The 112,610-nt window shown below is 46.6% G+C and overlaps 3 protein-coding genes across 3 annotated transcripts; all 3 read left to right on the forward strand.

The window, feature by feature from the left end:
- The first annotated feature begins 14,778 nt into the window (after window positions 1-14,778).
- Window positions 14,779-38,362, forward strand: LOC143820046 (methanethiol oxidase-like). The gene is made up of 12 exons (XM_077302810.1): window positions 14,779-14,797; window positions 17,108-17,164; window positions 19,485-19,609; window positions 20,539-20,724; window positions 23,674-23,794; window positions 26,786-26,968; window positions 30,185-30,363; window positions 31,972-32,050; window positions 33,403-33,524; window positions 35,207-35,299; window positions 37,989-38,107; window positions 38,200-38,362. Exons 1-12 carry the CDS (start codon window positions 14,779-14,781, stop codon window positions 38,360-38,362), a joined length of 1,446 nt encoding a protein of 481 aa, XP_077158925.1.
- A 10,328-nt stretch (window positions 38,363-48,690) lies between these two features.
- LOC143829414 (methanethiol oxidase-like) lies at window positions 48,691-74,047 on the forward strand. Its single transcript, XM_077320260.1, has 11 exons — window positions 48,691-48,724; window positions 54,555-54,667; window positions 58,186-58,371; window positions 60,165-60,285; window positions 62,257-62,439; window positions 63,689-63,867; window positions 64,042-64,120; window positions 67,226-67,347; window positions 70,802-70,894; window positions 73,311-73,429; window positions 73,885-74,047. Exons 1-11 carry the CDS (start codon window positions 48,718-48,720, stop codon window positions 74,045-74,047), a joined length of 1,365 nt encoding a protein of 454 aa, XP_077176375.1. The 5' UTR covers window positions 48,691-48,717.
- Window positions 74,048-94,690: 20,643 nt separating this feature from the next.
- LOC143829475 (methanethiol oxidase-like) lies at window positions 94,691-112,295 on the forward strand. The gene is made up of 12 exons (XM_077320480.1): window positions 94,691-94,835; window positions 96,048-96,104; window positions 97,181-97,293; window positions 98,407-98,589; window positions 99,321-99,441; window positions 102,747-102,929; window positions 104,281-104,459; window positions 106,289-106,367; window positions 107,675-107,796; window positions 110,189-110,281; window positions 111,771-111,889; window positions 111,982-112,295. The coding sequence occupies exons 1-12, from the start codon at window positions 94,763-94,765 to the stop codon at window positions 112,142-112,144; spliced, it is 1,485 nt and encodes a 494-aa protein (XP_077176595.1). The 5' UTR covers window positions 94,691-94,762; the 3' UTR covers window positions 112,145-112,295.
- The last annotated feature ends 315 nt before the right edge of the window (window positions 112,296-112,610 follow it).

The following is a 112,610-nucleotide window of genomic DNA, read 5'->3' on the forward strand; positions in this document are numbered from 1 at the left end:
TCTTGGAAAGATTGCAGCAAGTCCAGGATGATATCCATAGGGAAAGGGAAAGTCTAAATCTTCCCAGCCCCATCCACAGCAGTATTATTTCCCCTGCTGCAATTGCCTGTGAAGGTTACTCTCAAAGCATTCTTCACTTCTCAGATCGAAAATTGCAACCTTTACATGACTTACTCATGAGTAAACATTCCAGGGCAGATTTTTTTCTTGGCTGCTGTGGGTCCCAGAGTATCAGGAGGTGGCCATTTTTCGGCCTCCTGCAGCCTCCCACTTCCAAAAGGTGTGCAGAGGCTGTCCCGGCTCTTCAACCCCCCCCCCCCAAATGTCCTCCAAGTTGAAAGAGGCCAGGAGGCCAGGGCAAATTACTGGCAGCTGTACATGCTCTGGGGCCAGCTCATCTTCCACCTAGAAAACTTCTGAAACCAACAGGAAGTTGGAGAGCTGATCCTTATTAAGCCCTTCTTGGCCAAGGGCTGCTTCCTGATTGGGGTAAACTACCAAGGCAGGCCATTCCTGGTCGAGGGCCAATCGGGTAATGTGTGACTAGTCAGTTTGGACATTATTAAGGTTTACTGACGGATGATTACTGATGTGCTATATTTCTGCACACTGGTCTGTCCTGGTTCAAGACTTTGATTCTTACCAGGTACAGAAAGCGACTTGTTGACCTGTTCCTCCCTGGAATGTAATTTTTGATACGTTTATTCCCAGAAGCAATGTTTATGTTATAACTGGAGTTGAACTGACCTTATCTCAAAGCTGAAGGAGGAACGGGGTATTTTTGCTAACGTAAACAACTGAAGGCTGGAGGGAGGAAATCCCAGGTTATTGGCCCACCCTTGGAGAGGATCATCTCTCCCAGACTCCAAGGAGAGGGCATTTAATGCTATGTAATTGTATTATTTTCTGTCCAGGTTTGTTTGTGGATTCATCCCCCTGTGTCTATGGTTTTCTACTTATTGAAGTAAATACAAAACACATTATATGATTAATTGGGCAACAATTTCATGCGAGACAAAGCAACCCTAAAAAGGTCCAGTTAGGTCCAGCTATCAAGATTGTATCAGGAAGCCCTTTGGCAAACAGGCTCCTCTGTCCACTTGATCAGCAATACAACAAAGTGGTGGTGTGGGAAATGAAGAGCACATCGAAGTCTATCATCTCCTCATGAATGGCCATCTGGACTTCCTCCCAAATATATTTGCCAAATGTTTTGAAGCCATTGCTGGATGATTAGAGCAGAGCTGTCTGAAACTCAACCCCTCCAAGATGGAGGTCCTGTAGCTGAACAAGACAGGAAGCACATTTCCCTAACTTTGCAGGGGTGCAACTTACATTTTTGCCCACTGCAAAGGACTTGAGAGTTACCCTGGATGCCTCCCTTATGATGGAGGGGCAGGTCACGGGGCTGGCACACATAATGTTTTACCACCTTTGCCAAGCAGGACCACCAGCACCCTACTCTCCCCAGACTTCCTGGCCACAGTCATCCATGCGATGGCCACCCCTAGACTGGACTTCTTTAACTCATCCTACATTGGCCTGTCTGTGTCTTTGACCCGGAAACTCCAGCTGGTGCAAAATGCTAGGGACCACATTGTTTTATCTTGGAGGACCCATATCCAGCCACTGCTGAGACAGGCGCGTTGGTTACCAGGTCTGGCCTGGATCAACTTCAAGGTTCTATCTGATGTTAAGTACATGGCAGGCACCTCTGCTTAAAGATTTCCCAGAGTTTCATTGCATTGTTCACCTTTCCCAGATGGCTGCTCACCTCTTCTCCCAAGAGCAGGCTCCCTTGATGTTCAGCTGGTAAAAGACCAAAAGACCCCCTTTCCTCTGATTGGGATCAGACATATTCTGTCCCTTCCCACAGGAAGTCCCTCACCTGGGAATTCTTGGAAGAAGAAGCTCTTCCCACCCCACTCCAGGTACCTGCTTCCTGGCCAGATCAATTAACATGTCAAAGAGAAGGTGAACAGGGGATTGATAACCCTCCACTCTCCCCAGCCCAGAGAAAAAACTGTCCTTTGGGAGCAATGGAGGCATTTCATCACACCTCCACCATCTCAAAATTCAATGCGCAAAGAACATCCTCTTCCCTGAGGTTGACCTGTAGCGTACCTCTCCAACCTACTCTAAGAAATCCCAGATGTAATATTTTCAACATATAGATCATACATGTAAACATTCACTTCAGCACCACACATAGGAAGACTCCATTCCAAGTGGAACTGCAACCACCTTGTAACTTCAAGCAGTGTGTCCAGCCTCTGGTCCTTTTCCTCAGTCTTCCTGGACCACCATTGTAGTTTTGAATCTGGGGTCTCCTGAGTCTTCATTCAGTATAAAGGTACATGGTTGAAGTCCTGAACTGCCCTAAGCTGTCCCATCAAGAAGACCACCCCTGGCTTCCCAAACTGCTAGTTTCCTTCACCAGGGCTCCTCAAATAAATATAATGACAAAAGATTTGTTCGCTCTAGGATGGTGAAGATCAAAGTGAACATAGAGGGATATTTGGGACAGAATGGGAACCTTTGGGATGGTTGAAGACCTTGGTTGGAATTCTAATATCTAGTTGATAAGAGTCATAAAACACTTGGCAGGCTGGCATGATGGTGGGGATAGGAAAGGAGTTCCAGTGGTGAAGAAAGCAGTTCTGAGGCTTGCTGGTTACCGCTTTAGCAACACAATAGCTGTCATGGGAAGGATTTGTCAGGAAGGAGGGTATTCTTTGTGCCGGGATACAGAATTCATGAGCAAGGTGTTAGACTCAGAAAACACAACCAAGGAAACAAAGTGGGTTAGACAAGACTACATTCCTGCACTAGCAAACATCAGTTATTTATTTGGAGCATACTTCTGAGGGCATCGGCTATCTGTCACGAACTGTAGGCCGGTCCGGCTAACCAGAAGAGACCCCCTCGTGGAAAACTGCTCCATATACATGTGCTGCAAAGAAGTCAGTATTTATTGAAGGGTTTCATAAGGTGAAGCAGGACAAAGCATGGCAAGAACAGGAACATTGACAGAGACAAGCACAGATGGCCCCCTCAGATCTATATTTAGGGGCGATAGTTTAAGCAAGAGAAATAGTTCCCATAGAGGAGGCTTTTTATCTAAAAGGTGCAAATCTAGGAGACATCCAGTCTGCTTTCTTTGCCATTACTGGCAGTAAATTTCCACCAACCTTGTATGAACCAAGGACACAGATATATAAGGGAGAGCTCTTTGCAGCGGGGGAGAAAGTCTCTACAAGTCATAAACAATGGGATGGAGGAGGGGAGGGAAGGTATAGAAAAATGGCGGTTGAAGGGCTCTCAGGCCCATTGAACCTCTAAGTCAACACTCCTGAGGAGATCAGGAGGGAGGCCATGACACTACCCTGGCAAGTTGAATGGGATCCTTTTCTGAGAGCATTAATTTGATGATGAGGGATTTGGAATAGACTTTAAATCCATCCAATATGACTGGATTGAAGCTCGTTGGGGAAAAAAGACTGGATGCTTCAAAACCATAAATGGTTGTGTGTCTGGGACTTTACAGCCATGTAGACAAGAGACTTTTGCAGGCAGGAATCTGATGGAAGGGATGCAGAGTATAAGAGCAAGGTCAGTTGGTCATAACGTGGCCAACCATTGCTCTCTTTCTGTTTTATTTGCCTTTGCCTAGTTCAGTGGTTCCCAACCTGTGGATCGGGTCCCCTTTGGGGGTCGAACGACCCTTTCACAGGGGTCACATAAGACCATTGGAAAACATATATTTCCAATGGTCTTAGGAACCGAGACACTGCTCCTCTATCCATCTCCACGCGGGTCCGTCCACATGCATACTCTCGCGTACTATCTCAGTAGTTTACTGCTGTTTTATTAAAACTGTTACCCAGGCTACACCGTGCTTCAAGACAACATTTCATTTATTGTAATTAGAAATACATTTTCACAATATCTAATTACATATTGTTTTTGTGATCAATCACAGAGCAAGTTTGGTGTAGAGGTTAGGAGTGCGGACTTCTAATCTGGCATGCCAGGTTTGATTCTGCGCTCCCCCACATGCAGCCAGCTGGGTGACCTTGGGCTCGCCACGGCACTGATAAACCTGTTCAGACCGAGCAGTGATATCAGGGCTCTCTCAGCCTCACCCACCCCACAGGGTGTCTGTTGTGGGGAGAGGAAAGGGAAGGCGACTGTAAGCCACTTTGAGCCTCCTTTGGGTAGGGAAAAGCGGCATAGAAGAACCAACTCTTCTTCTTCTTCTTTATGTTCAATTTTGCCAGGTTCCAGGTGAGTAACCACAAAGAAAAGTGGGACAGTTTGTAATTATACACTGAGCAGCAAAGGAAACTTGAAGAAGAAGAAGAAGAAGAAGAAGAAGAAGAAGAAGAAGAAGAAGAAGAAGAAGAAGAAGAAGAAGAAGGCTTCCATTCGCCTTCCCTTTCTCTCCCCACAAGAGACACCCTGTGAGAGAAGTGGGGCTGAGAGAGCCCTGATATTACTGAAGAATCAAACCCAGCTCGCCAGATTAGAAGTCCGCACTCCTAACCACTACACCAAACTGGCTTGTCCCTTAGGCTGTCTAAAGACAAGCATCTCCATATGATACAGAGTCATTGGCCAGATTATCTATTAAGAAAATACATCCTGCATATCAGATATTTACATTACAGTTCATAACAGTTATGCAGTAGCAATGAAAATAATTTTATGGTTGGGGGCCATCACAACATGAAGAACTATATTAAAGGCTCACGGCATTAGGAAGGTTGAGAACCACTGGCCTAGGTCAAAGCATGACTTGATCGTAGATTCATGAGGGTGCCATGACAATCGAGCAGTGATATCTGTAGCCCTTTATAACCATGCAACCTGTCAGTTTTGTGGAAAGCAGAAAGCCAAGGAAACCCCACCCTTCTGATATGCCTCCCCAGTGAATGTTTTAGTCAGTTCAGACCTCCACCTCCCCAAATTTTTTTATTCAGGGATTAGTGCTGTGTAAGCTAAGTTACGAATAACCACCAATTATTAGGTGCTTCCATTTCCAGCCTAAGGAAGTCAGAAGTGGCTTTTCAACTGTGCCTTCTTGCTCTCTTTCCCACAGCCTGCTTGTTTTTAATGACTCATCCAATGTGTGGGCACGCACAGAGTCATCTAGATCCATTAAGGAGGAGAAATTTAATTTAATATTTTTCCCCCTGGTTTTGCTTCCACAATTAGAAGATCCACCTGACACGGTCAGGAATCTCGGCTACCGCATGACGACCAGGACGCGGGCATAATGAAAACAACACACAGACGAAAATGCCAGCACCAGCCCATGATCTTTCCCTTGGGAAACAAGCCAAGTGCCTGGGAAAACGGAACCGTCTCCAGGAAATCCATGCTCATCTTCTTTGTGTAAAATCTATTGCTCAAGAAGGAGAAACTGTAGCATTTTTATTGACCTCTGGCTTTAATTGCCCCAAAAGGTTGTGGTGATGGCCTCAGTTTCCAGCTACAATCCATTGGATGGACAGCTGGCCCAGATACTTCGGGTCAGATTCCTAGCTAGAATTAGAGATTTCCACCAATCTGCCAGCTCTAGGAACACATTGAATCTGTTATTTCTTTTTTACTCTGTCATAGTTTTTTCTCATTGTCACCGATGATATGTACTGTGGTCTTAAAATATCCTTTATAATAGCAGCCCTCAACCTTTTTCGGGCCAGGGACCGGACCGTGAAGGGGGGGGGAGAGGGAGGCCTGGGGACAGGCGCACTGGCGGGTGCAAACGTGCATGCGCGGAGCTGCCATGCCTGTGCATTTGCGCTCGCTTCCTCAGCCAATCGCTCCTGATGCAGCAAGCACCGTGCTGTGGAGGGGAGAGGGAGGTGATGGTGCTGGCATGCTGGCTGGCGCAAAGGTGCAGGTGCGGAGCTGCCGCACCTGAGAGTTTGCAGCCGCCAGCACCCTGGCGCCCGCGTCTACCCCCCTGCAGCATGGCACTCTCGGGCCTGTGCATTTGCACCTGCTGGACCTAGGCTTGAGGAAATCGGCTGCTTCGTTGGCCGATCGATTCTGGTGTAGCAAACGCCGTGCTACAGGGAGGGGAGAGGGTGGCACCTCCCTGCCCCCTGCTGCGGCCCAGTACCAAGGGTTTCACGGCCCAGTACTGGTCCATGGCCCGGGGGTTGGGGATCTCTGCTTTATAACCCCCCCCTTTTTTTTAAGTCTTCAATTTGTGTGCAATCCCATCATCCTGTGCTGGGATACCAGAGAGGGGCTTTGGGCAATCTTTCCCTCCCCTGGTTGGGAGCATCCATCTTATGCAACCATCTAATCCAACCTCCTGCTCAATGCAGGATCAGCCTAAAGCATCCCTGAGAAATATCTGTGCAGCTGTTAATTGGAGACCACCAGTGAGGGCGAGCTCTCCGCCTCATATGGAAGCTGATTTGACTGCTGAACTACTCTGTGAATCACCTCTCCCCCCGGTAAAGAGCTGATGCCTGTTGCAAACCGTGGCTGAACCGTTCGACCAGAAGAGACCCTCTTGGATAGAACTGCTTCAGATACAGGTGGGGCTAAGAAGCTAGTCTTTATTGAAATGATCCATAAGGTGATGTAACATAAAACAATGCTGGGTGCAGGGGATGCATTGAGTTGGACAGGGATGGGTTGTTCCCCCCTCCCGGTAGGGGTTTTTATAAGGAGTTAGTTCAGGCGGGAAGAAGGGTTCACATAGGAAGAGGCTATTCATTCATTCATTCATTCATTCATTCATTCATTCATTCATTCATTCATTATTTCAATTTATATACCGCCTCATTTCCTAGGAAACCGCAGGAGTTCACAGAATAAAACATTAAAATTCAATAAAACCCCATAAAAACTCCATTTTCCAATAAAACAAGCAAGTAGTCAAAACACAAATAATCTATCCCATCCCACCTTGTTCAGACAGTTCAGATGGAGGCCGTGTCTTCTTCCACAGGAGTGAGTGGGTGCTGTTCTAATAGACTCCAGTAGACTTTGATAGACTTTGGGAAGGGGTCCTTGATGAAAACATCATCTATCCTGGCCTCAACCAAATGCTTGGTGGAAAAGCTGACTTACAGGCCCTGTGGTAAGCTGACAATTCCGACAGGGCCCTCAGCTCTTCTGAGAGCTCATTCCACCAGGTTGGGGCCAGGACCGAAAAGGCCCAGGCCTGGGTCGAGGCCAGGCGAACATCCCGAGGGCCTGGGATGACCAGTAAATTCATACCTGCAGAGCGGAGGGCCCTGTGGAGGGCATAAGCCACCAAGTGGTCCTGCAGATAAGTAGGATCTAAAGTAAGTATTGATCAAAAAGGCACAAATAGCTGGAGACATCTGGTCTGCCCTTACGGTTGTTCTTGGCAGTAAATTTCCAGCATCTCCCAAACAAACCAAGGACAAGTGGAGTGATAAGGGAGAGTTCTCAGAGTTCTCACAGCAGCGGTGGGAGAGCCGCCCTGAATCGTAAAGCTTGGCCAAAAGACCAGGGAAAGTTCAAAGAGGGGAAAGGGTGGTGGAGCTCAATAAGCTTCTAACTCAACTCTCCTGGCTCCGGCAGGAAGGCGGATATGACAATATCTTTCTACATGTAGTTTAAAGCCATTCCTGCAGGTCCTCTCCTCTGCTGCCAAAAGGAACTGCTCCCTGCCCTCCTCTAAAACTATTTATACACTGGGAACTTCACTGCCCCACCCCCCATCAGGAGCACAGATCGGGGGCTGATGAGGTGCACCAGGCCAAATGCTCCCCCATGTGGTTGCAGGAAGAGGAGGGGCAACCTGCCATAACTAAAACTGCAGCCTGCAGCCCAGCATGAAACCTCCAGTGCATAAACGGTCCAAGTGACAACCTTTCAAATACTTTAACAGAGTAATCATGTCCCCTTTTGATCTCCTCTTTGCCAGGCTGAACATTCCCAAATCTCCCAGCCTCTTCAGAGGGCTTGGTCTCCAGCCCAGATCATTGCTCCCCTCTGAAACCTGTCTATTTCATTCACATCCTTTTGGTAGTAAGGCCTCCTGACTGCACACAGTACTCCAGCTGTAGTCTGACCAATGTGGTACACAATGGGACTGGGGCATCTTGTGATTTGGATGTGCTGCACTCCAGCCCTCTAGATCTCCAGCGCTCTAAACTATATCAATATTTTACAGAATATGTCTTTGCAATGAATAAACCTATACAAATTGAAAAACTTGTCTCTTTTTATTATTATTTAGATTTATTACTCACCACTCCCAAACGGCTCGTGGCGGGTTACAACTGTCCAATATAAAACTCAGTAAAACCCCCAGACATAAAACATAACACAACCAGTCATAAAATCTATGATTCTATGAAAGGTGAAACCTGCAAATTACCACTCATACTGTCAAGCGCTGACAAAACTCACAACCAAAACTTCTATAAGAAGAAAGCTTTAATTGGCAGTAGATCAGATCACTATAACGTTCGAAGTCAAATCTGTTCACTACAAGAACAGCAGGCCCTTATCAATACTTTTCTCCTGCCCAAAACTTGAGCGTTCCCAAGGGAGGGGGGGAGCCCCTCACCCAGGTGCCATCCCAGGCTTCCTGCCAAGGTGTTGAAGTTAGCGCAGCCTTGGTCAGGCCAGCACCTCAGGCTAGCTGATAAGCTGTTTACAGGAACCGGGCAACATTGTTTCACAGTAGGGAGAATATGCAGTGTGAAAATGCAAGGATCAAAGCAATGGGGAATCAAAGGAAAACTACAAGCAGGGGCTTTGGTTACATGGGAACGTTTTGGTTACATGGGAACATTCCAACAAAGGCACAGCACAGACACAGCATACAAGATGGAGTCAGACAGGTTCACTGAACAGTAATCATGGCAGAGAGCAGGGACTGATCCTGACACATACTGCTCCATCCTGGAAGGGGCCCTATATAGATCTTCCTCACTGCACTGACCCTTGTTTTTCTTTTCATTTAATGTGAAGTTCCCAACTGAAGCTGTCTCTAGATGTGTCCCGTTTTCAAACTTTTCCTCTTTGGTTGTCCTCTCACAACTATTCGACTGGTATAATGTAAAGTTCTGCATTTAGGTAGGAAAAACCAAATACACCAATATAGGATGGGGGAGACGTGTCTTGGCAGTAGGATGTGCGAAAAGGATCTAGGAGTCTTAGTGGACCATACATAGAACATGAGTCAGCAGTGTGACTCGGTGGCTAAGAAGGCAAATGGGATTTTGGGCTGTATCAAACGGAGTATCGTGTCCAGATCACGGGAGGTGATGGTACCGCTTTACTCTGCTCTGGTTCGACCTCACTTGGAGTACTGTGTTCAGTTTTGGGCACCCCAGTTGAAGAGGGATGTTGACAAATTTGAGTGTGTCCAGAGGAGGGCAACAAAGATGGTGAGGGGTTTGGAGACCAAGACGTATGAAGAAAGGTCGAGGGAGCTTGATCTGTTTAGCCTGGAGAGGGGGCGACTGAGAGGGGATCTGATAACCATCTTCAAGTATATAAAAAGGTGCCATATGAAGGATGGAGCAGAGTTGTTCTCTCTTGCCGCAGAGAGACTGACCAGAATGAATGGGATGAAATTAATTCAAAAGAAATTACATCTAGAAGAAGAAGAAGAAGAGAAGAAGAGTTGGTTCTTATATGCCGCTTTTCCCTACCCGAAGGAAGCTCAAAGCGGCTTACAGTCACCTTTCCATTCCTCTCCCCACGACAGACACCCTGTGGGGTGGGTGAGGCTGAGAGAGCCCTGATATCACTGCTCGGTCAGAACAGTTTTATCAGTGCCGTGGCGAGCCCAAGGTCACCCAGCTGGGGGGAGCGCATCTGGGGGAGCGCAGAATCGAACCCGGCATGCCAGATTAGAAGTCCGCACTCCTAACCACTACACCATACTGGCTCTAAACACCTGGAAGACGTTCCTGACAGTTAGAGCGGTTCCTCAGTGGAACAGGCTTCCTCGGGAGGTGGTGGGTTCTCCATCTTTGGAGACTTTCAAACAGAGGCTGGATAGCCATCTGACAGAGAGGCTGATTCTGGGAAGGTTCAAGGGGGTGGCAGGTGACAGTGTGTGAGCGAGAAGGTTGTGAGTGTCCTGCATAGTGCAGGGGGTTGGACTAGATGACCCAGGAGGCAGCCGTGCTATGGCTCCTCTGCCACCGGCCACCACCGCCAACCGCCAACCGCCAGCTGCTACTGCTGCCTAGGTTGTGTATATATGAAGCTGCAAAGCTGCAGACCAGCGGTTCTCAACCATCATCAGTCCGCGAACCCAACTGCGGTGCTGGCGGCATCCACCAATCTGGTGACCCCACAGAAGGGGCCAGGAGACCCCATTTGTCATTGGGACCACAAGATTGTGAACCACTGATTCCAAGTGGGAATGTATAACACTTTAACTACGCAAAAGAATTCTTAATATGTGATCTGGCCAATGGAGATGCTTGTCTATAGACAGCCTAAGGGACAAGTTTCCTTAGCTGCTCAGTGTATAACTACAAACCGTCCCACTTTTCTTTGTGGTTACTCACCTGGAAGCTGGCAACCCTAGCTCTGTGAGGGCTTGCCGTGGAGCTTGGTGTGTGCCAGTTCCTTTCAGATTACAAATTGGTACCGACAATTTCCTCTCTGTGCACCATCTCTACTATGTCTTCTATGTCTTGGGGCATTAAGAAGTGTCAAGCTTGAAGAGAACTCACAACAGGCTTCTTAATTAAAGAAAGCTTTATTGGAAATTACTACAAGGCATAGGACTGAAAAGTCAAATCTGACTAGAGTACAGATTTGCCTCAGCTTATCAATACATTTCTCCCGCCCAAAACTTGACAGTTCCCAAGGGAGGGGAGCAAGAGAATAACCACATGTGTAAAGAAAACAGACATACATTCTCATAGCCTTGAAGAGGTGACAACAAACCCAGGCTCTTCCGAGAGGCCCCAAACATGAGATAAGATTATCCAAACAAATTGTTAACACTAGCAAAGATACAGGACCTGGGGCAGCCAGGCAAGCAATATAAAACCATATAACTGACATGGAGGGACTCAGGCTAATTTATGACAGGAATTCTACAATCCTGACATCCCTCCGCACTTAAAGAGACTCCCCCTCCTTTACCCTGCATCCACCGGGCGGGAGCAATCAGGGAATGCTCGGTGGAAAGCCCGGAGGAGGCGAGGAGCTTTTACATTCTCTGCCTCCACCCACTCTCTGTCCCCTGAAGGAAAATCTTTCCAATCCACCAAGTATTGGAGGCGACCCTTGTGTACACGAGAGTCCAATATTTGATTGACATCGTACTGGGTGTCTTTATCGATGTAGATTGGCACAGGCGTGGACAGGGGGGGGGTGCCACACATCCGGGACCGGAGCTCTTCGCAGCAGGCTGGAATGAAAAACCGGATGCACATTCCTGTAAGTTTTAGGCAGAGACAACTCTACAGTTACAGCGTTGATCAGTTTCACAATTGGAAAGGGCCCCACATATTTAGGACCCAATTTCTTGGACTTCTGTTGACAGCGCAGGTTTTTTGTTGACAAATAGGCAAGGTCTCCCACTTTCCAGGCGGGAGCAGGGGACCGTTTCTTGTCAGCTTGTTGTTTGTAAGCTTGTTTAGCAGCCTTAAGACTGGAAACAATGTCAGGCCAGCCTGCACTGATAGATGCAGCCCACCGGGTGACTTCTGGGGCTTCGGTGGATTTTAATTCCCAAGTGGGGGCTGCCACTAAGTCAGTCCCGTACACTATTTTGAACGGAGACACCCCTGTGGAAGCATGTGCCCCATTGTTATAGGCAAATTCAGCAAGAGAGCAACCCAATCGTCCTGCTGGTGGTTAATAAAACAGCGCAAATACTGTTCCAGAATCTGGTTCACTCTTTCGGTCTGGCCATTAGATTCAGGGTGATAGCCCGATGTCAAGGCTTGCTCCACCCCCAACAACCTCAGGAGCTCCCACCAGAACTTGGCAACGAACTGTGGCCCCCTATCTGTGAGAAGACGCCTCGGGATCCCATGTAGGCGTATTATGTGGTTTACAAACATGGAGGCCAATTTGGCCGCTGAGGGCAAGCCTGCACAGGGGATAAAATGGGCTTGCTTGGAAAACGCATCCACTACCACCCAGATCACTGATTTGCCCTGGCTGGGCGGCAAGTCTGTAATAAAGTCCATGGTGACATCAGACCAAGGGCAAGAGGGGGTGGGTAGGGGCTGCAGCAACCCTTTCTTCTTTCCCCCCGCGGGTTTGGAAACCAGGCAGGTGGGACACCCCTGCACATATTTTTCCACATCGGTCCGCAGTGTAGGCCACCAATAGTGTCTTCTGACCAGGTGCAGAGTTTTCACAAACCCAAAATGTCCGGTGGTTTTGGCATCATGACAAAGTTTCAAAACGTCCCCTCGCGCCTTGGCTGGGACATAAAGCCTTTCCCCTTTAAAAAACAGGCCCCCCTTCTCGATTAAGTCGGGGTGGAGAGAGGTGAACTCGGAGTCTTGAAGCACCTCCTTCTGGACCCACCCACCCGGGATTGAGTTTCCCGTCCTGGTTTGACTGCGCGTCACCGCGGCCATTCCCAGTTGGGCGGGAGTGAACACCGTGTCCACCAATGGGTCGCGTTTGCTGTTGTACTGGGGCAAGCGCGACAGGGCGTCTGCCAAAAAGTTCAGTTTGCCTGGCAGATGCTTGAGAGTAAAGTTGAAGCGAGAGAAAAACTCCGCCCACCGCATTTGCTTGGCAGAAAGCGAGCGGGGCTGTTTGAGCGCCTGAAGATTCTTATGGTCTGTCCAAACTACGAAGGGGATGGCGGACCCCTCTAACCAATGCCTCCAGGTAGCCAGGGCTAGTTTTACTGCGGCTGCCTCTTTTTCCCAAATTGCCCAATTTCGTTCCGCCCCAGAGAATTTCTTTGACAAATAAGCTAACGGGTGCAGCTTTCCATCCTCCCCCTCCTGTAGAATTACGGCCCCCATTGCCACATCCGAGGAATCTACTTGCACGGTGAATTGCTTAGTTGGGTCAGCATGAGCCAGTACGGGCTCAGACGTAAACAGGAGCTTCAGCTTCTCGAAGGCCTCCTGACACTGGGGGGTCCATCGGAGCGGGGCGCTTGGCCGACTTGCCGCTTTTCCCCCCTCCTTAGTTTTTAGCAAGTCAGTGAGAGGCAATGCCACCTTTGCAAAATTAGGGATGAATGTCCTGTAAAAGTTTGCAAATCCTAAGAAGCATTGTAATTGCCGCCGTGTGCGGGGCGGCTCCCAGGACAGCAAGTCACGCACTTTTCCTGGGTCCATCTCAATTCCAGCCTGGGAGACCCGGAAGCCCAAGAATTCCACCAAGTCCCGGTGAAACTCACACTTAGAAAGTTTAGCAAACAACTTGTGCTTCCGCAGACGGCGGAGCACTTCGCGGACCAACTTAGCAAGCTCATCCACATTTTCAGAGTACACCAAAATATCATCAATGTACACCAACACCCCCTGATACAATAAATCATGCATAATCTCATTAATCATGTTCATGAACACGCCCGGAGAGCCGGCTAAGCCAAAAGGCATTACGGTGTACTCAAATTGGCCCAAAGGGGTGTTAAAGGCGGTCAAATATTCATGCCCCTTCTTTATCCGGACCCGGTAGTAGGCTTCCCTCAAATCCAGCTTTGTAAAGATCCGGGCCCTTCCCAAATGTCCCAGCAGGTCCTTAATCAAAGGCAGGGGGTAGGCATTACAGGTGGAGACGGCATTCAGCCCCCTGTAGTCGGTGCAGAGGCGCAGAGAGCCGTCCTTCTTTTTCACAAAGAGGACCGGGGCCGCCAAAGGCGAGGTCGCTGGTCTGATAAATCCCCGGGCTAAGTTTTTGTCCAAGAACTCTCTAAGTTCCTTCATTTCCCTAGGACTCATTGAATATAGTTTGGCTTTAGGGAGAGGTTCCCCCTTCTTTAACTCGATAGCACAGTCCGTTTTTCGGTGGGGTGGGAGTTGATCGCACTCCGCCTCTGCGAAAACATCTGCAAAGTCTCGATAATCCTGGGGAATGGCCTCCCCCCCCACAGTGGAAACCGCGGCCACAACCCGGCTGGGCTGGGGGCGCACATGCTGCTTGCATCGGGGTGAGGAGAATTTTACCGCTCCCTTTTTCCACTTCACCGTGGGATCGTGCTCCCTCAACCAATCCAGCCCCAGGACGCACGGGAATGCGGAGTGGGGTGCTACCAGGGGTTGAATTTGCTCCCAATGTTTTTCTACGTCCAAGTCCATAGGGAGCGTTTTGACCGTGGCCTCCCCCCCCGGGGCGCATTTCCCGTCCAGTTGGGTAATGGGTAGTGGCTCCCCCAAAGGCACCTTTCGCTGCTTCGGCGCCACCCGCTGCTCCAGCCCCGCCGAGGCCGGCTTCGTCTTCCCTTTGCCGTCGCGCTGCCGCCCTTGCCTCCGCCAGGGCGGTGGCTTCGGCCTCCGCTGCCGCCTGCCTTGCCGCCTCCTCGCGTTCTCGCAGGGTAGGGAGCCCTTGCGTCGCCCGTCCGCCGACCTCCCGGGCGTCCCCTTGCAGCTCGCGCAGCAGGCGCCGCGCTTCGCGCTGTTCCTCCGGATCCAAGCGGCCCGAGACGTCCTGCAGCCAAGTGGTCACCTTCTCCAACTTTTGCTGTAGGTCCCGCATCTCGCCGACGGGCTCCGACCCGTAGCTGGGCATCCCCAGTTGATCCGGCCATTGCTCATCCCCCGTCAGGTGGTCGTACTTCGACAGCCTCCTATGTTCGGTGATGTGCTTTTCCAAAAATTCTGCATGCCCCGGAGTCCCCTCCGTAAGGGCTCGGAGCATGGCTGAGCTATAAGGGCCCGCACCAGCCCCATCGCTCTGGGAGAGGTCCCAATCCAGGCCCTCTCCCGGTTCGGTATAAATGTTTCCTTCAGCCTGCATCTTGGCAGGTGAAAGGAGTTGTGAGATTTGACTTAATGTCAAGCTTGAAGAGAACTCACAACAGGCTTCTTAATTAAAGAAAGCTTTATTGGAAATTACTACAAGGCATAGGACTGAAAAGTCAAATCTGACTAGAGTACAGATTTGCCTCAGCTTATCAATACATTTCTCCCGCCCAAAACTTGACAGTTCCCAAGGGAGGGGAGCAAGAGAATAACCACATGTGTAAAGAAAACAGACATACATTCTCATAGCCTTGAAGAGGTGACAACAAACCCAGGCTCTTCCGAGAGGCCCCAAACATGAGATAAGATTATCCAAACAAATTGTTAACACTAGCAAAGATACAGGACCTGGGGCAGCCAGGCAAGCAATATAAAACCATATAACTGACATGGAGGGACTCAGGCTAATTTATGACAGGAATTCTACAATCCTGACAAGAAGGTGAAAACTGGACCTTCCAGAATCCAAGTCTTGTTTTCATCTTCTCCAAAAAAAAAAAAAGAAGATGAGAGAAACAGATAATGAGATTAAAAACTTTTTGTTAAGTCTTGTATCTCAGGAGGGTTTGTCAGCAACGATCTCCGTTCACTGAGGTTGAACAGAAGTTCGGGAAACAGATCATCCCTCTGCAATTTTTGGGTGTTACCACTTTCCATCAGAGCCTGAACATGTCTGTCTGTGTTTAACCACGCCTTCCTGCATAATTATGTATATAAGATCTCTTCATGTAAGCATGGATTGCTAGCAGAATCATTCAGCTACCTATAATAGAAGCCCAGACGACAGAGATGTCTGTAGATCAGCAGGGAGTGGAGGGTTTGTGGACAATGAAGGAATCGCAAACAGGAAAGGGATCTGGTCTACAGATGTCAAGTAAAGGTATGAAAGGGTCCACCTTACAGGGGGGGGGGAGTCACCAAGGCTATTTGGAACCTTTCTACCCTGCTCGAAAAGAAGGTTTTTGTACCCCACTTTGCTCTATCTTAAGGAGATCTAAAGCAGCTTATAATCACTTTCCCTTCCTCTCTCCACAGATGGCACCTTGGGTGGTTGGTGGGGCTGAGAGGGTTCTGGGAGAATTGTGATTTGGGTTAAGGTTATCCAGTAGGCTATAGGTGGAGGAGGGATGGGGAATAAAGTGTGTGCCATTGTTAGGTGCGAAGTCGTGTCCAACCCATCGCGACCCCATGGACAATGATCCTCCAGGCCTTCCTGTCTTCGCCATTCCCAGGAGTCCATTTAAGTTTGCACCGACTGCTTCAGTGACTCCATCCAGCCACCTCATTCTCTGTCGTCACCTTCTTCTTTTGCCCTCGATCGCTCCCAGCATTAGGCTCTTCTCCAGGGAGTCCTTCCTTCTCATGAGGTGGCCAAAGTACTTGAGTTTCATCTTCAGAATCTGGACTTCAAAAGAGCAGGCAGGGCTGATCTCCTCTAGGACTGACCGGTTTGTTCGCCTTGCAGTCCAAGGGACTCACCAGAGTCTTCTCCAGCACCAGAGTTCAAAAGCCTCAATTCTTTGACGCTCGGCCTTCCTTATGGTCCAACTTTCGCAGCCATACATTGCAACTGGGAATACCATAGCCTTGATTAAACGCACTTTTGTTGGCAGGGTGATGTCTCTGCTTTTTAGGATGCTGTCTAGATTTGCCATAGCTTTCCTCCCCAGGAACAAGCGTCTTTTGATTTCTTTGCTGCAGTCCCCATCTGCAGTGATCTTGGAGCCCAGGAAAATAAAATCTGTCACTATCTCCATTTCTTCCCCATCTATTTGCCAGGAATTGAGAGGGCCGGATGCCATGATCTTTGTTTTCTTGATGTTGAGTTTCAAGCCAGCTTTTGCACTCTCCTCCTTCACCCGCATCAACAGGCTCTTTAGTTCCTCTTCGCTTTCTGCCATTGTGTGCCATTAAGTCACAGCTAATTTATGTAGGATTCTCAAGGGAAGGGAATGAATCCCAGTTCTCCAGATTAGAGCCCACCATTCTTAGTCACTTCTGCACCTCAAATGGCAAGCGGGGGGGGGGGCATGATTCTATTGTACCCTGTTTGCCAGCCAAGGGCTCGTTGTCATTTTGGAGATGGAAAGTGGGGGAGGGGGGAAGTGATCTGAGAGTGATTCTTATGCTTGTTTGGAAATAGCCTATGGCACTCTCTTTTTCTCTCCTCCCTTATTTTGATTGTGCAGGGGACTGTGGAGGTGGATCTGGGCCTGGTTATGCAACCCCTCTGGATGCCATGAGAGGTAAGCCCTTTCCCCTCTGCCCTCAAGAGCAAAGACCCCTTTGGGACTGCACGACCTCCAAGTTAGCTTGAGACTCAGCTAAACAGTGCTTCCTTGAGATCTTTCTTTTTGTGTGCCTCTGCAATTGCCCTATTCACCCCTTCGCCACGTCAAGGAATGTGATATCTGTCATTTCTTGTTGGGACCAGTCACAAAATGGCTGCCAGAGGAGGTGGAGCAAGGGACAAAATGGCTGTTGAAACTTACGTCAGTCCCAGAATAAAGATCTTTGTGGCAGCTGCTGACAAATTAAAACTATTACTATTATTATTATTATCATCATCATCATCATCATCATCATCATCATCTTTATTTCTTACCACTCCCAGAACAGGCTCATGGCGGGGTACATTAAGTCCATCATAAAACCCCCATAAAACCCCATTAAAATACACTAGGACATAAAAAATATCATACACAGAACAGACAACCCCTCCAAAACATGACGGTATAACTCAACTCCTGTCCTCTCCCCAAAAATAATAGAGGGAGCGGGGAAAAGGGGGCACAGTTTACATAAGGCCGTCACTCAACACCACTTATCTCTAACATCCCTTAACACCGGGGGGCCCAATCAGATCTTCCTCATCGTTATGCCGGCCTCATCTATAAGCTTGGTAGAAGAGCTCCATTTTGCAGGCCCTGAGGAATACTGAAAGCTTCTGCAGGGTCCACAGCTCTTCTGGGAGCTCATTCCACAAGGTAGGGGTCAGGACCGAAAAGGCCCTTGCCCTGGTAGAGGCCAGCCATACTTCTCTCGGACCAGGAACGACCAGCACGTTGGTACCCACAGAGCGTAAAATTTGCACCGCCAATCAGAAGCCTTGCTGGTCAAAAGTCCCCAGTAGCCCCAACCACTTTCTAAAATCAGTCCCTGTGCACAAGGAAAAGTTTTGGTGGATGCCCAGGTGCACCATATTGGGGACCCCTCTTCTAGAGGGTGCTTTCCTTCCCACAATGCATCTGTTCTGGAAAGTTCTTCTCTGGCATTAGCTCCTCTGGGAACTTTTTGTCTTCTCACCCCAAGGAGAAGGGTGTTATCCAAACAATGATTTAATTTATCACCTGCCTGGGGTTCAAGGGAACATCAAAGCATTCTGGGATCGAGTGCTGAGTGTGCTCTACTGCCTCTGGTGCTGCGTCCTGTGGTCAAAATTCCTGATGTTTGCCTGGAAGACTTCCAAGTCCAAACCCAACCCAATCTTCCCGGCCATTTGAAATGACTTGTTTTACCTATGCACCGGTTTTGATGGGCATAAGAAAGGAGTCCCTCTTTTAGTCCTCTAAAGCAGGGGTAGTCAACCAGTGGTCCCCCAGATGTTCATGGACTACAATTCCCAGGAGCCCCTGCCAGCATTTGCTGGCAGGGGCTCCTGGGAATTGTAGTCCATGAACATCTGGAGGACCACAGGTTGACTACCCCTGCTCTAAAGGCCTGATAAGAACCAGCAAACAGACCTTTGTTCTACTGTGGGAAACTCTCTGAAGGACAGTTAGATTTGAGTCCAGAAGTACCTGAGAGGGGATGGGGAATGGGGTCGAATAGCCCAAATCCATCAGGAGAGTCAGAGAGACCACCCGGAGGAATGGACCATTTTATGTAAACCACCCTGAGCCTCAGGGGAGGGTGATATATAAATACAATGAATGAATGAATGAATGAATGAATGAATGAATGAATGAATGAATGAATGAATGAATGAATACCATTCTGCAAGTCAGCCATGTTTTCCACAAGCAGTAGAACTAAGTTTAAAACCAATGGCACCTTGAAGACTGATCATATCTTCTTCAGGCTATAAGGCTTTTTGGGCATGCAAACGTATCTGAGGAAGTGGGGGTGCACATGAAAGCTTCTATCAGGAATAAAATGTTATTGGTCCTAAAGATGTCGCTAGACTCGGACCGTGTTCAGGTAAGTAGTACCGAATCGCAAAAACTCATCCCCTGCTTTGAGTTTTGTTAATCATTCTAATGCAACCGGACTTGTACTCTTTTTATTGGCAAAACTAATTTGTGAAAGGCAAAACCTGCTCCTAGGTGAGGGAGGGCCTTGCATCACTGGCAGTCTTCAAGCAAAGGTTGGATACACATTTTTCTTGGATGCTTTAGGATGCTTAGGGCTGATCCTGCACTGAGCAGGGGGTTGGACTAGATGGCCTGTATGGCCCCTTCCAACTCTATGATTCTGTGATTCTATGATTCTATGATCAAGAGAGCTAGAGTTGTTTTTCCAACAGTCCCTTCACTTGATCGCTAAATCTTTGCTTTGCTTTCCAAGGTCCCAGAGAGAGACTTATGTACGTTACGTGCGTCTTAACTGGCAACGGAATAGGCACTGGCACCCAAGCACCCGACTACCTGGCGACGGTGGACATAGATCCAGAATCTCCAACTTATTGCAAGGTTCCTTGGGGAATGTTCTGCTTTGCTGTTCTTCCCTTCAGCTTCCAGGGCTGGGTTAAAACAGCAGGAATCTACACTTGTATGGCCTAGCTAGCCTGCCCACCTTCAATCAGGAAAGCTAAGATTAGTCAAGTCCTGGCTAGTATTCAGATGGGAGAGATAGAGCTTCTTCACCTCCATATATACTTTGTGCTGGTGGCCTGCTAGTTGCTCTTTATTAGCAAGCGCTACATATCTGTGTATAGAGCCTCTTGTGGTGCAGGGTGGTAAGGCAGCAGAAATGCTGTTTGAAGCTGTCTGCCCATGAGGCTGGGAGTTCGATCCCAGCAGCCGGCTCAAGGTTGACTCAGCCTTCCCTCCTTCCGAGGTCGGTAAAACGAGTACCCAGCTTGCTGGGGGGGAAACAGTAATGACTGGGGAAGGCACTGGCAAACCACCCCGTATTGAGTCTGCCATGAAAACGCTGGAGGGCGTCACCCCAAGGGTCAGACATGACTCGGTGCTTGCACAGGGGATACCTTTACCTTTACATATATGTGTGTGTGTTACCATGATTGTGTTGCCCGTGACAACAAACCAGGGGGCAGCACAGCATAATGGATGGGTCAGTCCTCCATGTAGAAGACGTCCGTGGGGAGCAGAGCAAAAATATGGCTGCCACATTATACCTTTAGTCACTTAGTGAAGAGCATCGTATTGGGATAGTAGCAGCTGCCAAAGAAATGTTTTCAGAAATTTACACAGAATAGTTCATCTCCAGGGGCCAATCAGAAACCTTGATGGGCTAAATTCTCACTTGACCCCACCTGCTTTCTAAAAAAAACTTGGCTACCAGCAGAAATGGTGTTGTCAGGTGGCAGGGTGCCAACGAACCCCATGTTTGAGACCTCTCTATTGAAGTGCAGCTCACTTCCCACCTTCCTCCACAGGTGCTCCACCGCCTGCCCATGCCGTACATCAACGATGAACTCCACCGCTTTGGGTGGAACGCCTGCAGCAGCTGTTTTGGGGACACCACAAGGAAGCAGAACAAACTGATATTTCCTTGTTTTGGCTCCTCTCGCATTTATGTGGTGGACACCGGGACTGACCCGAGAGCTCCCAGACTCTACAAGGTATCTCTTTATTGAAGAATCACAATCTAGGTCTGGGGATGGGGTGGAGCTGGATGAAGAGGAGATGGGGCTTGGGGAGAGGGTGATGGAGGTATCGCAGAAAGTTGTCTCCACCTATGGAATAGTGGAATAGGCTGCCTAAGGAGGTGGGGAGCTCCCCCTCACTGGAAGTCTTCAAGCAAAGGTTGGATACACACTTTTCTTGGATGCTTTAGGATGCTTAGGGCTGATCCTGCGTTGAGCAGGGGGTTGGACTAGATGGCCTGTATGGCCCCTTCCAACTCTATGATTCTATGATTCTATGATTCTATGATTCTATGATTCTATGATTCTATCCTACCTCGCTGGATTGTTGTCACGAACTGTGAGCTTGTCCGCTTGACCAAAAAAGACCCCCTCGTACAAAGCTGTTCCAAACACAGGTGGTGCTAAGGAGTCAGTCTTTATTGAAGATATCCATGAGGTGAAACAGGGCAAAGCTTGCCAAGTGCAGGAGATATTGACAGAGACAAGCATAAGGAGCCCCCCTGGTGGAAAAAAAGGGGCAGTTTAGGCAGGAAGAGGGGTTCACGTAGGAAAGACTTTTGATCAAAAAAGGTGCAAATAACTGAAGACATCTGGTCGGCCCTGCCTGTTGTTCTGGGCAGTAAATGCCCAGCCTCCACCAGACAGACCAAGGACATGGGTAGATAACAATGCTACATTCCTTCGGGACCACCTGCCTCCTTATGCCCCCTGCAGAGTATTTCGCTCTGAGGATATGAATCTGCTGAAGGTCCCAGGACTTCGGGAAGCGTGCCTGGCCTCGACCAGGGCCAGGGCCTTTTTGGTCCTGGCCCCTACCTGGCGGAATGAGCTCCCAGATGAGCTGTGGGCCCTCCCTGAGTTCTGCAGGGCCTGCAAAACGGAACTCTTCCGCCAGGTGTTTTGTTGAGGCTGGGTGTGAACCTTGGGGTATTAGATTTGGTCCCCCCCCCCCGTTCTTGGCTAGTGGCTCCTACTGTGGTGGTAGGTGGTGTCAGGGGCCTGTTTCCATCTCCCAGCCACTATATGCATATAAAGATTGATGGCTGGAATATGGGGGGCAATTTTTAAAATTGCTGCCATCTTGTACTTGTATTTATATTTTATGTTTTACTTTTGGGGGGGTGAATTTTATTGATACTATCGTGAACCGCCGTGAGACATTTTCTGGGCGTGGCGGTATAGAAATACAAGAATGAATGAATGAATGAATGAATGAATGAATGAATGAATGAATGAATGAATGAATGAATGGATGGATGGATGGATGGATGGAGGGAGGGAGGGAGGGAGGGAGGGAGGGAGGGAGGGAGGGAGGGAAGGGATGGAAGGGATGGACTGATTGATTGATTGATTGACTGATTGACTGATTGACTGATTGATTGATTGACTGATTGACTGATTGACTGATTGACTGATTGATGTGAGTTCTCATAGCATTGGAGAGTGACCCTTTCCAGGCTATAAAACCTGGCCAAAGAGGCGAGGGAAGGTTCAGAGAAATGTCAGGCATTCCGTCAAGGAAGGGGGAGGTGGTGATTCTCAATACACATACAACTCAACTCTCACCGCAGAGCTGAGTAAGTCACTTTGTTTCCCCTCTGGGCCTCCGTGGGTCCTGTGGCTGGACAGACCCATTGGCCCCCCTGGCAAAAAAAATGAACACGGATATATCTGTGTTCCCTTAGTGCAGGGCAATGGAAGGCCTGTTCCACCCAAGGCAGCCCTTTTCACCTGTGCGTAATCAGCCTGGGTATGACATTTCACTTCAACTGCAGCAACCGAATCTCTCATGACAGCCCTGAGGGTCAGCTTATGATTTTGCTCATAAAATCGGAGACCAATAGATTCCAGGGGAGCTTTGAGCTTCAACAGGCCATTCCCTGAAAATCTTATTTAGTTATTTATTTCTTGGATTTATATCCCACCTCTCAAGACTTTTCTCGCCTCGAGGCAGCTAACAATTAAAACCATAACAGTTTCCCCATAAAACCCCCATTAAAACAATGGCAATACAGAAGAAGAAGAAGAAGAAGAAGAGTTGGTTCGTATATGCCGCTTTTCCCTACCCGAAGGAGGCTCAAAGCGGCTTACAGTCGCCTTCCCTTTTCTCTCCCCACAACAGACACCCTGTGGGGTGGGTGAGGCTGAGAGAGTCCTGATATCACTGCCTGGTCAGAACAGCTTTATCAGTGCCGTGTTGAGCCCAAGGTCACCCAGCTGGTTGCATGTGGGGGAGTGCAGAATCGAACCCGGCATGCCAGATTAGAAGTCTGCATTCCCAACCACTACACCAAACTGGCTCCGTTCAACCCCCTCCCAGACTCAACCAAATGCCCAGTGGAAGAGCTTCGTCTTGCAGGCTCAGCAGAACCTAGACAGCTCCATCAGGGCCCTTAACTCTTCTGGTAGCTGGTTCCACCAGGCAGGGGCCAAGGCAGAAAAGGTTGAGGCCAGGTGGATTTCCCTGTTCTTCTTTAATGTGCTATTGGATTTGAATCTCAGGCTTCTATTGCAAACTAAGATGGCTACTCTCCTGAAACTATCTTCATGGTTTTGGGCTCCTAGATTATGGGGCGGGGGGGGGGGGGGGAGAAAACACCATGCATCAGCTCAAGAACATATAAGAACCAACTCTTCTTCTTCTTCTTCTTCTTCTTCTTCTTCTTCTTCTTCTTCTTCTTCTTCTTCTTCTTCTTCTTCTTCTTCTTCCTCTTCTTTGGGCTGATCCTGCATTGAGCAGGGGGTTGGACTAGATGGCCTGTATGGCGCCTTACAACTCTATGATTCTTCTTCTTCTTCTTCTTCTTCTTCTTCTTCTTCTTCTTCTTCTTCTTCTTCTTCTTCTTCTTCTTCTTCTTCTTCTTCTTCTTCTTCTTCTTCTTCGCCTCATTGAAAATATTATTTCTTTCCCCTCCACAACAGGTGATTGAACAGACAGAGGTTTTCCAAAAATGTGACCTGGCTTACCTCAACACCCCTCGCTGCCTGAGCAATGGGGAAATAATGATCAGTGCTCTAGGAGATACACGCAACAACGGAAAAGGTATTTCAGGACAGGGAATCCTGGCCGAGGGTGGTCTGTAACAGGGACCCCCACATTGGTGTAGTGATTAAAGCAGGGGTAGTTAAACTGCGGCCCTCCAGATGTCCATGGACTACAATTCCCAGAAGCCCCTGCCAGCATTTGCCACAGTTTGACTACCCCTGGATTAAAGAGAGGCAGTTTCTAACCTGGCGAGCCAGATTTGATTCCCTGCTCCTACTCCACATGCAGCCAGCTGGGTGACCTTGGGCTACACACAGTCATGTTAGAGCTGTTCTCACAGAGCTGTTCTGTTAGGACTCTCTCAGCCCACCTACCTCAAAAGGCGTCTTTTGTGAGGAGAGGAACCTTTTCTGGAGCCCACCAATTGCCTTTAGGAAGTGTGTGGGGTCAGGTGAGATGTTTGCTGGTCAAGGCTTTTGAATGACTATTGGAAGTTTGATCGCTTGGCCAGATTTCTAAAAATGTTGCTTTGACAGTGGCGGCCACCACACCACAAGGATCTGCACTGTGGGACTGAGGTCAAGCTGTGGCAGCCATTTTGTGGGTAGCTCTGCCTCCTGCGGCTGCCATTTTGTGGCAGACATTTTGTGGCTGTGCCCACCAGGCTGTGTCGGACTCTAACAGGAGGGGGGGACCTCTCGTCTCTCGTCTCATATTATTTGGTCATAATTGGATCCGTCAACCTGTCTCTTAGTTCAGGAAACACTAGTTTATGGATTCTCTTAATTTTATTCCTTTTCTCTTTATCCCAGGGTCACCAGTAGGGTTGAACGCTTCGGCATGGTTCGGCCGCTTTGACGGTCACGGACGTTCGAGGTGGCCAGAGCCATGGCACGGAGAGGAGGGGCAGTGGTGGTATGCTTGCCGGCAGCCGCATGAAGGCACAGGACTCTGTGTGTGCATGCAGCCACTGGCTGGCGCACCACCACCAGTCCTCCGCACCACGGTGCTGGCCTCCTACACATCGCCTCAAGCTTTGTTGATCGCCAAGGCAGCTCGAAGCACTCAACCCTAATCACCAGCATAGTCAGATTAAGCCTTTGTTTTCAAAAGGATGTATGGAAGTGCGTGGGAATCAAAGTTAATCGTTCTTTGAGAAAAGTGCTTTCTGTTTAATTCAAACTTTCTCCTAAATTGGAGATGGTTTCTTGAGATGGATAGACTCCATCGGGGAAGACACAGCCTCAGTTTGCAAGACCTGAGCAAAGCCGTGGATGACAGGACAGCTTTGCAGGGCATCAGTTTGTAGGATCGTCATATGTTGGAAGCAGTTTGATGGCACTGAACTCACACGCTTGAAATTATGGACACTTAATCAGGGCATTGATCTTGGTTGCTTGGGAGCACCTTTTAGGGGGATTCAATCAACAGATTAAGAAGAAGAAGAAGAAGAAGAAGAAGAAGAAGAAGAAGAAGAAGAAGAAGAAGAAGAAGAAGAAGAAGAAGAAGAAGAAGAAGAAGAAGAAGAGTTGGTTCTTATATGCCGCTTTTCCCTACCCGAAGGAGGCTCAAAGCAGAATCGAACCCAGCATGCCAGATTAGAAGTCCGCACTCCTAACCACTACACCAAACTGGCTCTCCTTAAGTGGTTATCTCTTAAGTGGTTATTAATTTTATGTATTTATTTTTTAAATTTGTATACCGCTGCCCTCCAAAGGTCATGCGGAGGTTTACAACAATAATAAAAATACAATAAAACCCCATAAAAACACCCCATATCAACAATTACAAATTAATCACAATTAATCAGATGGTGATTAAACTGGTCAGCCAGTTTGGTGTAGTGGTTAGGAGTGCGGACTTCTAATCTGGCATGCCGGGTTCGATTCTGCGCTCCCCCACATGCAGCCAGCCAGGGTGACCTTGGGCTCGTCACAGCACTGATAAAGCTGTTCTGACCGGGCAGTGATATCAGGGCTCTCTCAGCCTCACCCACCCCACAGGGTGTCTGTTGTGGGGAGAGGAAAGGGAAGGCGACAGTAAGCCGCTTTGAGCCTTCTTCGGATAAGGAAAAGCAGCATATAAGAACCAACTCTTCTTCTTTTTCTTCTGATCTAATTCCTGTAAGAGCCCTAACCTTCACTCCCCTCCATTAAGCTGAAGGTTCAGTTCTCTTACACTAGGAGTGAGGGACCAGATCTAATCAAGGGAGGGAGGAATCCTCTGATGGTAACACCAGTACACCGCCCTGGCCTCAACCATATACCTGGAGGAAGAGCTCCATCTTGCAGGCCCTGCAAAAAGCTGCCAATGCCGGCAGAGCCCTCAGCTTTTCCGGGAGCTCATTCCACCAAGTTGGGGCCAAGACTGAAATGGCCCTGGCTGGGTTGAGGCCAGGTGAGCCTCCTGAGGGCCCGGGACAACCAGTAGATTCATACCTGCACAGCGAAGAGCTCTGCAGGGGGCATAAGCAAGTAAGCGGTCCCGCAGATAAGTAGGACCCAGGCATTGGAAAGCCTTAACTTGAACTTGACCAGGAAGCAGACTGGTAACCAGTGCAGAAGCACTGGCTGAATATGGGCCCATAGGTTGAGACCTGTGCAGCTGCCCATTCACAGAAAAGTATATTTAGAAGTATATTTAGAATCATAGAATCATAGAGTTGGAAGGGGCCATACAGGCTATAGAATCATAGAATCATAGAATCATAGAATCATAGAGTTGGAAGGGGCCATACAGGCTATAGAATCATAGAATCATAGAATCATAGAGTTGGAAGTGGCCATAGAGGCCATCTAGTCCAACCCCTGCTCAACGCAGGATCAGCCCTAAGCATCCTAAAGCATCCAAGAAAAGTGTGTATCCAACCTTTGCTTGAAGACTTCCAGTGAGGGGGAGCTCACCACCTCCTTAGGCAGCCTTTTCCACTGCTGAACTACTCTGACTGTGAAAATATTTTTCCTGAAAAATTTGGATTCCTACAGTTTCCTTTTCACCCCCACAGAATGGGTTGCATATTGTTGAGCATGGATTTTGTTCTTCTGCCAGGTGGTTTTGTCCTTCTGGATGCGGAGACCTTTGAAGTGAAGGGGACCTGGGAGAGACCCACCCAAGCAGCTCCTATGGGGTTTGATTTCTGGTACCAGCCAAGGCACAATGTCATGATAAGCACTGAATTCGGGGTGCCGAAATTCTTCATCAACGGGTTCAACCCAGCTGATCTGGGGAAAGGTAAGGCCTCACTCCATGGGAAGGCAGTTCTTTATTAATTTACTTATTATACTCATAGAAACATGGAGCTGGAAGGGAACTCATGGGTCATCTAGTTAACTTTATCCACAGCACTCCATGCCAGACAGGGATGCTGGCAAAACACCAGAGACTAAACATCAGGGGCTATCAGACTATGGTCACAGAGCCTGAAAAATCCACCTAAACCAGTTGATTTTGGCAATCAATGTCTTTGACAAATCATGGTTAAGTGCATCTGGCTTATGGTGAATGAGCAAAGGAGAGTGTGGTGGATAAGTCAGCATGAGTAGAGTCAAGTGACAAAAAGGGATCCCCAGAGGAACAGGCAACCCATAGATGGGATTCAAACCCACCGCCAGGAACAGAGATACGGCAGGAGGAGGCAGTCTTTGAGGACCCAGACATGTGTCCGCAACCATGTCTATAACTGTCAAATATTTAGAATCAAATGAGTAGCCGTGTTGGTTTGAAGTAGCACAATAAAATCAGAGTCCAGTAGCATCTTTAAGACCAACATAGATTTATTCAAGGCATGAGCTTTCGAGTGCAAGCACTAAGTCAGACAAAAGGTGCTTGCACTCGAAAGCTCACGCCTTGAATAAATATTTAGAACAAATCATCAAACAATCGGTCCTTGAGAAGCTGGAGCAGATGGCTGTGATTACTAAGAGTCAAGAGTCTGTCTCAAGAACAAGTCATGCCGAACTAACCTTGTATCTTTTTTGAGAAAGTTATGAACTTTCTGGATCCAAGGAATGCTGTGGATACAGTTTATATCAATTTCAGGAAAGCTTTTGATAAGGTCGTGTTGACAAGTTGGTAAAATGCAGTGTGGATCTTATTACTGTTAGGTGGATCAATTGATTGATTGACAGATCACACCCAAAAGGTGCTTGTAAATAATTTGACATCTTCTTGGAGAAGAGTGACAGGTGGAGTGGCTGAGGCATCTGTCTTGGGCTCTGTGTTGTTCAACATATTTATAAATGAATTGGATGAAAGAATAGAGGGGTTGCTCACACAATCTGGTGATGATACTAAACTGAGTTTGATTTATAGTTCCTTTAAGTTTAATGTGAAGTGGGAGGGGTAGCAAACCACAGCAGAAGACAGAATCAGGATACAGGTTGATCTTGACTGGCTAGAAAACAGAGCTAAAATGAATTTCAATAGCAAAAATGTAAATTTCTGCATTTAAGTAGGAAAAATCAAGTCCATCATTATAGGATGGGGGAGTCTTGGCAGTAGTATGTGTGAAAAGGATCTTAGAGATCTTAGTAGATCACTGGCAGTCTTCAAGCAAAGGTTGGATACACACTTTTCTTGGATGCTTTAGGATGCTTAGGGCTGATCCTGCGTAGAGCAGGGGGTTGGACTAGATGGCCTGTATGGCCCCTTCCAACTCTAGGATTCTATGATTCTAGGATTCTATGCACTGAACATGACTCAGCAAGGTGACTCATTGGCTTAAAAGGCAAATGGAATTTGGGGCTGTATAAAAAGTATAGGGTCCAGATCACATGAGGTGGTGGCACTGCTTTACTCTGCTCTGTGTTACCAGAAATGCACAAACATTTCCAATCCATCTCATAATAATATGAAAAATGGACTTTGCCTTATTCAACATGGCAAATCAAGTATTCAGGCACAGGGATACCAAGGTGGCAAACAAAATATCCAAAACAGACTTCTGTAGATTCTTCAGTCTTCTATTATTTCTTTCTGTCCTGACTGGGCAGTGATATCAGGGCTCTCTCAGCCTCACCCACCCCACAGGGTGTCTGTTGTGGGGAGAGGAAAGGGAAGGCGACTGTAAGCCACTCTGAGCCTCCTTCGGGTAGGGAAAAGCGGCATATAAGAACCAGCTCTTCTTCTTCTTCTTCTTCTTCTTCTTCTTCTTCTTCTTCTTCTTCTTCTTCTTCTTCTTCTTCTTCTTCTTCTTATTCTTATTCTTATTCTTATTCTTCTTTATTCTTTTATGTTCAAAACAGTCCCAACGCGTTTCGCCCACATTAAATATTGGAAAATACAAAGATGCAATTAGTGGTTATACAATAGTAAGTAGTAAATAAATATAATACATATAAAAGATAAATGTCCCGAATACATTCTTATTGTTTTCAGACCAACTTCAAATGAGCAAATATATGTCTCTTAAACAGAGTATCTAGAACAGAAATAAAACATTCTAATTATTATAACAGGAATCCCATATATTTCCACGGCATTATCAAATTACAACAGCCTACATTGTTATTATCATTTTAACTTTTAGAAAACAAAAACAGAACAGAGACTTACAAGGTCATTATAACGAAAGCTGCTCGTAGCTCATGGCGTTCCAGACGAACTTGAATCAGGGTAAAGGGGATGCTAAATACTATCTATAATTGCCCACAGCTGGGACACAGCAAAATACCAACAAGTCAACAGTTAAGATTGTTATAGAAAGCAGAGAAAATCCAGCAAGTTATTTAACCCCTTTGCTCCCATAGTTCCAATTTTGAAGAAATCTCGAGTTTCTTCCTGTTCTAGTAATTTGTTAGCATCTACTCTCTTAAAGCTTTCTGTTTCAAACTTTAAAACACATAACAACATCGTTGTTCCCTTTTATGATGCTCGACAATGGGGGTAGAAAGGTTACCATTTTTTAATCCAGACTTATGCTTGTTCAGGCGAGTGCTTTTACCAATATAAATCAACGAACAGGGGCATGAAAGGGGCATATAAGACACATGAACTGGCACAATTAGAAAAACTTCAACATGGCAGCACACTGGGTCAAGGTTTCCATTGAAGCTGTCCACTAAAACCCCAAGAACTTTTTTTCTTCTCAATCTTCTCTTTATCTTAGGGCTGATCCTGCGTTGAGCAGAGGGTTGGACTAGATGGCCTGTATGGCCCCTTCCAACTCTATGATTCTATGATTCTATGATTCTATCTCCACTTTTGCAGATTAAGCTTAAATTTCTTCAAGTATGTCTCGTCCTCTATGGCCATTGGTTATAGAGCAAACCATGGCAACGGATTGGCTGTTCAGGGTCGGCTTCTCCCAAGGACCAGGAGGAATTTGGATCATGATGTTCGCACCATGACTTTAATGGTTTCTCAGAGGCCAAAAGCCTGTGACCTCTGGTGGATTCAGAGCCGCTCACCAGCTGTCTGCCTTTGGTTTTGATCTCTGTCCCTCTTCAGGGCGCTACGGCCGTCGCCTGAACGTCTGGGACTGGACCACCCGCTGCCTTCTCCAGTCGATCGATATAGGGGAAGATTCTGCCCCCATGATAATCCGGTTCCTGCACAACCCCAACGCAGCACATGGATTTGTGGTCTGCATACTGGAGTGTTCCGTACACCACTTCTACAAGACAGAGGTGAACATCAGCCATTGTTTTTGCATGGTGGGTGGTGAGCTGTCCCAGTTAATCCAATTCACCAGCAATGAGCATTTCATGGCCTGTAAAACAACGACTGCCTGTTCACATGCTTTCTCCATTGTGGCTTCTGCCTTGTGGAATTGAGAAGCCGCCCACTCCACAGCTTCCCATAAATAATGCAAAGCTGAACTATTCACAGGGGCTTTTCTGCACACTTAATTGGATTGCACTGTACGAAATGGTTTGACCAATTGGCTTGGGTAAATGACTAAGGACTATGGTCTGTATTGCTGTGTTGAGCTTAGAATCACAGAATCATAGAGTTGGAAGGGGCCATACAGGCCATCTAGTCCAACCCCCTGCTCAACGCAGGATCATAGAATCACAGAATCATAGAGTCGGAAGGGGCCATACAGGCCATCTAGTCCAACTCCCTGCTCAACGCAGGATCATAGAATCACAGAATCATAGAGTTGGAAGGGGCCATACAGGCCATCTAGTCCAACCCCCTGCTCAATGCAGGATCATAGAATCACAGAATCATAGAGTTGGAAGGGTCCATATAGGCCATCTAGTCCAACCCCCTGCTCAACGCAGGATCATAGAATCACAGAATCATAGAGTTGGAAGGGGCCATACAGGCCATCTAGTCCAACCCCCTGCTCAGCGCGGGATCATAGAATCACAGAATCATAGAGTTGGAAGGGGCCATGCAGGCCATCTAGTCCAACCCCCTGCTCAGGGCAGGATCAGCTCAATGCAGGATCAGCACATGCATGTGCTGGCAAGGGCTCATGGGAATTGTAGTCCATGGACATCTGGAGAGCCACAATTTGGCCACCTCTTTCTTTGACCTAACCTCCACCTCAGACTCTTTCCAATGGCAAATCTCTCTCTATCTCTGACTTCTTCAGCTATCAGCCACTGACTAAGTCCCACCCTGGCTTCCCTTTGGGAATATCTCCCTCAGAACCTTCCAAGCCCCTTCCTCTCCTTCTTCCTCTCCCTCCCACTCATGATTCCGACATCCAATAGTTTCCTTTTGGGCTTTGAACCCACGTGGATCTAACACCTGACATACATTTATAGAATCACAGAATCACAGAATCATAGAGTTGGAAGGGGCCATACAGGCCATCTAGTCCAACCCCCTGCTCAACGCAGGATCAGCCCTAAGCATCCTAAAGCATCCAAGAAAAGTGTGTATCCAACCTTTGCTTGAAGACTGCCAGTGAGGGGGAGCTCACCACCTCCTTAGGCAGCCTGCTGAACTACTCTGACTGTGAAATTTTTTTTTCCTGATATCTAGCCTATATCGTTGTACTTGTAGTTTAGACCCATTTATGTTAGTCTTTAAGGTGCTACTTGACCCTGCTCTTTCCTTCTGCATGTGCGACCCCATTGATGCCAAGTCCCATGTAACTACTAACACTGTTTCATTTTTGTCTCGTGGTTCCAGACTTCTAAAACCCCAGTGGACCGGTTATTGATTGTCCCAGTTTGTCCTCTGTACTGACTCACCGCTTGTAAGCCGCCTAGATTCCACGTGAGAACGGAAGACTCTAATTAATTAAAATAAATAAGTGGTGGATATTTCTTCCGCAGGATGGAAGCTGGACAGCAGAGAAAGTGATCCAGTTTCCAAACAAGAAAGTGTCCGGGTGGAATTTCCCTGAAATGCCAGGTCAGTGAACAGGGCGGAGCCTGGGACTCTTCCAGGTACTTCCCTCCATCCCTGGTCTTTGCAAACTGCAGTTGGTTTTAGCAAATCCTTTTGTTAGCTTAGGGGAGAAGACAGGCAACGGCGCCCCCTACAGGAACATCAGAGACTCTTTCTTGTGCTGTTCTCTCTGCAGTGGACACAAAGAGGGAGTGTTTGGTTATCACCACAATAACTCCATCTGTTGTTGCTTTAGGATGCTTTGGGCTGATCCTGCGTTGAGCAGAGGGTTGGATTAGATGGCCTGTATGGCCCCTTCCAGAGCCTCTTGTGGCGCAGAGTGGTAAAGCAGCGACATGCTATCTGAAGCTGTCTGACCCATGAGGTTGGGAGTTCGATCCCAGCAGCCGGCTTAAGGTTGACTCAGCCTTGAGATTACCAACTCCAGGTTTGGAAATCTTGAGGATTTTTGAGGGCGGAAATTGATGAGGGTAGTGTTTGGGGAAAGAGCTTCTTGTGGCGCAGAGTGGTAAGGCAACAGACATGCAGTCTGAAGCTGTGCCCATGAGGCTGGGAGTTCAATCCCAGCAGCCGGCTCAAGGTTGACTCAGAGGTTTACCATCCTTCTGAGGTCGGTAAAATGAGTACCCAGCTTGCTGGGGGGTAAACGGTAATGACTGGGGAAGGCACTGGCAAACCACCCCGTATTGAGTCTGCCATGAAAACGCTGGAGGGCATCACCCCAAGGGTCAGACATGATCCGGTGCTTGTACAGGGGATACCTTTACCTTTACCTTTTTGGCCCCTTCCAACTCTATGATTCTATGATTCTATGATTCCATTCTGCTCCCTTTGGTTCTGGCTTTCTCACTCAGGTGGTGGTTTTCAGACTCTCCATGTGCCGTTGGCCTCCACTTGTCTACTTTCCAGGCCATCATCCAATTTGCTCCCGCCCCCTACACAGTTCTTTAAGGCTCACAAGGTGCAGCTCTTCCACCAGGCTTATGGTGGAAGCTACTCTTAATAAACTAACAACAAATCAGTGGGCTTCCCCCTGCTGCAGACTTCCTGCAGCTGCTGCAGCTGTAATAATAGTCGCTCTTGGCCTTCTCTCCTGCCGCCCCCCTAAATGGGAGGAAGAATCAGAGAGCTCCCAGCAAATAGGAACTGGGTCTCAGCTGGAGGTCGTTAACATTGCCTTGTTACCTATTTTTAATTGTTTTATGATGGATGCATACATCTTGTGAACTGCCCCGAGATATCAGGTGCAACTGGAGCAGTCTGGAAATGTAACAATGAATGAATGAATGAATGAATGAATGAATGAATGAATGAATGAATGAATGAATGAATATCCCCTCCTTCTTCTCTTCTAGCCTATAGTCTCTACACTATCATTTCACTGGACGATCGGTTCCTGTACGTGAGCAACTACTTGCATGGCGACGTCCGTCAGTACGACATCACTGACCCTCACTGCCCCAGGCTGGTCGGCCAGGTAAGCATCTTCATTCAAGGGTCCTTCTCTCCCTGGTGGGGAGAGGCAACCGGGCACCTGAGGTTGCGCACCATACTTAAAATCCTCTGGGATAATCCAGCACTGCCAGGGGGTGACCCACGGCTCAGTCCTAGAGCATCCGCTTGGCATGTAGAATGTCAGTCCCTGACATTTTTTGGACGAGGCAACAGATGAGGTGAAAGACCTTCGTCTGGGTCCCTGGAGAGCTTCTGAAAACCTGATAGAGAATACTGAGCTTGATGGACTGATGGTTTGATTCGACATATGGGAGCTTCATGCCTTAGGGGGGGGATAGTCAACTTGTGGTCCTCCAGATGTCCATGGACTACAATTCCCATGAGCCCCTGCCCACTGGCAGGGGCTCCTGGGAATTGTAGTCCATGGACATCTGGAGGACCACAGGTTGACTACCCCTGCCTTAGGGATGGGAGGTGGCTCAGTTGAAGAGCCTCTGCTTACCATGTTGAAGTTTCCAGGTTCAATCTGGGATATCCGCACTTACAAAGACCAGCCAGTATGTGATGGCAAAGATCTCTGCTGGAGACCCCAGAAAGCTTTTTTCCAGTCTTAGTAGACAATACCCAAAAGGCCTGAAACGTTATAAGGCAGCTTCATACATTCATGTGGCCTGTTTACCTTCATAACTTGAAGATGCCTTCCACTGAATCAGATCTTTGATCTATCAATTATTTCTACTGCTTAATGGACAAACATGCCCGGTCCCCCACCTTCCATGGGGGCTCCAGTAGGTGTAGCCCAGCTTGACTATTGTTTAGGCAATCTCCCACCAGAAGATGCAACCGCCAGCCTTCCTTGGCCTCTCAGCCCCCTCCTATCAATTATTTCAGTACTGTCTACTTGGACTCCCAGCAGCTCTGCATGTTCTGAGGTCTTTTACCTCAACAGCTATTTGGTCCTTTGTTACCTGGAGAGGCAAGAGATGAGACCTTCTATGTGACAAGCAGATGCTCTACCCCTAAGGTGATTACCTCCACCTTAACCGTTCTCTGAGCATCCCATCTCTTGCTTGCAAAGGGAGAGGGGAAGATCCCTGGGAAATAATTCTGGGTCACACCAGCGTCACATTGGGAAATGGAGGCTATTAAGCTGAAAACAGAAGATTCACTTTGCTAACAGCCATGCATTTCCCAGGGCATAAAAGATTTTTCTGGCCTTGCGTAGACTCTTTATTTTACCCCACTGTTAGTGGAAAGGATCTGCCGGCTTCAGCATCTTTTCTGCATTCTCATTTATTTTGCTTCTATATCCCTATTGATTCAGGGTGTTTTTTTCTCTTTTCCACATTTGTTTTGCTTCCTCTAGTGCTTGAATCAATACTATATCGCTGTACTTTCTGGCATATTTCCCTGCAGTTTTAACATAACGGCATATGGCGATGCAATGTTGAAGCAACCACTAGAGGGAGCAAAACTATCAATAAAGAGAACCAACTCTGAATATAACACTTTCCCAAGGTCGTGATTTAACACCTTAATAGTCCCTTTGTTCTGCTTGTACTCGGGTGGTGAGATACTATTGACAAGTTATTCCGCATTAGATGATCATGACATTGAACAAGCAGCCCCACTGAGACATGGGCTCTTCCATCTGACCAATCCTCTCTCTTTTGGGCTGGTGGGGGTATCTTTGTGTGCACACAGGTCTTTGTTGGGGGCAACATCCCAAAGGGTGGGGATGTCAAAGTCCTTGAAGATCCAGAGTTGGACTGCCAACCTGATCCTTTTGTCATCCAAGTGAGTCAATCACAAACAGCAGAGGGAGACTGTGGCTGGGTGGTAAGGTGTGGCTTGGGAAGATCCTGGAGATTTCGGGCTGGAGGTTTGGGGAGAGGAGGAACTTCATAAGGCCATAGTCTAGCCTCCCAAGCTGCCATTTTCTCAAAGGAACTGATCTTTGGAGATGCTCTAAGCCCCACCTGGATATTGGTAACCCAAGTAGGTAAGAAATACTCCTCATCCCCCATTCTAAAGGTCCTGAGTCTCAGCTAACTCAAATGAAGAAGATGAGGAGTTATGAGTCCTTGAAGATTCTCTGTGTTTATTTGAATGCAGTTATTAGACGCCTTTCTACTTTTCAGGATCTCAGGGAAGCTGACGCTGCAGAGAAACCCCAACAGAACAATACAATACACAAAACACACCAATTCAAAACAAGTTTAAAACTACTGGTAGGCAGAAGAGCAGAAAGGAATCAAACAGCATCATGAAATGGAAAAAAAAATAAATTATTCACCTGCCCCCTAAAGGAAGATAGTGAGTGGGTCATGTACACTTCCCAAGAAGGACCGCCCCCCAAAAGGCCCTTTCTCGTCTACCCACCAGATAATCTACTTGTGTTGCTGGGACTGTTCTACTGGGCTCCTTTTGGTAGCGGAGGACGGCATGACAACAGAGCAAAAACTCTGTTGGGCGTTGATGCCAGTTACTTTGGATGACCCGCCACAATGCTTTCTTCATAGAGCAGACCATCTGTTTGGCTAGCCCATTGTTGGACTGGTGGAATGATGATGTCGTGTGTCACATTAGTACCTCTGTAGTGAATTTCCTAGTGAAGAGCCTCTTGTGGCGCAGAGTGGTAAGGCAGCTGTCTGACAGCTTTGCCCATGAGGCTGGGAGTTCATTCCCAGCAGCCGGCTCAAGGTTGACTCAGCCTTCCATCCTTCCGAGGTCGGTAAAATGAGGACCCAGCTTGCTGGGGGGTAAATGGTAATGACTGGGGAAGGCACTGGCAAACCACCCCGTATTGAGTCTGCCAAGAAAACGCTAGAGGGCGTCACCCCAAGGGTCAGACATGACTCGGTGCTTGCACAGGGGATTCCTTTACCTTTACCTTAGTGAATTTCCAAAATTCTTTGGGCCTGAATTGTGCTGTGATTGGATACAGGGGGGTCCGGAGGCTCGTGTGCAGCAAAACAACTTTGCAGACCAGCTGCAAGGTCATTGAGGACACTGGGGCCACCTCAAGCCATTTAGAGTAGGAACCAACTCTTAGGAGGAATGTTTTCCCTTGGGATGGGCCAACAAAATCCAGGTGTAGTTGGGACCAGGGTGTGCAGATAGACTTCCATTTCTGAACTAGCACTTGTGGCATGTCTGGCCTTGTTTCCTGGTAGGCAGGAAATACTGGGTCTGTATTCACCGAACCTACACACTTAGCATTGTTGATGAGAATGGAAGCACTGTCCTAGGCAGCCTGCCTTGGGAAGTGACGGTTCAGACAAAGCTCTAGGTGCTCAGCCTGCCAGGAGGGACGGTCTGATCAAGTGCAATTTTTTTGCAATCTTGCAATTATGCACCCTGGACACCAAACATAATTCCTTGCCAGAGTTTTCATAGAAACAATACCAGGGTGTCCTTCATGAAGTGCTGATAGAACCCTGGTCTGCAGTTTGGGTGGAATGACGACATGATTGCCCCAATGGGATGAAAGTTCATGCTGATGGGTCATGAAGGGCTTGAAGACCTCAGCTGGCCACTTTGTTGGTCAGGTCCTCCACACACACATCCAGTTGAGTACTTGCAAGATTGTCTTATCCTTGGTGGATGCAGCAGCGATGTTGTATTTATGGAGGGGCGATTCAGGGAGATCTAGCAGGATGATGTGGTACTCCAGGGAAGGGCTCCTGTCAGTATTTGGAAGAGGCATGAAGTTGAGGGCAGCTGTGGAACTGTGACAGCTTCCTCCTGGCTGCTATCATCAGTGGACAGGAACTTTTCATGCCTTGGTCACTGCAACAGTGTTTTCAGCAGCTACTTCTGTGGCCAGGGCCTTATCAAGGGCCTCTTTGAATGTCAGTTTGCGTCTTGCGAAGAGATGATGCTGTGTTTTCTTATCTCAAAGACTCCAGACCAGGTGTTCTCATAGCATGGTCTCAAGATTTTTGAATTTGCAATGTTCATAGAATCATGGAAGGGACCTCATGGGTCATCTAGTCCAACCTCCTGCACTGTGCAGGACACTCACAACCCTCTCGCTCATCCACAGTCACCTGCCACCCCCTTGAGCCTTCACAGAATCAGCCTCTCCGGCAGATGGCTCTCCAGCCTCTGTTTAAAAATCTCCAAAGATGGAGAACCCACCACCTCCCGAGGAAGCCTGTTCCTTGGGTAGTGGGTTCTCCATCTTTGGAAATGGATATGTCCATAACATGGGTATGTCCATAAGATTCAGAGGTTCTTATAGTCCACTGGAAGGTTACTCAAGCCCTATTTTGCTTAGTGTGATTAATTGCCCTCCAGTGACTACATACAAGGACCCCCCCCCCAAAAAAAAAATCAGTTGCAGGTAAAAGCGTCATCACTGACCCTCACAGAACCAGCAATGTCTCTAGGCCCTAAAAGCTGAACAACTGCCCCACCATCTTTCCTACATTTTTACCATCTGCCTCTCTTCCCCTTGCCTCTTGTTGTCTCCGTCTTTTAGGGAAGAAGAGTCTACGGAGGACCCCAAGCTCTTCAACTCAGCTTGGACGGCAAGAGGCTTTATGTCACCAGCAGTGTATTCACTCCTTGGGACAAGCAGTTTTACCCTGAATTGATAAGGTAAGAAACCTTTCCTCCAGTTGCCATGGCTGGATTTCTGTCCTCTTTGTTTATCACTTGTCGAGCTAGACACTGTTTCCTTCCTTCTCCAGGGAAGGCTCCGTCTTGCTGCAGATCGATGTGGACACGGAACATGGAGGTCTGTCCGTGAATGAAGACTTCATGGTTGATTTTGGGAAGGAACCCTGGGGGCCTGCCCGGGCTCCTGAGATGCATTACCCTGGGGGAGACTGTACCACAGAAATTTGGGACTAACTGGGAAGCACGGTGGCCTGTTCCAGTGCTAGATTTAGGGGAGGACTGCAGAGAAGGCACGGTGGCTTGGGGTTCTTCTCTACTCATCAGCTCATTTTTTTTAATGTTTGTGCTGATTGGTGGCATGGAACCTTTCTTGGGTTGGGTAATTCCAGAAAGTTCAGGAATAAAGCCTGGGGTGAATGATTTTGTGGGACGGGAAGAAGCACAGCAGGACTGTGATGTCACTCTAGGAATTCCATTTCTCCTAGACTCTATCATATGCCATAGAGTCTGCTCATTGGAGCTGCCATTTGATCCAGGGGAATTGGCCTCTTTAGTGTGGAGAAAGTTTGAAATACTGGAAGACCATCAGATTACATTTGGAGGGTGGTAACCTTAAAAGTGCTGGCTTTCTCAAAGGAGTTGACTGACTCACGTGCTGCTGAAATACTGAGAGGGGAAACAATTCAGATTATACATTGTCAGGGGTTCTACATGCATTGCTTAAGGCAGTTCAAATGTGACGTCCTTGGAACAGGAAAAGACGGGTTTGAGTCACAGCACCGAGGCAAGCAAAAATGGGACAATAAAAGGTTTTCTTCCATGTTGCCTGGATCTCTGTGTCTTCCTCAAAGCAGTTCAAGTGACTCATTCTCATGGCCTTTTTAGAAATAACCTGGCAGTATAACTGTGTTTGTTCCTAACTGCTGAGTATGTTCTTAGCAGGTAGCCAGGACCACATGAAACTTTGTACTGAATTAGACCCTTGATCCATCAAAGTCAGTATGGCCTACTCAGATTGGCAGCAGTTCTCTGGTGTCTCACACGAAGGTCTTTCACATCAACTCTGGCCTGTTTTGTTGGTCTGCTTGTTTGTTTGGCTGGTGATGCCAGGGATTGAACCTGAAAACTTCTGTATGCTGAGTAGAGCTCCAGTCTGGGAGTGGACCATACATTCAGAACCTGGTGTGATGGCAAGAACTGAAGAGTCACCTGAAACTCAACCCCTCCAAGATGGTGGTCCTTTGGCTGGGTCAAAAGGGGCAGGAGCAGGAAGCACACCTTCCCTGCCTGGATGGGGTACAGTTGTCATATGTACCTCAAACCAGGAATTTGGGGGTGGTCCTGGATGCCTCACTTTCTATGGCTGCCTAAGGAGGTGGTGAGCTCCCCCTCACTGGCAGTCTTCAAGCAAAGGTTGGATGCACACTTTTCTTGGATGCTTTAGGATGCTTAGGGCTGATCCTGCGTTGAGCAGGGGGTTGAACTAGATGGCCTGCATGGCTCCTTCCAACTCTATGATTCTACGATTCTATGATTCTAGGTCACCAGTGTAGCCCAAATGGCATTTTTCCATCTGTGCCAAGCATGGATACTAGAGCCCTACCTGCCCCACGAACACCTGGCCCTGTGATCCATGCAATGATCACTTCTAGGTTAGACTTCTACAACTCACTCTACATGAGCCCACCCTTGTCTCTGATCTGCAATTTACAGCTGGTCCAGAATGCAGCTGCCTGGATTCTCACTAAATCATCTTGGAGGACCCATGTTCAGTCTCTGCTGAAGCAACTGCACTAGTTGCCAGTCTGTTTCTGGATTAGATCCACGGTTTTGGTTCTAACCTTTAAGGCTATATGCAGCTTGGATCCTAGTTACTTGAGGGACCGCTGACCTCCTTATGCCCTCTACAGGGTGCTCCACTCTGCTGATGATCCCAGGACCCTGGCTTTGACCAGGGCTGGGGCCTTTTTGGTTCTGGCCCCTACCTAGTGGAAAGAGCTCCCTGAAGGGCTGCATGCTCTGTTGGAGTTCTCTGAGCTCCACAGTACCTGTAAAATGGAGTTCTTCCACCAGGCATTTGTCTGAGGCCGGGAGGTGGTCCTGGGGATTTATATTGGGCACCCCTCTCCTCTTAGGACTGGTATTAGACCAGCCTTGATCCCGTGGGCTCCCTTGACATCGGCCCAACTTTCCATCAGCCCTCCTAGTCCCACCCAAGGTGTTCGAGTAGGATATAAATTATATTATATTCACATTGCCATGACTTGTATGGAATTTTAATATCTTGTTTTAATGGGATTTTATGGGGATATATTATTATTGTATGATTTATATGACAATATTGTAAACTGCCATGAGCCAGTTCTTGGGAGCGGCGGTAATATAAATCTCATTATAAATAAACAAGCAAACAAATAAAGATGGTAAGATTGCAAATCTACAGGGAACGGCACACAAGCAACAGCATACTAACTTGCAAGGAAGTTCAAAAGCCAAAACCATGGGGCACACAAAGGATGGATTACGATGTCTCTACACTAATGCACAGAGTATGGGAAACAAGCAGGAGGAACTAGTAGTCCTAATAGAGGTAGAGAACTATGACCTAATAGCAATCACAGAAACATATTGGGGTAATACTCACAATCGGAATACTAAAATTGAGGGGTACAATCTCTTCAGAAGGGACAGAAGAAAAGAAGGGGGGAGGTGTAGCAATATATGTTAGGAATCTTTATACTTGTGAAGAAATACAGATACCCGAGCATGAAAGTTCAGTTGAGTCTATTTGGGTAAATATAAAAGGAGTAGGAAATGAGAGGGGTATTATTGTGGGGGGTCTGCTGGAGACAACCAAGCCAGTCAGAGGACTTGGATGAGATACTCCTAGGCCAGATTACAAAATTCTCAAAGAGGAGGGACACAGTGGTCATTGGTGACTTCAATTACCCGGATATAAAATCATAGAATCATAGAGCTGGAAGGGGCCATACAGGCCATCTAGTCCAACCCCCTGCTCAACGCAGGATCAGCCCAGAGCATCCTAAAGCATCCAAGAATCATATCTGTTGGAAGACCAACTCTGCTAAAAATGCAAACTCCGTTCAATTCTTAACTTGTCTTGCCGACAGCTTCATTTCCCAGAAAGTAGAGAGGGGAACCAGGGGGTTGACCACAGGGGAGCACAGAAAGATGGAGCAGAGAAACGCAAGTGAGCAAGCATTGGAACTGTGCTTCTTGCAGAATGAGGAAGGCTGGTTATTAAAGGGAGGATTTGAGGGGCCCTGGTGAAGGGATTGATGCCAGGTTCACGGTGAAAAGTCAAGTAGGCTGAGGTGGGCTTCAGCCACAAGGTGTGATTGCCTTCAAATGGGAATGACAAAAGATTTAGAATCATAGAATCATAGAATTGGAAGGGACCTCCTGGGTCATCTAGGCCAACTCCCTGCACTGTGCAGGACACCCACAACCCTATCTCTGCACGCCTCTGCTTTTCTGGGTAACCTCACACCACCTGCCCTCTTGATCCCTGTCCGCACTTTGCTCCTTAAATAGGGGGACAGGAGGATAGGTGCTTCATTTCAGGAGATTATGAACCTCTTCCTTACATCTAGAGGCTTCCCAGAGAGGATCAAGGAGGCAGGGGTACGCCCCCTCCTGAAAAAGCCATCTCTTGACCCCCCCTGACCTGCCCAGTTACTGCCATGTCTTGCATCTCGTGTTTCATGGAATCATAGAATCATAGAGTTGGAAGGGGCCATAGAGGCCATCTAGTCCAACCCCCTGCTCAACACAGGATCAGCCCTAAGCATCCTAAAGCATCCAAGAAAAGTGTGTATCCAAACTTTGCTTGAACACTGCCATTCTTTGGTTCTTGGTCCTTTCCATTGTGGCTTCCCTAGCTTAAAAAGTAACCAGATGTTTACAGGAGTTCCATAACTTCAAGCTCTTTTCCAGCCAGCACATGACTATGGCCACAAAATCTTAAAAGACGATGCAGTAAAAGTGCTACACCTAAATATGCCAGCAAATTTGGAAAACTCAACAATGGCCACAGGACTGGAAAAGGTCAGTTTACATTCCAATCCCAAAGAAGGGCAATGCCAAAGAATGTTCAAACTACCGCACCATTGCACTCATTTCTCATGCCAGCAAAGTTATGCTCAAAATTTTACAAGCTAGGCTCCAACAAAATTGATTTGGAGAACTCAGTGGGCCTCTATGGGTCCCCCTTGGAGGGAAGTGTGGGGGAGAAGCCAAGAAAACCCATGATTTGGGGAATGCAACTGTGGCGGAGCACCTCAAACCAAACTGCTTGCCCTGCTGCGACCCCAGTGAAAGGGTTGTTCGACCGCCAAAGAGGTCCCAACCCCCAAGTTTAGAATGACTGCTCTAGGGCAGAGTCTGCACTTACTTTGTTTATTCCATTGTCAATCCTGTTGAATTCAGATCGCTTTGAACTCGGGTCTTCCTCTCCCCTCCCCCATTGAAACAGGAAAGTCTTCTGCACATGGTTAGGGAGGCTCAGAAGAGAGGGGGAAGGCAAATGGAGACATTTCTTTGTTTTCTTGAAGGGGGGGGGGGAGAATCCAAGAAGGCATAAAAAAAAAATCCAAGCCCGACAGAAGTGGAGAGAAATTAAGGGCTTCTCCTTTAAGGCAGGCTTGCCACATGACCACCTGTAGCCAATCACGGGTTCTCTATCACGGAGGAGAGCCCAGATTTGAAACAATGCGATTTTTAAATATATTGAGGATTAAAAGCACTTTGAGATATCGCACAATAAAGGCAGGGTCACACCGGATCGATCCTTCTTGCTGCAGAAGGAAAATTTAAATCACCCCAAATCCAAACGGAAATCTCATTCTGTGTAGGGGGCAGGGACTGAATCGACCTGGGGTTGGAATTAGAGCTCCATGCAGTTTACACCTAGGTTTCAGTTAAAAGTGCTGTCTGATCTGATGGACTCAGCACAAAAAAAAAATTACACTTCCTTGCTGCACAATTTTTTCCCCCAATGCACCACATCCCTTGTTTTCTAAGAAGTCAGCCCACAAGTGGCCCTCTGTGGAGTTACGTGGATTAACAAAGGAAGAGAAACTTAATTAAATCCTTAAAAAAAAAAGCTTTGCCATCAATCATCTGGCCTACCACATCACAACAAAGCCAGAGTTATAAATCAGAACAGGACTCCGAGGACAATGACAGGAACTGCCTATTAATTTATAATTGGGAAACAAGTGTATGGGAACGAGAAAACATTGTCATTTTTCCTGGGGTGAAGAAACCTTTGAAGAAAAACGAGCAATGGTATCAGATTCTTGTAACTCTTTCGTCAAAACATTCCCCTAGTCAAATTGGGTACCTATGTTTGCATGGGATCTTGCAATCTTTTATTAACTCTAGTTCCTCTGGATCACTCACGCTCCCTGTTAGAAGTGCCTGCCTCCAGGTGGATTCTGGGAAACTCTGGGAATTAGAGCTCATCTCCAGACCACAACTTCTCTATCTATCTATCTATCTATCTATCTATCTATCTATCTATCTATCTATCTATCTATCTATCTATCTATCTATCTATCTATCTATCTATCTATCTATCTATCTATCTATCTATCCATCCATCCATCCATCCATCCATCCATCCATCCATCCATCCATCCATCCATCCATCCATCCATCCATCCATCCATCCATCCATAAATTCATCCATCCATCCATCCATCCATCCATCCATCCATCCATCCATCCATCCATTATTGGACTTCCTGCCCACCACGCTCATTTCTGGCCCATAGTGGGTTACAGATCTGTCCAAAATTAAAACCCCAATAAAACCCTATTAAAAAGCATCTGGAGGAACAATATACATATCAGCTCTAAAAATAAAACCGTAAGGAAGAACTCCTCTGACCCCACTAGAAAAAAAAAATAGGTGCAGGAGGAGGAACACAGATCTTCAATAAGTATATGCTCTTAGTCCTAGGTGGGAAGCCCATCAGATCTTTCTTGCCACGCTGACCTCAACCGTAGAACTGGCGGAAGAGTTTTGTTTAGAAGGCCCTGCGGAAAGCCAAAAGCTCCTTGGAGAACAATGGAATCTTGGATAGGTGGACTTTTCAGCCCTGTATGCCACTGAAGCCCTTATTCTTCCCATGCCCTACCCTGAAATTTCCAGAAGTTTCTCAGCCTGGACTTGCCAACTCTGCCCCTCGGACCCCCTGCTGATGGTTAGGGAGGACTTGATGGCTCTACCCCTGCCCCATCAAAAATGTGATGTCCTTGCATCAGGAAATGTTCCATCTTTTGTTACCTTGAAATGGTTGAACTAAGCATGGAATACTTGGATATCCCTTAGTTAATATTACAAAAATTACTGGAGACCAAGAGGTATGAGGAAAGATTGGGGGAGCTTGGTCTGTTTAGCCTGGGGAGGAGACGACTGAGAAGGGATCTGATCACCATCTTCAAATATTTAAAAGGCAGCCATGTAGAGGATGGAGTTCTCTCTTGCCCCGGAGGGATGGAGCAGAACCAATGGGATGAAATTAATTCAAACAAAATTCCATCTAAACATCTGGAAGAAGTTCCTGACATTATTGGTGTTTCTCAGTGGAACACGCTTTCTCAGGAGATGGTGGGTTCTCCATCTTTGGAGAATTTTAAGCAGAGGCTGGAGAGCCATCTGACAGAGAGGCTGATTCTGGGAAGGTTCAAGGGGGTGGCAGGTGACAGTGGATGAGCGAGAGGGTGGTGAGTGTCCTGCACAGTGCAGGGGGTTGGACTAGATGACCCAGGAGGTCCTGTCCAGCTCTATGATTCTATGAGTCTATGATTCTAAGACTTGTTGTTGGGTTTGCCAACCTTGGCAGTGGGGTGGAGTTTGAGATATCAAAATTGCCCCTTGATTTCAGAGAACAGAGATCAGTTCCCCTTGAAGAAATGGCTACTTTGGATGAGAAATGCCATGGCATTATGATGAGATCATGCCCTTTCCCAAACCCTCAAGGTAAAGGTAAAGGTATCCCCTGTGCAAGCACCGGGTCATGTCTGACCCTTGGGGTGATGCCCTCTAGCAATTTCATGGCAGACTCAATACGGGGTGGTTTGCCAGTACCTTCCCCAGTCATTACCGTTTACCCCCCAGCAAGCAGGGTACTCATTTTACTGATCTCGGAAGGATGGAAGGCTGAGTCAACCTTGAGTCGGCTGCTGGGATTGAACTCCCAGCCTCATGGGCAGAGCTTCAGACTGCATGTATGCTGCCTTACCACTCTGCGCCACAAGAGGCTCTTTCCCCAAACCCTACCCTCATCAATTTCCACTCTCAAAAATCCCCAGGATTTCCAAACCTGGAGTTGGTAATCTCAATGTTACTCTTAGGCAATGTTACAGCTTAGGGCTGATCCTGCGCTGAGCAGGGGGTTGGACTAGATGGCCTGTATGGCCCCTTCCAACTCTATGATTCTATGATTCTAAGATTCTTCCCAGGCCACATATGACACAATGGCTGTTTTCAGCGGGAACTGTCAATCGTCGAAGTTTTCATTAGCCCATAATGAATTGATCCCTGGGAACGTCTATGCGTTTCTGATAGAAAGTAAACTCGAGTATTGACTATGAAAATACATTTTGTGCGTGAACCTCTCCCTCCCAAAAGGTCATGAACTTGTGTTCCTTCAAGAAGAAAGCACTACATTCCATTAAATCAATCATTCCACAGACATTTCTGAAATTTCATCATATTGCTCATATGACCCATAGAGAGACCAAAACTGAGTGGTGAGAGGACAGACACGAAGAATCACCTATCCACATATGAATCCACCAAACCATTGCAGTCATCTTTGCTTTGGTTCCAAGACTTTATAAATTTAATCGGTTTCCAACCCGGAAGAGGACCTCCTCGGCTATGTCTCCAAAACTCTGGACTTCTCTCCCTGGAGAGAATCAAGTGTCCCATTCTTTTGCAGTCTTCCACCAATGGTCAGACATTTATGTTGAATTTTGAATCACTCTTCAGTGTATTCTTGTGATTGTTTGTTGCAGTGGCTAGAAGTAGCAGCTTCTCGGGTTTGATTCCCTATACCTCCACATGGTGGGTTTGATTCCCTACTCTTCCACATGCAGTCAGCTGGATGACCCTGGGCTCGCCACAACACTGATCAAACTGTTCTGGCCAAGCAGTAATCTCAGGGCTCTCTCAGCCTCACCTCCCTCACAGGGTGTCCCGTTATGGGGAGAGGAAACGGAAGGTGATTGGAAGCCACTTTGAGACTCCTGGTAGAGAAAAGCAGCATATAAGAACCAACTCTTCTTCTTCTTCAGTAATATCTGGGCTCTCTCAGCCTCCCCTCCCTCACAGGGTGTCTGTTGTAGGGAGAGGAAAGGGAAGGCAAATATAAGCCACTTTGAGACTCCCTTGGGTAGAGAAAAGTTGCATATAAAAACCAACACTTCTTCTTCAAGTGGATTTTGCTACTGTCACAATAAAATCCAGTTTCAAGGCTAACTTCTACGCCCCCCCGGGATCTGGGATTGGGATTTGGACCGGTACCATCAGGATCCCCTCTCCACCTGATAGTAGTAGAAAGGGGAAGTAGCCAATCTTGCCATGACAGTTAGCGAACCAATATTGTCGAAGCTATAGTGTTGTTTTAATGGTTTGTATGGTTTTTATGGGGTTTTAAGATGTTGTAACCCGCCACGAGCCGCAAGGGAGTGGTGGGTAATAAATCAAATAATAATAATAATAATAATAATAATAATAATAATAATAATAATAAAGTATATTGAAAATGGATAAAAACTGCATTATTTAGTATGTGTTACGTGTTTTTGTGCTGGTTTTAATGGTTTTTTTAAAGATTTATTATTGTACATGATGCTTAACCCCCTTGGTGAGCCTTGTGAGGAAAGAAATTTAGTAAAATAGGTACAGAAATCAGGTCACTTTAGATGCCTTCAGAGTCACCAAACAGCTGATCCCTGGAGATCAGCTGTCTGGACACAATTTCTGCCAAATTAGTCTGAGGTTCCTGAATTGCCAGACTTGACACAATATGCTTGATTGGAGTTGTAGGAAAGCAGGGAATCTTGAATCCTGAAGTACTCATTTTCCCCTTCCCACATACACCACTAGCTGGGGTGCTAAAAAACAACAACAACTATGATGTGAATATGAGCCTCTTGTGGCGCAGAGTGGTAAGGCAGCAGACATGCAGTCTGAAAGCTCTGTCCATGACGCTGGGAGTTCAATCCCAGCAGCCGGCTCAAGGTTGGCTCAGCCTTCCATCCTTCCGAGGTCGGTAAAATGAGTACCCAGCTTGCTGGGGGGCAAACGGTAAAGACTGGGGAAGGCACTGGCAAACCACCCCGTATTGAGTCTGCCATGAAAACGCTGGAGGGCGTCACCCCAAGGATCAGACATGACCCGGTGCTTGCACAGGGGATACCTTGACCTTTGCCTATATGAAGTGAATATACATGGACTCCTGTGACTGCGTAATTTAAGTTTTAATAAAAGATGAAGGCAGTACGAAAATTGGTGAAGGGCACCTTATAAAATCTGTGCTAGATGGATAACAATCTAATTAAGTGACTCCAGATGAAGGTGGAAACAGAAAGTACCAAAGTGAGATTACAACAAAGGCCAAGATGACAGCTCTATCAGGGCTGTGATCAGCCCGATGTCACCAAGCTGGCTTCATGCGGAGAAGCCCGATTGTTGGTATCAGCTCTTTCTTTCAGAGCCTGAGTAGTTTGTTTGTGTGTGTGTTTAAAAAAAAAAAAAAAGGAGCCACACCTTCTCTCTTGTTCCCTCCCATTTCATTATGTATATAAGATTCCTTCAAGTATGCCCTTTGTGCATGTACGGATGACAACCAGCATCTTTTCACAGCCAAAAATATACACTCTGACGGCAGCGATGTCCGTATATCAGCAGGCGGTGAAGGGGTCACAGACAGTGAAGGGAGCAGGCCCACCCATGTCGGGTAAAGGTAAGAAAGGGAAGTGAGGGGCAGTGACACAGGCTGACCCGAACCTTCATACTCTCCTGGAAAAGAAGATAAGGTCCTTATAACCAACTTTTCTCTAGTTTACAGAGTCCCAAAGTGGCTTCTAATCTCCTGGAGAGCCAGTTGGGTGTAGTGATTATGAGCTGAACTTGTGTTCAGTTTTGGGCACCACACTTGAAGAGGGATGTAGACCAGCTGGAGCATGTCCAGAGGAGGACAACAAAGATGGTGAAGGGTTTGGAGACCAAGACTTTGGAGGAAAGGCTGGGGGAGCTTGGTCTGTTTAGCCTGGAGCGAAGAATCAGCCTTTCTTTACCCAGTACCTCTCAGCAGAATAATTGCAATCTATTTGGAGGGATGGATGTCCTTGGAGAGAGCTAGCCAGTTGGAGGGAAGGGTGATTTCATTAAACCCTGTTCAGCAGTTTTGGGGTGGAAAAGGTGGACAGGTGGTCTGAGAGCCATTCTTATGCCCATTTAGATTCACCCTCTCACTTTTTCTCCCCTCTGCTCTTTAGATGGCACGGGGGACTATCCATACGGGCCTGGGTATGCAACTCCACTCCAGGCAATGGGAGGTAAGCCCATTGGGCTCTGCCCACAGAAGCAAAGATCCCATGGGAGCTGCAGGACCACTGAGTTTGCTCAAGAGTCAGTTAAAGGGTGCTTCCGAGAGAAGGTGTTTTTTTTTTTTTTTAGTGTGTAGGATCCTATGGAAAGCTTTCACAGCATGGTGGGTGCCACCAAAAATTGGCTGCTGCAGGAGACATAACAGAGTCACAGGATCATCCTAGAGTTGGAAGGGAGCATGGCAGCCATCTAGTCCCACTCAATGAAGTGTTACCTGAATTGGGTGTGTCAGGGGACAAGTGCCAAGGTTGGGGAAAGGGCTTGCGAGAGGTCAGGCAAGTTTAAAAGATCAAAAAGCCCACGGCTACCAGGTAATTGCACTCTAGGACTCTAGAAAACAGACATTTAAGAATAGAAAAGCAGTCAATCATAGAATCATAGAGTTGAATCATAGGTCATCTAGTCCAACCCCCTGCACTACGCAGGACACTCACAACCCTCTCGCTCCTCCACTGTCACCTGCCACCCCCTTGAGCCTTCACAGAATCAGACTCTCTGTTAGATGGCTCTCCAAAAAATCTCCAAAGATGGAGAACCCTAGTCGAGGCCAGACAAGCCTCCCTGGGGCCAGGGCTCACCAGCTTGTTTCTGTTTCTGATTGAAAAGACAGCTTCCATCTTGTTTATTTAATTATTTTCACATTTATATGCCACTGCTCTCCATTTGAACTTGCGGCCCATTTTCTTTCTTTCACTCTATTTATATTCCAAGAGAGTCATTGATATCTCCAAGATTTTTTTCATTTCTACTGCTTGATTCAGGTGGTGAACTATTTCATCACAGTCTTCCTTGGCTTCATGACATAAGATCAGATCATCGACATAAGACAGAACATAAGTCCATTTGTTATCTCTGTATCTTGAGCTTGGCCTTTCTCACATCCTTCCCTGGTTAACATTTGATGAACTTTCTCATTCCAACATCCCACAGCCTGTTTTAGTTCATAGGTGTTGGTTTTTGGATTGTTCAAATCCTGATCAAATCTGTTCCATGGTAATGTCTTTCTTCATTTCTCCTTGCAGAAAAGTAGCCTTCATGTCCAAATGCTCCACCTGCATCTTCCTTGCTGTTACTTTGCTTAAGTAACTAAAATTTTTACTTGGTCAATTGTCTTGCTACCCAACATCCATTTCCTTGGAGTCCAACTCTTAGAAAAAACTAGAATTTTAGATTTCGAGAAATTGATCAGTAAAGAGTTGCATTGACAATATAAGTAAAAACACTTAAGAAATCTTATAAGACCAACTCTTGAGTATGAGAGGATGGCTGTGTCATCCGCATATAATAACAGGGGCATTGCACGGGAGCCAGCCTTTGGAGGGTGCCCATTGATCTGATCAAAATTCTGGACCAAGTCAGACAAATACAAATTAAAAAGATGTGGGGCAAGAACACAGCCTTGTTTCACTCTAGTAAATGATGAAGCTACACTCCAGTTTCTGCTTAACGATCTTTCTGCAGAGACCCCATTGTGTGTAGCTGAATTTTTAATGGCTGTTTATCAAGCTAGAATTAATGTTTTAATCAGTTGATTTTACTGTATTTTAGTCTATAATATTAGCTTACTTTACTCTATTATAATTTTTCCCTGCTTGGCTGTACTTGCCTCTTATTGTTATGCCAATAAAGGTTTATATATATATACCTTTGCTTAAGAGCATTCTTATGGTAGTGTGTCTCACCACTGGTGTGGACATTTCATCATTGTCTTCTCCATACTCCATACTCAGCAACCAATCTGGTTTCGTATCTCTGTACTTCCCCTTCTACACCATACTTGATTATGACAATCCACTTTCATCTTACTGTCCTCTTCCCTGGAGGCAGATTAGTAAGTGTCCTATGTTGGTTCTTGATCTGGGTTTCAATCTCTACTTCTGTAGCTTTTCTCCCTTTTTATGTTTCCTTGGTGGTTACCCATCCCAGTGCTTATAGCTTCAGAAAACGGGCTGGATGGGGTGATCTTCCTGCTGTAGTCCATCCCCTCCCCAGATACTATCCTTCCCAGGCTCCAACCCAGATTTCCACGAATTTCTTAGCACAGGTTTGGCAACCCTTCCCTAATAGTCTCCATCTTTGGGAGGTTAGAAAAGCCTTCTCCTGCTTGCTCTAGGCCAGGGTATTTTCCATTGCTTAGGTTTTTCCCTCTCTTATTCTTTCCTCATCTGTCTTTCTCCCCAGCGATGACTCTAAGTGTCTTTTACAAAGGACTTTAAAAAAGAACTTATATATTTATTCCAGACAAATATATGGCCATTGGACAATAACCAAAAAAGTTGTTGTTGTTGTTATGTGCAAAGTCGTGTCCGACCAATCGCGACCCCATGGACAATGATCCTCCAGGCCTTCCTGTCCTCTACCATTCCCCGGAGTCCATTTAAGTTTGCACCTACTGCTTCAGTGACTCCATCCAGCCACCTCATTCTCTGTCGTCCCCTTCTTCTTTTGCCCTCGATCGCTCCCAGCATTGGGCTCTTCTCCAGGGAGTCCTTCCTTCTCATGAGGTGGCCAAAGTATTTGAGTTTCATCTTCAGGATCTGGCCTTCTAAAGAGCAGTCAGGGTTGATCTCCTCTAGGACTGACCGGTTTGTTCGCCTTGCAGTCCAAGGGACTCGCAAGAGTCTTCTCCAGCACCAGAGTTCAAAAGCCTCAATTCTTTGACGCTCGGCCTTCCTTATGGTCCAACTTTCGCAGCCATACATTGCAACTGGGAATACCATAGCCTTGACTAAACGCACTTTTGTTGGCAGGGGGATGTCTCTGCTTTTTAGGATGCTGTCTAGATTTGCCATAGCTTTCCTCCCCAGGAGCAAGCGTCTTTTAATTTCTTTGCTGCAGTCCCCATCTGCAGTGATCTTGGAGCCCAGGAAAATAAAATCTGTCACTATCTCCATTTCTTCCCCATCTATTTGCCAGGAATTGAGAGGGCCGGATGCCATGATCTTTGTTTTCTTGATGTTGAGTTTCAAGCCAACTTTTGCACTCTCCTCCTTCACCCGCATCAACAGGCTCTTTAGTTCCTCTTCACTTTCTGCCATTAGAGTGGTATCATCTGCATATCTGAGGTTGTTGATATTTCTCCCTGCAATCTTGATCCCAATTTGTGACTCCTCTAATCCCGCATTTCTCATGATGTGCTCTGCATACAAGTTAAATAGGCAAGGCGACAGTATACAGGCTTGCCGAACTCCTTTCTCAATTTTGAACCAGTCAGTGATTCCATGTTCAGTTCTCACTGTTGCTTCTTGACCTGCATATAAATTTCTCAAGAGACAAATAAGATGCTCTGGTATTCCCATCTCTTTAAGAACTTGCCACAATTTGTTGTGCTCCACACAATCAAAGGCTTTAGCATAGTCAATGAAGCAGAAGTAGACGTTTTTCTGGTACTCCCTAGCTTTCTCCATGATCCAGCGTATGTTGGCAATTTGATCTCTAGTTCCTCTGCCTCTTCGAAATCCTGCCTGTACTTCTGGAAGTTCTCGGTCCACATATTGCTGGAGCCTAGCTTGTAGGATTTTGAGCATAACTTTGCTAGCATGAGTGCAATGGTGCGGTAGTTTGAACATTCTTTGGCATTGCCCTTCTTTGGGATTGGAATGTAAACTGACCTTTTCCAATCCTGTGGCCATTGTTGAGTTTTCCAAATTTGCTGGCATATTGAGTGTAGCACTTTTACTGCATCGTCTTTTAAGATTTTGAATTGTTCAACTGGAATGCTGTCACCACCACTAGCTTTATTGTTGCTCAGACTTCCTAAGGCCCATTTGACTTCACATTCCAGGATGTCTGGCTCCAGGTCAGTAACTACCCCACTGTGGTCATCAGGGATGTTAAGCTCGCTCTTGTATAGTTGTTCTGTATAATTTTGCCACCTTTGTTTAATCTCTTCTGCTTCTGTGAGGTCCCTACCATTTTGGTCCCTTATCATACCCAACTTTGCATGAAACGTTCTCTTCATATCTCCAATTTTCTTGAAAAGATCTCTGGTACTCCCCATTCTATTGTTTTCTTCTATTTGTTTGCACTGTTCATTTAAGAAGGCATTCTTATCTCTTCTAGCTTTTCTCTGGAATTCTGCATTCAATTGGGTGTATCTTTCTCTTTCTCCCTTGCCTTTCACTTCCCTTCTCTCCTTAGCTATTTGTAAAGCTTCCTCAGACAGCCATTTTGATTTCTTGCATTTCTTTTTCTTTGGGATGGTTTTAGTTGCTACCTCTTGTACAATGTTGCGAACCTCAGTCCATAGTTCTTCAGGCACTCTGTCTATCAGATCTAATTCCTTAAATCTATTTGTCACCTCTACTGTGTACTCGTCGGGGATATGATTTAGTTCATACCTGAGTGGCCTAGTGCTTTTCCCTACTTTCTTCAATTTAAGCCTAAATTTTGCAACAAGAAGCTCATGATCTGAACCACAATCAGCTCCTGGTCTTGTTTTTATTGACTGGATAGAACTTTTCCATCTTTGACTGCAGAGCACATAGTCAATCTGATTTCTGTGTTGACCGTCTGGTGATGTCCATGTGTAGAGTCGTCTCTTGGGTTGTTGGAAAAGAGTGTTTGCTATGACCATTGTATTCTCTTGACAAAATTCTACCAGCCTGTGCCCTGCTTCATTTTGTACTCCAAGGCCAAACTTGCCTGTTATCCCGGTTATCTTTTGGCTTCCTACTTTAGCATTCCAATCCCCCATGATGATAAGCACAACATTTTTTGGTGTTGCTTCTAGAAGGTGTTGTAGGGCTTCATAGAACTGATCAACTTCATCCTCTTCAGCAGTAGTGGTTGGGGCATAGACCTGGACCACTGTGATGTTGAATGGTTTGCCTTGGATTCGAACTGAGATCATTCTGTCATTTTGGGGATTGTATCCCAAGACTGCTTTTCCTACTCTCTTATTGATTATGAAGGCTACTCCATTTCTTCTGCGAGATTCTTGTCCACAGTAGTATACCTGATGGTCATCTGAATTAAATTCACCCATTCCTGTCCATTTTAGTTCACTGATTTCTAAAATGTCGATGTTCAGTCTTGTCATTTCTTGTTTGACCACGTCCAGCTTACCTTGATTCATGGATCTGACGTTCCAGGTTCCTATGGAATAAAAATCTTTACAGCATCGGACTGTCTTTTCGCCACCAGTTACTTCCACAACTGAGCGTCCTTTCGGCTTTGGCCCAGTCGCTTCATTCATTCTGGCGCTACTCGTACTAGCCGTCTGCTCATCCCCAGTAGCATATTGGACACCTTCCGACCTGAGGGGCTCATCTTCCGGCGTCATATCGTTATGCCTATTGGAACTGTCCATAGAGTTTTCATGGCAAAGATACTGGAGTGGTTTGCCATTTCCTTGTCCAGTGGATCACCTTTTGTCAGAGCTCTCAGCTATGACCTGTCTGTCTTGGGTGGCCCTGCACGGTATAGCTCATAGCTTCACTGAACTACGCAAGCCCCCTTGCCACAACAAGGCAGCGATCCTCCTCCAAGTGACAACCTTTCAAATATTTCAAGAGAGCCACCCTGTCCCCTCTCAACCTCCTCCTCTCCCAAGTTGCATCCACAAGACAATACATCCGGCAGGACTGCATCCCCCTTGGTTTCCCTTCTGATTTCTCCACACATATGGCCCCTCCTCAGATCACATTTAATTCAATGCCACCAGTTACCATCCTTGATGTGCTCCTAAGAGAGCAAGGACTTTGAATCAAGAAAGTTGTAGTGGCTTTTCCAACAGTCCTGTAGCTTGATTCCTGAAACTCCTCTTTGCTTTCCCAGGTCCCCGAGAGAGACTCATGTATGTTTCCTGCATCTTAACCGGCTCTGGCACCCAGGCGCCCGACTACCTGGCGACGGTGGACGTGGATCCAGAATCCCCAACTTATTGCAAGGTTCTGACCTGAGATCTTTTCATTTGGGGAATGTTGTTCCTTCGTCGTGTTCCAGGGACGGACTAAGAGACGGTTGAAATGAACACACGATGATGATGAAGAGGAAGAGTTGGCTCTTATATGCCGCTTTTCTCTACCCGGAGGAGTCTCAAAGTGGCTTACATTTGCCTTCCCACCATATATAAAACTCCCACCATTCAGGAAACCCTTGCAAGGCCATCGAGAAAACCCAGGTTTTCATGAAACCCTGGTTGAGAAAGCCTACTCTATGCTCTGCTGTGGGACCTCTGTCGTAACTGGCTGGCCACTCTGTGAGTCAGGAGCCACCCATCCCTGCAATTTAAACAGGTCAAATCAGCCATGGCTGTATTTAAATTGTGTAATTTATCCATGATTTGTCCAGTTTAAATGCCTCCCCCTTCTTTCTGAGGCAGTGCCTGAGATCGTGTGTTTGTGTAGGAGGGAGAATCAGGCAGGCAGCTGTTGTGTCATAGAATCATAGAGTTGGAAGGGGCCAGACAGACCATCTAGTCCAACCCCCTGCTCAACGCAGGATCATCAGTTGCTTAGTGGGTCCCTTAAATGCCTCCCCAAACCTCACAGGCAAAGCTGTCTTCTAAGGCTTGGGGAGGCATTTAAAGTGTGAGCTTTGCCAAACAGCTGATAGTAACAGGCACACTGAGCCCTTTAAATGCCTCCCCAAACCACTGAAGGTATTTAAAGGACACAGAGTCCCTGTCATGATCAGCAGGTTGGTAGGTGGTCTCTTCCTCCCTTCTCAGGCAGCTGTCCTTTGCCTGGGAAGGGGGAATGCATGTGCACAAGGGGAAAAACTGAAGGGTCATTCATGCTAACTGGATTTGGCCTGAAACGGTTTCGGTCAAATCTGAAACGGAACATTTCCCCCCCGACATATTTCCACTTTCCACTTTCAAGATCAAGCACTCAAGTTAATGAAATTGTGCAGGTGAATACTCATAACCTCCTAGACCGTTTCTGCACTCGAGGTTTCATGCCAGGCTGTTGGCTGGTGTTTTAGTCGTGGCATGTTGGCCCACCTCTTCCTGCACCCACACGGAGGAGCATTTGGCCTGGTCCACCCCTGATTTGTACTCCTGCATGGGAGCTGGGGCAGTGAAGTTTCCAGTGCGTAAACGGTCCTGGTGACAACTTTTGCGTGAATTTTGTGAAATGTTTAGTTAGATTTTGGGCAGCAACCCTTCGCAAAAAGCTGAACCCACTGAAAATGCAGATTGTGTTGCTGGCACTGCAGTCCATGCAATGTGACGTCGCCAGAAACAATTCTGAACATGTTAAGAATCATCCAGTCTGAAAATGCCAGGCTGGGAGTTCTGATACTGGCTGTGTCAGTGGATTAGATAAGAGAGAAAAAGAAAATTAGCATGACTGTACCCACGGCAGTAAGAAAACCGCAGATATCATTGTTTGCAGATTATCATTTTATTAGCGTCTTTGTGCTATGCTTAAGCATTGTAGAACCTGCTTTACACGCAGAAAATCCTTGATTCAGTTCCTAACAGTCAACTCCTGATAAAAAGAATATGAGTTCTCAGCCGGATCTTCTTGTGTCCATGAAGTTCAAATTGTACAGCCTCAGTTTGCCTTAGGACTATGCAGGAAAGAGAGAAAAGGCTTAATTCTTCAAACTCCATTTGATTGTGCCTTTCAAAACATCCTCTCTGCATCATGTTTAGGATGCTTTGGGCTGATCCTGCATTGAGCAGGAGGTTGGACTAGATGGCCTCTATGGACCCTTCCAACTCTAGGATTCTATGATTCTATGATTCTATGATTCTATGATTCTATGATTCTATGATTCTATGTGTTTATTTAGGCAAAAACAACAACAAGCCTTTAATAGCATATAAAAGTACCATATAAAAAGGGAAAGTGCAAAATGATCCACTTCTATACAGAGTAAACACAGGCAGAACTCATGATCTCTCATGGCAAGATATAAAAATTTTTGCAACTATTTCAATTATATCAGAGTTCTGGGATGTCAAAAAAACCTGAATCTTACGTTCATCCAAATGCAGTTCTATTTTATGCAGCAGTGAGTTAAGAAATTTAGCTCGGATCGAGAAATGAAATGGTCAATGGGGGAAAAAAAATGTGTGTAATTGATTCTATACAGCATTGTCCACAAGGGCACAATCTAGCTGAATACGGGATCTGTTGAAATACATCCTCCCTGCATCTTGAGCAAACTGATTGATTAAAAGCCATCTCTTTTCAAAACTCATGTCCCCCCCCCCCTCGTACCTCCTAAGAAGAAAGGAAGGCACCTCAACACCCCCTGAGAGCTCCAGTGCTGAGCTTCATAGACCTATTTGATCAATTCAGAACATGGGACCACAACGTGTTTAAAAATTATTTCTATACAGTTTTAAAGGAAAAATAGAGAAAAGAAAGGCAGACATTCATATTAATGACATGTCTTTCAACCCACAGAAAAAAATAATTGATTATAGTATAGGATTAATAAATAACTTTCTAACAGTCTGGGAAATCATTCTTTGGTATTCTAGAAAACAATTATAATGTTGTAAAAAATTCATCAGGAGAATCTCTGTGCAACAAGCTAGTTAGTTTTGCCATTGTTGAGAATTCTCCCACTTTATTCAACCAGATATCCATTCATAGAATCATAGAATCATAGAATCATAGAATCATAGAATCATAGAATCATAGAGTTGGAAGGGGCCATACAGGCCATCTAGTCCAACCCCCTGCTCAACGCAGGATTAGCCCTAATCCATCTGTCCTTGCTGCATTTCATCTTTGAGCTACAATGAATTTAGCTGCCACCGTTGCATGGAAAAAGAATTTGTTCAGATTTGGTGGGAGAAAACTTAATCACGCCACATGGCATAAATGTGGGGAAAGTTTCTGACCTCTATATCTTGCTTTTAAAAGATGATTGTTTGAAATCTTGTCTTAATAGATGTAGTGATCATATATCTTACAGGAAGTTAAGAAGAGAAGGGTGAGTTAAAAGAGAAAACAAATATGCAGGGAAGATGACACTAAGATGATTGATTGATTAATCAGTTGATTGATTGGATTGGTTAATTGATTGGATTGGTTAATTGATCAATTGATTGATTAATTGATCAATCGATTAATTGATTAATCAATATCCCATCACTCCCATACAATGGCTCATCGCGGGTCACAAAGTCCTCATAAAAAAAAAAAAAAACATTAAAGCCCACATTAAAGGACATACCACTACAATACAGAATAAGCACAGCAAACAAGGTGATAAATAACTCTATCCCGGTGCCCAAAAAACTGATACGCCCACTATTGGGGAGGGAGAGGGGGACTAGTTGGCAACAACCCAGGTGCTAACACCAGCCCAGGAGGGGTGTGATCTTTAAGACATGTAGTATTCAAAGAGACCCACCCCCTTTTGGAAAACACTTGGCAGACACCAGAAAAGGGGGAACCCCTAGATTGGAGAGCAATTACTTTCCCATGTTCCTCCACAGGTGATCCATCGCCTGCCCATGCCGTACGTCAACGATGAACTCCACCGCTCCGGGTGGAACACCGACAGCAGCTCCTTTGGGGATACCACCAAAAAGCGGAACAAGTTGATCCTTCCTTGTGTGGACTCCGCTCGCATTTACGTGGTGGACACCGGGAGTGATCCAAGAAAACCCAGCCTCCACAAGGTACGCCTTTATTGGAGAAGCTCAAATTAACCCTGAAGGAGCCTCAAAGCAGCTTACAATCACCTTCCCTTCCTCTCCCCCCTCAATGGACACTCTGGTCGATTCCACAGCAGTGGTGCCACTCCAGGCTGCTGCCAATGCGTAGCTGCATAGCTGCATGCTCCGCAATTTTCTGTGTCCCCACGAGGGACACATTTCCGCACTGGGTAGGCTCCAGCATAGTCTGGAGCCTATGCAGTGCGGAAATGTGTCCCTCGTGGAGACATATTTCAGCGGGGCAAACCAGTCTGCTGCTCAAATGTGTCCCCCCTCCCCCAGGGACGCAGCCACAGCAGACAGGTTCCTCTGTATGGGAGGGCAGAGAGTTTATTTTTATTTTGCAGGAAGGTGGGATTGCACGGGAAAAGAAACACACCTTCCGGCAATTTTTCTTTTTAAACCAGGCTCTGCCCCATGATGCCACAAATCTTACTGGGATAGTGTTTTGCCCCCTCCCAGCCTCTGTAAAGTGGCTCTTCCCATCCACATGGCCAGCTGTGGGACAGGGCCTGTTAGCCCCCACAGCACAAAAAGGGAATGCAGGGATTGCCCCAATGTCCCTACTGACGCTGCCCCAGACTTTTTTGACCATGTGAAGAAGGTGGAGTTGAGAGAATTCTGACAGGACTGAGATCAGCTCTAACAGGACTGTGACTGGCCCAAGGTCATCCAGCTGGCTGTATGTGGAGGAGCGGGGAGTCAAACCAAGTTTGCCAGGTTAGAAGTCATCGCTTTTTACCATGACACCAAACTCCCAATCTTGGTTAGCCTGGGATCTCAGAGACCCAGGTTTGAATCTCCACTCTGTCACTGAAGTTCACTGGGTGACTTTGGGCGGGTCACACCGTCTCCACCTATCCCACCTCTCAGGGTTGTTGTGTGGATAGAATGCTATAGAAAAGAAGCTGAATGGTGTCATACTAAATATAATTGTGCCTCCTGTCCCCTCCTCTCCTTTTTCCTGTCTCGCTCTTCTCTGCCACTATTTCACACTTCTCCCCCTCCACATGCCTTTTTGAAATGGTGGAAGAGACCAATGTGGTTTATACAAGACTCTCTTTTGCTTGTCAGTCAAGCCAGGCAGCCAATCCCCTTTCTCCATGCTTTAAAGCACCTGCGATGCCCATTAATTTTTTTTAAATTCAATACTTCTTTGTTGAACCGCCTATGCATCAAATCATAGATGCATAGTGCCTCTGTATAGCCATCCCTTATGGAATCATGAGTCTTGTTTCTTTTAAAAATTAATCTCATTCATTATTTTTTTTGGGGGGGGAGGGATGTTTTGTGCTACAACTTTGGGGGAAAATTTTCTTTTGGCTTTGCCTGCACACTTATACGCCTATTCATTGCTCCAGGCAGTTTGCTTAAAACAAAAAACAGAAACTCCCATCCTCAGGAGAAGAGGGAGGGAGGAGGGTGCGAGGGCAGGACATTAGAGGTGAAGATAGCACTTATTTACCTCCATACTTTTCTTTGGTTGGTGGGATTCTGGTTGCTCTCCATTAGATAGTGCCACATAGGTTGGTAAATTTCCTTTTTGGCATTCACCAACTAGCACTGTAAAATGGATGATGTAGCCAGCCAGTGCCCAAACACTGCATGTTGTTGACGTCATGTGGAAGGGCCAGAATATTACGAAAATGACATTATTTATAACGGGTGCAGAAATCCACCTAGATTATGAGGAAAAACACACCCAGTATCAGCTCAATGTAACTTCACTACACATGTTCTTTCCTTTCTCCCCACAGGTGATTGAACCCATAGAAGTTTTCCAGAAATGCAACCTATCTTTCCTACACACATCTCACAGCCTTAGCAGTGGGGAAATCATGATCAGTGCAATGGGGGACCCACTTGCCAATGGAAAAGGTATTTCACAAAATGGATACTTGCATGAAATCCTGGCTTAGGAGGTCAAGGCCAGGGGTCCTCAGTGTGGTCGTGGGGGTGCCACCGTGTCCACTGGCACCTTTTCTGGAGCCACCAAGTGCTTCTAGGAAGTGAGCAAAGCCAGGTGGGGCTTATCCCCAGCAAGGCTTCTAATTGGCCACAAGAGATTTGATGGGCTGTGCAGATTTTTTTTAAAAAAACACTGCTTTGGCATCAGCTGCAAAAGAATGCACTTTATGAGACTGAAGTTAAGGCATCTCTACATGATAAAATTGTTTCTTAATTGGTGGGGAGAGGGGGAGTGAAAGGAGAAGAACACAAAACATGCGCATAAAAGGAGCTCTCGGAAGCTTAGACCCAGAATTAAACTTTGTTCTGTTGCTTGTTTACTGTTATATTGTGCTGTTGTACTGTTATCTGGTTACAATTATTAGTTACTAGTAATCAAGCCCGCTGCAGGGAAATGCAGCGGGCGCTAGGGCCTTACCGAAGTTGTCGGCGCGCTGGTCGTCGGCGGCGAGCTTCTTTTGTTGGCGGCGGGCTGACGCGGCGAGAGGCGCTTCGCGCCTCTCACCGCGTCAGCCCGCTAGGCAGGGAACCCTCGGCAGCCACGCTTCACGCGACTGCCAGGGGCTCCCTCGGGCGGCGGCCTGACGCGGCGAGAGGCGCTTTGCGCCTCTCGCTGCGTCAGGCCAGGAGGAACTGCGAGCTGCGTCAGGCCAGGAGGAACTGCGAGTTCCTGAAGCTGGCAAACGGAGGGACCAATCGACAGGCGCTTCGCGCCTGCTGATAGGTCCCTCCGATTGTCTGTCGTGAGGAAGGGTCCAATCCGGACCCTTCCTCATCACGGACTGATCCCACCTTTACACCGCTTAGCGAATTATTTAGTCCGTGGCGCCCGTGGCGCCACGGGCAGTTTAAAGATTATTATAAGGTTATTCACATGTTTTTATAGACCGTTTTATGTATTGTTCTTTGTTATGATGTAAACCGCCCTAAGCCTCCGGGGAGGGTGGTATATAAGTATGATAAAATAAATGAATAAATAAATAAATAAATAAATAAATAAATAAATAAATAAATAAATAAATAAATGAATGAATGAATGAATGAATGAATGAATGACCACTTGAAATTACTCATTGTCTTGAGAGTTGATAAACAGTATGAATTTCACTAGATTAATCTGTCAATTAAAACTGCAGCCATTTCCTTGTGTATGTGTGTGTGTGTGGGGGGGATCATACTCCTGTTCCCTTTCCTCTCCCCACAACAGACACCCTGTGAGGGAGGGGAGGCGGAGCAGAATTTACAGAAGCCATTTTGTGTCCAGCTCTATCTAAGGCAGCCATTTTGTATCTGTGCCCATCACCTGGTGTCAGAATTCCGAAGTTGCCTGCAGGCTCCAAAAGGCTGATTAACCCTGGTGCAGTCAGAACCAAACGCTGGTTTTAAATGGATGCATGCAACTGTATGGGAATCAAGGAACAGGCTTGCTGCTGAATTCACTAGCTACTTAACTCATACTCACTTCTTAACTGGAGATGGATTGTTGGGATGGATTGACTCAGTTTGAAGAAGACACCTGCAAGACCTGGGCAAAGCTCTGGAGAGCCTCCTTGAACAGAACCATTATGAATCAGAAGCATTTTGAGGGCACTGAATTTGCACCCCTAATCTGAAAGTACTCATAATTTTAATCAGAGCACTGATCTTGGTTAGTTTGGGAGCACCATTTAAGGTGATTCAATTTACAGATGCATCATACAAAAATGGCAGCCTTGATCTCTTTGCATTGGCCTATACACAGGAAACTAATTGGTTTTCTCCTTTGATTGTGAGATAACTAATTTGTCTTGGATGCCTTCAATTTAATTTTCACCCCACCCCTTGGCAAGCCATTCTTGAGGGAGCACATGTTTCTGAGCACGCATCTTGCTCTTCTGCCAGGCGGTTTTGTCCTTCTGGATGGAGAGACCTTCGAAGTGAAGGGGAACTGGGAGAGACCCACCCAAGCGGCCCCTCAAGGGTACAGTTTCTGGTACCAGCCGAGGCACAACGTCATGATGAGCACTGAAGTGGGGGTGCCAAAATACTGGATCACCGGCTTTGACTTTCGTAACTTGGGGAAAGGTAAGACCTCAGTACGTGGGACTGCAGCTCTTGATTTATTCATTATTCTTACAAGCGGAAACATAAAGACGGAAGGGAACTCAAGGGTCATCTAGTCAACTCCCCTGCACAATAAATGATATTCAATTGGGTTGGATTGGATGGGCCACTGCCCTAATCCAACATGGCTTCTCATAAATTCCCTCAAGTCCCCAGTCTTCTCAGAGGTTTAGTAAGCGCAGTGAAAGTAATTGGCTGTCTACTGTCTCCACCCCACACACCTGTTCCACTATATATTTCTGGTAAGACCTTGGAGGAGGAGTGTGTCTCGTGGCTTAAGTGCCATTCAGCACTTAACACCCACTCGGGGCAGCTGTCCCACCCCTGAGTGCCTCCTCCTCCAACAGGCTTGCCTTCCTGTCTGGTGGCCGGCCAATCACCTTCCGTCCCCCATCCCTGACCACCCCACCTCCTCCCACTTACCTCTGAGGCTCGGAGGCTGCAGATCCCTGCCACATGAGAGCAGGGATGAGGAAGAGCTTGAGAACTGCCTCTGGTGGTGCACGCATCCCTTCCAGGTCCTGGGGGGAGGGGGAGGCCATCTGCAGAATTCTCCCCCCCCCCCAATCTAGCACCCATTGTATTCCTGAAAGAAACGGGCTTGGCCCCTTCATACACCTCTATCATGCCCCCCCACCTTAGCTGTCTTTTTTCTGAACTGAAAAGTTCTCCAATCTTCTTCATAAAAAAGATATCCTAACCTCCCAATCCACTTAGCTGCCCACAGTATTTTTCCAGCTCTGCAATGTCTTGTTGGAGACACGGTAACCAGAACTGAACATGGTATTCCAAATGAGGTTGCATCATCAATCTGTACAGGAGCATTATAATATCAGCCATTTTATTTTCATTCTCTTTCCCCCAAAAATAGGTTTTTCCCTTTTCACCACTCAAGTACGCTGGGTTGAAGCTTTATTGAAGTTTTTCACTATGACCCCAGCATCCATCTCAGTGTCCATCTTACCTCCATTTTATCCAGATGCAGCTTCAGTTACTTCAAGCCTCTCTGGTCCTCTGTGGTCATTGGTTATACAGCAAAGGATTGGCTGTTCAGGGTCAGCTGATTCCGAGGACCAGGAGGATTCTGAATCATGATGTCATCACCATGACTGGAATTGTTTCTCATTGATCAGAAGCTATTTAATTCTGGTGGATTCATACTTGCTCACCAGCTGTCTGGCTTTGGGCTTTCTTCTCTGTCCCCCTCCAGATCGCTTTGGCCGTCGCCTGAATGTCTGGGACTGGACCACCCGCTGCCTTCGCCAGTCGATCGATTTAGGAGAGGATGCTGACCCCTTGGCCGTCCGGTTCCTGCACAACCCCGATGCTGCACATGGATTTGTGGTCTGCATGCTCCAGAGCTCCGTCCACCACTTCTACAAGGCAGAGGTGAAACATCTTTGAATGGCGATAAGATTGGTCACCTGACTTGTCTTGCCAGGAGCATACCGGTGGGGGGTGGGGAGTCCCCATTGCTCACGTTCACCAGCAGTGAGGATTTCACAGTCTTTCGCCCATCCATCCTGCAGAGCAAAGTTCCACTCTCCTGGCTTTCTTCCATAGGATGGGAGTTGGACAACAGAGAAAGTGATCCAGATTCCGAACAAGAGAGTGTCAGGATGGTTATTCCCCGAAATGGCAGGTTGGTCAAAAGAATGGGATTGGGGACTCTTCTCTTTACATTCTTCCATCCCTGCTCTTTGCAAGCTGTGGATGATCTTCACAGAATCATAGAGTTGGAAGGGGCCATACAGGCCATCTAGTCCAACCCTCTGCTCAACGCAGGATCTTGTTAGCTTAGTGAAGGAGACAGGCAACTGTGCCCCTCCTAGAAGAGCCTGGCTTTTCCCATTCATGCCTCCATGAAGGAGTGTTGGGTTGCCTCCAAAGCAGTTCCATTTTGCTGACCTTTGGTTTGGGCTTCCCAACTGATGTGGTGTTTTATGGAATCTCCACATGCTGCTGTCCTCCAGTTGTCCGCTTTCAAGGCAATATCCCCAATTTAGAATCATAGAGTTGGAAGCTGCTATACAGGCCATCTAGTCCAACCCCATGCTCAACACAGGATCAGCCCTAAGCATCCTAAAGCAATTTGCTCCAATCTCTCTCATTTATTGATTGATTGATTGATTTCCTGAATTTCTATCCTGCCTCTCCCAACTTTTGTCACCTCAAGGTGGCTAACAATTAAAACCATAACAATTTCCCCATAAAAACCCCCTTCCATCAATGGCAATACACATAAAACCCCACAAGATGGTGGAACAAACTATCACCCAATGTAATTTACTACAGTGGTTCTCCACCTTCCTAATGCTGCGACCCTTTAATGCAGTTCCTCATGTTGTGGTGAACCCCAACCATAAAATGATGCAAAGGTTCTTTCACAGAAATTAAACCGAAACTGACCCATGGCGTGAAGATCCATTGCCCATGATTCTATATAAATTGTTTTTTCCCCGGGGTTTCTCAGTTCAGTCCTGCCTCTTGTCCCACCATGACCATCTTGCTCTTTTCTGCTGCTCCAGCCGGACGAACGCTCTATCCCGATCTACCCCACAAGGCTGTTGTGTGGATGGCACCCAATTCCCCCCGACCAAGCTGCTTGCCCTGTCGTGATCCTTGTGAAAGGGTTGTTTGACCCCCCAAAGGGGTCCCAACTCCTAGATTGAGAACCCCTGATTACTAAGTCCAGCCAAACAATCAGCATTAGCTGTTATATAGTACAGAGATGCTCAGACAGGGTGGGATCCCTGATGGAACTCTGGTCCACTCCCATGGGTATGTTCTCTGGCAAGACTGTCATGGCTTCAGAACCACCTTGCCACATGGGCACTGTTTCCCGGTTGACCTCCCACGTGGGCCACCATTTCCCCTCCTATTCCACCAGTGGGCATTTGACTGGCTTTGGAAGAGAACTGACAGTTGTGATACCGCAATAATATTACAAAGCTATTACAGCATTGCAATTAGCAATTTTTGAAAAGAAGGAGAGCTTGTGGGTTTTTTTTGGACCTCAAAGGAGTCTCAAAGGATTATGCTGTGGAGTCTCCAAGCAGCTTCCAAACACCTTCCCTTCCTCTCCCCACAACAGGCACCCTGTAAGGTAGGTGACGTTCAGGGAGCTCTGAGAGGACTGTGACTGGCTCAAGGTCAAACAGCTGCCTTCTTGTGGAGGAGGAGTGGGGAATCAAACTTGGTTCTCCAGACTCCTACACCAAGCTGGCTCTCAAAGAATTCAGTGCTCCAGTGGCAAGGGGAAGGAATGGTAGCCACAAGGGGAGGAAAGAATGCAAGGCAACTTCATCTGGATTCTCCATTGCTACTATCAATATGTCTTCATTCTACAGTTCCCAGACTCCAGGTGGGGCCTGGAGATCTGCAATTACAACTGAAGTTCAGCCTACAGAGATGTGGATGGAGTGGCTGCTGGGGAAGGGGGGGGATTCTATGGCTTCATACTCCACTGAGTCCCCCCCCCACTAAACTATGCCCTCCCCAAGTTCCACCTGTTCCTTGATTTTTTAAAAGTTCATTTAGATAAGCAAAATGATTCAAGAATTTAAACGTCACGCCATTGAATCATAGAATCATAGAGTTGGAAGGGGCCATACAGGCCATCTAGTCTAACCCCCTGGTCAACGCTGGATCAGCCCAGAGCATCCTAAAGAAATTCTGCCGAGTATTCTTCTTCCCTTCATGCATAGAATTATAGAAATTTAGAGTCAGAAGGGACACAGAGACCATCTGGCCCCACCCTCTGCTCAATGCAGGATCAGCCTCAAGCATCCAGGAAAAGCATCTATCCAGCTGCTGCTTGAAAACCACCAGTAAGGAGAAGACCACCTCCTTAGCCAGTCAATTCCACTACTGAACGACTCTGACTGTGAAATTTCGCCACCCTGATATCTAGCCAATATCGTTCTACACATGAACCCATAACTGTGGGTCATCTCTTCTGCTGCCAACAGGAACCTTTCCCTGCCCTTCTCTAAGTGACAACCTTTCAGATCCTTCAAGAGAGCCATCCTGTCCCCTCTCAGCCTCCTCTTCTGCAGGCTGAACATTCCCAAGTCCCTCAGCCTTTCCTCCTAGTGCTTGGTCCCCAGGACCCAGTTCATTTTCATGGCTGTCCTCTGAATCCTCTCAATTTTGCCCGTGTCCTATTTGAAGGGAGGCCTCCAGAACTGTATACAGGACTCCAGGTGGGGTCTGACCAATGTGATATACAGTGACACTATGACATCTTGTGATTTGGATGTGATGCCTCTGTTGATATAGCGCGAGAGTGCATTGGCCTTCTTTACCACCACATCACACTGTCTGCTCCTATTTAGCTTCCCGTCCACAAGTGCCCCTAGATCTTGTTCACACTCAATGCTACCCAGAAGTGTCTCTACCATCCAGTATGCCTGCTTCTCATTTTTGTGACCCAGATGTAGAACTCTACACTTCACCTAATTGAATTCCATCTTGATCTCATTTGCCCACTTTTCCAGCATGTTCAGATCTCGCTGTACGTTCTTGGGTGTTCACTACTCCCAGTTGGGTGTCATCTGCAAATTTAATGAGGAACCCCTGTATCCCCTTGTCCAGACCATTGCTAGAAATCTTGAAAAGTACCAAGCCCACTACCAAGCACTACAAAACCCAACATGCGGTGAGGCTTCCATACCTGCTCTTGAAAAGTTGCTAGCGGTTAGATTAAAGGAAGAGACACAAATATTCCCTCTTTCTCCCTCTCCAGCCTTTAGCTACTGCATTCTCATTTCCTTGGACGATCGGTTCCTGTACATGAGCAACTACATACATGGTGACATCCGTCAGTATGACATCACTGACCCTCATTGCCCCAGGCTGGTTGGCCAGGTAAGTGTCTTCATTCAAGGGTCCTCCTTTCTTTGGTGGGAGCGGCAGCCAGGAGAACATCTACTTGGCATGTCGAAGGTTCAGTCCCTGGGATTTCCAGCCGGAAGGACCAAGCAACAGGTTTTGTGAAACATGTTAAGAGATGGGATAGCCTGTCTCTTCTTTTGGGGTAATATCTCAGCACTCCCCAGATGTAGGATATTCCACCTTCTTTTATGTAGGAGAGTCTCAAGTTTCTTCAAAGTGGATGATAAACATATTCTATCTATCTATCTATCTATCTATCTATCTATCTATCTATCTATCTATCTATCTATCTATCTATCTATCTATCTATCTATCTATCTATCTATCTATCTATCTATCTATCATCTAGAAGAAGAAGAAGAAGAAGAGTTGGTTCTTATATGCCACTTTTCCCTACCCAAAGGAGGCTCAAAGCGGCTTACAGTCGCCTTCCCTTTCCTCTCCCCACAACAGACACCCTGTGGGGTGGGTGAGGCTGAGAGAGCCCTGATATCACTGCCCGGTCAGAACAGTTTCATCAGTGCCGTGGCGAGCCCAAGGTCATCCAGCTGGTTGCATGTGGGGGAGTGCAGAATCGAACCTGGCATGCCAGATTAGAAGTCGGCACTCCTAGCCACTACACCAAACTGGCTCTCTACCTACCTACCTAACTACCCATCCATCCATCCATCCATCCATCCATCCATCTATCCATCTATCCATCATCTGTCTATCTATCTATCATCTACCTACCTACCCACCCACCCACCCATCCATCCATCATCTATCATTTATATAACCACCGCTCTCAGAGAACTGGCTCACGGCAACTTACAATTTTATAATACCAATCCCACAACAAATAGTCATTAAAAATAAACCTCAATTAAAACCCCCATTAAAAATATATATACAGCACATGTATTTATATCTGAGGAAGCTGATCACAGCTCTTTTTAGCTATCCAATATACCTCTAGCCCTTCACCAAAGATCAAGTCCAAGGTATGCCCTCCTTGATGGATGGGACCAGTAACTAACTGTGAGAAGCCCAATGCTGCCATGAAAGATACCAGGTCTGGGTTCTGATTGGTGGCCGGCTCATTTGCATGGATGTTGAAGTCACCCAGGATTAGCACTCTCAGGAACTACAGCCGCCCGTAGGAGTCTTCGCCTGGCACCTGTTGGTGTAGAAGGTGGGTGATATACCAACCAGGTGGCCAACGTCTTGACCCTCCCATTACAGGCCCATGTGGGATCACTGGCATAGGGAGGTCCCTGTAGGAAAAGGACTTCCATATCACCATAGCAACCTCTCCCCCCAACTCAAAGTCTATGATTGATGAAGTACTGAGAAACCTGGTGGGGTCATTCTCCCACATCAGTTATTGTCTACTGTCATCATTGACTCTGTGGACTTGAAGCCACTCTCCAGGTTCTGAAGTAGAGCTAACACCCCCAACTTTTTGGTCCTTTGTTAACTGGAGATGCTGGGGATTGGATGGGTTCCATGCCAAGCGGATGCTCTACCATGAGGCCCAGGCATGGGGTGATTTCTTCCCCCTTAACTTGCCTGTGAACTTCCCATTTCTTGCTTGCAAAGGGAGAGGGAGAAAGCCCCGGGAAGTAATTCTTGCTCACCCTTCAGTATCACACAGAGAAATGGAAGCTATTTGGTTAAATGCAGGGGATTGGATTTGGTAACACCCATGGTTTCCCCCATAGAATAATAATGTCAACAACTGTGGCCATTGTACAGGCTTTCTGTTCTTGGGAATGGATTGGATCTGCCTGATCCAACAGTTTTTCTGCATCCTTGTTTTCATCGTTTGCATGTCCTGATTACTTTGGGCTCTTCTTTTTCTTATTTGTTTTGCTCCCGCTGGTTTTCAATTCATGACTAGATAGCTGTATATTCTGGCATATTTACCCTGCAGCTTTAATATACCAGAAAGACAATGTGATATTGAATCAACCACTAGAGTAGCGATTCCCAACCTGTGGGCCGTGGACCACATGTGGTCCATCAACTAATTGGAGGTGGGCCCCGAAGGACGCCTTCTCCCCCCCACCCGGCCCTTCACCCCCTTCCCGGCACTTTACAACACACTTCGGGTGTCCTTGTCTCCCATCACTCCCAGATGGGACTATCTCGTTGCAGAGAAACCAGCTCAGGGTTCCCATTGATTTGTCATTGTCATGAGTTAAAATTCCCATGAAAACAAAACGTTCCATATGTTCATTGTTGTGGCGTGTCTGTATCTTATTTTGAAGGGATGTTTAAACATGACCATAGCGATCAGAGAGCGTCAGGGCAGTGGTTGAGAGTAGAGGAGTAAACTACCCCCCCCACACACACACACACACACCGGGCCTCAGTAAAATTGTCAAGCCTTGAGTGGTCCCTGGTGATAAAAAGGTTGGGGACCACTGCACTAGAGCAGGGGTAGTCAAACTGCGGCCCTCCAGATGTCCATGGACTACAATTCCCAGGAGCCCCCTGCCAGCAAACGCTGGCAGGGGGCTCCTGGGAATTGTAGTCCATGGACATCTGGAGGGCAGCAGTTTGACTACCCCTGCACTAGAGGGTACAAAACACACCTGGAAAAGAAGAAACCGAGAAACAATAGGGGCACACAAATGATGAAAGTCAACATACAGAAGAGCTCCTGGTCTTGTTTTCAGTTCTTTTAACCCCTTCATTCTGCTTGAACCAAAGGGGCGAGATACTATTAATATGCTATTCTTTACATGGCTTGGGCCCTACTTATATACAGGACAGCTTACCTCCTTACGTCCTCTGCAGGGCACTCCGTTCTGTGGGCATGAATTTGCTGAGGGTCCCGGGAGGCATGGCTGGCCTTGACCAGGGCCAGGGCCTTTTTGGTCATGGCCCCGACCTGGTTGAATGAGCTCCCGGACAAGCTGTGGGCCCTCAGAAGAATCTCTGGGTTCCGCAGGGCCTACAAAATGTAGCTCTTCCACAAGGCGTTTGGTTGAGGCCAGCTGGGAGGACCCCGGGGTATGATTTCTGGCCCCACCCCCCTGAGTTCGGACGCAGCATTAGAGCTGCCTTCGGTTGCCATCCTGGTTTTTGACTATCAACCACTGGTCACTATGAGGACCAATGCTGGAAGGCTGAAGGATGGGAGGAGTTCTTATCTTGAATTGTATGCCGCCATTTTTATGCTAGAGATCTTGGAGCATGTTAATATTGGGGTGTTTTAATGGGAGATTTGGTTTTTTGTGTGTTTTTATATTAATTCTGTGAATCGCCGTGAGCCAGCTTGCTGGGAGCGGCAGTCTATAAATCTAACTAATAAATAAATAAATAAAATATTTTGAAACAGATTATTACATTTGTCAGACCCACTGACCTTCTGACCCATTGACTCTTGGATCTGACCAAGCCTCTCTTCTGGATGGGTGGGATACTTGTGTGCACACAGGTCTTTGTTGGCGGCAGCATCGTAAAAGATGAAGATGTCACAGTCCTTGAAGATCCAGAGCTGGACAGCCAACCTGACCCTTTTGTCATCCAAGTAAGTAAGGTTATCCAGTCTGGCTTGAAATGCTGACATTTGGGTGGGCAGGATATGAGGGGAGAGGTAACTAAGTGTGATATAATGCCATAATCCAATCCCCAAAGCACTCATATTCTAAAAGAGAATTGATCTCTGGGAACACTCTAGATCCTACCTGGAGGTTGGCAACACTAGAGGGCAGCCAATACTGCTTGTCCCCATTGTCATTCATAAGGCGATGAGGAGGGATATGAAAAATAATTTTAAAAGTTTCTTATTCGGATCTATTGTACTCAAATCAAGTATTTCAAAATCCCTATCATAGAATCATAGAGTTGGAAGGGGTCATATGGGCCATCTATTCCCACCCCCTGCTCAATGCAGGATCAGCCTCAAGCATCCAGGAGAAGGATCTGTCCAGCCGCTGCTTGAAGATGGCCAGTGAGGGGGAGCTCCCCACCTCCTCAGGCAGCCCCTTCCTCTGCTGAATTAGACTCCTGGAATCCTAGAGGGGGAAGGGGCCATGCGGGCCATCCAGTCCCACCCCCTGCTCAGTGCAGGATCAGCCTCAAGCATCCTAAAGCATCTAAGAAAACTGTGTATCCAACCTTTGCTGGAAGATGGCCATTGAGGGGGAGCTCCCCACCTCCTTAGGCAGCCCATTCCACGGCTGAACTTGACTCACAGAATCCTAGAGTGGGAAGGGGCCATGCAGGCCATCTAGGGCGGGGTTGCGGTGGTGTGGTGGCAAATGGGGGTGTAGTACTGGTGACATGGGTGTGTAGTGGGGAAGGTGGCATGGGACTGGTTGCTGGCTTTGAAGGGGCTGGGTGGCAGAGGGTGATCGGGAGGGATTATGCAGAGAGGGGACAGCAGGGCAGGGTAGTGTGTGGATGCCAAGGTGCCCATTTGGGAGCCCATGGCAGCATTTTGTTGGAGAAAGTGGTCCGAGGTCTGGCCATGTTAGCTTGGTTGGGGAAGGGTTCTTTTTTTTTTGGGGGGGGGATGCAAGTGGGAGTTGGATTGCTTTCTGGGGAGGGGTTGGATGGAGAGGGAGGGAAGACCTCCCTCTCCCCATAAGAGACACCCTGTTAGGGAAGTGGGGCTGGGAGAGCTCTCCAATTAAGGGAGAGATCTCCAATTAAGGGCCGTGCTTTAACCTGTTACTTGGTCAAAAAAGGAAACCAGGTTGGTCTGGCAGGACCTGTTGGAGTCAGATCCATGCTGACTTCCTTGGATCACCAAATTGTCCTCCAGATGTTTGCAGATCGCTCCCTTTAATATCTGCTCCATGTTACCCAAATTGCTTGGACACGTGTCCTAAAAACACGTATCTTTGAGCTTGTGGGGAATATTAGCTCAAATGCTGCGAGAGGGGGGTAACTTAGCGTTATCGGATCGTTACCTTTGTATACGAGGGTCGATTGAACCCGTAGGAACTCAAGGCAAACACAGATTTAAATGGTAAAATAGTAATATAAGCTTTTATTGAAAGGAAAATAACAAAAAGACACATAAATAGCTAACACACATACAAGCAGTCATATAGAGAAGGGGGAGGAAGAGTGGAAGGATTGATAGTTACCTGTCCAAGGAGTGGTGGGTCAGAGGAAGAAGCACGAACCAGCGTGGGAGGTCCCGGGTTGGAAGACACTCAAAGTGATGGTCTCGGGCCACTATTTTTATGGGGTCCCAAAAGGGGAGGGGACCCAAGACTAGGGCGTGGGCGGTGTGTGTGTGTGGACATGCGGGGTGCACGTGGGTGTACGTGCAGTATGCAGGTGATGGGGTCTTCCAAGGGTCACTGCATATCCTTGCCAGACCGGAGATGTATGTGTTAATGGCTCTAGACAAAGAGTTATGTCCAGGGTCCCTGGGGCATCCTGGCTAGAACCAAATCACTTTATCAGTAGTACAATGGGAGGGGGGGGGTCAAGAGTAGGGCATGGAGGCACCTGGATTTCCAAACCAGCAGCCGAGATCAAGCCTGGGCTTGTTCTGTTTCCTAAGATGGAGTCTGCTCTGACATTGCCCTGCCAGAGTGACTTGGTCTGTCCTGTGTCTAGCTTGCTCCCAAGTCTAGACTGTCGCACTGCTCTATAGGTTTAGGAGTACAGTGTGCCAAGGCATAGGGCAGGGATTCTGCCATGCGTAACATCCATTATCTTCCCCACAACAGAAGTCAGACTCACTGGTCTGTAGTTTCCCGGGTCACTCACCCAGGACTGTGCCACGGAGGGCTAGGTAAGCAGTAGGCCGGCATCTCCAGTTACAGGTCCCCCTTGGAGACTGACATCCCCCATTAGAGCACCAGAGAGTTCTCTCTTCAAAGCATCCATTTTCTCTAGGGGAATTTATTACGTTCCGCACCTCCTTTCCTATGTTTTGCCATCTGCATAGCTTCAACCTGACTCCTGTTTCCTCTGCCTTTTAGGGAAGAAAAGTCTATGGGGGACCTGCAGTTCTTCAGCTCAGCTTGGATGGCAAGAGACTTTATGTCAACTATGCCATGTATACTTGTTTGGACAAACTGTTTTACCCCAACATGGTCAGGTAAGATACCTGTCCTCCTAGCTCTGTATCTGACTCTCTGTCCTCTTTGTCCAAAGTATCATAGAATCATAGAATAATAATGTGGAAGGGTCATCTAGTCCAACCCCCTGCACTAGGCAGGACACTCACATCCCTATTGCTCATCCACTGTCACCTGCCACCTCCTTAAGCCTTCACTGAATCAGCCTCTCCATCAGATGGCTATCCAGCCTCTGTTTAAAAATGTCCAAAGATGGAGAACGCACCACCTCCCGAGGAAGCCTGTTCCACTGAGAAACCGGCTCTCATGGTCAGGAACTTCCTCCGGAGGTTCAGACGGAATTTCTTTTGAATCAATTTCATCCCATTGGTTCTGGTCCGTCCCTCCGGGGCAAGAGAGAACAACTCTGCTCCATCCTCTACATGGCAGCCTTTTAAGTACAGTTCACGTGGACTCTGTTTCCTTCCTTCTTCAGGGAAGGTTCCGTCATGCTGCAGATCGATGTGGACACAGAATACGGAGGCCTATGCGTGAATGAAGACTTCCTGGTTGATTTTGGGAAAGAACCGTTTGGGCCTGCTCGGGCTCATGTGATGCGTTACCCTGGAGGAGACTGCACCTCGGATATCTGGGTCTAGATGGGGGGCATGCAGGCCTGTCCCAACATTAGATTTCAGGGAGGGCTTCAGAGAAGGCATGCAAACAATGGCTTGAGGCTCTTCTCTACTCATCATTTTTTAAACATACATATATATGTTTGGGCGACTGGTTGCATAGAAGCTATCTAGGGTTGTAATCTGTGGGCTGGGAAATTCCAGAAGATTTAGGGGTGGAATCTGGGGGAAATGGATTTGGGGGGGGGGTAGAGGAAGCTCTGTAGGGATGCGATGTCACTCTAGGAATTTCACTTCTCCTAGACTTTATGGTATACCATAGAGTCTGCCTACCACAGCCGCCATTTCCTTCAGGGGAACTGATATTTGTAATGCAGAGATGACTTGTAATACTGGCAGATTGTGAGGCTCCACCTAAAAAGTGTCATCCCAACACACTCAGTTTCTCAACTGATTCAGTTTCTGCTGAAATCTTGAGGGGGGAGATTCCTCACTTCAAATCCCTCTCAAGGACTCAGGGTCTCATGCACGCTGTGTTGAATGCAATTCAAACGTGGCTTCCTTGTAATGAGAAAAAATGACTTTGAGTCACAGCTTTGAGAGAAACAAAACTGGGGCAATAAAATATTTTCTTCCGTCTTGCTTGCATCTCAGTGCCTTCCTAAATTTTCAAATGGTTTAATTGACTCACTTTTATGGCCTTCCTCAGAATAACACGGCAAGAAAATTGTGTTGTTCTCCCAAGAACCTGGGCTGAATCTGCACGGAGCTTTTATTCCAATCCCAGATCGATTCAGTCCCTGCCATTTCCACTGAATGCAATTTCCATTTTGATTTGGGGTGATTTAAATTTTCCCTCTGCAACAAGAATTATTGATCCGGAGTGACCCTACCTTACCCCTGCGATATCATGGAGTGGATATAATCCTTGATATTTGAATAACTGGCTTCAGTAAGTGTGCAGCTGTCTGCTTTTCCTGAAATAACTTGCTGCTCAGCTTTCATTGTAGAAAAGCCCTGATTGGCCAGGGCATCAATTCAAAGGCTTCCTCGTTCCCAGGCTGCAAGTTTTCCCTTAAAGGGGAAGCCCTAACTTAACAGAAGCTCCAGAAGCCCTAACTTCTCTCTGCAGAGATTTGCCTCTTGGATTTATTCCCCCCTCTGTTGTCTTAAATCCGCCCCCCCCCCCCTTCAAGAAAAGACAGAGGCTCCTGCTGCACTTGGTCCCCCCCCCTTCTGAGCTTCCCCAATCACACGTAGAACACTATTCTGTTTCAATGGGGAGTGGGGATAGAGGAAGACCTGAGTTCAAATCAATCTGAATTCAGCAGGATCCACAACTGAATAAACAAAGTAAGTGCAGAATCAGTCCTTATGTGACAGGATACTGCCCTGATATTACTGAAGAAGAAGAAGAAGAAGAAGAAGAAGAAGAAGAAGAAGAAGAAGAAGAAGAAGAAGAAGAAGAAGAAGAAGAAGAGTTGGTTCTTATATGCCGCTTTTCCCTACCCGAAGGAGGCTCAAAGCGGCTTACAGTCGCCTTCACATTCCTCTCCCCACAACAGACACCCTGTGGGGTGGGTGAGGCTGAGAGAGCCCTGATATCACTGCTCGGTCAGAACAATTTTATCAGTGCCGTGGCGAGCCCAAGGTCACCCAGCTGGATGCGTGTGGGGGAGCGCAGAATCGAACCCGGCATGCCAGATTAGAAGTCCGCACTCCTAACCACTACACCAAATTGGCTCTCTGAAGAAGAAGAAGAAGAAGAAGAAGAAGAAGAAGAAGAAGAAGAAGAAGAAGAAGAAGAAGAAGAAGAGTTGGTTCTTATAATAGAATCATAGAATCATGGAGTTGGAAGGGGCCATACAAGCCATCTAGTCCAACCCCCTGCTCAACGCAGGATCAGCCCTAAGCATCCTAAAGCATGCCACTTCTCTCTTCCCAAAGGAGTCTCAAAGCAGCTTCCAATCACCTTCCCTTTCCTCTCCCCACAACAGATGTCCTGTTAGGGAGGGGAAGCTGAGAGAGTCATGATATTACTGAAGGGGAAGAAGAGTTGGTTCTTATATGCCACTTTTCTCTACCCAAAAGAGGCTCAAAGTGGTTTCCAATTGCCTTCCCTTTCCGCTTCCCACAACAGACACCCTGTGAGGTGGGTGAGGCTGAGAGAGCCCTGATATTGCTGCTTGGTCAGAACAGCTTTATCAGTGCTATAGTCAGCCCAAGGTCACCCAGCTGGCTGCATGTAAAGAAGGAGCAGGGAATCAAACCAAGCTCGTCACATTAGAAGTCCGCACTCCTAACCCCTACACCAAGCTGGTTGTTTACAACAAGCAGTAGGTGATATGGAAGACCTCTGCCTGAGACCCTGAAAACAGTTGCCAGTCTGAGGGGACAAGTCTTTGCTACCAGTGGACCTATGGTCTGATTCAGTATAGGGCAGTTCCCTGTGTTCTTGGAAATCAGATTGCATCTCTGGGACAAGTATAAAGGTAAAGGTAAAGGTATCCCCTGTGCAAGCACCGAGTCATGCCTGACCCTTGGGGTGACGCCCTCCAGCATTTTCATGGCAGACTCAATACGGGGTGGTTTGCCAGTGCCTTCCCCAGTCATGACCGTTTACCCCCCAGCAAGCTCGGTACTCATTTTACTGACCTCAGAAGGAGGGAAGGCTGAGTCAACCTTGAGCCGGCTGCTGGGATCGAACTCCCAGCCTCATGGACAGAGCTTCAGACAGCATGTCTGCTGCCTTACCACTCTGCGCCACAAGAGGCTCTTGGGAGAAGTATATCAGTGCTCAAAAGTGTCAATACTTTGCAAAGGAGCAGCTTCCCTTCAAAGATGTTTCCTTATGGACAGGACTGTCATGATCCTGTGCTCATTAAAAAGTTCAGTTACAAGAACAACAATAAAAAATAAACAACAGCAACAGATGTTAATCTTATAGCCTGCCCTTCCCTGGTCGGAAAGTGTCCTCAAGGGTTTAGAGCATAGGCATTGTTGATGCAGCTGTTTGCTAAACCACAGGTGTTTGTCTCCGAGGGATCTGAAAGGGAAATTCTCATAAGAAACAGGAGAGGTCCCAATTTGTGTTGAGCCGAGGGGCACCTAGCCTTTCAAGTGTAAAAATAAAGTAACTCTCTTTATGTAACACAGTGGGTGTAATGTCATAGAATCATAGAATCAGAATCATAGAATCACAGAATCACAGAGTTGGAAGGGGCCGTAGAGGCCATCTAGTCCAACCCCCTGCTCAACGCAGGATCAGCCCAAAGCATCCTAAAGCATCCAAGAAAAGTGTGTATCCAACCTTTGCTTGAAGACTGCCAGTGAGGGGGAGCTCAACACCTCCTTAGGCAGCCTATTTTTTCCCTGATATCTAGCCTATATCGTTGTACTTGTAGTTTGAACCCATTACTGCGCGTCCTTTCCTCTGCAGCCAATGGGAACAGCATCCTGCCCTCCTCCAAATGACAACCTTTCAAATACTTAAAGAGGGCTATCATGTCCCCTCTCAACCTCCTTTTCTCCAGGCTGAACATTCCCAAGTCCCTCAACCTATCTTCATAGGGCTTGGTCCCTTGGCCCCAGATCATCCTCGTCGCTCTCCTCTGTACCCTTTCAATTTTATCTACGTCCTTCTTGAAGTGAGGCCTCCATACCTACACACAGTACTCCAGGTGTGGTCTGACCAGTGCCGTATACAATGGGACTATGACATCTTGTGATTTTGATGTGATGCCCCTGTTGATGCAGCCCAAAATGGCATTCACCTTTTTTACCGCTGCATCACACTGCCTGCCCATGTTTAGTTTACAATCCACAAGTACCCCAAGGTCTTGTTCACACACAGTGTTACCTAGAAGCGTATCCCCCATCAATTAGGCATGCTTTTCATTTTTCTGACCCAGATGCAGAACTTTACACTTATCTTTATTAAATTGCATCTTGTTCTCATTTGCCCATTTTTCCAGTGTGTTCAGATCTCATTGAACTCTGTCTCTATCTTCCGGAGTATTTGCCAGTCCTCCCAATTTGGTGTCATCTGCAAACTTGATGAGTAGTCCCTCCACCCCCTCATCTAGATCATTAATAAATATGTTAAAAAGTACCGGGCCAAGCACCGAGCCCTGAGGTACCCCGCTACTCACCTCCCTCCAGTCTGATGAAGCACCATTGACAACAACTCTTTGAGTGCGGTTCTCTAACCAATTCCCTATCCACCTAACTATCTGAAAATCCAGATTGTAGTCCTTCAATTCATCCCTCAGAACATCATGGGAAACCTTTACTAAAATCCAAGTAAATGACATCAACCGAAATTCCACGATCCAGCAAACCTGTCACTTCTAGGTTAGACTACTGTAACTTGCTCTACATGGGCCTACCCCTGGCTTTGACCCGGAAATTACAGCTGGTACAAAATGCAGCTGCAAGGGTCCTCACTGGAACATCTTGGAGGGCCCCTAGTCAGCCAGTGCTACACCATCTGCACTGGTTACCAGTCTGTTTCTTTTTGGGGGTGGCAACAGGACATCTCTTTGCACACAGATCTTTGTAGGATCCCAAAGGTTGGGGTGGTCACCATACTTGAAGATCCAGAACTGGATTTGTGCTGATCGGTGGTATGGAACCTTTCCAGAGTTGCTCACTGTGGGCTGAGAAATTCCCGGAGAACTGGGAGTTTCATTTCCTTTCATTTATTTGATATAGCACTATGTCCAGATCCTGAGCCTGGGGGAGAGTGGAGTTGGGGGAGAGGAGGATTCACGAGAATGCAAGGCCATGTAAAAACCAGCAGTAAAGAAGAATATCAGTTGTGCAATGTGAAGAGAGGTGGGGTATATTGATTACATTGCAAAAAAATATGAATAGAATTTGCTGCGGGACCTTCCAGCGTTCTGCCGGGCCTACAAAACAGAGCTCTTCCACCAGGTCTACGATTGAGGCCGGGGCAGTGGGGCAACTTATATTGTCTCTCTTGCCTCCTCCCTCTAGGGGTAGGGGTAGAGGTTGAGGGTAGGAGTTAGGGGTAGGAGGGGATTTTCCGCCATGTTATTGGATTGTTGGTAAACTGTATCTGTATTTTTTGTTCATTTTAATAGGGTTTTAATGGGGGGTTTAACTGGACACCTGTAACCCACCATGAGCCTGGGAACAAGGAAGCCTTTGAACTGTCGCCCTGGCCAATCAGGGCTTTTCTACAGCATTGGAGGCTCAAGGCAGCTAGCTAGTTCAGGACAAACAGAGAGCTGCACCTTTACTCATGCTGATTTTTCAAATATTGTGTGTTTTACCCACTCCATGATATTGTGGGGGAAAAGTAGGGTCACCCCTGATCAATCCTGCTTGTTGCAGAGGGAAAATTTAAAGTGCTCCAAATCAAAATGGAAATCGCATTCAGTGTAGATGGGAGGGACTGAATCGACCTGGGATTGAAATAAAAACTCTTTGCGGATTCATTCTAGGAATCAAACAGCCTTATGTTTCTCTTGGCCATCTACCAGTACTGGGGGTGGAGACAGAGCAGGTTTGGAGGTACTACTGGAATAAGCTGGAATAAGCTGGGAATGATTTAGATCCAGGTGAATACACATGGTCTGTGGCAGGTCCAGAAGACATGCCACTGGATTTAACGGAGTCATACAGTTGGAAGGAGGTGTACAGTCCACCAAGTTCAAACTCTTGTTCAATCCAGGATCAGTCTACCACTACTGGACTTTGAAGAGTAACCAAATGATGTGCTAATTGCCTTCCTGTGGAGAACTGCTTTTCTGTTGTAAATCTTGTTGGGATTCATTGATGCATTGGACTGTAAGAACTCTGAGATCTCCAGTTTTTGCCTGGAGATTCCTGAGTCTGGACATTCACACACCATTTGGATTGTCTGTTCTTTTCCATCAGCATGCCTACGCTATTCGGTTTCTTGCCGTTAGATGGGCAGATCCACTCTAGAAAACATATTGCTCCCTCCTTTCCTTTCCCCATTCTCCCCTCCTCTCTGATCCATCTCCTTGCCTTTGGACTATGTCCTTGGGCTCTCTGTTAAATGCCAGCTGTCTGGCTTCATTTCCCTTTGAAGCTTCCATGTTATTTGGGTTCTCACGGGTGGGGGTGGGAATAGAAGGGTTATATGCTATGCCCAATCCCTTGAACCCCAGTTCTGTCAAAGTATATGTAAAGGTATATGTCACTTTCTTGTGAACTAAATATAACCAAACTATCCACCAAGGCAGGGCATGGGGTCGATGGGAATAAACCCACCTAAGAGTAACCCAGGAGGGCGGACCAACACTTTCCTAGTACACTTGCCTCACCCATAGACCTGGAGGAAGAGCTCCATCTTATAGACCTTGTGGCAGTCTTATAGGCTTATACGCCTCACTGGCAGTCTTCAAGCAAAGGTTGGATACACACTTTTCTTGGATGCTTTAGGATGGTTAGGGCTGATCCTGCGTTGAGCAGGGGGTTGGACTAGATGGCCTGTATGTCCCCTTCCAACTCTGTGATTCTATAATTCTATGGAACATTGAAAGCTCCCGCAGGGCCAGCTGCTCACCCGGGAGATCATTCCACCAGGTAGGGGCCAGGACCGAAAAGGCCCTGGCCCTGGTTGAGTCCAGGCGCCCTTCCCAGGGGCCGGGAATGACCAACAAATTCAAACCTGCAGAGTGTAAAACCCTGGGGGGGGGGCATAGGGTGAGAGGTCCCTCCCTCACAGGGTGTTTTTTGTGGGGAGAGGAAAGGGAAGGCGACTGCAAGCCACTTTGAGCCTCCTTCAGGTAGAGAAAAGCGGCATCTAAGAACCAAGTTCCTGACGGTCAGAGTGGTTTCTCGGGGGAACAGGCTTCCTTGGGAGGTGGTGGATTTGCAATCTTTGGAAATTTTTAAGCAAAGGCTGGAAAGTCATCTGACGGAGAGGCTGATTCAGTGCAGGTTCAAGGAGGTGGCAGGTTACAGTGGAGGAGCGAGAGGGCAGTGTGTTACCCAAATTGCTGGACACGTGTCCTAAACCACGTATCTTTGAGCTTGTGGGGAATATTAGCTCAAATGCTGCGAGAGGGGGGTAACTTAGCGTTATCGGATCGTTACCTTTGTATACGAGGGTTATTCCACCTGTAGGAACTCAAGGCAATCACAGATTTAAATGGTAAAATGTTAATATAAGCTTTTATTGAAAGGAAAATAACAAAAGTACACACAAATAGCTAACACACATACAAGCAGACATATAGAGAAGGGGGAGGAAGAGTGGAAGGCTTGATAGTTACCTGTCCGAGGAGTGGTGGGTCAGAGGAAGAAGCACGAACCAGCGTGGGAGGTCCAGGGTTGGAAGACACTCAGAGTGGCTGTGTGAAGCCACAGTTTTTATAGGATTTTGGGAAGGGGGCTATGTGACAAGGCTCAGGTAAGCATGTGCTGGAAGTTTCCAGGGTCCCCAGAGATTAGGACAATACCTGGCCAAGTGGGGGGTGATGGCCGTAAATGGATTTGGATAAAGGTATTAATGGCTCTGAGGAAGAGAGCCATCAGGTCTCGCTGGCAGGATGTGGGGGAAATATCCCCTGGCAGAGGGGCCAAGTGTGAAAAATGTTGCAAGACAAAGGATTTTCCTAGGAGCCCTTAGGCAAACAGGAGGAAGCCAGTCCACTCACTTAGAAATACAATGGGGGGGGGGGTGAGCTGGTGCAAGCTTGAGTCCAGGGGCACCTCTGGGTCAGGCAAAGGCTGTCATTCCAAACCTAAGGCAAAGAGCAAGATTTCTAAGATGGAGTCTGGCCTGGCTTGGCTGACCCTAGCAGTGTCATGGCTTTAGCGTAAGCCTAGACTATTGTGGGGTGCCATTGGTTATAGAAGACAGTGTGCCAAGGCATAAGGCAGGGATCCTGCCATGCGTAACATTCCCCCCCTTCTGTAGTGAATTATATGTCCAATTTATTCACTACAGACCAATATACTGTGTTAGTGGCGGTAAAGATTGAAATTCAGACTAGAAATTCAGAGAGAAAAGTGGGGCCATCTTCTGCCACTACAAAAACTTAAGCCAAATTAAAAACAAAACACATTTAGGAGGGGTTTAGGTGACTTAAGGAAAGCTGTGAAGTTGCTGTTCCTCTTTACCGCAACCACTCAAAACTAAATGTAACATACATGAACTATGAACTAGCTAAGCGTGAGGTCTCCACCATATGAATAAAGCAATGGACCAATGCAAACTAATACATTGAGCAAGACAATCTAGCAACCAATAGACAAAAAGCAAATGCAGTGAAAACCAAATTCTATGCAGGCAGGAAACCGGGGGCAGTACCTGAGCAATATTTTAGAATGTGAGCACTAAGCAATCCTAAAAATGCTGGCAATGAATATCAAGCAATTACTATGAAGCAGGCAGAAAGTGGGAGAAACTAAAAAGTTAGACAATGAACTAAGCAATGGCTTCTAATAAGCAATGCAATAAGAACAAGGTAAAGCTAAGCAATTTAGCAAAACTTATATACATAAACTAGGAAACTATTTAAAACTGGTACAGGCACAATGCAATAGACAGTGAGTTGAAATACAGGGCACAATACAATTTGGAATACAGACAATACAGTTTGAAAAACTTCCTCCCCCCCTTGTCCAATTGGTAAAGGTGGGAGTGAAGCTGGAGATTCCTTGAATAGTTGAACATGAGGATTGATGAGGATGAGCAACTGGTTCAGCAGTTGAAGATGTTGATATATATATGCATATATATATATATATATAAGACATTGCTGGGTGATGTTTGCAAACACATAGAATGGTGAAGGAGGTTCCTCCATGGGGGTAAAAAGCAACTTTGGCGAGGATCCATTTTATGAGAGAGCCACTGGCAAGAGGTTGTGGCAACAAGCAAATAGCTGGAGATGTGTTCAGCATACCAGATGATCTTTCTTCCCCCCCTTGTGACTGAAATGGCAGGGGAAGAGGCAGTGAAGGCACTAATCCAGGGTGTCAGAGCGTACGCAGGATCAGAGGTAGCATACAGAAGAAGAAGCAGGCTGGCTGGGCAGCAAGGCTTCATACAGCAGGAGCTGGGGTAAACAGCAAGCATCAGAAGTTCACCAGCAGGTGGGCTGGGGCAGAAAGTGCAGAGCAGCAGGTCATGACCACAGGCACACATCCACAGGAAATGCAGGCAGAGGGTTGCTGTCATCTTTGACCAGGTCAGGTCTGGAGGTTGGCGAGCAGGAACAGCATACAGGCAGGACCATCAGGAATTGGTTGTGATGCACAAGCCTGGAGCCTCCTTAGGGCAGACTTGGCAGACGTGGGTTGCAAGAATATTTGAGTGACCCAAAGCGTCAACAGCACAGTGGAGCTGAAGAGCTCAAAGGGGAGACACCCAATTGAGAGAGGGACAAAGATTGACAAAAGTTCAATGGAGAAGTGTGTGCAGCTGCAAAGAGTGATGCTGCAAAGTCTGCTGAGGCTGGGCTCAAGGAGGCACCCAGCCTGATGGATATGCAGATTAGGAAAAATACTCAAAATTTAGAGCTTTGAAGACAATGAACTCAAAATGAAAGATTGGAGCAGAGGGGTGCCCCCATAAGTGACTGTCAAAAAGATCTACTGTGGTGGGTGCCCACCATAACCTTACAGAGACTGAGAATAGAATTTAAGAGGAGCTAGATGCCATCTCCAGGGAGGGAGATGGAGATTAGAGTGCAATCATAAGACAAGGGAAGGAGGATGCCAAACTCCTGGTGAGTTTGGGAATTTGAGAGAAAACTGATAGATTACTATGGGCGACTGAAGCAAGATGCTTTGTAGAAATACACAAGAGGAGACAAAGTCCTTCAAGTCCTGTAAGAAGATAGTTTTTGGAGGCTAGGCCTACTGGACATGTGCATGCCCGCTGCACTGTTGTGTAAAAAGAAGCATTCAGAAAAAGAATCAAAGAGCCAAAGTTAAAGGTTCCTGCAAACATGTTGCAAATGGTCTATGAATGAATAGATTAGCAGCTCAAATACACACATATATATATAGGGGGGAAAAAAGAAGAATTGCTAGATAGAATCTGGTCAATTGCTTCCCAATTAATAAGCACAAAAAGAAATAGATGCTCTGATATGCAATAGGTTAAGAGCATAAGCAGAAAACCTACTACAGATTTTTCTCTATAAGGAACATAAGATAAATCAAAACACACAAAAAAACTTCAAAAACAAAACTTTGATTGTGATCTATAAAGATCTTGCTATAAAGAGCACCAGAGAGGACTCCTAATTAAAAGAGGACTCAAAAACATGGCAAAAGAATTTGCAAAATATTGTGGATTGACATAAACAATCTAAAAAGTTAGAGCACATAAGCACAAATCTAAAAGCAAAGGTTTCTTAAAAAAATGAATAAAACCAATAACTTCAAAGAAAATTTCAAGGTTGAGGTATAGAAACTTATTTTTCAGATTGAGATCTGCCTGCTGGTAGGCCAGGCTGATTAGATGTAAAAGTTACATTGGAGTACTGCTGAGAATATGAGTGGGAAAGAATGAATGAGGAGAATATGAAGAATCCCATTACACAATAGTGTGTCAAAATAATTGTGTTTTTAAGGAGGAAAGACTGTTCCTCTGTACATACACAGAGTGCCTTTTCATAGGAGTCAGGCTGAGTGGAAGCCTGAGTACCCAAATGAAAGGTCTGTATGAAGCTTTCTAAACATATTCAAAACAAAAGCAAAATTGCAAAAACAGATTTTTAAACAAAATTGTCTTATGAAAAGAGGGGGGGAAAATGTTAACTGCCAATTAAAATTTGAAATAGGAAGTAAAAATGTCAGAGGGAAGGAAAAGCTATGGAGGGAATGCCTTTTCTCAAAGAGAAAATATTTCAAATACTAAAAGTAGCCAAAATTGTCTTAAAATAAAAACTAAAACAAAACATATTTTAGAACAGAACTATTTTACTGTGCTCTCCCCCCCCCCCTTAGATTCTCTCTGACGTAGGGGTCAGTCTTTAAAGAAACAAAACTTCTTCCCTTCCTGATTTGGGAAGAAGGAATACTTTCAGTCCTTTGTTATGTGGATTAGTTGCCTGGATGGGGGAGAGCAAGGCATGAGTCATGGGGCTTAGTGCCTAGGAAGGCAGTTAGACAAAGAGAGTCTGTTTTAAGATTGCAAAATAGTGGCTGTTTCAGTGTGACTGCAACTGTAGCTGGAGGCTCTACCAATTGCAGCCAAATTTAAAATTTGAAAGTTTAAAAATAAAAATGGAAGCACACATGTTGAATTAACTCAGTGGCACTGGAACCATTTGTGGAAGTTGAGAAAATAATTGGAAATTTGTTAACTTTAGGGAAGCTAAGAGCCTTGCAACAAATTCTTCCCTGTTAAAACAATGGTTGTCACCTTGGATTTTGGAACTCTGTACAGGTTCAGAGGCAGGGTTTCCTTCCTGACTCTGTGATGGGGTAACTGAGAATATTTCCTCTTCTTTAAAGACAAGAGGTGAAGCTGGGTTACTGGATCTGCTGTATTTTCTTTTCAATTTATTATCTGTGTGGCTTTGGAAATCCAGTACATTTTGCAAATGTGTTTTTACTTTAAAAAGTTCACCCTGGAATTCCTTGTTTTTCTCATTAAGATCCTTAATTTCTAAATCTTGTTTCTGGGTAAGAGTTTTAAATTTCTCTATTTCCTTCTGCCAATCCTTAGGGGATTCAGAAGAAATTTCTGTGTGCCTAGTTCTTGTCTTCATCTCTGGCTCAGATCTGAGCATTTTCCTGGTTTTTCTCTTCCTCATGGCCTTCACAAAGGCACACATGAGCACAGATGTGGGTTGGTTATCATACTGGGTCATGTCTGCCCCAGTATTTCTAAGTTCCCGCCACAGAAAAATCCGGTCACTAATTTTATTCTGCTGCTGAGGGGCAGAATTTCTATTCTGGAAGTATTTAGGTTTGAGAGTATTTGGGGGGAAATTATTTGAAGGGAAACCATTTTGTGGCTTACTCCTTTCTCCTGGCTTTTGTTTGCTCCAGCCATTAGGTGGCTGCAGGGAGCGATTGTCTCTATTCCTATTAGAATTGGGGTGATTCTGATTAAAGCGGTTCTCCCTCTTGATCCTGTACTGAGAGTGGAGACCACTGTTTGCCTGAATGTTTAAATTTTTGGAGTCCTGGTTAGTGGGAAATTCAAGAGAACCTGATTCTCTAAGCTGGCCTGCAATGGGCAGCTGTTTCTGGATTTCCTGCCTCTCAGTTCTATCTGCAGGGGTTGTAACTAGAACTGGGTGGAAGGGAGCTGAATTTTCCCCTTGGGGTTCTATGAACATTTTGGGGGTTATTTCTTCTGGCAGAGGCTCAGAAGGTAGAAGGGGAAGAGTCTCTGTATGAATTGTGGCAACTAGAGCCCTTTGGAGCTCTAACTGCTTTTCAAGTTGCTGCATTTTTCTATGGCATGCCTCATGGCTTACTTGAGCATGCTTGGCCACATTGTTCTCCACTAGGAACTGTGCAGCTCCCTTGATCTTAACTAGCTCTGCTTCTAGCTCAAGAATGCGAGCCTCTGCTACCTCAGCTCTTTGCCTTGTGGCTTGGAGCTGACTTTCTAGTTCCTGGATGGTCTGAAGCTGATGAGCCTTCTCCACCCGTGCACTCAAGCGCTCAGTTCTCATGTCCTCCATCTCGTCAGAGAGGTGGATGATATGAGCCTCACACTGTTCGAGCTGAGCTTCCTGCTCCTTCAATAGGGCATCCTTCTCTTCTAGGGCATGTTGCAGCTCAGCAATCTGGGCTACACTGTCCTGAAGTGCAACAAACATACCCCAAGTGGCATAAGAGTCCTTACTGCCACCCCCGAGCTTCCTGGTGTTACACCATTCTTGGAAAGCCTCGGTAAGGGTTTCCAGGGGGTTGGAGCTTTTGAAAGCTCCCGGGCGCCAGGGGTTCCGGCCGCCCTTCCTGGTCACCCAGAGTGTCAATCTGTCTGCCGGTTCCTTACGGGCAATCAGGCCAGTCAGATTGAATCTGGATGCCATTTCTTCCTACTAATTTCCAAGATCTTAAAGGGGACGGGGCTTGGTTTTCTGGCTTCTTGTCGCTGGGCAAGCAAGCACAGAGGGGATGAGTTTAGGGGCAGCCGCTGCTCGTCTCTTAAACAGCAGGGGAGAGAGGGAAAAGGATCCCGTGGAGTTTAACCTCTTACGGGTGTGGCTAGTTTGTTTTTGGCTGAGAATGGCCGGGGCTCTTCTCAGTTCAGGGCAAAAACTACCGAAAAACCAAGCAGATGGCTGATTTTTCCAATCAAGGTTGCCGGAGCGCACTTGATCCTCGGGAAAACCACCAAAAACCTGAAGGTATTTTTAGGGAAGAAATCACTGGGGGATTTTCTTGCAGCTTCTATATCCTTCAAAGCGGCAAGGGGAAAAGGGGGAAGGGCTCCCGTCAAGGCACGTCCTTACGGGGTTTGGCTAGTTTTCTTATTTTATACCGAGATGGCCGGGGCTCTCTCGATTCAGGGACAAAACTACCAAGAAAACCTGAGGGTACCGGCTAATTTATTCGGTTAGGATCGCCCTGGCTTTCCTGAACACGGGAAAAATTACCAAAACCTGGATCATCTGAGCTTCGCAAAGCCCGCTTGAGTTCTCGTGCCACTCCCGACACTCGAAACTCCAACTCCTGCGGCCGCAGGGCAATTTGGTGCTACAGAGAGTAACTCTGCTTGCACAGATTTTAGCAGTAGGGGGATTTTCCTGGTCCTTCCTACAGCTAAGAGGAATTTTGCCTAACGCCTTCCTACGCTTGGCTAATCCCTAGGTGTTGGGTGCGTGTCGTCCACCCGCCCGTCTAAGCCTAAGAAAACCTTGCCTCGGTGTTCCTAGCCTTAAGAAAACTGTTGTTGGGTGCGTGTCGTCCACCCGCCCGTCTAAGCCTAAGAAAACCTTGCTTCGGTCTTCCTAGCCTTAAAGGAAACTAATCTCCAGCAGGAGCAAAACAATAGCAAAAGGGTAGAAAGGAGAGAGAGAGGCCAACCCTTTCAGAAAGCACACTTCCAAGAGCACATTCACACACTTATGCCAAGAGTTCAAACGGGCTTTTCCCCTTACGTCCGGGTTACTGGAGAGTGCCGTGCGTCCACTTTACTCCCGAGTAAGCCTGGTGCAACTGCCCGCGAGATCCACCATAATCTGTTACCCAAATTGCTGGACACGTGTCCTAAACCACGTATCTTTGAGCTTGTGGGGAATATTAGCTCAAATGCTGCGAGAGGGGGGTAACTTAGCGTTATCGGATCGTTACCTTTGTATACGAGGGTTATTCCACCTGTAGGAACTCAAGGCAATCACAGATTTAAATGGTAAAATGTTAATATAAGCTTTTATTGAAAGGAAAATAACAAAAGTACACACAAATAGCTAACACACATACAAGCAGACATATAGAGAAGGGGGAGGAAGAGTGGAAGGCTTGATAGTTACCTGTCCGAGGAGTGGTGGGTCAGAGGAAGAAGCACGAACCAGCGTGGGAGGTCCAGGGTTGGAAGACACTCAGAGTGGCTGTGTGAAGCCACAGTTTTTATAGGATTTTGGGAAGGGGGCTATGTGACAAGGCTCAGGTAAGCATGTGCTGGAAGTTTCCAGGGTCCCCAGAGATTAGGACAATACCTGGCCAAGTGGGGGGTGATGGCCGTAAATGGATTTGGATAAAGGTATTAATGGCTCTGAGGAAGAGAGCCATCAGGTCTCGCTGGCAGGATGTGGGGGAAATATCCCCTGGCAGAGGGGCCAAGTGTGAAAAATGTTGCAAGACAAAGGATTTTCCTAGGAGCCCTTAGGCAAACAGGAGGAAGCCAGTCCACTCACTTAGAAATACAATGGGGGGGGGGGGGGTGAGCTGGTGCAAGCTTGAGTCCAGGGGCACCTCTGGGTCAGGCAAAGGCTGTCATTCCAAACCTAAGGCAAAGAGCAAGATTTCTAAGATGGAGTCTGGCCTGGCTTGGCTGACCCTAGCAGTGTCATGGCTTTAGCGTAAGCCTAGACTATTGTGGGGTGCCATTGGTTATAGAAGACAGTGTGCCAAGGCATAAGGCAGGGATCCTGCCATGCGTAACAAGTGGGTGTCCTGCGGTGCAGGGGGTTGGACTAGATGCCCCTGGAGGTCCCTTCCAACTCTTTGATTCTCCTATTCTAAATTCTGTCTAGGCATCCGGAAGAAGTTCCTGACAGTCAGAGTGGTTCCTCAGTGGAACAGGCTTCCTCAGGAGGTGGTGGGTTCTCCATCTTTGGAACCTTTTAAACAGAGGCTAGATAGTCATCTGACAGACAAGCTAATTCCATGAAGGCAAAGGGGTGGCAGGTTACAGTAGATAAGCAATGGGGATGTGAGTGTCCTGCATAGTGCAGTGGGTTGGACTAGATGATCCAGGAGGCCCCTTCCAACTCTATGATTCTATAATTCAGGGTCAGCCACTTTCAAGGACCAGGAGTATTCAGGATGGTGATGACTGAACCATTGCAGGCATTCTTTCTTAGTGACCAGAATTCTGCAATCTCCCATGGATTCACAGTTGATCACCAGCTGCCTGATTTTGGTATCCTTCTATGTTCATCTTCAGGGCTCTACAGCCATCACTTGAACATCTGGAACCTCAGCACTCCCTGCCTTCTCCAAGAAAGGATTCTGCCCCTTTTGAAATCTGGTTCCTGCACAACCCCAATGCTGCACATGGAGAGGCCTCACTTCAAGAAGGACGTCGATAAAATTGAAAGGGTACAGAGGAGGGCGACGAAGATGATCTGGGGCCAAGGGACCAAGCCCTATGAAGATAGGTTGAGGGACTTGGGAATGTTCAGCCTGGAGAAAAGGAGGCTGAGAGGGAACATGATGTTGTTGCTGTTAGGTGCGAAGTCGTGTCCGACCCATCGCGACCCCATGGACAATGATCCTCCAGGCCTTCCTGTCCTCTACCATTCCCCGGAGTCCATTTAAGTTTGCACCGACTGCTTCAGTGACTCCATCCAGCCACCTCATTCTCTGTCGTCCCCTTCTTCTTTTGCCCTCGATCGCTCCCAGCATTAGGCTCTTCTCCAGGGAGTCCTTCCTTCTCATGAGTTGGCCAAAGTGTTTGAGTTTCATCTTCAGGATCTGGCCTTCTAAGGAGCAGGCAGGGCTGATCTCCTCTAGGACTGACTGGTTTGTTCGCCTTGCAGTCCAAGGGACTTGCAAGAGTCTTCTCCAGCACCAGAGTTCAAAAGCCTCAATTCTTTGACGCTCAGCCTTCCTTATGGTCCAACTTTCGCAGCCATACATTGCAACTGGGAATACCATAGCCTTGACTAAACGCAGTTTTGTTGGCAGGGTGATGTCTCTGCTTTTTAGGATGCTGTCTAGATTTGCCATAGCTTTCCTCCCCAGGAGCAAGCGTCTTTTAATTTCTTTGCTGCAGTCCCCATCTGCAGTGATCTTGGAGCCCAGGAAAATAAAATGATGGAACATGATAGCCCTCTTTAAGTATTTGAAAGGTTGTCACTTGGAGGAGGGCAGGATGCTGTTTCTGTTGGCTGCAGAGGAGAGGACACACAGTAATGGGTTTAAACTTCAAGTACAACGATATAGGCTAGATATCAGGAAAAAAATTTTCACAGTCAGAGTAGTTCAGCAGTGGAATAGGCTGCCTAAGGAGGTGGTGAGCTCCCCCTCACTGGCAGTCTTCAAGCAAAGGTTGGAGACACACTTTTCTTGGATGCTTTAGGATGCTTAGGGCTGATCCTGCGTTGAGCAGGGGGTTGGACTAGATGGCCTGTGTGGCCCCTTCCAACTCTATGATTCTATGATTTTATGATTTATTTATTATTTAGTAACTCAATTTATTGCCTGCCTCTCCCCAAAGGCTTGAGGCAGGTTACAATGTCTGGATAAAACCCCTTAAAAATAGACATAAAAAGAGCAAATACATTCGAAAATCCCATAGGGATAAAGATGCTGCGGCAAAGAACACCTGATGAGACCAGATACCAGACCTAATCATCCTCCCAATAATGCATCCTGGAGGGGAAGGGTGATAGAGGGAGCAGATGGGATTCGCTCCTGCCACTCCAGGTCTCCATCCACCACAATTTCCGTTTAGGCATTACAGACTGGCTGTGCAGATTTTTCAAAAACTTTGCTTTGGCAGGAGCTGCCACCATGGCACAAACGTCTTTACTGTATGACTGAAAGTAAGATGCAGTGGCCATTTTGTGACTGGCTCCGCCTCCTGCAGGAGCCATTTTCTGTCAGCCATTTTGCTGTGTCTGAATTCCAGTGGCGTCCCCAGAAACATGTTGGGGATTTGTGCAAACCTGGAGGCCAGCAAGGATCTGGGGGTATGAGCTTTCGAGCGTCCCTTCAAAGGGAGAGCTGACTGTCAAACGTTCATCTCGCCAAAATCTCTGAGATCCCCTTGCGAAAGTTCATCTCACCAAAATCTCTGTCTCTGAGATGCTACTGGACTCCAACCTAGCTTATGGGATTTTATTCAGACTAATAATAATAATAACAACAACAACAACAGCAGCAGCAGCAGCAGCAACAACAACAACAAGAACAACAGCTCTTCTGCTGCAGACCAACCCAGCTTCCTTTTGAAACTGACTGCAGTGGGTTGGGGACATTCCCTTGCTGCTTTGAAAACTAATCCAAGTCCTTCTGTGTCCACACTCCAGAAATCTTTCCCTTTCTTTTGCAATTCCCAAAAGAGTGTTAGGAAAGGTAATTTAGTGCCCATTATTTGAGAAAGATCCCAGCTGATTTTGGCTCTGCCGCCAATTTCGTGAAATTAATAAAGAGCTTCTTTGCGAAACCTGAGTGGTGAGTTGAAAACTCACCTCTTCTGCAAGAGGGCGAATTGTTCTTAGATGCTTTACAAGCAAAAGGGGCAAGGGAAGTGTGATTTAAGAGGCTCAGATTACAACAGCACAGCAGAGACTTAAATCAACTTTTCAGCCTTAGGAGTTCGAAATAGAAATTCAGCACCTACGGCCTTCACAGTTCTATTGGAAGGATAATGGAAGGCATTTTGGCTTCCCAGCAGGAGTGTATTGAGGCCCATGTTTAATCCTTCCCATGATTTTTGAGTCTGGAAGGTAAGGAAAGATGTAGGAATCCTGTTTACAGTCTGAGCTAGATGAGCCAAGGGTCTGATTCGTTATCAGGCAGCACCTCACATCAAAGTCAACAACTGCCTTTACAGATGCTTTCTCCATTGTGGCTCCTGCCTTGTAACATGGACTGCCTGAGGTCAGGAAAGCTTCCATTCTCCTGACATTCTGCCAACAATGCAATACTGAACTATTCCTGAGGGCTTTCCTGCACAGGTAATAGGGTTTCACTGTACAAAATTATTTTACATATTTACTTGGACTTTATTAAAGACTGTAGTCTATACTGCTGTGTTGACTTCTTGTAAATAGGATCCAGATGGGTAGCCATGTTTGTTTGTAGGAGCAGGTAAGAGTATAGTGCAGTAACACCTTAAAAATGAACACAATTTTTGGCAAGGTACTAAATTTCATGCTAACTCTTTTTGTAAGAGTTTTGAGCTTTTGAGTTCACTTTTTGAGCCAGGTTGGAGGGTGGACTTGTTGGCAAAAGGCTGAACAAATATGACATTTTGCAATCAGAGCTCCTTTCCAACAGACCTTAACTATAGACAGCCTGGTCAGAAGACCACAGTGACTGATGACACATCCTCCCAACAGAGGTCTCAGCAGGGGGTCGAAACGGATGCAACCCAAATAGATCCAGGAGCTGGTCCACAAAATAAGAAAAAAACCTGGCCAATTGACTGAACTTAATTCTCCTTATTTTTATTTTTATTTTGTTGTTCTTTTAAATGTTCCCAACTTGAGATTCCCTTTTAGGGAAATATTGATTCTTTCAATTAATATAAAATATGAACCAAACAATAGCCGCCAAAAGGGTTCCGGATAAACTATATGAATCTATTTCCCGTTTTCAATTTCTTTCTTCTTCAGTGGTATTATCTAATGAAATGATATGACAACGCATTAGTATTTGACACATATTCAGTCCCCATTTTAAATAAACCATGAAATGCCCACCTACTTCAAAAAAATCCCTCTAATTCTTTGAACAGTTTCTATGAAAGAAAAATTTAAAAAATAAAATATATAATATCAACATGGTGTAATACCTATAAACTGACCCTAATTCATTTTTACACTCATACATGAATGTTTGAAATCATAACATATCTCATGTCCTGGCAGGTTGCAACTTACTGGGAGGTTTTCCAACAGTTCGCAGGCTTTGAAACCCTCAAGAGACCTCTTTACAAACTCACATTTAATCTGAAATGTAAATTAACAGGTGTGATTCTGACTCATCCAATTAAGGTAACATTTACAAATGGGATTCCATGTCCCATTTGTTGAGGCTATTCGGGTGCAAAATGTTCAAATTAAACATGTAGTACGTCTCCCATTGAAGGAATGCTGGTCCATGGCTGCTCTCTCGATCACTTTTCCTAGAAACGCAAGATGCAAAACCGAGTGGTAGCTGGTGGGGTGGATCCAGCAATGTTTTTTTCAGAAGAGGACAAACCACTGTTGCCTTTGGCCCTCAGCAATGTTGTTGTTGTTAGTTGTAAAGTCATGTCTGACCCATAGCGACCCCATGGACAATGATCCTCCAGGCCTTCCTGTCCTCTACCATTCCCCAGAGTCCATTTAAGTTTGCACCAACTGCTTCAGTGACTCCATCCAGCCACCTCGTTCTCTGTCATCCCCTTCTTCTTTTGCCCTCGATCGCTCCCAGCATTAGGCTCTTCTCCAGGGAGTCCTTCCTTCTCATGAGGTGGCCAAAGTATTTGAGTTTCATATGCATGGTAAGCTGTGAGAAGCCACCCGTCCGCCTGCTCTGGCTGTCCTTTCAAAGCTGGACCAAGCCCAGAGGCCAACCTCATTCAAGCAGGAATTCCCACACCTCATAATAGCTTATTCTCATCATGTGGGCCTCTTCCTATGGGAACGGCCCCTTCTTTTGCTGCTTGGTTGGTGGGGATGTAGATCAGTACCAGCAAGGTTTGGGCACTTCAGTGCGCCTCAACTGCATTGGCGATCGCAGAAGCTCAAGGTGGTGAGTGCTGTAGCGTAGAGGGGAGGGGAAGCTCCAGTGCCGGCATGCCAGCTGGTGCCCGGACAGAGGCGGAGATCTCTGTGCCTGCAAGCGGGTGCCGGCTGGTGCACTGGTGCCAGCACCGCTCCTCCCCTCCACAGCGCTGGTCACCTCAGGCTTCCACAATTGCTGAAGCAGCTGAGGTGTACAGAAGTAAGGTAAAAGGTAAAGGTATCCCCTGTGCAAGCACCGAGTCATGTCTGACCCTTGGGGTGATGCCCTCTAGCGTTTTCATGGCAGACTCAATACGGGGTAGTTTGCCAGTGCCTTCCCCAGTCATTACCGTTTACCCCCCAGCAAGCTGGGTACTCAAGTACCCAACCCTAATACCAACCATGTCCCGTCTCTGCACCATCTCTACCATTGCACCATTTGTTGGTGCATCCAGAAGGGGAAAAGTTCATTAGTTGGAATCTAAATGTGTTGATGTCAGCTCTTTCCTGCAGAGGCTGAATAGGTTATTTAATCAAAACTGTGCCTTCTCTCTTGCTCCCTCCCACTTTGTTATGTATATAAGGCCCCTTTGGGTATGCACGGATGAGAACAAGCTACATTCTCCTGCCAAACGTATAATCCCTAGTTGTAGAAATGTCTGTATATCAGCGGACAGTGGAGGACTTCCAGAAAAAGAAGGGATTGGGTCTACAGATGTCAAGTAAAGGTAAGAAAGGCTCTATCTTACAAGGGGGTGGGTGGATCAGCAAATTAGGCTGACCCAAATTTTCATAATCACTGGGGGGGATAATGTTTTTATACACCACTTTTCTCTACCTTAAGGATTCCCAAAATAGCTTAGAATTGCCTTCCCTTTTATCTTTCTTCACAACAAGCACCATATTTGATCAGTGGGGTGGAGAGAGCTCTGGGAGAACTGTGACTAGCCCAAAGTCACCCAGCAGGCTTCAGGTCGAAGAAGAGTGGAGAGTCAAAGTGGATTCTCCAGACTGGGAGACATTGTTCTTAAAAAATATGCCATACTCATCTGCCTTGAGTTCTAAAGGGTATAATCACCTCGTAATCATTGGCAAACGATCCTTAATGCTACGTTACCAAACCTTTCGCAAAGCAATTCCCCACTGCTCAAAGACACACATCTTGGACATGTGTGTGCATTTCTGGCAATACCATTCAGCTTAAATTGAAACTGACCAGTAGTGTGTGCTTTTGCAGGAATGTTCTATTGTGTGATTTGTGTATTTATGTATGGCATTTTGATGAGTTACCAGTTCAGTTTTTGCTGTCTTTATGTACAGTGCTGGGGTCCTAAGAAAGAGTTTAAATCACTTCCAGGGTCCCTGTTCTTCCAAATCTACAGATCATAGAATGATAGAATCATAGAGTTGGAAGGGGCCCTACAGGCCGTCTAGTCCAACCCCCTGCTCAACGCAGGATCATAGAACCATAGAGTTGGAAGGGGCCACACAGGCCATCTAGTCCAACCCCCTGCTCAATGCAGGATCATAGAATCATAGAGTTGGAAGGGGCCATACAGGCCATCTAGTCCAACCCTCTGCTCAACGCAGGATCAGCCCAAAGCATCCTAAAGCATCCAAGAAAAGTGTGTATCCAACCTTTGCTTGAAGACTGCCAGTGAGGGGGAGCTCACCACCTCCTTAGGCAGCCTATTCCACTGCTGATGCAACATTCCTTAAGCTCGTCCCTCAAATAACTAGTAATTTTCCAACTCAGAGGTGGTAGCCCTACCCTGTTCTCGAATGCATACCTGCAATTTATTCTGGGGGAAAGGTGTCCTTTGAAAACGCAAGCAAATCCATTGGAGACAGGTGGCCTGGGAGCCCATACTCATGTTCTTTTGGAAATAATAATATCCATTCTCCCCTTTTTTCCCCCCTTCTGCTTTTAAATGGCACAGAGCACTGTAGACGTGGAACCGGGCTCGGATATGCAACACCACTGGATGCCATGAGAGGTAAGGTCTTTTGTCTCTGCCCTAAGAAGCAAAGACCCTTTGGGAGATGCCCGGCCATCGAGTATGCTTGAGCCTTGGCCGAAGTGTGCTTTCTAGAGAAGAGGGCCCACAACTTTTTCGAGCCTGCAAGTTCCTTTGATAATCTGATGCAACACGATTGGTTCAGCCACAATATGGCTGCTGCAGGAGGTGAAGCCAAACACAAAATGGCTGCTGCCATTTACTTCAATCACAAAGTCACCTTCTTCTTCCTAATTGAGTAGGAAACCAAAAAAAAAAAAAAAAGGGGGCACAGATTTTAGTTGTGCTATTAAATGAGTATAATAGCCCAATCCCACATTTTGAAAGCTAAGGAGTGTCAATAATTGGATGGCAGAGTGTTTTGGGTAGTGAATGTGAGACTCCAAAATCAGGCCAAACAAAAGGAGAGAAATCTTCCAGGAAGAAAAGAAGAATCCCTACAGTTCAAACAGGGAAATTGGCTGTCAGAATTTCCATGGATTGGTGTGGAAATAAAATTAATTCAGACACCTCAAAAGTTCGAAGGAAACTGATGTTTTTAAAGAAGGGTGTTTGGCATACTAAATTGGGTACTTGCATTCAAAGAATATCAGGGAAGTTGTAAAGAACTCAAAAGACAAATTACAGAAGTGTTTCGCTTAAACATAGAAACAAAAAACCTGCCAGAGCTGGGGAAAAGATTAAGAAAAAAGTTTCTATAGCTCTTTAAACTAAAGCACTGAACAACTGTTTATATATATATATATATATATATATGGTCTGAAGCAGCAGAATAAAGTTTGATTCCAGTGTCAGCTTTGTGCACACAAGAACTTATGCCAGGAACAAAACTTGGTTGGTCTCAGAGTTGTTCAGATAAGTAGCGGTGAGCCACAAAAGCTCCTCCCCTGTCACAAATTTTGTTAGTCTAAGGTGCTACTAGACTCTTAATCTTTTTTAGATGAAACGTATAACTGATTGATAACAAAAACCCTCTCATGACACAGAAAATCAAGAAAGCTATAGCTGCTTTTGCCCTGATCCCATTGTTTGATTCCTACATTTTGCTTTCCAAGGTCCCAGAGAGAGACTCGTGTATGTTCCTTGCGTGTTAACCGGCACCGGCACTCAAGCGCCCGACTACCTGGCAACGGTGGACATAGATCCAGAATCTCCAAGTTATTGCAAGGTTCTGAGCAGAGATTTCTTCATTGGGGAATGTCTTACTTTCCTGTTCCTCCCCTCAGGTTGCTGGGCTGGATTAAGAGAGGGTAGAAATTATCACACTCAGACCTGGATGGTCCAGGCTAACCTAGGCCTATTCTGCACACATTGGATAAAGCACTTTTAATGTGCCTTGGCAGCTGGATTTTCCTGTGCGGAACAGGAAAATCTACTTCAAAAGTGCATTGAAAGTGCATTATCTATTGTGTGCAGAATAGGTCCTAGTCTCACTCAATCTCGAAAGCAATGCAGGGTTGATCCTGGCTAGTATTTGGAAGGGAGCCCATTAAGAAAGTCCAGGGTCGCCACGGAGACATAGGCAATGAAAAATCCTCTCTGACAGTTTCTGGCCTTATGACATACCCTGGACTCAACAAGGACATAGGTTTTTTTTTTATCTCACTATTCATGCTAACCTTGTTCAACTCGTGTATCTATATTCCTCACAATTTATTTTATTTGTGATAATGTGGCTAATTTGTGATAATGGCATTGTAATGGAATTTTGAGTTTAACTCCTTGGCCTTGGGATAGTTACCAGCAATTCCCTTGTAGGAAGACAGAAGGGGCAAGCAGCATATGATGAGGTCACTGACACAGGCAGTTTTATTTCTCCTGTGTTTTTGTGAACTACAACTGAATTCCAGGGGATTGACTGGCTGTTTTGGCAAAGAATTATCATTGGCTGTATTTGGATGCTGTGACACAGTTTACTAATGTAACAGAATTAATTTTTGCTATATATTCTCACTGTCATGTAAGGAGTTCATAGTCTGACGAAGAGTGCTTGCACTCGAAACTCACACCCCGATTAAATCTTTGTTGGTCTTAAAGGTGCTGCTGGACTCTGATTTTATTGTGGCCTTGACCTGGATGCCCCAAACTAGCCTGATCATATCAGGTCTCAGAAGCTAAGCAAGGTGGGCCCTGGTTGGGTCTTGGATGGGAGACCACTGAGGTAGTGTAGGGTCTCTTGCCTAGGAAACCCCATGAGTGGTCATCAGAAGTTGGAGGCGAATTGACAGCAGTTGGGGACTCCTGGTTTGGAGAGCAACTAACTTCTCCCCTTCCTCCACAGGTGATCCATCGCCTACCTATGCCTTACATCAATGATGAACTCCACTGCTGCGGGTGGAATGTCAGCTGCCCTTTGGCGGATCCCACCAAGAAGTGTAACAGACTGATCCTTCCTTCTGTGTTCTCTGCTCGTATTTATGTGGTGGATACAGGGATGGACCAGAGAGCTCCCAGGCTCCACAAGGTACATTCAGTAGAGAAGGGAGGAGCGGGAGGATGAGAACCTTGGGTCAGTCCCAGTCTCAGACTGTCCAGCCTCACTAGGTTGCTGTGAAGGTAAAAGGAGGGCTGGAGGGTGTAAGTTGAGATCCGTAACTTGTAAATTCAAATGAGTAGCCGTGTTGGTTTGAAGTAGCAAATTAAATCAGAGACTCTGAATTTATTGTAAATGCAAGAACAACTATGATACATAAGGATATAACAGAGTCCAATAGCATTAGCGATATGATTTATTGAAAATATATGCTTTATCCATCTTTCCTCCTTATGAAGCTTACATAGATAGAGCAGTAAAATCAGAGTCCAGATGCACCTTTAAGACCAACAAAGATTTATTCAGGGTGTGAGCTTTTGAGTGCAAGCACTCTTCCTCAGACTATGATACATGTAGAATAAAATACTTGGAAAAAGATAAAGCCGAATTTAAGAAAAATGTTGTAGACCTTAGAAAATCTCAAGCTCTAGTCTAATAATATTTTGTTATAGTTTTAGACTAAGAAATCGCATTATAATTTTAGATTTAAATATTCAGCTGGTCAATGCATCTCTTTGTTGTCAAGAAACTCGGGAATTTCACCGGCATGACTCTTTAAGGTTTTTTCCCCTCTTTTTCTGAACTTCCTTTTTCTTTTCAAAATTTGTAATAAAGAAACAGATTTTTAAAAAAAGAAAATGTCCTTCCCTTCGCCTCCGTAGGTGATCGAATCGAGAGATGTTTTCCAGAAATGCAAGCTGTCTATCCTGCACAAACCTCGCTGCCTGGAGAATGGGGAAATCATGATCAGTGCTATAAGTGATCTGTGCGGCAATGCAAAAGGTATTTCACTAATTAGAGTCCCAAACGGTCTTCTGGCTGACAGTAGTCTGGACCAGGGCTGAATCTACACGGAGCTTTTTTTTCTGCTGTCGATCCTGCTGAATTTGATTTGAAACAGAGTCTTTATGCTTCCTTCTTCTCCCCCCAACTTGAAATAGAAACTCATCTGTACTTGAGGATGAGGCTGCAAGTGATCGGGGTGGCAAGACGAGCAGAGCAGAGATGGGCCAGCAGCAGCCTCTCACAGAATGAGGCAAATCTCTAATGCAAGAAGTGTGGATTCTGGAGCACAGTCACCTTAAACTTAAAGAAACAAAAACATAAATCTTGCAACCAGGAACTAGGAATTCTTTGAACTGGTGCCCAGCCAATCAGGGACAGACCGCTGATATTATTCCAGGAAAACACATATCTGCACTTTAATACCGGGAGCCCTCAAAGCGGCTTGATCGTTTATACCAGGTTAATTCAGCTCCTGGATATTATGGGGGAAAGGTAGGGTCACCTCGGCTCAATAAGATTGTTTGCAGATGGAAAATTTTTGTTGTTGTTGTTATGTGCAAAGTCGTGTCCGACCAATCGCGACCCCATGGACAATGATCCTCCAGGCCTTCCTGTCCTCTACCATTCCCTGGAGTCCATTTAAGTTTGCACCTACTGGATGGAGGTTCGCAACATTGTACAAGAGGTAGCAACTAAAACCATCACATTCCAGGATGTCTGGCTCCAGGTCAGTAACTATCCCATTGTGGTCATCAGGGATGTTAAGCTCGCTCTTGTATAGTTCTTCTGTATAATTTTGCCACCTTTGTTTAATCTCTTCTGCTTCTGTGAGGTCCCTACCATTTTGGTCCCTTATCATACCCATCTTTGCATGAAACGTTCTCTTCATATCTCCAATTTTCTTGAAAATATCTCTGGTCCTCCCGATTTTATTGTTTTCTTCTATTTGTTTGCACTGGTCATTTAAGAAGGCATTCTTATCTCTTCTAGCTTTTCTCTGGAATTCTGCATTCAGTTGGGTGTATCTTTCTCTTTCTCCCTTGCCTTTCACTTCCCTTCTCTCCTTAGCTATTTGTAAAGCTTCCTCAGACAGCCATTTTGATTTCTTGCATTTCTTTTTCTTTGGGATGGTTTTAGTTGCTACCTCTTGTACAATGTTGTGAACCTCCATCCATAGTTCTTCAGGCACTCTGTCTATCAGATCTAATTCCTTAAATCTATTTGTCACCTCCACTGTGTATTCGTTGGGGATATGATTTAGTTCATACCTGAGTGGCCTAGTGCTTTTCCCTACTTTCTTCAATTTAAGCCTAAATTTTGCAACAAGAAGCTCATGATCTGAACCACAATCAGCTCCTGGTCTTGTTTTTATTGACTGGATAGAACTTTTCCATCTTTGGCTGCAGAGCACATAGTCAATCTGATTTCTGTGTTGACCGTCTGGTGATGTCCATGTGTAGAGTCGTCTCTTGGGTTGCTGGAAAAGAGTGTTTGCTATGACCATTGTATTCTCTTGACAAAATTCTACCAGCCTGTGCCCTGCTTCATTTTGTACTCCAAGGCCAAACTTGCCTGTTATCCCGGTTATCTTTTGGCCAGCCTATTGGAACTGTCCATAGAGTTTTCATGGCAAAGATACTGGAGTGGTTTGCCATTTCCTTCTCCAGTGGATCACCTTTTGTCAGAGCTCTCAGCTATGACCTGTCCGTCTTGGGTGGCCCTGCATGGCATAGCTCATAGCTTCACTGAACTACGCAAGCCCCCTTGCCACAACAAGGCAGCGATCCTTGAAGGGGGATGGAAAATTTATATCGCCCCAAATCAAAATGGAAATCGCATTCAGTGTAGATGGCAGGAATTGAATCGACCTGGGATTGGAATAAAACCTCTGTGGAGATTCTGGAGCTTTCCAAGTACTTTTAGGAATTGAGCAGGGCCAGATGGGTCTTTTGTCATGGGATTTGACTAAATGGCTGACATCATCAAGTGTTGATAAATTATGCTTGTAAGTTATATACCTTAATTGATGTGGGGGGAGCAGAGAAAGAGAAGTATATCATACACACACAATAGATGGCTCGAAAACCTTGACCCAGAATTAAACTCCATCGATCTTAAAGGTGCCACTTGGATCAAATCTTGTTCTGTCACTCCCAACCGACATGGCCGCTCATCTGAAATTGCCCATTGGCTTGATAGGGCCCCCATGGTGTCTAGCTACAACTTTTGGGTATCCTGTCTCTCCTGCCTCCTCCCTCTGGAGGTAGTAGTAGGAATTGGGGGGGGGGTCCCACCCTGTTGCTGTGTTGTTAGTTTTGTATCAGTCTTTATTGTCCATTTTAATGGGTTTTTAATGGGAGTTTTGACACCTGTAACCTGCATGCAGGTGTGAGGGAATCAAGGGTGGCCTTTCTTCCAGGAAAGCGCTTGCTGCTTCATTAGCTTGCTGCTTCATTTACCCTGGCTCCTTAATGCAAGATGAATTGTTGAGTTGGATGGACTCAAGCAGGTGAGACGCAATCCTCAGTTTTCAAGACCTGAGAAAGGTGTCAAAGACAGGATGCTTTGGAGGGGCTCAATTCATAAGGCCAATAGACAGCACTGAACTCCTACCTTTCATTGTTGTTGTTAGTTGCGAAGTCATGTCTGACCCATCATGACCCCATGGACAATGATCCTCCAGGCCTTCCTGTCCTCTACCATTCCCCGGAGTCCATTTAAGTTTGCACCTACTGCTTCAGTGACTCCATCCAGCCACCTCATTCTCTGTCGTCCCCTTCTTCTTTTGCCCTCGATCGCTCCCAGCATTAGGCTCTTCTCCAGGGAGTCCTTCCTTCTCATGAGGTGGCCAAAATATTTGAGTTTCATCTTCAGGATCTGGCCTTCTAAAGAGCAGTCAGGGCTGATCTCCTCTAGGACTGACCGGTTTGTTCGCCTTGCAGTCCAAGGGACTCGCAAGAGTCTTCTCCAGCACCAGAGTTCAAAAGCCTCAATTCTTTGACGCTCGGCCTTCCTTATGGTCCAACTTTCGCAGCCATACATTGCAACTGGGAAGACCATAGCCTTGACTAGACACACTTTTGTTGGCAGGGTGATGTCTCTGCTTCATATGAAAGGAATAACTACTTAGAATCAGGCTTGGTTGTTTGGGAGCACCTTTTAAGGTGCTTCAACATACAGGTTAATTGTCCCAATTCCACCACTCTTGAAATCTCTGCGTCTGTCCATACACGCTCCACCCCTAGACAAGGAGATCGCCATAGGTTGCACGTTTTTGAGCATGGATGTCATCCTTTTGCCAGGTGGATTTGTCCTTCTGGATGCGGAGACTTTTGAAGTGAAGGGGACCTGGGAGAAACTCAGCCACGAGACCTATATGATGTTTGACTTCTGGTACCAGCCGAGGCACAATATCCTGATAAGCACTGAAATTGGAGTGGCAAAATTCATCATCACTGCATTCAACCCAGCTGACCTGGGGAAAGGTAAGGCCTCCTCACAGAGGAATGTACGTATTTATAGAAACAGAAACTTCGAGATGAAACTCAACGGTAATCTAGCCAAACTCATACACAATGCAGGAAATTCACCTACCTTTGGTCCATTTTGGGGGAGCTTGGTCTGTTTAGCCTGGAGAGGAAACGACTGAGAGGGGATCTTTCAAATAAGATGTACCTCTCAGTCCTTTTATTCCAGTTTTTAGCATTATCTCACCAGGTTTCTGTAATTCCTATTAGATCATTGTCCCCTTCACTTATTAGGACTTCTAGGACTTCCCATACTCTGTGCATTAGTGTAGAGATGTTGTAATCCTTCATACGAATCCTTCATACTGGCAGTCTTCAAGCAAAGGTTGGATACACACTTTTCTTGGATGCTTTAGGATGCTTTGGGCTGCGTTGAGCGGGGGGTTGGACGAGATGGCCTGTATGGCCCCTTCCAACTCTATGATTCTATGAATCCCCCCAGGTTTTTAGTTTTTGAACTTTCCTGTAAATTCATAGTTCATTGCTTATGTGCCATTCCCTTTAGATCTGCCGTGTTCCCATCTACAGTTTTTTTCATCGATCTAGGCTTTGCATGTAAGTCTCGCTCCCCCATTGGACTTAATTTAAAGGCCTCTTCACCAGGTCCTCATTGGACTTAATTTAAAAGCCTCCTTGTGATGGTAGTGCAATCAATGATCCAAAAACCCAATCCTTTCCTGATGAAACCAATGACGTAGCCATTGCAGTCATTTCTCTGCATTATTTCTCTTTCCCTTCCTAAGACTTAGCCACTACCAGGAAGAACTGATGAAAACTTCAAAAAGGATGTGAGTGTCCTGCATAGTGCAGGGGGTTGGACTAGATGACCCATGAGGTACCTTGCAACTCTATTATTCTATGATTCCATGATTCTATGAGGCTGGAGAGCCATCTGACGGAGAGGCTGATTCTGAGAAGGCTCAAGGGGGTGGCAGGTGACAGTGGGTGAGCGATTGGGATGTGAGTGTCCTGCATAGTGCAGGGGGTTGGACTAGATGACCCATGAGGTCCCTTGCAACTCTATTATTCTATGATTCCATCATTCTATGAGGCTGGAGAGCCATCTGACGGAGAGGCTGATTCTGAGAAGGCTCAAGGGGGTGGCAGGTGACAGTGGGTGAGCGATTGGGATGTGAGCGTCCTGCATAGTGCAGGGGGTTGGACTAGATGACCCATGAAGTCCCTTCCAACTCTATTGTTCTATGATTCTATGACATGGGAAAAAATTGAGAGGGTTCATAGGAGAGCAACAAGGAGGACCAAGCTATGTCACTGACTGGCTTTGGTTACCTTTTCTGTCCAACTTCAGGGCACTTCGGCCGTTGCCTGAACATTTGGGACTTGACCACCCGCTGCCTTCTCCAGTCGATCGATTTAGGGGAGGACTCTGCCCCCTTTGAAATCCGGTTCCTGCATAACGCCAACTCAGCACATGGATTTGTGGTCTGCATGCTCCAGGGCTCCGTCCACCACTTCTGGAAGACAAAGGTGAACGTCAGCAAGTGGTTTTGCATGGCCATGAGACTGGCCAGCTAATTTTTCTTCCTTGAAGAGGAAAGCAGGTGGGTGGGAAACCCCAGTTTCGCAAGGAGGCCAGGAAACCCCCTACTCTCCTGGCTTTCTGCAAATGCTGCAAAACTGAACTATTCAAGAGGGTTTTTCCTGTTCAAGTAATAGGGCCATGCTGTGTACAATGGTTTCACAAACTTCCTTGGAGAAGTGATTAAGGACTGTGATCTGAAAGGCTGTGCTGACCTTCATGTAAACAGAATCAAGATGAGTAGTCATATTAGCTTGTCTGTAGCAGTAGAAAAAGAGCATGGCAAGAAGAAGAAGAAGAAGAAGAAGAAGAAGAAGAAGAAGAAGAAGAAGAAGAAGAAGAAGAAGAGTCGGTTCTTATATGCTGCTTTTCTCTACCCGAAGGAGTCTCAAAGCGGCTTACAGTCACCTTCCCTTTTATCTCCCCACAACAGACACCCTGTGAGGTGGGTGAGGCTGAGAGAGCCCTGAGATTCCTGCTCGGTCAGAACAGTTTTATCAGTGCCGTGATGAGCCCAAGGTCACCCAGCTGGTTGCATGTGGGGGAGAGCAGAATCGAACCCAGCATGCCAGATTAGAAGTCCGCACTCCTAACCACTATACCCCATAACAGACACCCTGTGAGGGAGGGGAGGCTGAGAGAGCCCTGAGATTACTGAAGAAGAAGAAGAAGTTGGTTCTTATATGCCACTTTTCCCTACCCGAAGGAGTCTCAAAGGGGCTTCCATTCGCCTTCCCTTTCCTCTCCCCACAACAGACACCCTGTGAGGTGGGTGAGGCTGAGAGAGCCCTGATATCATTGCTTGGTCAGAACCGCTTTATCAGTGCTGTGGCGAGCCCAAGGTCACCCAGCTGGTTGCATGTGGGGGAGTGCAGAATCAAATCAAATTTATATTTAGAAATTTAAATAAATAAAAATTAATTAATTAATTAATTAATCCAGTGTGCCAGATTAGAAGTCCACACTCCTAGCCACTACACCAAACTGGCTCTCGTGCTCTCTTCTCTTGGCAGGGTATGAGTATTTGAGGTCACCTCTTCTGATAGAGCTAGAATGTCAGCCCAACTCTCCTTCTATTACATTCCAGTTATATCCCAAGAAGGGACTCACAAAAGATCCTGCCCTGACGCATGTTTTGCTAGTCTTTAAGGTGCGTCCTAGAGCCTCTTGTGGCGCAGAGTGGTAAGGCAGCAGACATGCAGTCTGAAGCTCTGCCCACGAGGCTGAGAGTTCGATCATACCAGCCGGCTCAAGGTTGACTCAGCCTTCCCTCCTTCCGAGGTCGGTAAAATGAGTACCCAGCTTGCTGCTGGGAGGTAAACGGTAATGACTGGGGAAGGCACTGGCAAACCACCCCGTATTTATTTATTTATTTATTTATTTATTTATTTAGATTTATATACCGCCCTCCCCGAAGGCTCAGTATTGAGTCTGCCATGAAAACGCTGGAGGGCATCACCCCAAGGGTCAGACATGCCTCGGTGCTTGTACAGGGGATACCTTTACCTTTTACCTTTAAGGTGCGTCTTGACAGTGGTTCGTTCCTACAGCCAGTAGGATCATATTTACGGAATTTCTATGCCACTTCATTTGCTGTGTGGATAATGAGGTTGTTTCATTCTTCTCTCTTGGGGGTTCCAGACTTCTAAAAGCACAGTGCATTGGTTATAGATTGTCCCAGTTTCTCAACTTTATGGACTGCCTAACCTGCCTGGCCTCCCTGTGAGACCTGAGGACCATAAATAACCAAAATAAATGATTGTTATTTCATCCGTAGGATGGAAGTTGGGCGGCCGAGAAAGTGATCCAGATTCCAAAGAAGAAAGTGTCAGGATGGATATTACCCGAAATGCCAGGTTGGCTCAAAGGATGGAGTTTGGGAATCTTCTGTACACTTCTCTCCCTCCTTGCTCTTTCCCCAAATCATTCTCTTAGCTTATTGGAGGAGACAGGCAACTGCACCCCCTCCTGAAAGAGAAGAGACTATGACTTGTGTTGCATCCACAGGCCAGCATCCCTGGGAGAGGCGGTATATAAATACAATTAAAAAACAAACGAATAAATACAATTACATCTTCTCACCCACCTGTAGCACCCTGGTATTTATTATACCTCCATCTATTTGTGGCATGGGTCAGGGTGAATGTTGATTGGCTTATTCCACTGCTGGATCTTAGATTTAGTTTTCTATTTGTAAGGGTTGATTGCTGTATTGTATTGTATTGTATTGCATTGCATTGCATTGCATTGGAAACCTGATGTTTTTAAACTGTAACTTGATGCGAGCCAAACTGGCCAAGAGCAGCAGGAAATATAACAATACATCAATCAATTAATCAGTAAGTACGTAAATAAAATTTCCTCGTTCTCATCCCTTCCGTGCCAATATTTAACCTGGGCAGAGTCTGCACTTACTTTCTTTATTCCATTGTTAATCCTGTTGAATTCAGATCGCTTTGAACTCGGGTCTTCCTCTCTCCCCCCCCTCCCCATTGAAACAGGAAAGTCTTCTGCACGTGGTTAAGGTAGTTCAGAAGGTGGGGGGGAGCCAAGCCTCTTTCTTTCTTTTCTTGTAGGGGTGGGGGAGAGGATCGAAAAAGGCAGAGGAGGGAGGAAAAATCCAGGACCGACAGAAGTTGAGAGAAATTAGGGGCTTCTCCTTTAAGGCAAGCGTGTCACATGACCAGTTGTAGCCTATCAGAGATTCTCTGCCACGGAGCTTTCTTTCCCAAATGGATATTGAGGATTAAAAGCACTCTGAGATATCGCACAATAAAGGTAGGGTCACTCCGGATCAATCCTTCTTGCTGCAGAGGGAAAATTTAAATTGCCCCAAATCCAAACGGAAATCGCATTCTGTGTAGAGGGCAGGGACTGAATCGACCTGGGGTTGGAATAAAAGCCCCGTGCAGTTTACACCCCAGTGTGCCACCTGGGGGCTTTTGAAGATAACTGACAGATAAGATATTGTTATTATTTTAAAAAAGGTTCAACCTTTTCACTATCAAACTCTTAAATTTCAAAAAGAAACTCACCTGAGTGCTCTCTTTCCCACTAACTCACGAAAAAATGCATCACGAGGTAGTGATTCCACACCTTAAGATGCTGCTAGCAATTAGAATATAAGAAGAGACATAAATATTCCCACTTTTTTCTCCTCCAGCCTTTAGCTCCTACCTTCTCATTTCCCTGGACGATCGATTCCTGTACATGAGCAACTTCTTACATGGTGACATCCGTCAATACGACATCACTGACCCTCACTGCCCCAGGCTGGTCGGCCAGGTAAGCTCCTGCAGGCAAGGCATTCACGGTCTGGAGTGAATGCCTTGCCACATACCTGAAGACCGTCTACTGCCCTTGCAGGGCTTTGTACTCTGCAGGTACCAACCTGCTGACCATTCATGGCCCCAGAGATGCTTGCCTAGTCTCAACAAAGGCCAGGTCCTTTTCAGTCCTGGCCCCTACCTGCTGGAATGAGCTCTTGGAGGAGCTGCAGGCCCTCGGAGAGCTTACTGCTTTCTGTAGGGTCTGCAAAACAGAGGTCTTCCACCAGGTTTACGGTCAGGGCTAGTGCTAGAGTGGGTGATATGGGTCCCCCCTTGGCATTGTTACCAGACCATCTGGTAAGGAACATCTTGCTTCCCCCATGCTGCCCTTGCTAGGGCCTTCCTGTTTGAAGGAGGGCCAAGGGATCTTTGCCATCTGGTAAGATTTTTTTTTATTGTGATTGGTGTTTAATGGGGGGGGGGGGGTTATTGAATGCCTAATGCAGAAGGCCACAGAGAGGAGCATAAGAGATCTTCAGACCATAAGAGATGCCCTGTTGGATCAGCCCATGGCCCCTCCAGTCCAAAGCTCTGTGTCACGCAGTCGCCAAAACCTGGGTCCATCAGGAGGTCCACCAGCAGGGCCAGGACTCCAGAAGCCCTCCCACTGTAGCCTCCCAAACAGAGCATCACACAACCTTAGACATAAGAACATTAGCGAAGCCATGTTGTCAGGGGCTCCTAGTAATTGTAGTCCATGAACATCTGGAAAGCCAGTGTTTGGCCAACCCTGGACTAAATTCTGGAAGACTCAGGTTCAGATACCCAATCAGCCAGGGGGTCATACTCTTTGAATCCTTCATAAGATTAAAATCTAGGAGCCCCTTAGAGACCAGCTGGACTTTCAGGGTATGAACTTTTGAAAGTCAAAGCTCTCTTCTTCAGGAATCTAGCCATCACTTGCCATTCCAGGGCTCAGGTCTGAGACAAGCCCTCGGCTGCCCTAATTAAAGGTGAGTAAATGGAGTAAAGGTGCTGGAGAAGACTCTTGTGAGTCCCTTGGACTGCAAGGCGAACAAACCGGTCAGTCCTAGAGGAGATCAGCCCTGACTGCTCTTTAGAATGCCAGATCCTGAAGATGAAACTCAGATACTTTGGCCACCTCATGAGAAGGAAGGACTCCCTGGAGAAGAGCCTAATGCTGGGAGCGATTCAGGGCAAAAGAAGAAGGGGATGACAGAGAATGAGGTGGCTGGATGGAGCCACTGGAGCAGTCGGTGCAAACTTAAATGGACTCCGGGGAATGATAGAGGACAGGAAGGCCTGGAGGATCATTGTCCATGAGGTCGTGATGGGTCGGACACGACTTCGCACTTAACAACAACAACATTGAATTTTATTGTTTGGATTTTTTTTTATGTGACCCGCCTCGAGCCGATATTCAAGAGTGGCGGGCAATAAATCCAATTAATAAATAAAATAAATAAAAAGGGTCCTTCTCTCTCTCGGGAAAGAGGCAGCCAGGCACCTGACATTACACCCCATAATTAAAATCCTTTGGGATAAGATAGCAATGTCAAGAAGACACCTTGCCTCAATCACAGAGTGTATTCTGAGTCAGCCTTCAGCATCACACCAAGAAATGGAAGCTATTGGGGAGAATACAGAGGATTCTGTTTCCTATCAAGGTTTGCCTTTTACTGCAGCATAATAGATTGTTCTGGCAGTAGGGAGGGTCTTGAGAAAAAGACCCTCTTAGTGGAATGAATCTTCTTCATCCCCATTTTCATCACATATTTGTCCATAACACTTGGGTTTTTCCATCCTTTCCACTCATATTTTGCTTAGTAATTGAATCATAGAATCATAGAGTTGGAAGGGGCCATAGAGGCCATCTAGTCCAACCCCCTGCTCAATGCAGGATCAGCCCTAAGCATCCTAAAGCATCCAAGAAAAGTGTGTATCCAACCTTTGGTTGGATTGGTTCAATATTACATCGCTGTATGTTAGATATACACTTTGAATTTTCAGGGACATTTATTTTTGTGTTGTTTACTTATTTCTTGAATTGTTATACCACCTTTGCCAGGGGCTCAAGGCCGGACATACAATGGTGTCACCGTGGATCTGCCACTGGAGGGAAGGAAACACAAATAGAATTAAAAAAAAAAAACTCTGATGCAATAGGGACAACCCAGTGAAGAAATAATACAGAAAAGTCCCTGATCTTGATTTCAGTCCCTTCAACCCATTCTTTCCACTTGAATCAAGATGGCAAAAAAATTATTAATATGCTCTTTGGCATCAGATTATCATGACGTTTTCCAGGCAGCCCCTCTGGCCCATTGGCTCTTGCATCTGACTGATCCTCTCTCATTTGGGGTCGGGGGATCTCTCTGTGCCCACAGGTGTTCGTGGGGGGCAGCATCCCAAAAGGAGGGGTGGTCACCGTCCTTGAAGATCCAGAGCTGGACTGCCAACCTGATCCTGTAATCATCCAAGTGAGTGAACTGCAAACAGAGGGGGAGAGTGACAGCTGGGTGGGAAGGTTCCCATCTCGGGCTTGGCAAGATCATGGAGGTTTTAGGGTGGAGTCTGAAGAAGGCAGGGTTTGGGGTTATAGGGCCTTGGTCTCCTGTGTATGTGAGCATTCTGCTCCAATCAGCAGCATGCAAGTGTGGGATCCAAATGCAACCAATGAGAGACTTCTGTTAGGATTTGCCTATGGAACAATCAGATATTTAAGGGCCTATTAAAAACCAATTAGGTTTCTTGGCAGGCTAGTTTAAATGCAGATAAGTTCCCTCAGTTCTTGTGTTGACCGTTCGGTGTTTCTAGTGGTGTTGTTTTGAATAAAGCTGAGAGCGCGGACTTCTAACCTGGCAAGCTAGGTTTGATCCCTAGCACTTCCCCCACATGCAGCCAGCTGGGTGACCTTGGGCCCACCACAGCCCTGATAAAGCTGTTCTGACCAAGCAGAATATCAAGGCTGTCTTATGCAGGACACTCCCAACCCTCTCGCTCACCCACTGTCACCTGCCACCCCCTTGAGCCTTCACAGAATCAGCCTCTCCGTCGGATGGCTCTCCAGCCTCTGCTTAAAAATCTCCAAAGATGGAGAACCCGCCACCTCCCGAGGAAGCCTGTTCCACTGAGGAACCGCTCTGACTGTCAGGAACTTCTTCCGGAGGTTTAGACGGAATTTCTTTGGCATTAATTTCATCCCAATGGTTCTGGTCCATCCCTCTGGGGCAAGAGAGAACAATTCTGCTCCTTCCTCCATATGTCAACCTTTTAAATACTTGAAGATGGTTATCAGATCCCCTCTCAGTTGTCTCCTCTCCAGGCTAAACAGACCAAACTTCCCCAACCTTTCCTCATATATCTTGGTTTCCTTCCTTCCTTCCTTCCTTCCTTCCTTCCTTCCTTCCTTCCTTCCTTCCTTCCTTCCTTCCTTCCTTCCTTCCTTCCTTCCTTCCTTCCTTTAGCCCTGAGTCCTATTCTCCTTCCTTCCTTCCTTCCTTCCTTCCTACCCTCCCACCCTGATTGCTAGTGACCCCATAAGGTTTTGAATGCAAGACTCTGGCCATTACCCTGGTATTTCTCGAAGGCCTCCCATCCAAATATGAGCCAGAACTGACCCTGTTTAACTTCTGATATAGTCTGGCTCACCCGGGCTATGGAAATCAGGGCACTTCCTTGATCACTGCATAGTGCCAGGGGGTTGGACTAGATGACCCAGGAGGTCCCTTCTAACTCTATGATTCTATGTTCTTAAAATCCAAAACTGGCTTGGGCACCAGAATCCCCAGTCTGCCTTCCTGGGGAACCTCCCCATAAAATCAGGTCCTGGTGATGGCTGCATGGATGAACCTCATAGTCCTGGCAATTTCAGAAGGTCCTAAGAGAGCTAAACATATGCCTTGCAGTCTTTCTTCCTGTTGCCATCTGCATCTCTTCAAGCTGCCTCCTGATTTCTCCATCTTTTAGGGAAGAAGAGTCTATGGAGGACTCAAAAAGCTTCAGCTCAGCTTGGACGGCAAGAGACTTTATGTCACCAACACTTTGTATTCTCCTTGGGACCACCAGTTTTACCCAGAATTGATCAGGTAAGAAAGATATCTCCCTAATTTTGTGGCAGGCCCTCTGCCCTCTTCGTTCACTGCTTGTTCACCTGGATTCTGGTTCTTTCCTCCTTCAGGGAAGGCTCCGTCATGCTGCAGATCGACGTGGACACAGAATGTGGAGGTCTGTCCTTGAACAGGGACTTCCTGGTGGATTTTGGGAAGGAACCCTGGGGGCCTGCCCGGGGGCAAGACATGTGTTTCCCCGGGGGAGACTGCACCTCGGATATCTGGGTCTAACTGGCGGGCGTGCAGGTCTGTTAGCGTGCTTGCTTTGGGAGAGGTCAGCAGAGAAGGCATTCACAAATGCATTTGGGATTTATTCTCTACTCATCAGTTGGTTAGCTTTTCAATTGAGGATTCAGTTGATTGGCGGCCTACAATACTGTTTTACCAAAAGTCTTGAAGAACATAGCGGTGAATGCAAAAAAACTGATCCCCCAGTTGGCTCTGCCTATTTCTCTGCACTGTCAGGACTAAGCAGTATTGGGGGTATTCTGCATTTCACAATAAAAACCATTTTAAATTGCAACCCGTTTACCCTATAATTTTTTAAAACATTCACGGCTATGCATTCCGCTTATGGATACAAGAAGTGTTCGAATACAACATTCCAAGCAGTCATGCCTAACTAAAAATCTAATGAAAAGGAACTACACCGTGGATTTCCCAGTCTTATAGATAAGAGAAAAACGAAATCAGCAGG

This window comes from Paroedura picta, chromosome 1 (genome assembly GCF_049243985.1).
Source record: "Paroedura picta isolate Pp20150507F chromosome 1, Ppicta_v3.0, whole genome shotgun sequence".
In the NCBI taxonomy this organism is placed as follows: Eukaryota; Metazoa; Chordata; class Lepidosauria; order Squamata; family Gekkonidae; genus Paroedura; species Paroedura picta.

Bases quoted from the DNA above. Each gene is read 5' to 3' on its own strand.
- LOC143829414 (XM_077320260.1), top strand. The intron at 54,668-58,185 runs GTTCTGACCTGA...GTTCCTCCACAG, and splicing joins AATCCCCAACTTATTGCAAG to GTGATCCATCGCCTGCCCAT. The intron at 64,121-67,225 runs GTTGGTCAAAAG...CTCCCTCTCCAG, and splicing joins GTTATTCCCCGAAATGGCAG to CCTTTAGCTACTGCATTCTC.
- LOC143820046 (XM_077302810.1), top strand. The intron at 20,725-23,673 runs GTATCTCTTTAT...CCTCCACAACAG, and splicing joins GAGCTCCCAGACTCTACAAG to GTGATTGAACAGACAGAGGT. The intron at 32,051-33,402 runs GTCAGTGAACAG...CTTCTCTTCTAG, and splicing joins GAATTTCCCTGAAATGCCAG to CCTATAGTCTCTACACTATC.
- LOC143829475 (XM_077320480.1), top strand. From the start codon at position 94,763: ATGTCTGTATATCAGCGGACAGTGGAGGACTTCCAGAAAAAGAAGGGA. The intron at 97,294-98,406 runs GTTCTGAGCAGA...CTTCCTCCACAG, and splicing joins AATCTCCAAGTTATTGCAAG to GTGATCCATCGCCTACCTAT. The intron at 104,460-106,288 runs GTGAACGTCAGC...TTTCATCCGTAG, and splicing joins ACCACTTCTGGAAGACAAAG to GATGGAAGTTGGGCGGCCGA.